General features: G+C 44.5%; 1 long non-coding RNA gene across 1 annotated transcript; it reads right to left on the bottom strand.

Annotated features, from left to right (window-relative positions):
• Nucleotides 1–70,452: 70,452 nt before the first annotated feature.
• On the bottom strand, nucleotides 70,453–124,381 carry LOC146344295 (uncharacterized). The gene is made up of 3 exons (XR_014792605.1): nucleotides 124,288–124,381; nucleotides 93,393–93,520; nucleotides 70,453–70,931 (listed from the first exon to the last, which is right to left on the bottom strand). It is a non-coding gene; the product is annotated as an uncharacterized LOC146344295 (long non-coding RNA).
• Nucleotides 124,382–144,179: the final 19,798 nt, after the last annotated feature.

Here is a 144,179-nt window from a genome sequence, read left to right as displayed (position 1 = left end):
TTTTCTGCTCCAGCAGCTCCCACTACCCAGGGAGGGCAAACCAAAGCATGGAAATTAACTTCAAGACCATGAGTTCAAAGTGGAGGTTTGCACTCATACACACACTTACAAAACAATTAAAAGTAAAAAAAAAAAAAAAAGCGATCTACCTGCCGGGTGCTTCTGTGTCTCTCAATTCATTTCATATTCACATAAAACAAGAGAATACACACAGCCCAAGAAGCATACTTTCTCATTCTGTCTTTTCTCTCTGTGTCTCATTCAGTCTCTCTCACTCACTCTCTCACTCTGCCCCAAAATGGAAGGATCCATAGGACTGCATTCTCAGGCTGAATCTAAAAGAAATAATTAATTAAGAACAGCTTTGGCCTGTTCCTGATTGGTTCTGGCTCAGCTTATTAAGTGGGATTGTAGCATACTCTTATTTGTGACTGAAGCTGGTATTTTATGGCAAAAAGTTTCACATTTTAAAATCTATAAAAAATTAAATGTATAACATTTTAAACGTTTAAATGTATAAATTTATAAACTGGATGCCCTGGTGGTGGTCATTTGTTCTGTTTTGGAGTGTTAATTAATTTCACTTTAAGACTGCTCAGTAACTGAAGTTCTCTGGGCAGTGTACAAGTAAATGAAATATATATATATATATATATATCATAATAAAACAACAACAGCAGGAGATAAAATAACACAAAGTAAAATCAGCAGCAGTGGGTAAAAACAGTTCAGCACATAATAGCCAAAGTTAAGACTATCTGTAAAATCTAAAACTGTGCTCTTCAAATGCCTGGGAGAAAAAAAGCCCCTCCAGAGGTTGTTGGACTGCAACTCCCATCATCCCTCACCACTGGCTACAGTGGCTAGGGCTGATGGGAGTAGTAGTCCAGCAATAACTGGACTTAAAGTTTCTGTGACTGTTGCCATCAACTGAGCAGAAAAGAAAAACAAGCAAAACAAACCCTAAAACTGATTTTTCATTCATCGTAACTCCCTAACCTCTGCAACTATCCTTCTGAAATATTACAGGGCTGGCCTCTATGATGTATGCATACAAAGTATGCAAAAAAAAAACTACAAATGGCAGAAACGAATTCCTTTTTAAGGCCTTTTTAATCCCCCCCCCCAATAAAATGTAAAGGCACCTAACACAAAATCACTGCCCCATCCTTCTGAAATTTTCCAGGTTTCTTCTCAGTGGGCACCCAGTGCAACCACACTTGGAATACTGTGTGCAGTTATGGTCACCACATATAAAAAGAGATATTGTAGAGCTGGAAAAAGGCCAACTAAAATGACCAAGGGCCTGGAGCATCTCCCCTGTGAGAAGGTTACAACAGCTGGGATTGTTTAGCATGGAAATGAGGGTAAGGGGAGACATGATAGAGGTCTACAAAATTATTCACAGTGTGGAGAATGTGGATAGGGAGACATTTTTCTCCCTCTCTCAAAATGCTAGAACCTGGGATCAACCCATGAAGCTGATTGGTGGAAGAGTCAGGACAGATAAAAGGAAGTACTTCTTCACACAGCGCATAGTTAAAACCATGGAATTCGCTACCACAGGATGTCATGATGGCCACCTTTAAATTTGGATGGCTTTAAAAGGGGGTTGGAAAATTCCTGGAGGAAAAGGCTATCAATGGCTACTAGTCTTGATGGCTATGTGCTACCTCCAGGACTAGAGGCAATGAGCCTCCGTACACCAGTTGCTTGGGAACACAGGTGGGAGGGTGCTGTTGTGTTCATGCCCTGCTTGTGGGTTCCTGGCCAACAAGTGGTAAGCCACTGTGTGAAAAAAAATGCTGGACTAGATGGACCCTTGGTCTGATTCAGCATGGCTCTTCTTATGTTCTACAATATATGTAATTTTTATACAATTTGTCCCCATTTTCAGACAATTTACAATTCAATGTTGGAGGTAATACCTCAAGATCAAGGCAAACTAATGGAATCAGAAACTAATCCAGTAGGGAAAGGTTTTAAATAATGATGCACACACATCTATACTTTTATTTTGCTCTCTCTTTCATTTCCCCATTTTTCCATTTACTAACGAGACACTGGCAAATGTTAATAAGATTTTTGTCATTACCATTAAAGGGTTAAATACTTCAAGAAAACATTGGTGTAGTATGCCTTTGGAGAAATGATAGAACTAACATTCATATGCTAAAAGAAACACATATTAAGAAGTCTGAGAAGAAACTCCAGGATAAGTTATTTAAATGAACTATATATGTGGCTTCAGCAAATTCAAAGTCAAAGGGGATTCTAATTGACATCAGAGAGAAAATTAGCTTCATCTATAAAGAAACAATCACAGATCGAGGTAGACATTTACATAAAGAATGGTGGAATTTGAGGTCTTTTCTTTTGAATGGGTTTGATCTAGATCTGGTGTGATCCAGACTAAAGACACAACCCTATCGGATTGCTGCCCAACAAACAGAAGCCTCCAAGCTCAGAGGCTTCCAAAAATCATATGACCTGCCTGTTGTCTGCAGGAAGAATAATGGAAGTAATTTCACCTTGCATACTTCCTCAGAAAACACGAAAGGCCAGCTAGATGGCCTCTGAGCCATCTAGCTCTCTTACCGGAAGTGGGCAAGGATGGGTGATAGACAGGCTAAAGGATCCTGCAGATCCCAACCTTTCCTCTCCCACTTTTCCCTGCTGACCAGAACCCCGCCCCCCTTTTGACCCCACGAGGTCATCTGAGGTTGATTTTGTGACCTCAGAAAACAGCCACCATGGTTCTGCTGCAAGGGGGCAGTGGGGGGATCTGATGTTGGATTCTCCCTCCCAAGGTTGTAGGAGTCTCCGAAATATCCTGTGGTCCCTAGGACACTCTGCCAGGGACCATTGGATTGCTCTGTTAATCATAGGAGTGCCCCTAAGTAACCATTTATTTCAGTGGATGTACTCTAAGTATGATGAAGTCTGAATCCAAATGTATGTATTTCTACACCTAATTATGCCTAAGAACAATTTTTGAAAAATTAATGAAGCTAATTAAAATGTAGAAGGAGATACATTCACAGGTGGTAATTTCAAAAGAGAAGTTAACCCAAAATTAGACAGACCTAAATCAACAGAATTATAACACTATCCCACAGGGGAGAATTAAATGGCTGATATCTAAAAATATACAGGATATATGGAGATCTTATCGAACCAATGAGACAGATTTCACACACTATTCACACATTCATAAGACAGTCTCACATACTCTATTTTGGTACACCTTTCTTCCTGAAATCGACTGAGAGAATACAAATAGATATCATTACTTAGGCAGGATGAATACCACTCTCCCTTGTCTGTGAAGATTAAGTTAAAACTAAAACACCAGGGGACAGATCATAGCTCACTGATAGAGCACATGCTTAGCATGCAGAAGGCCCAGGGTTCAGCATCCTTAGTTTAAAAAAATCAGGCAGCTGGTGATGTGAAAGACCTTTGTCTGAGATCTTTGAGGTGTGCTGCTGGTTAGACCTGGGCCAGAAGGACAAATAGGCAGACCTGATATATGATAGCTTCCTATGTTTTTATAATTTAATTGGCATATTGAAAACCTTTTACTGGGAATGGAGAATGTCTCTCAAAGGATTTCAGATTTGTTTTTTGTTTTTTTCTTTATGACTAATTTGACACTAAGAATAATCTCCTAATCACCTTGGGTGCTTTTAAAACTTACGACATTCTAACCAAACTTATTTTAAGCAGGGAAGCTACTAACAAATAAAGTATTAGAAGTTTAGATTTCCAGAACAGTTCCACCTAAAAGAGGAAGAGATGGTACCTATGATAAAATACCCTAGAAATACTAGATAGATCAAGTAATTCAGATCCTGATGATATTTACAGATTTCTGTCAACCTTAAATACCCCTTTTATCACAGATGTGGAAAAACAGATTTTAGAAAAGCCAGGAAAATTAAGATGTAATGCACTGAAACTAAATAAATGTCTTGGACCTAATGGGTTAATTTTGAAATTCCGTTGGTAAATTGCTCTGAAACTGGCACCAGATCTAGCTATAGCCCTCACAGATTGTATAAGACATGAAAAAAGTTATTTTTTTCTTTGAACCAAACAACAACAATTCCTGAACCCAATAAAAGCAAGTCAACTGTAGGATATTATCAACCATACCCACCACCTCACCTTGATTAGTCCTCAGAGGAGAGGAACTTGACTTACCTGAGCTCAAGAACTCTTCTTCCCCCAAGAAGGGGGTACTGCACTTGCAGCTGAAGGTTCTCCTCCTCTGCCTTCTCCTTCCCCAGACAGTTTGGATTCTGAGCCAGAAGTGGAGCATCCACCCAGCCCTTGCAAAATACAATGTATGAAATGCAGAGAGCAGGCCTATCCCCTTTGGAGAAGCATCAGACTGCAGACCAAGAATATGGCTCTTTGAAGGCCTTCCTTATATAGCTGGCTTCGCCCCTATATAAACTCCCTAATAAGTTGCAGCTGGGAGTTAGGTGGGTCTGGGCTACAGCTTGTATAAAAGGCAGCAAGGCCAGTCAAGCTGTCATTTGTAACACCCTTGTTATCTATTGTCAGTAACTGTGCCTGTTTCATGTATACTGAGCTCCGGACCTGAACTGGATTTCATGAATGACTTTGGACTGATTCTGACTATGCCTCTGAGTCTCCATTGCTTGGATTTCTTGAACTGCCTGATGAGCTGCTTCTCAGCTGTGCACCTTATTGCTGTTTGTTACTACCAGCAACCTTGAAACATCTCTGCTGAAAGTACTCCCAGTTAGAGGAAGCCATGTGTTTTGAAACCACATGCTGATAGAGGACTCTGTCTTTGAACTAGGACACTAAGTCATTTTGAGAATGTGAGAACTATCATTGTTATTCATCACTTATCAGTATCAAAAGGAAAAAGCAGCATTATTATTTATCAACAGAGAGAAGGCTTTTGACTGCCAAGAATGGAAAATTACAGTGCTTTTGTTGTTGTTGTACTAGAATATGTCTACTGTTGATTAAGTGATTAGAGTTAATTTATAATATTACTTATACTAGACTTTCAATAACTGGATATCTTTCAGTATCATTTAATTTTAAAAATGGTAAAAGACAAGATCTTTTTCTCTCCTCTTTTTCATTGAAACATCTCCTCTGGCTTCAGTATTGTATCAGCATCTTAGTAATAACATTGTTATAACATCTTAATAAGAATTAATAAGGAAAGAGATAGGTTTTACCTTTAGGAATAAGAATAAAAATGGTTTTTCCAGGTTGTGCATGTGTGTTATAAGACTAGGAAGTGATTTATTTCCATGAACTAATAGCTTCTGGAGAAAGGCCACATATTTTGCAAGATTTGCAAAGGGCACAGTCCTACTCATGTTTAGACAGCCATACTAGCTGGGGTATGCTGGGAGTTCTAGGACTTTTTTCTGTCTAAACATGCATAGGATTATGTCCTAATACAGTTTATAATAGATACATTTCTGTATAACAAGAACGAGATCAGAAACATAGCAATATAGAACATATTATAAAGGGATTTATTTTAATTCATTCATTCATTTCTATACTGCCCCATAGCCGAAGCTCTCTGGGCGGTTCACAAAAATTAAAACCAAACGGCACACAATAAAACAATTTAAAATATATAGAACAGTCAAGCCACAATATGACAATACAACCACAATAAAATCTAGCAGCAGTGCAGGAATTTAAAATACAGATTTAAAACAGCAAAGTTAAAAGTCTAGAAAGCTAAAATGCCTAGGAAAATAAAAAGGTCTTCAGGTGGTGCCGAAAGGAATACAATGTAGGTGCCAGGTGAACTTCACTAGGGAGCTCATTCCACAGCTGGGGCACCACAGCAGACAAAGCCCTCTTCCTAGTAGCCACCCACCTCACTTCCTTTGGCAGGGGCTCATGGAGAAGGGCCGCTGAGGCTGACCTTAAGGTCTAGGCAGGCACATATGGCAAGAGGCAATCCTTCAGATAACCTGGCCCCAAGCCATTAAGGGCTTTAAATGTTAATTTAAACATTAATTCAAACCAGTACTTTGAACTGGGCCCAGAAATGGACTGGCAGCCAGTGCAACTGAAAAAGTACTGGTGTAACGTGAGCTTGTTGGCCAGTCCCTGTTAACAATCTTGCTGCCCTATTTTGGACCAGCTGAAGTTTCTGGACCATTTTCAAAGGCAGCCCCACATTTAATGCGTTGCAATAATCCAGACGAGAAGTTATCAGAGCATGGATAACTGTAGGTAGGCTATCTCTGTCCAGAGAAGGGCGTAGTTGGTATACCAGCCTGGGCTGATAAAAAGCGCTCCGTCCCACTGAGTTCACCTGTGCCTCAAGTGACAGTTCTGGGTCCAAGAGCACCCCCAAACTACAAACATGATCCTTTAGGGGGAGTGCAGCCCCCTCCAGAACAGGTTGAATATCACCCAGCTGGGCAGACGAACCACCCACTAACAGTACCTCCGTCTTGTCTAGATTGAGTTTCAGTTTATTGGCCCTCATCCAGTCCATTACCGTGCCCAGGCACTGATTCAGAACAGCCGCTGCCTCAACTGGGTTTGATGAGAAAGAGAGGTAGAGCTGGGTGTCATCTGCATATTGATGGTACCTCAGCCCACACCTCCAGATAACCTCCCCCAGTGGTTTCATGTAGATGTTAAACAGCATGGGGGATAAAATAGAGCCCTGTAGAACCCCATGGCACAATTGCCATGCCACAGAGCAATAATCCCCCAGCACCACCTTCTGGAATCACCCATCCAAGTAGGAGCGGAACCACTACAGCGCAGTGCCTCCAACTCCCAACCCAGACAACCTATCCAGAAGGATACCATGGTCGATGGTATTGAAAGCCATTGAGAGGTCCAGGAGAATCAACAGGGTCGCACTCCCCCTGTCCCTCTCCCGGCAGAGGTCATCCCACAGGGTGACCAAGGCAGTTTCCGTTCCAAAACCAGGCCTGAAGCCCGACTGAAATGGATCTAGATAATCCGTTTCATTCAACAGTGCCTGGAGCTGTCCTGAAACCACCCACTCAAGCACCTTGCCCAGGAAGGGAATGTTGGCCACTGGCCTATAATTGTTAACATCCTCCGGGTCCAGTTTAGGCTTTTTCAAGAGTGGTCTGATTACCACCTCTTTTAAAGCAGCTGGCACCACTCCCTCTCTCAAGGAGGGATTTACAACCGCCTGAACCCAGATGGACTTCCCCACCTTGTTTGATTTAATAAGCCATGAAGGGCAAGGGTCAAGCACACAAGTGGTCGATCGGACTTGGCCAAGCACCTGGTCCGCACCCTCAGGCCTCAGTAACTGAAATTCATCCAATAAAACTGGACCAGACGGTGCTGTGAATGCCTCTACCAGTGGAACTGCATTAATTGTGGTGTCCAATTCATGACAAATCTGAGTGGCTTTATCTTCAAAGTGCCTTGCAAGTTCATCACAGCATGCCACCAAGAGTTCCACCGTCTCTCTCCCTGGCCCAGAATGTAACAGGCCGCGAATCACTCGGAAAATCTCCGCTGGATGACACTGAGAATATACAATGCTGGTGGAAAATAACTGTTTCTTTGCCACCCTCACCGCCACAGAGTAGGCTCGATAGTGAACTCTTACCTGTGTTTGGTCAGACTCAGCACGAGTTTTCTGCCACCTGCGTTCTAGCCGTCTCCCCTCTTGCTTCATTGCCCTCAGCTCAGGTGTATACCAAGGAGCTGGCCGGGCTCTGCTCAGAGGGAGAGGGCGCTTGGGCATAATTGTTTCAACTGCCCAAATCATCTCTGCATTCCACAGAGCGACCTGGACTTCAACAGGAGCACCAGCCATACCAGCAGGAAAATCCCCCAGAGCTCTCTGGAATCCATCGGAATCCATTAGCCACCGGGGGCAGACCATTTTAATAGGTCTCCCATCCTTGCAGAGGGGGAAAGGCTGCCAGGTGTCTAAACCTCAACAGGAAGTGATCTGACCATTTTTGTTGTTTATTCGTTCAGTCGCTTCCGACTCTTCGTGACTTCATGAACCAGCCCACGCCAGAGCTTCCTGTCGGCCGTTGCCACCCCCAGCTCCCCCAAGGTCAAGTCCGTCACCTCCAGAATATCATCCATCCATCTTGCCCTTGGTCAGCCCCTCTTCCTTTTGCCCTCCACTTTCCCTAGCATCAGCATCTTCTCCAGGGTATCCTGTCTTCTCATTATGTGGCCAAAGTACTTCAGTTTTGCCTTTAATATCATTCCCTCAAGTGAGCAGTCTGGCTTTATTTCCTGGAGTATGGACTGGTTTGATCTTCTTGCAGTCCAAGGCACTCTCAGAATTTTCCTCCAGCACCACAGTTCAAAAGCATCTATCTTCCTTCGCTCAGCCTTCCTTATGGTCTAGCTTTCGCAGCCATAGGTTACTACGGGGAATACCATTGCTTTAACTATGCGGACCTTTGTTGTCAGTGTGATGTCTCTGCTCTTAACTATTTTATCAAGATTTGTCATTGCTCTCCTCCCAAGAAGTAAACGTCTTCTGATTTCCTGGCTGCAGTCAGCATCTGCAGTAATCTTTGCTCCTAGAAAGACAAAGTCTTTTCAAAGTCTTTTTTTTTTTTTAAGTTTTTTTTTAGGTTTAACTGCAACCCAGCTTTTGCACTTTCTTCTTTCACCTTCGTCATGAGGTTCCTCAGCTCCTCCTCGCTTTCAGCCATCAAAGTGGTATCATCTGCATATCGGAGATGGTTAACGTTTCTTCCAGCGATTTTAACTCCAGCCTTGGCTTCATCAAGCCCAGCACGTTGCATGATGTGTTCTGCGTACAGGTTGAATAGGTAGGGTGAGAGTATACAACCCTGCCGTACTCCTTTCCCAATCTTAAACCAGTCCGTTGATCCGTGGTCTGTTCTTACCATTGCTACTTGGTCGTTATACAGATTCCTCAGGAGGCAGACAAGATGACTTGGTATCCCCATACCCCCAAGAACTTGCCACAATTTGTTACAGTCAAAGACTTTAGAATAGTCAATAAAACAGAAATAGATGTTTTTCTGAAACTCCCTGGCTTTCTCCATTATCCAGCGGATATTGGCAATTTGGTCTCTAGTTCCTCTGCCTTTTGTAAACCCAGCTTGTACTTCTGGCAATTCTCGTTCCGTGAATTGCTGGTGTCTACCTTGCAAGATCTTGAGCATTACCTTACTGGCATGTGAAATAAGTGCCACTGTTCGATAGTTTGAAGATTCTTTGGTGCTTCCCTTTTTTGGTATGGGCATATAAGTTGATCTTTTCCAATCTGTTGGCCATTCTTGTGTTTTCCAAATTTGCTGGCATATGGCATGCATCACCTTGACAGCATCATCTTGCAAGATTTTAAACAGTTCAGCTGGGATACCATCATCTCCTGCTGCCTTGTTATTAGCAATGCTTCTTAAGGCCCATTCAACCTCACTCTTCAGGACATCTGGCTCTAGCTCACAGACCACACCGTCAAATCTATCCCTGATATTATTATCCTTCCTATACAGATCTTCCGTATATTCTTGCTACCTTTTCTTGATCTCCTCTGCTTCTGTTAGGTCCTTGCCATCTTTGTTTTTGATCATACCCATTTTTGCCTGGAATTTACCTCCGATGTTTCTAATTTTCTGGAAGAGGTCTCTTGTCCTTCCTGTTCTATTATCTTCTTCTGCTTCCACGCATTGCTTGTTTAAAAATAATTCCTGATCTCTTCTGGCTTACCTCTGGAATTTTGCATTTAATTGGGCATATCCCCCCCTTTCACTGTTGCCTTTTGCTTTCCTTCTTCCTTGGGCTACTTCCAGCGTCTCAGCAGTCAGCCATCTTGCCTTCTTGGTTTTCTTTTTCTTTGGGATTTTTTTGTTGCCGCCTCCTGAACAATGTTGCGAACTTCTGTCCATAGTTCTTCCGGGACCCTGTCTACTAAATCTAGTCCCTTAAATCTATTCTTCATCTCCACTGCATATTCATTAGGAATGTTAGTGAGCTCATATCTAACTGATCTGTGGGTCTTCCCTATTCTCTTTAGTCTGATTCTAAATTGTGCAATAAGAAGTTTGTGATCTGAACTACAATCAGCTCCAGGTCTTGTTTTTACCAAGTGCATAGATGTCCGCCACCTTTGGCTACAAAGGATGTAGTCAATCTGATTTTGGTGTCGACCGTCTGGTGAATGGCAGAAAGGTCAGACTAAATACGATCCCTGGGGAAGGAAACGGCACACACCCCAGTATTCTTGCCATGAAAACTAAGTGGATCAGTACAACCAGAGATACGTTGGTATACCATCGGAAGATGGGACTCCCAGGTCGGAAGATGGCCAAAATGCTACTGGGGAGGAACAGAGGATAAGTTCAACTAGCCCCAGATGTGATGACGCAGCTAGCTCAAACCGAAAGGATGGCTAGCAACCAATGGTGCTGGTGGTGAACAATGAATCTGATGTTCTAAAGATCAACACACCATAGGAACCTGGAATGTAAGATCTATGAGCCAGGGCAAATTGGATGTGGTTATTGGGGAGATGTCAAGATTAAATATAGACAATTTGGGTGTCAGTGAACTGAAATGGACTGGAATGGGCCACTTCACATCAAATGACCACCAGATCTACTACTGTGGACAAGAGGACCACAGAAGAAATGGAGCAACCGTCATAATTAATAATAAAGTGGCTAAAGCAGTGCTTGGATACAACCCAAAAAATGACAGAATGATCTCAATTCAAATTCAGGGTACGCCATTTAACATCACAGTGATCCAAATATACGCCCCAACCACAGATGCTGAAAAAGCAGAAGTAGATCAGTTCTATGAGGATCTGCAGCACCTACTGGACAGTACGCCAAAAAAATATGTTATTTTTATTATAGGAGACTGGAATGCTAAGGTGGGTAGTCAAACGACACCTGGAATTACAGGCAAGCATGGTCTGGGAGAACAAAATGAAGCAGGACATAGGCTGACAGAATTTTGCCAGGACAACTCACTGTGCATAACAAACACTCTCTTCCAACAACCTAAGAGACGACTTTATACATGGATTTTACCAGACGGTCAACACCAAAATCAGATTGACTACATCCTTTGTAGCCAAAGGTGGCAGACATCTATGCATCTATGTTCTGTCCATACCAGTGCCCTTAGTGAAAAGGTAGGCAACCTAACGCACTCCAATGGCCACCTATGGGGATTATGGGAGCTGTAGTCCAAAACATCTGAAGGGCACCAGATTGCTGACCTCTTCAGTCTTTTTTAAGGGGTACATTATTGACATGGGTAGTGACTTATTGGGGAGATGAACTTGTCAAAGCTCAGCACATATTCACTTACCCTTTGCAGTGGGTGCTATTTTATTTTTCTTTAAACAATCTTTTAAGTTGCACTAAAACACTTTTCTGGCCGTTTTTAAAAATATTACAGTAATAGTGAAATACCATGTATGTATGTATGTATGTATTTATGTCCCCTTCAAGGATCACTGCCTTGTTGTGGCGAAGGGGCTTGCGTAACTCAGTGAAGCCATAAACTATGCTGTGCAGGGCCACCCAAGACGGACAGGTCATGGCGGAGAGTTCTGACAAAATGTGGAGAAGGAAATGGCAACCCACTCCAGTATTCTTGCCAAGAAAACCCTATGGAACGTATCACAAGGCTAAAAGATATGACGCCAGAAGATGAGCCCCAACAGGTCGGAAGGTGTCCAATATATTACTGGGGAAGAGCAGAGGGAATTTCCAAGTAGCGCCAGAAAGAGTGAAGCGGCTGGGCCAAAGCCAAAAAGAAACTCAGCTGTGGATTTATCTGGTGGTGAAAAAACAGTCCGATGCTGTAAAGAACAATATTGTTTAGGAACCTGGAATGTAAGATGAATGAATCAAGGTAAGCTGGAGGTGGTCAAACATGAGATGGCAAGATTGAACATCGACATCTTGGGAATCAGCGAACTAAAATGGACAAACATGGGCGAATTTAAATCAGGTGACCATTATATCTACTACTGTGGGCAAGAATCCCTTAGAAGAAATGGAGTAGCACTCATAGTCAACAAAAGGATGGGAAAAGCAGTACTAGGGTACAATCTCAAAAATGACAGAATGACCTCAGTACGAATCCAAGGCAAACCATTCAACATCACAGTAATTCAAGTCTATGCCCCAACCACTGAGGCCGAAGAAGCTGAGGTTGATCGGTTCTATGAAGACCTACAACACCTTCTAGAACTAACACTAACTAAAAAAAGATGTCCTTTTCATCATAGGGGATTGGAATGGTAATATAGGAAGTCAAGAAATCACCGGGATAACAGGCAAGCATGGCCCTGGTGTACAAAATGAAGCAGGACAAAGGCTAATAGAATTCTGTCAAGAGAACATGCTGATCATAGCAAACACTCTTTTCCAACAGCACAAGAGGCGACTCTACACATGGACATGACCAGATGGTCAATATTGAAATGAGATTGATTATGTACTTTGGAGCCAAAGATGGAGAAGCTCTGTAAAAACAAGACCTGGAGCTGACTGTGGCTCATATCATGAGCTTCGTATTGCAAAATTTCGGCTTAAATTGAAGAACGTCGGGAAAACCACTAAACCATTCAGGTATGACCTAAATCATATCCCTGATGAATATACAGTGGAGGTGAGGAATAGATTTCAGGGATTAGACCTGATAGACAGAGTGCCTGAGGAACTATGGACGGAGGTCCATAACATTGTTCAGGAGGCAGCAACTCAATCCATCCCAAGGAAAAAGAAATGCAAGAAAGCAAGTGGCTGTCTGATGAGGCTTTACAAGTAGCTGAGGAAAGAAAGAAAGCGAAAAGCAAGGGAGAAAGGGGAAGATATATCCAACTGAATGCAGAGTTCCAGAGAACAGCAAGGAGAGACAAGAAGGCCTTCTTAAATGAACAATGCCAAGAAATCGAGGAAAACAATAGAATGGGAAAGACTAGAGATCTTTTCAAGAAAATCAGAGATATCAAGGGAATGTTTTGTGCAAAGATGGGCATGATAAAGGACAAAGAAGGCAGGGACCTAACAGAAGCAGATGAGATAAAGAAGAGGTGGAAAGAATATACAGAAGAACTATACAGGAAAGATCTGAATGTCCCTGAGAGCCATGATAGTGCGGTCACTGAACTTGAGCCGGACATCCTCGAGAGTGAAGTCAAGTGGGTCTTAGGAAGCATTACTAACAACAAAGCTAGTAGAGATGACAGTATTCCAGCTGAGCTATTTAAAATCCTAAAAGATGATGCTGTTAAAGTGCTGCACTCAATATGCCAACAAATTTGGAACACTCAACAGTGGCCACAAGACTGGAAAAGGTCAGTTTACATCCCAATTCCAAAGAAGGGCAATGCCAAAGAGTGTTCAAACTACCGTACAATTGCACTCATTTCACATGCCAGCAAGGTGATGCTCAAAATCCTACAAGCTAGGCTTCTGCAGTATGTGAACCGAGAACTACCGGAAGTACAAGCTGGGTTCCGAAGAGGCAGAGGAACTAGAGATCAAATCGCCAACATTCGCTGGATCATGGAGAAAGCAAGAGAATTCCAGAAAAACGTCTATTTCTGCTTCATTGACTACGCTAAAGCCTTTGATTGTGTGGATCACAACAAACTCTGGTAAATTCTTAAAGTGATGGGAGTACCAGACCACCTTACCTGTCTCCTGAGAAACCCGTACGAGGGTCAAGAAGCAACAGTAAGAACCAGACATGGAACAACCGAGTGGTTCAAAATTGGGAAAGGAGTACGACAAGACTGCATATTGTCGCCCTGCTTATTTAACTTATACGCAGAGTACATCATGAGAAACGCTGGGTTGGATGAATCACAGCTCGGAATTAAGATTGCCAGGAGAATTATCAACAACCTCAGATTCGCAGACGATACCACCCTAATGGCAGAAAGCGAAGAGGATCTAAAGAGCCTCTTGTTGAGGGTGAAAGTGGAGAGTGCAAAAGCTGGTTTGAAACTCAACAGTAAAAAAACTAAGATACTGGCATCTGGCCCCATCACTTCCTGGCATATAGAAGGGGAAGAAATGGAAGCAGTGACAGATTTTATTTTCTTGGGCTCCAAGATCACCGCAGATGGTGACTGTAGCCATGAAATTAAAAGATGCTTGCTCCTTGGGAGGAAAGCTATGGCAAACCTAGACAGCATAGTAAGAAGCAGAGACATCACCTTGCCGACAAAGGTCCGTCTAATCAAAGCTATGGTTTTCCTAGTAGTAATGTATGGCTGTGAGAGCTGGACTATAAGGAAGGCTGAGCGCCGAAGAATTGATGCTTTCGAACTGTGGTGCTGGAGAAGACTCTTACGAGTCCCCTGGACTGCACGGAGGTCAAATCAGTCCATCCTAAAGGAAATCAACCTTGACTGCTCATTGGAAGGACAGATACTGAAGCTGAAGCTCAAATATTTTGGCCACCAAATGCGAAGAGAAAAGCCACTGGAAAAGTCACTGATGCTGGGAAAGATTGAAGGCAAAAGTAGAAGGGGATGGCAGAGGATGAGATGGCTAGATAGCATCAATGCAATGAATATGAACTTGAGCACACTCTGGGAGAGAGCGGAGGACAGGAAGGCCTGGCGTGCTATGGTCCATGGGGTCATGAAGAGCCGGACATGACTTAACGACTGAACAACAACAATGTATTTATGTATTTTAAACATATATAAAAGTTTTCTCCCCATTCTAAATGGTTGAAATGGCACTGATAAGGCTTACTTCCTGGCATTAAAAACCTTAAGCTAAAACATGCTGGGGGGGTTGGGTTGGTTTTTTGTGTGGCATTTAGGCCCCACCTCTTTTGCTTTTGACCATGCCCACTGCTGGAATGCAGCTCCCAAGCGCTTCTCCAAAATGGAACCTGAAAGAGACTCAGCACCTTTGGCCTTAACATTGGGTATGCTCACCTAGCATTATGAGACTGGGCGATTCTGAAGTAATACCCGAAATGATGGCCAGAGCATGTGGGGTGGAACATATGGAAGAAAGCTGTCCGCAAGACACCAGATCCCAAGCCATTCAGGTCTTTTAACCAGCACCTTGTATTGAGCCCGAAAACAAACTGGCAAGCAGTGCAACTCCTCTAAAATAGACGTAACACGGTCAAAATGCCTAGCTCCCACCAGCAACCTAGCTGCTGCATTTTGCACTAATTGCAGTTTCTAGATGTTTTCCAAGGGCAGCCCCACATAGAGCATGACAGAGTAGCATCGTCTGGAGGCAAGCAGAGCATGAATTATTGCAGTGAGGTCAGGAATGGTCAGAGATGGTAAGCCAGACAATTCTTTAAAAAGGCACTACTTGAAAATGATGCCATCTGCATATCTATTACATAAATGAAAGAGTGCTATACCGCTATAATGTCTGTCTATCCAGATGAAATCACTGCCATTTTGGCAAGCTGATTAATGGCAGTGACCAGAAAGGGATTTCTAACTGTTGCTTTTTTTTCCTTTTCTTTTTTAAAGGGCATTATAGGGGTATAGTGCTATTCCCCTATATAGTGTTATAGTACTATAACAGTATAACAGCCACCTTGATAAAATGGCGGTGAATGGAAAGTGGGGGTTTCTTTTTTACACACACACACACACACACGCGAAAATAGCAGTTTCTGGGGCCACTTCATAATAATTTATACTTCCAGTGATATAATGCTATAACACTTTCATTTAAGTGTTCTTTTGCTATTATTGAGCCTTGTGTGGCGCAGAGTGGTAGGCGGCAGTATTGCAACCGAAACTCTCCCCACGACCTGAGTTCGATCCCAGCGGAAGCCGGGTCTCGGGTAGCCGGCTCAGGTCGACTCAGCCTTCCATCCTTCCGAGGTTGGTAAAATGAGTACCCAGCTTGCTGGGGGAAAGGTAGTCACGACTGGGGAAGGCAATGGCAAACCACCCCGCTACAGTCTGCCATGAAAACGCCAGTGCAAGCGGCATCCCTCTAGGGGTCAGTAATGACCTGCTGCTTGCACAGGAGGAACCTTTCTTGCTTGCTTGCTATTATTATAATTTTTTTTAATTAAACGATATACAGGAAAGATTTTGGTGCTACTTAAAAGATTGCTTTTTTTAAAGAGTGCTAAAATGGGGCGCCCTGCAAAGGTTATATTGAATGTGTGACAGCCCACTTGAAGCATGGAGGAGGAGGGCAGGACCGGTGGCTGAACCAACGTTCAACCTGCGAGTCTCTCTGTCAGTCTTGCAAATTGCACGGTCAGGCTCACACTGCAGGTGAAGCCCCTGCAATGACATCTCTTTTAGAAACCAGCACTGTCTTCCCCATTGGAATCTCAGCATGGACCCTGTAGTGTACATCTCTACAAGAAAAGGCTCGAGACCCTTACATGCCTTCCAAACACCAACAGGGAGTAGAGTCTGTTTTTCAGTACAGGGAAGAAACTCAGTTGAAGGCCTTCCCGATGACTCAGAATGCTTGCAGCTCCTTGCCAAGCTGCCTGGTACACAGAACTATTGATTTCTTTCAAGGATACACTTCACCACAAGAATCACTACTGCACAATCATTCATCATTAATGAACTTATCCTCTCAACTCAACTCCCCTTCTGAAATATATTATTTTTATTATCCCCTGTTGCGGAGATAAAAAAAAAAACTGGGGTAAAGAGATACTGAGCACAGACATATTCTTTGGTTTTGGAATACTTGACAGCACAGGGCCATGCTACTGAAGGCCCTCGATGGTGGGCAAACTCCCTTTGGTTCTAATCTGAATCAGGGTGGTACTGCTGAGCTTTCCTGCAGTGTGTTCAGAAAGGTGCATTCATTTTCCAGGAGTCTCTCCCAGCTCCTAACGTTGGCTGGCACTGACTGTGTAGCTGCACACATGCTTGATGGCCCCTGATTTCCCCTGGCCACAATGGCTTCCCTGATTTCCCCTGTCCACATGCGTGATGGCCCCTGGTTTCCCCTGGCACTGACTGTGTTGCTGCACACATGCTTGATGGCCCCTGGTTTCCCCTGGCCACAATGGTTTCCCTGGTTTTCCCTGTACACATCCTTGATAGCCCCTGGTTTCCCCTGGTTTCCTCTGGCACTGACTGTGTTGCTGCAGACATGCTTGATGGCCCCTGGTTTCCACTGTCCACAACCCACCTCATAGCTTCTGTGTTGCTTGCTCTTGCTTACTTTTGAGTAAATATGCATTGGACCTGAGATGTAAATTAAGCAGAACATATACTACATTGGTAAAATAAAAAATGAAAATATATTCCGTAGGCTCTGTCTCCTTGGGCCCCATCTCCTTCGACCGCAGCCATGGCCCCTCTGCTTTCAGCCACGCCCATCTCTGAAATGTGGCTCCCTAGACCCTTCCAAGATTTGGATTTGGCCCTTAGGCCTAAAATGGTTCTGATCCCTGTCATAGTATCAGCCCCAGGTGGAGCATCAACTGGAAATGCCCCATCCCCAAATTTGGCCTCCCAGAAAAAGGAGCAAAAAACACACATTCAGGAGCAACATTTCTGCTCCTTAAATTCTATTTCTGCTTGTCATATCATCAACTTAGCTTTGATTTCCAAGTTCTGTTCCTTTTTTGTTCTCCTTAACTTAATAATCTTTTAATAATCTAAAAGATATGACATAATGTGTCCACACTGTTTAGGCATTAATAGTACAATCGTATGCATGTCTACACAGCTGTAAGTCATTGTGGGAGTATGGCTTAGGCAACTGAGAGTCAAACGAGATGTGACACAGGACATCAATGATTCATTAAGTGTGTGCATGCATTTAAAGTACTGGTACTTATTAGGCTGACCATACGTACCGTTTTAAACGGGACAGTACCGTTTTTTTTTCATATTTCCTGACCGTCCTGTCATTTTAATATAAATGTCAATTTTGTCCCGTTTTTAATTTTTTGTAAAACACTGAACACGTTTCTCATAAGGTTCTATGCTAATCAATGCGTGCAGTAAAACTACTAGTGTGACGAAAGAGGAAGGTCCATTTACTTTATCCAGTCAGGGCCACGCTCAGATGCCACCCCCTTGCTTGTCTGCAGTGGCAGGGAATTCAAGAGGCAGTCGCTAAGCCCCATTCAGTGTGTGGGAGCCAGGAGGGTGAGTCTTACTGTTATTTCTACCACCATTCCGCCCATAAAGATTCTTTCTGCCCTACATTCAGTTTGATTGGGACTTTTCAGACTCATATTTTGGTTCAACAGGCTGTTAGCTATTTTTTTATTACAGCGGAACTCTCCGGTGGGTCATTAGCATATACCGGCTTGTGATAGCAGTCGGGGTGTTCATTCCTTTTTTTTCTTCTTTTTGGTGTATGTTTATGATTTTTTGCAGTCTGGCCACTGCAGTCCTGCATTAGAGTGTTCAGTGTGGTATGCCATACAGATTTGTTTACTGCTCATGTGATATTTTATAAGTATTTTATATATGTATATTTATGAGTGGTTTTTTTGTGTATATGCAATAAATTAGTGTTATTCATTTGCGCCCCTTTCCATGTTCTTTTGCAGTGAGTTCAGGTTGTTTTTTAGGTCTCTTGTAGCCTGAGAGACCACAAAGGGAGCTGCAGTTGTTTTGTTATATTGTGGTTTTTCATTAATATGGAATATTATATAACCCCATCCCGTTTTTGTCATCCCAATATCCCGTTTTTGTCTCAAGGAAACATGGTCAGCCTAGTACTTATGCACATACAAATCTACCTTAAAATACATCTGAACATTTATCCATAGAGCCCAGTATTGTGTACTCTGACTGGCAGACCTATCCAGGGTCCCAATCCTTTGTACCACTTGCTAATTGATCCTTTTAACCAGAAATACCAGGGATTGAAGGTTGTTAAGGGCCAAACTAGACATGACGGGGGGAATCGATGAACAAGATCACCTGCATTTTTAAAAAAGCAGCTATGGAGGAGAAGTATTTCAAATCAGGACCATAGCAGGACCATAGCACTAAGGGAAGTGTTTTTAGGTAACCTTTCCCACTGTACTGTTTCCTCAATTTAAATCACACAGACGTTTGCCAGTACGATAACGGAAAAGTTCCTGTAAAAACGAATGATGATGTTTCTAAAAACACCAGAAAATGGCTGAAGCTTTCTGTATACTTTCTTTTGAAGCTCTGGGCTTTATTGTTGATGTTCTCCTTTTTATGTAAGAAGGAGTGAGTGTGCATAATTCTATACTCTCCTTAAAATAGCTTAAAAAAACCCTGTACTAGTTAGAATTTTGTCTGTTTTGATTTATGAATGTGATTCATTCTTTTTTTCTTGTTTAAAAATAAGGATTAGCTGGTTATTTCAGAGTACTAATGTGAAGTTTAATTGATTGAAATATAATTGATGGTGTTCATTTCATTTACATTATTTCATGCAAGTCATTTTAATTAGCTACATCATACATACATTGCACAGCAAAACTGAAACACTGCAATCATTGAAAACCATGGGAGTTTTTTGAAAGCAGGACAAATAATTGGGTGGGGGACAATATGCTTCTCTTTACTGCTCAGTAAATGTATTTAAACCCTTTTCTCTCTTTTCCTTTCCTTTCCCTTCTCCTCTCCCTCAGGTCAGAGAGCAACTTCTTTTTGAACAGTGGCTGGTGGAATCTGCTGGTAAGTGAGGGGTGTCTGTAGAGTTTTGCAGCCAACAAACTTGTTTTATGTTTGTCATTTGATAATGCAGGGCTATGGACTGTACCTTTCCTGAGGAGCCAATTAGCGGCTGTCTCAAAGTTTTTCAAGGATTGGTATTTTTGACAATACTGGCATTTTTACAAAAGAAAGAGACACAGGGAACCTAAATCACAGAAACACTAAAGGAAAACAAAATATTCAGTGACACTACAGATAGGGGTGTAAATAGGTATAAATAGGTGTAAGAGGTGTATAAATCCTTCAGGCCACAATCCTATGCATGTTTAGACAGAAAAAAGTCCTACAACTCCCAGCATGCCCCAGCCATAGAGTTGTAGGACTTTTTTTTTTTTTTTGTCTATGGGTGCAATCCTATGGGGATAGTCAGCCATCTCTGAACTCAAGAACTCCAAACTCCAAACAACTCCGAACTCGGAGGCGGCCAACTATCCAATGCAGGGTGAGCAGAGCACGGAGAGGATCTTCTCCGTCATGCTCCAGCCACCCTGCATTTGTGGCTAGACAGCCGACTTCGGCTATCTAGCTAAGGGATTCCCCTTTGTGCTGCCCACTCTAAGGGGGTGAGGCTTGGGGAAGGGGAGGGGAGGGACTCACAGAAGGAGTAACAGAGCATTAGCCACATCAGCTCCAAGATTTCCTCAATACCAGATTCCCAGTGGCTCCCATATATGGCATCCAAAGGTGGAATCCTCCGAAGCATATAATAATCTTATTAAACTCTGTAGGACAGGAACTTACTACTTGAATTGCTTTTATCCCCAGACTCTGATGGAAACTAACAACAGGCACATTCTTACCCAATCTCTGTGATTCTGAATGTTAGTGCGGTGTACATGGAACTGAGACTAGTTGGGTTTGAGACAATCAATTGGAGAAACAATGTGGAACTCATATCTTCCTGAGGGCCTGTGTACACGGTCTGCAGGTACCCTGGCCATCCGGGCCCTATTCGTCTTTCCAGTCCATTTGTAACCCATAGCAGCAGGGCCAGCCTTCCTACAAGGCAGGCTTTATCCCCTGCCTCAGATGGTTGTACTCCCTCCCTTCTGCCAGGAACCCCCCCTCCATCACCGCCTCACTCCAACGAGGCAAGCACTCCAGAGTGCCCCGCCAGCCTTGCTCTCCTGCTGTAGCAAAATGATTTAGAAGAACTCTCAGAACCGCTGTCTATTCTCTTTGAGAAATCATGGAGGACCGGGGAAGTGCCAGATGACTGGAGGAGGGCTAACGTTGTCCCTATCTTCAAAAAGGGTAAAAAGGAGGAACCTGGGAACTACAGACCAGTCAGTCTGACATCAATCCCTGGGAAAATTCTGGAGCAGATCATAAAGCAATCCATCTGGAAGCACCTTGACAACAATGCCGTGATTACTCGAAGCCAACATGGATTTGTCAAAAACAAGTCCTGCCAGACAAATCTGATTTCATTTTTTGATCAAGTCACCTCCCTTGTAGACCGTGGGAATGCTGTAGACATCATATACCTCGACTTCAGCAAAGCTTTCGACAAAGTGCCCCATGATATCCTGATGAGCAAACTAGCTCGAAGTGGGCTAGATGAAACAACGATCCGGTGGATCCACAGTTGGCTACAGAATCGGACTCAAAGAGTGCTTATCAATGGGACCTTCTCAAGCTGGGGAGAGGTAACGAGTGGGGTACCGCAGGGCTCAGTCCTGGGCCCAGTGCTCTTCAATATTTTTATTAATGACTTGGAGGAGGAGGTGCAGGGAATGCTGATCAAATTTGCAGATGACACAAAATTGGGAGGGATAGCTAATACGTTGGAAGACAGAAACAAAATTCAAAGTGATCTGGATAGACTGGAGTGCTGGGCAGAAAACAACAGAATGGCATTTAATAGGGACAAATGCCAAGTTCTGCACCTAGGAAAAAGAAACCAAATGCACAGTTACAAGATGGGGGATACGTGGCTCAACCACACTACGAGCGAGAAGGATCTTGGAATTGTCATCGATCACAAGCTGAATATGAGCCAACAATGTGATGTGGCTGCAAAAAAGGCAAATGCTATTTTGGGCTGCATTCATAGAAGCATCGCTTCCAAATCCCGGGAAGTACTAGTTCCCCTCTACTCAGCACTGGTTAGGCCTCATCTGGAGTACTGTGTCCAGTTCTGGGCACCACACTTTAAGAAGGATGCAGACAAGCTGGAGAGGGTTCAAAGGAGGGCAACAAAGATGATCAGGGGGCTGGAAACAAAGCCCTATGAAGAGAGACTGAAAGAACTGGGCATGTTTAGCCTTGAGAAGAGAAGACTGAGGGGAGATATGATAGCGCTCTTCAAGTACTTGAAAGGTTGTCACAGAGAAGAAGGCCAGGATCTCTTCTTGATCATCCCAGAGTGCAGGACACGGAATAATGGGCTCAAGTTACAGGAAGCCAGATTCCGACTGAACATCAGGAAAAACTTCCTGAGTGTCAGAGCAATACGGCAATGGAACCAATTACCTGGGGAGGTGGTGGGCTCTCCCACACTGGAGGCCTTCAAGACGACGCTGGACAGCCATTTGTCAGGGATGCTCTGACTTGGATTCCTGCATTGAGCAGGGGGTTGGACTCGATGGCCTTGTAGGCCCCTTCCAACCCTACTATTCTATGATTCTATGATTCTATGATTTTCCAAGCAGATGTGTCTGGGTGGGGGCACTACGTGTATTTCCTCCTGTGTTACAAATTGCTGGAGCATTTATTTGATTTGCATGCTTCTGACTTCAGTTACAAATAGGTCTCCCTTTTTTGTTCTTTGTCTGTGATAACTTTGCCACATAATAAACAGTTTTCTTTGAAATTGAACCATGGAACTTCTGAGGGAAGCACATGAGCATATGACACTATGTCCTTCTTCTCAAGTAGCTTTGTATGTAGTTTTTGTTGGTAGAGGTATACCTATACTTTCAGTCCACCCTGAGAAACTTCCACATGTTTCTCATGTGAATCATCATGTCTTTCCTTGCTCACTTCAATGATGCCTCATGCCTTTTTCCTGAAGAGCCCCACAACTTTCATCATCTCCAAGAACATTGTCAGAAGTAATACAGTGTTCAGCATCTTTTGTTGTGAAATGTATTGAAAATGTTAAAGCAGAAATGATAGCAGCATTAGTGAACATTGGTTCATTGTCAGCATTTTCTGTCTTAAGTTCCACCACATATGGAAATAACAGGTAGAATTGATACAAATAAATATGAAAAAACAGGTAGCCTGAGGAAAACAGCCCTTCCCCAGGAAGAAAGTTCTAGATTTTTATTTTTAGTCTTTGCACAGACAGACATTCTAAAAAAAAAAGGAGTTTTGGGTGGGATTAGTTTACAGTCAACTTCTACATCTACTGACCTATACAGCCAGGTGGGAAGACTAACAATCATTCAGCATTAGCACCGGTCATTATGAGACTTGGAAGAAGTGGGGACAGGGACTACATAAACTTCTTTCCCACTCTCATTCCAGGCACCTCTCCTCCTCACTGGTTCTATTCTGCAAGTTAAATAAGGTGTGGCCTGTTTTAATCCACATTATGGCATCTGCCTGTCTTGTTGTTGTTCAGTCGTTAAGTCGTGTCCGACTCTTTGTGACCCCATGGACCATAGCATGCCAGGCCTTCCTGTCCTCCGCTGTCTCCCGGAGTGTGCTCAAGTTCATATTCATTTTTAAAAACATGAGAGACTAGGTAATGAACCCATATGTTATATTTCCCTTGCCATGTTTTCTGTAATCATTAAAATTAACAGAGCAATCCTATGTCCCCTAGACAGCATCTTGGAGGACATAGGATTGTTTGGTTTCTGGGATCCAAGGTCGAAAACAGGGCTCCAGCCTTGGAGCCCAGAAACTGACCCCCCACCCTTGTAACCAGCACAGTTCTGGCTACATCCCCACACTTGGAAATGGAGCGCGGAGATGGGGGAAAGGGGGGGGGGTCCCAGGGGCAGGGAGGGGAGGAGACTGGGGAAGCTGTGTAATGCTCACCCCGGCCTCCTTCCCTCCCACTTGGAAGCACCATGGCTAGATGGGTGGAATCGCCTGTCTAGTGAAACTGCAGGCCGGCCAGAGCACAGAGGCCAGGATAGCCTCCATGTTCTGGCCACCTTGCATTGGATACGTGGCAGCCTCTGACTATCTCTATAGGATTGCACTCTAAAACATATTATAAGTGCTAGCTACAATAGGGTCATTGTTCCATCCACAACACTTACTAAGTGAGCTTGGAACATACTTTCTGTCTCAGCCTAATGTATGTCACAGGGCTGTTGGTAAGGATAAAAGGGAGAGAACAATGTATTCCACCACAAAACTTTTTGGAGGAAGGATAAGAACTTCATAAATAAATAAATACAATTATTATTCTTAATTCCTTTAATAGTGAAGTTGCATTTGATACTGTGATTCCAACCTCCCTCCCTCTCAAAGTTCTTGATAAGCTTCCGTCTTTTCAGAAACGTTATGGACAGCATACACAAGTGGGACACAGCCTGGTATGCTTTCAGAGAACCTCTTAATTTAAAATAATTTAAAGAAGTAAATGCTGCACATTGTTGATGAGGGAGGAGAGTGAATTTTGATGCAAAAGTTTCCAGGTCATGAATATCCTTGTCGGCTTTTCTGAACAGTCCCTCCCTCTGTGCTCCCTTCTGAGAAGGCCATTTGACTGCAAGAGAGACTGACCCACTGTTTAGATTTCAGTGTACAGATCACACACCAGATTAAGTTGCTGCTTCCAATTTATCATCATCATCATCATCTACTAGTCATGATGGCTATATATTACCTCCAGTATCAGAGGTAGTATGCCCCTGAATATCAGTTTCTGGGGAACACAACCAGTGCTATCGCACTCATGTTGTACTTGTTGGTTTCCCACAGGCAGCTGGTTGGCCACTGTGTGAACGGAATGCTGGAATAGCTGGACCTTTGGCCTGATCCAGCATGGCTCTTATATTAATATTTTTCCTGATAAGCTAGGGCACACAGTCCACTAGGATGCATTCTTGTATCCAGGACCCAGTGAAATGTGTGAGAACAGTCCAAAAGTCTAGTGTGTTGACTCTGCAGAGGAAAAGGGTCATCGCCTACTCAAATCAGAAAAGTAATTTACACATGCAGCAGATTGAGGTGTAAATTAGGTGGTAAGGTCCTGAAGTGGTAGCAGGGACTATACCACTTCAGAATTCAAGTGGGGAAGAATCATATTCTTGAATGTTCTCCTATGTTTTTTAAAAAACAACAGCCCTCCCTGCTGGAGCTGGCTAAATCTTTTCTTCTTGAGGTGTGCTCCTTCAATTTAAAGCAAGTGGGGTTTTTTTTGTTTTATGTGGGGGAACATCCCCCACCGGCAGTCCAGAGTCCATTCCACCTACCACCTTGGAGCTCCACCACTTCAGTCTGCTGTATGGATACATCTAGCCAGGGACCCTGGAAGTATTTTTAAAGTGGCAGGGAGTAGGGGCTCATGGTGGTCCAATATTAACTAAAAAATAAATTCAAAAGGGATCCTAACTGTACTGAAAATACACTGTGTTCATATGGTCCTAAAAGGGTTAAACACTTTTGCTAACAAAAGACTGAAGAAGCTACTTCAAACTGAAGATAGCTAATTTGATCTGGAATGGCTGAATGATCTGAATTAGGGTTTTAGGGAGACGTACGAGACCCCTTAAAAGACCCCAGACTCCTATTTAAGAAGACCCCATAGTTATATTCCAGACCCTTGACCCATGAGCAAGAAGACCCTGAAATCGTTATTCTATGCTAATTAATGTTATGGCATTATAATACCTCTAACTAAGACTTAAAAGGGCTGGCTTCGAAAGAAGAGAAAAAAATGTAGTTGTCTTTGCAAGTGGCTTTGTAGAGCAAGACCAAGGTCACAGTGAACTGTGCTGGCAGAGAAGTTGATATGAGCCAAAAAACAGAAGAACTGAGCATGCTCAGATGCCCACTAGGAGGACGAAAATCACTGTTAGACATCTGGGGCTTCTTCACAAGGAGCTTTTATCCTGCTATTGAGACTTGTTACTCACAGAAGTTTGCAGGTCCTTTAGATGATGTTGTCAACCTCCAGGGCGTATCCTGCACTAAATGACCTTTATTCCATTTTTAAAAGTTCGGTGATAATGAGCTATCAAATTATAGTGCTTGAGTTCTGCTTGAGTTCATAAAAAAAGGAAAACCTGAAATAAGAGGAGCTAGACCACAGCGCCATGTAGCAGCTGCATAATGAAACATATGAAAGATTCAGATAAGGGGGGAAAGGAGGGGGAAAGGTGAGGGGAAGGAAGCGCATGCAAAAGGAGTCTGTTGTGATTCTGAATTTAAAACGGAAGCAGAAAGCCCTATTTTAAATGCAGGATTTTAGGCTGGTGTAGAGATGCTTCTGGTATTGTACACCCGCAGATAAGAAAATGTCCTTACTCAGTGCTCTTTGGGAGGGGGAAGCCATAGCACTGGGCACATGCAATGATTACCAGGAGGTGTTGGGGTGGATATGACCAAATATGACCGTGAGTTCACACGTGGGCATAAAACATGAGATGGTTGAGGATAGACACCTCACTTCTTATTGGTGAATGAGTGGTCTAACCATTCATGCACCCCATTTTTTATTAGAAGACGGTTGTCTCATCACCCACTGGGGCTCCCATCTTTGGCCAGAACAAGTGTATAAACGCAGAGGTAGCAAGAGCTCTTTACTTCTTCTGCTTCACTTTGCTCTCTTTCTACCTCGCCTACAGTCAGGGCCAGAAATTCTGGAACAAGGATAACTGTTTTGGCGGTTGGCCTCTGCACACCACTACATCGAAGTTGAAAGGAAACACACCCAGATGGGAGCAAAGTCAGGACTTCCAGCTGTAATTCAAGGGTTGTGACAAAAGTGGGGCAGTAACCATTCAGGATCACAATGGAAAAATGCGCTTAATACTTGGTAGCCCAAACTTGTGATGATAGTAGGAAGCATTCCATGTGTGGGTTCATGAAGGGAAGCAGTTGCAGGGTGAGGGGGTGGGAACACAGGCAGAGAAGTGAAATCTAGGGCAGCAATCAGGTTGAGATCAATGATAGTGAGAGTTTCACAGTATTAAGTTCATTTCACATTTGTAGCCTCCCGTGGCATCATTTTATAAAGTTTGCAGCAGTGTGCATGTTTTAAAATTCACTTCTATGGTGTTCCCAGTGAGCTGCCATCCAGGTTACTGAGCGGTCTGCACCTGTTTAGCTTCAGCAACACTGCAGCACCTGCTCCCAGACCATTCTCCAGACCTACTAATGAAGTATGTTGAGATGTTGGGTTGGCTGGTGGTGAGGCTCACCCATCAATATTAAACGGGTTTTTTTTTCTTCCTGAGTGGAGAATTTCTTCCCCAGTGGACAGCAAAGCTTGGCAAGAAAAGTGTCTGGCTTCTATCCAAAGCAATAAAAAATGAGATAAGTGAAGCAAGGGGTGTTCGTGTCTTTTCTACATTTTCCCCCCAGAAAGAGAGTGAATGCAGGGAAGGGCTGCTGAGAGAAATCTAAGATATACATATGTGTGTGTAAGTGCGTAAAAGCTCAGAACCTGATTCTAAATTATAGGCACAAGGAAAGGAGTTAATTTCCTGCACCAGCTTCAGTACCGGTGCATAGTTTTCACAGCTCAGTTCAGTAGGGCTTTTGCAGGAGACCTTCCCGAAAGACTGTGCCCTGTGTCCTGCTCATCGAATGTTCTCCTCATTCCCCCCACTTCGACTTGACACCTTTTAAGTCAGACGTGTGGCTCTCCCTTGCTCCATTGGAGATAGTGTTCTCCTCCCTGCACCCTTTTCTTGCTGTCACATTCCTTTTGCCAGAAACATGAGGCTGTGACAGGGTTTGTGTGGGTGGGTGAGCCATGTGACATTAAGGCTGTGCAGGAACAAAGATTACTTGAGAGGTCTGCAGGAGATTCTGAGGCAGGGACACACACACAGACACGCACACACACACAATCCCCTGTAACCCATCGATTCAAAGGCACCAGTGTCCTTGTCCTGCTTGTTGCTGCCGCTCATAGAGAAACACAAGCTCATGGCAAAAGCAGCATTATCACTATCTTTTTCCAAGTACTGTGAATGTGCGATTACTAAGTTGGCAGTAGGCTGAGCTGCTGATTTTTAGTTCTATATTTAAAGGGGATGCTGAGACATATAATCATTACATTGTAACCAAGTAGATATGTATAGCACTGCCCTGTAAGGCTGCAAACCTCAGCACACATACTAGGGAGTGAACATAGTGGAGCCTGAGTAAATATGCACAGAATTGTACCGTGATAAGGGTTACCAGCCAAATACCAACCACTAATAAAATTAACTTAGTTCAGCTTCCTCTAACATCTAAATCAATTATAGTGGCTACCTTCATCAAAGGAGTCACGATTAATTAACCCAATTTCTGCTGTCTGTCAACTGTGCCTCTATTTCTGAGATGGACACATATCCAGTTAGCCTTAAAGAGAATAGTTGAGCCTAGAGGAGTCAACACTTTCGGAACCATATTCTTCCCTCCACCTCAGGTAGAAACTATGACCGGGCTTTGGACGATCAGAGGGGGACAGAAGACACCGTGGCTTCTTTTCCTTGCCCCCTATGTTCCGCTCACGTGACCACCATTTCCCTAATTACACACAACACAGTGTGGTTAGTGTGTCATCTGAACCCCTTGAGGTGTGCGGCAGGGGTGGCTTCTAAACCACCCTGCAACCCAAGGCTTGTTGTCCAAACCCAGTCACGGCGGGCCCCACAACGCACTAACCTGCACCGGGTTGCAGGTAATTAGGGAAATGGCAGTTGCACGGTAGGCACACATGGGGCTAGGGATGTACGAAAGGTACTTACCTTTTGGGGATTATGCTGATGGTGCGTGGGGAGGCGTTCCATCCCTCCCCCCGGAATCCTCACCGGGGGGGAGGCCGGAATCCTGGCCGGCTGGCCGGCTGTGCTCTGCAGCAATTCTGCGGAGCCGCCAGCTGGCTCCGCCAGCAACCGGACATCCGGCCGCTGGCTAGCAGGGATGCAAATGGCGGCGGCCATAGCCGCCGCTGTTTGCGTCCCTGCAATCAGCGGTGATAGGCTATGTAAATGTTTACATAGCCTATCACGGCTGATTAAAAAAACAAAAACGCGTGTACGGAGCTGCCGCCGCCAGGAAGATCCGCCCCAGGTAAGTCCCGTCCCGGCGGGGTGGCGGGGGGGGGGGTGGCGGGCCATTCGGCCACCGTTTTCGGGGGGCTGAATGCGCTGGCATTCGGCCTCCCCGAGATCCGTGGCGGAACTTTCATACATCCCTACATGGGGCTGGGAAAAGAAGCCACAGTGGCTTCTTCACCCCCTTTGATCATCTGAACACAGCCATGGATGCACGTTAAAAAGTCCTAACAGATTTGTCGGTGTTTATTTAATGAAAAGCAGCCTCAAGTGGTGCAAGCTCTAAGCAGAGCAGTGGTATGAATACATGTCTGGAACCTCACAGTGGAAAAAGCAGCTTGGGGGTGGAAAATCAGCCAGCAGGGAAAGGTTAGCCACTCCATGTACACCTGTTCCTCCTAAATTCCTCTGTGCAAAATGGCGCCCTCCCCCGCCCCACTGGTGTTCATTGCTAAAAAAAAAAAAAAAAAACACCTGTCAGGGCATTACTCACATTTGCATGTAACATCTAGTCTGCCCGTGAAGTGTCCATTTAGAGCCCTCCCTGCTCTTATACCTGAAGTTTCTGCCAGTTCCCCACACTCTGGATTCTGAAGGGGCAAAGGAGGAGACCTTCAATGGATCTTTTCTAGCGGGTGGTATTTCCACAGGCTACCAAATGGCAGCCTGCAAAGACTCCCTCCACAAGTCCGCAATGAATGCTGGGCATGCATAGCTCCACACTAGAAGTGCAGGACTCCAAGGGCAGCCTCATATTTATATTATTTATTTATGCCATTGTAATTAATCATTATGTAAGCAACAAATATTTTTACAACACAGAAGTGCTAGTGTATGTTTCCGGTAAGGAGATGGCATGTTATTGCATTATCTTTCCGTCCATTTTTAAAATAAATAGATGCAGTGAGGTAAAAGTCTCCCAACTGCTACTTCAAAGGCCCACTTTAAAAAGCTGCTGAGATGAAAATCTATTTCTGCTTCCAAGCACTGACAGACAAGGTCAGAAGCGTCAGGAGTCACTGCTGGGCTGATCCTCTAAGCAATGGGTTTCAAAACTCTTCTGATGCTTGCTTGGGGGGCGGGACGGCATACACATTCATGTGCGCACATCCCAGTGCTGCTAGCCACAGCGAGGAAAGAGCAATCTGCATGAGGATCTCTGGAAGAAGGACGTGGGAGTACACATGGTGGGAAAATCAGTGGGGAGGGCTGGCAGTGGTGGAGGGGTCAGGACACCCTTGGGGGGCTATAGTAATGGCTTTGGGGGTACATGCAGCCCCCAAAACACAGGTTGTGCACCTGTTCTACATATTGGGAAGTATCCAGTGTTGCCTGCACACCAGCAAGACCCACCACTAGCAAACCAGGAAGCTAGCATTTCCTAAAGCAACCGGAAACAAGCCAAAATGCAAATTTCTGGAACTTTACAGGTCAGCAGTGTTCTGAAGCTTGCGAACTATGAAGCTTGTGAAATGGGACCGAAGAACACAAAGGAATATTAGCTGCGGATCCTCCCCATGTGTAGTTCTGGGGAAGTGACCTTAGATAAACTGATTTTCAGGCTGCAGTGGGAGTACTTGCTTGCCCACAATAGCACGCTTATACGCACTAGTGATCTTGCACTTATTTTCAATGTGTGTTTTTTAAGTTGGTCCTTCGGCATCCTGCTCCAAAACGGCGTTGAATATTCCGGAAAACAAGGAGGGAAAGGGATGGGTCAGTGAGGTGACAAGGAGGTGAGCGACACACCCCCATGGGCAGGACTACAATACCGACGCAAGTGTGGGTGACGGAACACACCCCAACAGGACCGTAAGCGAGCCGAAGTAAAGAGGAAAAGTTGGACTATAACCAGTCTCAGAAGAACCAGTTTTTCCATGACAAACTCCGGGACACCTGCTGAATGGCCATGATGTCATGTAAACTGTGCAGTCTTCACACACAGCCAGGTTGGAGTAAATTGCTGGTGGAAACACACACCCTGCCTGTGCTTCGCCGATGTTTCTGCCATTTCAGGGCTGGCCGTCAGACTTCTAAGCCACCCCATGGCATTTACTTCACCTTGCCTACCACTAAACTCTGGTGGCCATCCCTGCAAATCATAGTTGTGCTCCGGGTAGCCTCTAACTTTTTAAAAAATGTAACGCATTAAAGCAAAATAGCACTTTTGTCCAGCAATATCTACACCCCCTATTTCACTGTCACACATTTGCCAGCAAGTCCTATAGCCCCTATCTCACTATCGCACAATTGTGCAATAGTGAGATAGGGGCTATAGGACTTGCTGGCAAATGCGAGATGGAGATGGGGGGAAGAAATAAAAACAAAATTGGTGGAATCAGGGATAGGATGGGGAAGCAGGTGTCTCCTCAAAAGTAACTCCTATTGTGGTCAATAAGGCTTGTTCCCTAAATACCGATGCTGCGTTTCTTTACTGTTTGCTTTGTTGTTGTAAGGAAGTAATTAAGGCGAAGATTTGAACCTTCACATTACGGGAGTTTCAAGGGAAGGAGACAAGGGTGTAGAACCTGAAGAGGGGGAGCCTCTCTTATTGGTTGAGCGGCCCCTGCCAGTGTGATGACGCTCACTCCCTCCCACCTGGAAATATGTTCCTGTGAAGTGACTTAGACTGGTGCGGTGCACTCATTCATGGAGCCCTGCATGGACCAAAGCCAGTTCCTTGAAAAATCTGGGTAAGTCACCATTCACTTATCATAGAATAGTAGGGTTGGAAGGGGCCTAGAAGATTGTCGAGTCCAACCCCCTGCTCAATGCAGGAATCCAAGTGAGAGCACCCCCAACAGATGGCTGTCCAGCCTCATCTTGAATGCCTCCAGTGTGGGAGAGCCCTAGGGAATTGGTTCCTCCCTAGGGAATTGGTTCCATTGTCATACTGTTCTAACAGTCAGGAAGCTTTTCCTGATGTTCAGCCGGAATCTGGCTTCCTGTAACTTGAGCCCATTATTCCGTGTCCTGCATTCTGGGATGATCGAGAAGAGATCCTGGCCTTCCTCTCTGTGACAACCTTTCAAGTACTTGAAGAATGCTATCCTCTCTCCCTCTCCCCAAGGCTAAACCTGCTCAGTTCTTTCAGTCTCTCTTCATAAGGCTTTGTTTCCAGTCCCCTGATCATCTTTGTTGCCCTCCTCTGAACCCTCTCCAGCTTGTCTGCATCCTTCTTAAAGTGTGGCGCCCAGAACTGGACACAGTACTCCAGATGAGACCTACCAGTGCTGAGTAGAGGGGAACTAATACTTCCTGGGATTTGGAAGCTATGCTTCTATTAATGCAGCCCAAAATAGCATTGGCCTTTTTTGCAGCCACATCACATTGTTGGCTCATATTCAGCCTGTGATCGACAACAATTCCAAGATCCTTCTCACTTGTAGTGTGGCTGAGCCACATATCCCCCATCTTGTAACTGTGCATTTGGTTTCTTTTTCCTAGGTGCAGAACTTGGCATTTATCGCTATTAAATGTCATTCTGTTGTTTTCTGCCCAGTGCTCCAGTCTATCAAGATCACTTTGAATTTTGTTTCTGTCTTCGTATTAGCTATCCCTCCCAATTTTGTGTCATCTGCAGATTTGATCAGCATTCCCTGCACCTCTTCTCCAAGTCATTAATACAAATGTTGAAGAGCACTGGGCCCAGGATTGAGCCCTTTGATACCCCACTCGTTACCTCTCCCCCGTTTGAGAAGATCCCATTGATCAGCACTCTTTGAGTCTGATTCTGTAGCCAACTGTGGAGCACCTGATCATTGTTTCATCTAGCCCACTTTGAGCTAGTTTGCTCATCAGGATATCATGGGGCACTTTGTCGAAAGCTTTGCTGAAGTCGAGGTATATTATGTCCACAGCATTCCCACAGTCCACAAGGGAGGTTACCTGATCCAAAAATGAGATCAGATTTGTCTGGCAGGATTTGTTCTTGACAAATCCATGTTGGCTTTGAGTAATCACTGCATTGTCTTCAAGGTGCTTAAAGATGGATTGCTTTATAATCTGCTCCAGAATTTTCCCAGGGATTGATGTCAGACTGACTGGTCTATAGTTCTCAGGTTCCTCCTTTTTACCCCTTGTGAAGATAGGAACAACATTAGCCCTCTTCCAGTCATCTGGCACTTCACCCATCCTCCATGATTGCTCAAAAATAATATTCAGTGGTTCTGAGAGTTCTTCTGCCAGTTCCTTTATTACTCTGGGGTGCAGAGTCTTCTCCTTGATTGGGTGGCCAGTAGTCGACTCTGACCACCATGTTCCTTTTATTCTTTGCTACATTTATTTTAACCCAGATGCCCTCGATGGGGCTACCAAGCTCATCCTCCTGTATTTCTGTGCAGAGATATGTATTTCTAATATATAGTGCAACCCCACCTCCCTTTCTGTTCCTCCTGTTCTTTTTGAACAAGTTATATCCCTCAATTGCTGTATTCCAGTCATGAGAGTCATCCCACCAAGTCTCAGTTATACCTATCAAGTCACAATTTCCCTCCTGTATTAAGAGTTCAAGTTAGTTCTGTTTGTTTCCCATACTCTGGGCATTAGTATAGCAACATTGAAGATGTTTCTATACTAATATACTTCTCCACTGTTGTTGTGGGGACACACACACGGTCTATCAGCAACCATCATAAAGTTTAGCACAGATGGCACTTGTCTTGTGGGTGTCCTACAGGCTGTGTCACCTGCAAAAGTACTATGAACACTGGAAGAAGCCAACATCTGGATGCATCCTTAATCACCATTGTCAAGTAATAGTGGCAAACTAAATGCTTTCAATTATGTAAACAGATGTCTGCAGGTATAGTCAATTATGCTACAAATTTAGGCTAATTTGAATATAAAAGTGAAAGTATATTTTATGTACTTTTGAAGCACATGTTTAAATGAAATGCAACATGTTTAACAGTTTTTCATTCAGTATTAAAGAGTTTTGAAATTAGTTTCTTCCAGTAATGCAGCAGTGGTCCTTCTTCCTATATCTTATTAGGAGGGTTAATAACCCATATTAGAAGGGTTGTCTCCAGACTAGGGATATACGAATCCCTTACCTGATTCTGGTCAGGGCATCCGCTGGGGGGGCGATCTGGTCCTCTCCCCAGAATCCTGCCTGGCCAGCTCTGCTCCATAGCCATGCTGTGGAGCTGCCGGCCGGGCCAATCCGCAGCAGGGCCTCCAGCCGCTGCCGGGCTGGTGCGGACAAAAATGGCGTCCTGCGTAGGGGACACCATTTGCGTCCCTATGGTAGCCCTTGATAGGCTACGTAAATATTTACGTAGCCTATCACGGCTAAAGCAGGGACGCAAATGGCCGCTATGCCATTTGCGCCCCTGCTCTTTGCCGTGATAGGCTACGTAAGCATTTACATAGCCTATCACGGTAAAGGCGGCCACGCAAATGGCAGCCGCTATGCCATTTGCGTGGCCGCCTTTACCATGATAGGCTACGTAAATACTTACGTAGCCTATCTCGGCAAAGAGCAGGGGTGCAAATGGCATAGTGGCCGCCATTTGTGTCCCTGCTTTAGCCGTGGTAGGCTACGTAAATACTTACGTAGCCTAAATTGGCTGCCTGCAAGCACGCAAATGGCAGCCGCTATGAGAGCCACCATTTGTGGCTGCAGCAGTCTGGCAGCGGCCGGCCAGGAGACCAGTAAGCTCCGTCCTGGGGGGATTCCACGGGGTGTTGGTGGGCAGGAGGCCGTTCCACCACGGATTCTTTAGAATCCAGCCTCACTGGAGTCCATGGCGGAATTCTCTGACATCCCTACTCCAGACATGGGTGAAACAACATGGTCTTTAAAGTCTGATACATCAGTGGGGCTCATATGAAGCAATGATGTCCAACCATCATTATGTCTAACTCATAGGAGGCCTTTTTGTATGGACGAGCATTCAGTCATGTCTGTCCTCAGCTGCAGTGACACAGCAGCTTAGACACAGGGTTATCACCTGAGAACTAGGCCTCATTCAAGTATTGCTACCCAAGACCCTATAACTGCAGCTACTAAGCGTTACACGTGGTGTTTGCTATTACTTACTTACTATTAATCAGGCAAGAGTTATAAAAAAACCGCAAAGTCCTTTATTTAAACAAGCCTACTTCCAATCCCTCATTTTCTATGTCGAAAGAACCTAAGAAGTGCCATGCTGGATCAGACCAAGGGTCCATCTAGTCCAGCATTCTGGTCACACAGTGGCCAACCAGCTGTCAACCAGGAACCCACAAGCAGGACACGAGTGCAACAGCACCCTCCCACCCATGTTCCCCAGCAACTGGTGTACAGAGGCTCACTGCTATGGTACTGGAGGTAGCACATAACCATTGACAGCCTTTTCCTCCAGGAATTTGTCTAACCCCCTTTTGAAGCCATCCAAAGTGGTGGCCGTCACTACTTCCTGTTGTAGCGAATTCCATAGTTTAACTATGCGCTATGTGAAGAAGTACTTCCTTTTATGTGTCCTGAATCTCCCACTTATGGGCTTCATAGGATGACCCCGGGTTCTAGTATTTTGAGAGGGGGAGAAAAATGTCTCCCTACCCAGGGCCTGCAGGAGAAGCCACCACCACCACCACTGGGGAAGAGGTGTGCTTGCTGCCGCTGGGCCTGCTGCTGCCACCGCTGCCACCACCACCAGGCCTTCCTTGTGGACTTCTGCCTGGCAGACCGCCAGTCCCTGCAGGACCAGGCCCCCAGGTACCGAGCCAGCTGTGCTGCTCCACCTGCCCCTCCCTGGAGGGGCTACATAAGCTGGCTGGCTGAGGTGGCCTGGGAGAGCCAGGGCCTGCAGGAGAAGCCACCACCACCACCACTGGGGAAGAGGCGTGCTTGCCGCCGCTGGGCCTGCTGCTGCCGCCGCTGGGCCTGCTGCTGCTGCCGCTGCCACCACCACCAGGCCTTCCTTGTGGACTTCTGCCTGGCAGACTGCCAGTCCCTGCAGGACCAGGCCCCCAGGTACCAAGCCAGCTGTGCTGCTCCACCTGCCCCTCCCTGGAGGGGCTACATAAGCTGGCTGGCTGAGGTGGCCTGGGAGAGCCAGGGCCTGCAGGAGAAGCCACCACTACCACCACCACCGGGGAAGAGGCGTGCTTGCCGCCGCTGGGCCTGCTGCCGCCGTCACCGCTACCACCGCCACCAGGCCTTCCCTGTGGACTCCTGCCTGGCATTTTTAAGGGGATTTTAATTGTTTTGTTTGTTTGTTTTATTTTGTTGGGGGGGATTTTGTTGTGTTTTTAGGGGTGGGTAGCCTGCCTGATAGGCGGGAGCGAGGGGGCATGTGTCCACCTGATGGAGGCAGTGGGGGGAGTGTTGGGGGCCAGAACATACCGAGGCTGGGCGGCAGGTGCTGGCGGAGCGCTAGGGGCAGGCCATGCCAGGTAAGGGGAACAAGGGAGAGATGTGTAGTATCTGTCCCCTGCTCCGGGCCTGTCCAGAGCCAAAGGATGGCTGGGGGAGGCGTGACTCCATCTTCTGGCCTTCGTTTGCTGCTCTGCAATGCCAGGTCTGTTACCCAGAAAACCTCCCTCATCCATGACATGATTCTGGATGAGGGTGCAGACCTGGCATGTATTACGGAGACCTGGCTGGCCGAGGCTGCTGCTCCAACCCTTGCAGCCATGTGTCCAGCTGGATTTTCGTATGCACAGCAGCCGAGGGCTGGGGATCGGGGAGGGGGAGTGGCTGTTATCTACCGAGAGTCCTTGGTCTTCACCAGACCCCCTCTCCGGGAGACCAAGGTTGTTGAGTGCATGTACTGGAGGTTGGGCCCGAAGGGCAGTCTGGGGATTCTGCTCGTGTACCGTCCACCCCGCTGCACGACTGACTCCCTGGCCGAGGTGCTTGAGGTGGTCTCTGATGTGCGTGTACAGTCCCCTAACTTACTGGTGTTGGGGGACTTCAACGTACATTCGGAGGCCATCCTCACAGGAGCACCTCGGGACTTCATGGAGACCATGGCCTCCTGGGAGCTGCACCATATTCTAACTGGGCCCACCCACGTAGCCGGTCATGCACTAGACCTTATGTTTGTTTCTGGAGAAGCGGGGAGTGATCTGAAAGTCGGGGGTATATCCACCACCCCCTTGTCATGGTCAGATCACTATCTGGTGATGTTGGACTTCTCGGTTCCACAACCCCTCCGCAGGGGTGGAGGACCCATTAAAATGGTCCGCCCCAGGCGTCTTATGGATCCAAATGGATTCCTGAACGCGCTTGGGGATTCTCTGGGGCATGCCAACGGCCACTCGGTCGAGACCCTGGTGGGTGGCTGGAATGCCGCAATTACTGGGGCATTAGATCGGGTGGCTCCGAAACGCCCTCTCCCCCTGAACAGGGCTCAGACTGCACCATGGTTCAATCCGCGGTTACGAGCTCTGAAACAGGAGGTGAGACGGCTAGAGCGCCGGTGGCGGAAGTCTCGCTCCAAAGACGATCAGACACGGGCTAGAGCTATATCTTCAGCCTATCACGTGGCGGTGAAGGCAGCAAAAAAGGAATATTATGCTGCCTCCATCGCGTCTGCAGAGTGCTGCCCCAGGAGGCTGTTCCAAGTGGTCCGGAGCCTGGTCGGTCCTGTGGCTCCGGAACCACTGGAGCATTCTAAGGCCTCCTGTGAGGCTTTGGCAAGGCACTTTGCAGATAAAATTGATCAGATTAGGTGTGTTACTCTGCACACTGTGGATACAGTTAGTGAGCAAGAGGCAGCCTGTGGCAAACCGGTTTTGTGGGATCGGTTCCAGCTTCTTCCTCCTGATGAAGTGGACAAGGTGCTTTCATCTGTAAGGCCGACCACCTGCTTACTTGATCCTTGCCCATCTTGGCTCATTATGAGCTGCAGAGAGAGACTGGGTGAGGGGATCAAGGCGGTGGTGAACGCCTCCCTTGAGGAGGGAGTGATGCCATCAGCCCTCAAGGGGCAGTGATAAGACCGCTCTTAAAGAAGCCCTCCTTGGATCCTCAAGTTCTGAACAACGTTCGCCCAGTCTCAAATCTGCCATTTTTGGGCAAGGTGATTGAGCGGGTGGTGGCGGTGCAGTTGAAGGCACACTTGGAAGAAACTGATTATCTAGACCCATTTCAGTCGGGCTTCAGGCCTGGGCATGGGACAGAAACGGCCTTGGTCGCCTTGGTGGATGATATGAGGAGGGCTCTGGATAGGGGTGAATGCTCCTTCCTTGTTCTCCTCGACCTCTCAGCGGCTTTTGATACCGTTGACCACGGTATCCTCCTGGACCGCCTGGAGGGGTTGGGCATTGGAGACACTGTATTGCGGTGGTTCCGGTCCTTCCTCTCCGGCAGGTACCAGAGGGTAGCACTGGGAGAGGAGGTTTCGGACCCGTGGCCACTTACTTGTGGGGTGCCACAGGGTTCCATCCTCTCCCCGATGCTATTTAACATTTATGTGAAGCTGCTGGGGGCTATCATCAGGAGGTTTGGGGTGCGGTGTCATCAATATGCGGATGACACGCAGCTCTACCTCTCATTCAAATCTTCACCAAGGTTGGCCGTAGAATCCCTGTCCAAATGTCTGGAGATGGTGAGTGGCTGGATGGGGAGGAATAAGCTGAAGCTCAACCCTGACAAGACCGAGGTACTTTTGGTGGGAGACAAGAGGAGGCTGGGGGATGTTGACCTGGTGTTGAATGGGGTACAGCTACCCTTGAAAGACCAGGTCCACAGCCTGGGGGTCATTTTGGACTCCCAGCTGTCCATGGAGGCTCAGGTGTCAGCTGTGAGCCGGACAGCGCTGTATCAACTCCATCTGATACGGCGGCTGCGCCCCTTCCTTCCCAACCATCTGCTCCCATCGGTAGTACATGCCCTGGTCTCCTCTCGTTTGGACTACTGTAATGCGCTCTGCGTGGGGTTACCCTTGAAGACGGTTCGGAAACTGCAGCTGGTACAGAACGGGGCGGCTCGCCTGATTAAAGGCAGCCGCCGGCGAGATCACATCACTCCAGTGCTGAAGGAGTTGCACTGGTTACCAGTTGTTTTCTGGGCCAAATTCAAGGTGTTGGTTTTGACCTTTAAAACCCTATATGGTTCCGGCCCAGCCTATCTTAAGGAGCGCCTCCAGCAACACCAGACAGGCCGCTTAACAAGATCAGCCTCGGATGGCCTTCTCTCTGTCCCATCAGCCAGGACAGCTAGACTGGTGGGGACGAGGGAGAGGGCCTTCTGTGTTGTGGCCCCCACTTTGTGGAACTCCCTCCCTAGGGAACTCCGTCATGCCCCCTCTTTAATGAGCTTCCGTCGTGCATTAAAAACGTGGTTGTTCAGGCAGGCATTTGGGGTGGGCTAGGGTATTTAAAAAAAAAAAATTATGGTAAAATTTTATTGTTTTAAATTGTTTTATGGTGGGTTGTACATCGCCCAGAGTGGCTGGGTGACCAGTCAGATGGGCGATTAATAAATTTAATAAATAAATAAATAAATACCCACATTCTCCACTCCATGCATTATTTTGTAGACCTCTATCATGTCTCCCCTTACCCTCCTTTTTTCCAAGCTAAACAATCCCAGCTGTTGTAATCTTCTCTCATAGGGGAGATGCGCCAGCCCCTTGATCATTTCAGTTGCCCTTTTCTGCACTTTTTCCAGCTCTACAATATCTTTTTATATGCGTGGTGACCAGAACTGTACACAGTATTCCAAGTGTGGTCGAACCATAGATTTGTATAGGGGCAGCATGATGTTGGCAGTTTTATTTTCAATCCCTTGTCTAATTATGCCTAATGTGGAGTTTGCCTTTTAACAGAGGCCAAACACTGGGTTGACATCTTCACTGAGCTGTCCACCACAGCCCCAAGATCTCTTTCTTGGTCAGTCACTGCTAGTTCAGATCCCACCAAGCTATACTGGAAGTTGAGATTTTTTGCCCCAAGATGCATCACTATGTGCATCACTATGTGCATGTCCCTCCTGTTTTTGACTCTGTGCTGTTCCCCTAGTTTGTCAACAAAACCCTAAGTGAAGGGAATGAATGTCATCAACTAAAAATTTTAATACTAAAATGTACAAATATTAAAAATCATGTAACAGACATATTACTCATACATGGCCTTGGAACTACTTTAGGATAACAGAGGAGAGAGATATGTTCTTACTTTCTATCACCACTGTTTAACTTTTGCTAACTTATTCTGATGGTCATATTATCAAGCAATTGTTTACTTATAATGAACATTTGTTCAAAATACATGGATGGATTCTTTCGGCTCTTGAATGAAAGATTTTCAATTAGAGTTTAGGCTAAAATATTTCTTGTGGGCCACCGACAACGACGGATGTTGATACGCATTTGGCATTTTAAGGTTTTATATACTCTGGTTTTAATTTTTATATATTGTGTCTTTTTTACATTGTTGCAAAATTCCAGCCTTTTAGCATTTAGGTTTTATGTACTCAGGTTTTAATTGTACGTTTTGGCATATACAGTCAGGGCCAGAAATATTGGAACAAGGATAACTGTTTTGGCAGTTGGCCTCTGTACACCACCACATTGAAGTTGAAAGGAAACACACCCAGATGGGAGCGAAGTCAGGTCTTTCAGCTGTAATTCAAGGGGTATGACAAAAGTGGGGCACTACTAGGAGTGCATGAAAGCCACTTACCTGGTCTCGCAGCTTGTTCGCGGTGGGGGGGAGGCGCTTTGCTGCTCTCCCCCCGAAGTTCAGGCCAGGGGGGGAGGCTTCCCGCCTCGCCCGGCCGAAATTCAGGCCGGGGGGGAGGCTTCCCGCCTCGCCCGGCCGAAATTCAGGCCGGGGAGGAGGCGCTCGCCTCGCCCGGCCGCGAAATAAAAAGTAAAAAAAAAAAAAAAACGCCCCCGTGATAGGCTACGTGACGATTAACGTAGCCTATCACAGCTAGATCTGCAAAGTCAGCCGTGATAGGCTACGTTAATCGTCACATAGCCTATCACGGGTGACTTAAAAAAAAAAGCGCGTACGCAAATGGCGGCCCCCATAGGGAGCCGCCATTCGCGTTCCTTATTTGGTCGCTGTAGTCTACGTAATCTTTACGTAGACTACAGCGACCAAATAAGGAACGTGAATGGCGGCTCCCTATGGGGGCCGCCATTAGCCGTACGCGCTTTTTTTTTTTAAGTCACCCGTGATATGATTTACGTAGCCTATCACGGCTGACTTTGCAGATCTAGCCGTGATAGGCTACGTTAATCGTCACGTAGCCTATCACGGGGGCGTTTTTTTTTAACTTTTATTGGAATGGCGGCGGCGGCAGCTGGTCGAAAGACCGGCTGCCGCCTCTGCGCCCTGTCGAAGACCTGCCGAACCGCCGCCGGGACCCGCCACCGGGAGGGACATTCGGGAAAGGTAAGTCCCGTCCCGGGGGGGTGCAGGGGGGTGCGGAGAATTTCTCCCCGAAACTTCGTCGGGGGGCCGAACACGTTGGCGCTCGGCCCCCCGAAGTTTCGGGGAGAAATTCTCCGCCATCCCTAGGCACTACCCATTCAGGAAGGACAGCCAGTGGCATGCACACACCCCCATCGTTGGTGGCTCATAAGTAAACTGAAGGCTCTTCTCTTGGTGGACTCTAGTCGGGCCATAGCTCCATGTGGAACCACCAGGGATGTGCCCTCTGATGACCTCAGTGACCAGGCAGGTTGGTCAGGGAGAAGGTGCTTTCTCAGGTATCCTGGTCTCAAGTTGTTTAGGGCTTTGTACACTAGTACCAAATCTTAAACCTGGCCGAAAAGGCAGCCAGGCAGTTCCCTCAGCAAAGGAGTTGCATGCTGAAAAGGGGCAGCTCCAGACAACAGCCAAGCTGCTATGTTCCGCACTAGCTCCAGCTTCCGGAGCAGCCCTAAAGTCAGTCCCACACAGAGTGCATAGCAGTCATCCTGTCTTGAGGTTACTAGTGCCTGTACCACTCTGGCCAAGCTATCCCTGTCCAGGAGAGGCCATAGTGATTCTATATGATAGGGTTTAATGCTACAGGGACCTTGGTTCTTGGCTTTCAATTTTACATATGTCTACACACATAAGCCCCCTGTGTAAGCAGAATATTGCCTGCATTCCATCGATATTTACTGCTATGCCTCCTGCAGAAGAACTGCAGGTTCAGGAGTGATTCAAGCGTGTGCTGCTAGCTAGCATCTAATCAGCTACCCAGTGCCACAGGCAATGCCAGTCAGGTTAGCTCAAGAGCAGCAACTTCTATTTCAGTAATCATCTTTAAAAGATATTGGTGCTGGAGGTAAAATGGGATGGAGCCTGTTTTGCTTCTTTACTGCTGTCTGCTAATTAGCTCGCCTCTTCATTTATTTGGAACTGTTTCCAAATAAATAGGTTTTTTTTAAAAAAAACCTGACCCATCCCTCAAGGCGTGAGTGTGGGTAGTAGACACACACACACACACACACACACACACAAATAATCAAGAGACAATAAAAAATACTGTTCCTTAAAAATTAGCTACTTAAAAGAGCTCCATCTCTTGCCACCAATGGCTTATTCAAACAACAAGAAGGTCTTGCATCTCATCTGAAAAAGACCCAGGGTTGGACATTGAGGTTCATCACATGGAGCTTTTATCCTGCTATTGAGATGGCTCTCTCTTGGAAGTTTGTGGGCTCTTTAGATGACGCCGTTACCTTCCATCTCCCGCAGTTTCCCCCAGCCTATCTCATGTTTTCCCCAAATGCAAAAAATGTGGTATTTTTTCCAGCCCACAGAGCAGGAGTGCTATGACCTCCCCATGAAATTCTCCAATAGAGGAAGAAACCGCTGTGTCTGCCTGCTGTGGGCGTTTGTTTTCAGTTGTTGGGGGCGGTCAGGATGAGATTTGACAGGAGTGAGGGCAAGAATCGCTTGCTGATTGCGACTCCTGCCTCCGCATTTCTCAGTGGGAGAGAGAAGAGGGTAAAATGCCTCCAGAACCGGGTAAGTCATCCGCTCACCCCTAGATGTGTCTCCCTTTGTTGCATGGAGGGGAAAATGCCTCCATGCAACAAAGGGAGACACAACTAGGGGTGAGCCGATCACTTACCCGGTTCCGGTCCGGGGCATCCGCTGCAGGGGGAGGCGATCTGCCCCCCCCCCCGGAATCCTCCCTGGCCGCAGCCGGACTTCTGGCTGCTGCCGCCGCGCTGCAGATGCAAATGGCAGCCACTACTCCGGCCGCCATTTGTGTCTGTGCCTTAGGCTGTGATAGACTACGTAAGTATTTACGTAGCCTATCACGGCAAAGAGCAGGGGCACAAATGGCACCCATTACACCATTTGTGCCCCTGCTCTTTGCCGTGATAGGCTATGTATTTATGCAGCCTATCACGGCCTAAGACACGGATGCAAATGGCGGCTGCTATGATGGCAGCGACCAGAAGTCGACCTGGAGCCGCCGCCGCATTCGCCGCCGCCAGATAGGTCCGTTCCGGGGGGGGATTTGGGGGGGGGGCGGCGGGGGGGTAGTCCGTTCCGCCATGGACTCCGGGGGGCTGGATTCTAAAGAATCCGGCCTCACTGGAGTCCGTGGCGGAATTCTCCAACATCCCTAGACACATCTGATCCCCCACGCAACCAAGCTCAGAAGCAACATCCTCTGTTGTTACAGAACACCCTATTAAGTTATGGGCACTGCTCAGCTTTAGACATCTGTTCATCTGGATGTCAGACAATGGGTGTTTCTACATTAAGCAAAACCCCCCTACTGGGGTTTACTCCCAAGTAATGGGGCTTACTCCCAAGTGAGTGTGCCAAAGGTTGCAGACTTACAGCACAATCTTACATTTTATGTCTGCTCAGAAGTAAGTCAGAGGTTTCCTGGGGGCTGCGAGAAAAGAGTAAAGCAGAAGTTAAGCTACGAGAACAAGAATCTTCCCCCCCCCCACCGCTCCTTTGCCCACATGCCAGGGAGGGAGGAAGGCACTCCCTCAGTTCAAACCATGTGACTGCCTTCCTATTCCTGCAAAGAAACCGAAAGCAGGAAGCTTTGGAAAGGATGTGGATTTTTGTGTGGGGGGGGGTTGCTTAATGTAGAAACACCCATTGTCTGACATCCAGATGAACAGATGTCTAAAGCTGAGGAGTGCCCATCAAGAAAGCCTCTCTACAGAAAAGGTGCAGAAAAGGCCAGCCAAAATGATCAAGGGGCTGGAACAACTCCCCTATGAGGAAATGTTACAATGTTTGGGACTCTTTAGCTCAAAAAAAGGGCAAGTAAGGGGTGGGGGACATGATAGAGGTGTATGAAATTATGCATAGCAGGGATAATCCATCCCACTGCGCCGCCACCCCCCCCCCAGTCCCACTCTTGAGGTTGATCAGTGGATTTATAGCCCCTCCTCTGTTTTTAATCTGCTGGATCAGAAGGGCAGCGACAGTGAGACCACTTGCCAAACAACACATCCACAGCTAGTTGGAGATGTGCACAGGGAAGTCTGCTTCTGCATGAATAGTAGTGCCCCTAGTTGGATTGGGACAACAATTTGTTTTAATCCTACAACATTACATGATAAGACTTTCCACTACAATACCCACAGTAAACACCCTGTGCTTTCAAATGCTGTTCAAATCCCACCAGTTTTTCACACTGAATCTAACTCTCCGTGTTTTCGTTCTTGCTTCCGGGGCATTCATATTTATTTAAGACATTTCTAGCCCACCTTCCAATTAAAAAAAAAATCCCAAGGGGGTTTTGGTGGTATTTTCCTTCACTTGAGTTTTTATCGTAGTAGGCTTAAATCCCTCAGACGTACGTGGATAGACACTGCTATCTGAATTCCTCTGAGGCATTTTCCACACAGTCTATTGACTGACACTATTCAGTTTTCGTATTATAAGCTTGTTAGAAAAATGGTACAAACAAGACACAAACCTACCTGTTTCTGCACATGGACAGCACTGCCTAGAGTTGGGCAATTATTTATACTGTGATGGGTTTGAGGTTAGTCTAAATGCCCTTTCTGGCTTCCTTTACAGCACAGTGGCTCTGAAGGTTAAAAGACTTCAGGATTGTACAGGAAGGGCTCTCCCTGTTCCCCAAGAGTTCTGTGGTTTGGCCAGATCTTGGCCAAATATGTCCTGAGTGTTGCCTCCATGGAAGATGACTCACCTTTTTGTCCTGCTAGGCGTAGGAGAGGGGGCTAGTCCATTCTGTCATTTTAAGCCATCTGTATTGGAACTGGGTTGATACTATGTGGAAAACTTGATGGGGAACAGGAATCTGTTGGGGTGTCAAATGCTGTGACACATCTTACCCTCAGCCTCTCTCTCTCTCTCTCTCTTTCCCCGTGTGTGTGTGTGTGTGTGTGTGTGTGTAAATAAACCTTATATCATAGAAACATTATAAGTCTCCAGTGACCTTCTTCTAAGGAAATCTCTCCCTAGATGAGAGCTGGAAACCCTGGAAATTCTCGCCATGCCAAAGTAGGGTGCACATGCAGAACAAGATGTTTGCTCCTGTATTCAGGGCCACTTCACATATTAGTCTTGGGCTTTCTTCACATAGAGCTTTATCCTGCGATTGAGATTGCTCCTTCACAGAAGTATGCGGGCTCTTTACATGACGCCGTAAACCTCCAGGGCATCTCCTGCGCTAAATGCCCTTTGTTCTGTTTTTAAATAGATTGCAGATAATGAGCTCTCAAATTACCCTGTTGTGTTCCGCTTCAGTTCCCTCTGTGAAAAGAGGAAAAGTGGCAAGAAGAGGAGTGAGATCAATGAAAGATAATGGAAGACTCAGATACGGGGAGAAGGAGGGGGAAAGGGGAGGAGGAAAAGGAAGTGGGTGAAAAAGGGAATCGTTGGGCATCTCTAGACCAGCCTAAAATCCTGCATTTAAAATGGGGCTTTCTGCTTTAAATGCAGGACCACAATGACTTCCTCCTCCTGCTTCTTTTCCCCCATCCCCTTTCCCCCTCCTTCTCCCCGTATCTGAGACTTCCATGATCTTTCATTGATCTCTTTAAAAAGCTTCCATTAGCATCACTAGAAGTTTCTTCAAAACCTAACTGCTGCATAGGCAGCAGGGACGCGATGCGCCAAAGGTGGAGGCCATGTGGGCTGCATCCAGCCCATGGGCCACTGGCCCCCCACTCATGCACTGAATGACTACCTTTCCCCATAGGAACCAGCTTGCACATCACGAACAACTACAGAAGCCTACATTGGTGGGAAAACGTGGCCCCTCCAAGAAATTCCTGACTTGTGTTGCTGATAACTTCCTCTACAGAAAGTAGAGGAAGGAACTAGAGGATCAGTTATCCTTGACTTGATCCTAACCAACAGAGATGACTTAGTTGATACAGTAGCAGTTACGGGAACTCTGGGGGAAAGCGACTATGTTATACTTGAGTTCTTGGTTCTAAAGGAAGCAAAAGCCGAGTGTAGCCAAATACGTACCCTGTAGGAAAGCCAATTTTAATAAACTCAGAACAATGATAAGTAAGGTCCCATGGCAAGCGACACTAACAGAAAAAGGAGTCCAAGATGGGTGGGAGTTTTAAAAAAAGGAAATTCTAAAGGCACAATTACAAACAATTCCAACAAGAAAAAAATGTTGAAGACACCAGAAGAATCCAGCGTGGCTTCAGAAAAAGCTTAGAGATGACCTGAAAACAAAAAAGGACACATAGGGTCAGAAATATTGGAACAAGGATAACTGTTTTGGCAGTTGGCCTCCGTACACCACCACATCGAAGTTGAAAGGAAACACACCCAGATGGGAGCGAAGTCAGGACTTTCAGCTGTAATTCAAGGGGTGTGACAAAAGTGGGGCACTAACCATTCAGGAAAGACAGCCAGTGGCATACACCCCCCCCATCGTTGGTGGCTCATAAGTAATGGAACGAATGGCTGACAGGCAGCTGCATGGCCAGGTGTGGCCTGTTTCCTGGGTATCCCATGACCAATCAAGCAGATAAAAGGCCTGGAGGTGGTTCTAAGTGTTACATTTGCATTTGGTAGCTGTTCGCTGGAACTCCCAACTTGAGGTCCAAAGAGGTGTCCATGCGAGTGAAGGAGGCCATCATTAGGCTGAGGAAACAAAATAAACCCATCAGAGAGATAGCAAAAACAGTGGGAGTGGCCAACACAACAGTCTGGAACATCCTGAAAAAGAAGGAATTAACTGGCAACCGCAGCAACAGCAGAAGGCCTGGAAGACCACGGAAGACAACTAAAGTGGATGACCACAGAATTCTGCTCATGGGGAAGAGGAACCCTTTCACAACATCTGGCCAGGTCAAGAATGCTCTTGAGGAGGTAGGCATGTCATTGTCAACATCTACAGTCAAGAGACAGCTTTATGAATGTAAATACAGAGGCTTCACAACAACGTGCAAACCACTGGTAACACTCAAGAACAGACAGGCCAGATTAGCCTTTGCCAGCAAACACCTAAAAAAGCCTGCCCAGTTCTGGAATAAGATTCTTTGGATTGATGGAACCAAGATTAACTTGTACCAGAGTGGTGGGAAGAGAAAAGTATGGAGAAGGAAAGGAACAGCTCAAGATCCAAAGCATACCATATCATCTGTCAAACATGGTGGAGGCAGTGTTATGGCATGGGCATGTATGGCTGCCAATGGAACTGGGTCACTGGTGTTTATTGATGACCTGACTGCCGATCAAAGCAGCAGGATGAATTCTGAAGTGTATAGGGCTATACTTTCTGCTCAGATTCGGCCGAATGCTGCCAAACTGATAGGACATTGCTTCATATTGCAGATGAATAATGACCGAAAACATACAGCAAAAGCTACCCAAGAGTTTCTCAAAGCAAAGAAGTGGGATGTTCTTCAATGGCCAAGTCAGTCACCTGATCTCAACCCAATAGAGCCTGCTTCTCACTTACTGAAGACAAGACTGAAGGCAGAAAGACCCACAAACAAGCAGCAGCTGAAGGCAGCTGCAGTAAAAGCCTGGCAAAGCATCTCGAGGGAGCAAACTCAGCACTGGGTCATGTCCATGGGTTCCAGACTTCAGGCAGTCATTGACTGCAAAGGATTTTCATCAGGTATTAAAGTTGATGCTTAAGTTTGAAATTATGTTGGTTTGTTCCATTTCTTATGAGCCACCAATGACGGGTGTGTGTGTATGCCACTGGCTGTCCTTCCTGAATGGTTAGTGCCCCACTTTTGTCAAACCCCTTGAATTACAGCTGAAAGTCCTGACTTCACCCCCATCTGGGTGTGTTTCCTTTCAACTTCAATGTGGTGGTGTACGGAGGTCAACTGCCAAAACAGTTATCCTTGTTCCAATATTTCTGGCCCTGACTGTATAGGAAGTGGAAGGAAGGCCAAGCTACAAAGGAAGAGTACAGGCAGGTAGCACAGAATTGCAGAGATGGCGTCAGGAAGGCTAAAGCTGAGAAGGAGCTGAGGTTAGCGAGGGATTCTAAAAGCACCAAAAAAAGGCTTTCTTCAGCTACATGCATAGTAAAAGACAGAGGAAAGAAAAGGTGGTTCAACTATTAAATAAGGATGGCAAAATAATAACAGAGGACAAAGAAAAGGCAGAAGTGCTCAATTCCTACTTTGGTGCAGTCTTCTCTCAAAAGAGGATCTATGACCCCCCTGGCAAAGGTGAAGTACAGGCTGAAGGGGCAGGATGGCAGCTTGATATCAAGAGGCATATGGTCAAGGAACACCTAATTACTTTGAACAAGTTCAAATCTCCAGGGCCAGATGAACTGCATCCTAGAGTCATAAAGGAACTGGCAGAAGAACTCTCAGAACCACTGTCTATTCTCTTTGAGCAATCATGGAGGACGGGTAAAGTGCCAGATGACTGGAGGAGGGCTAACGTTGTCCCTGTCTTCAAAAAGGGCAAAATAGAGGAACCTGGGAACTACAGACCAGTCAGACTGACATCAATCCCTCGGAAAATTCTAGAGCAGATTATAAAGCAAAAGTTTTGATATTACTATAATGTTTGGGGTTTGTTATGAACTGCACTGAACTTTCATAAGGGAAGGAAGGGTATACATTTTTAAATAAATAAATTAAAATATCAACTGCGACTGTGGCAAACATTTGTTTGCAAGGGAACCGAGACTGCCTGCACTTCTTCTATGCTGTGTGTACATGGTGGCAATCCAGGTTTTCTGCCATGAAATGTGTGAAATGGCCCTTAGATATTCCATCCCGTTAACGTTCATTAACGAATTTAAATGACAAGAATAAAGCATTTAAATAGGGAGACACTGAATAATTGCTCTGATCAATAAAAGAGGAAGTACTATTTTTCTATTAAGTACTATTAATGATCTCAGTACGAATCCAACGAATCCATTGCATTCAACATCACAGTAATTCAAGTCTATGCCCCAACCACTGCGGCCGAAGAAGCTGAGGTTGATCGGTTCTATGAAGACCTACAACACCTTCTAGAACTAACACCAAAAAAAGATGTCCTCTTCATCATAGGGGATTGGAATGCTAAAGTAGGAAGTCAAGAAATCACCGGGATAACAGGCAGGCATGGCCTTGGTGTACAGAATGAAGCAGGACAAAAGCTAATAGAATTCTGTCAAGAGAACATGCTGATCATAGCAAACACTCTTTTCCAACAGCACAAGAGGCGACTCTACACATGGACATGACCAGATGGTCAATATTGAAATGAGATTGATTATGTACTTTGGAGCCAAAGATGGAGAAGCTCCATACAGTCAGTAAAAACAAGACCTGGAGCTGATTGTGGCTCAGATCATGAGCTGCTTCTTGCAAAATTTCGGCTTAAATTGAAGAACGTCGGGAAAACCACTAAACCGTTCAGGTATGACCTAAATCATATCCCTGATGAATATACTGTGGAGGTGAGGAATAGATTTCAGGGATTAGACCTGATAGACAGAGTGCCTGAGGAACTATGGACGGAGGTCCGTAACATTGTTCAGGAGGCAGCAACGAAATCCATCCCAAAGAAAAAGAAATGCAAGAAAGCAAAGTGGCTGTCTGATGAGGCTTTACAAGTAGCTGACGAAAGAAGGGAAGCGAAAAGCAAGGGAGAAAGGGGAAGATATATCCAACTGAATGCAGAGTTCCAGAGAATAGCAAGGAGAGACAAGAAGGCCTTCTTAAATGAACAATGCAAAGAAATCGAGGAAAACAACAGAATGGGAAAGACTAGAGATCTCTTCAAGAAAATTGGAGATCTCAAGGGAACGTTTTGTGCAAAGACGGGCATGATAAAGGACAAAGAAGGCAGGGACCTAACAGAAGCAGATGAGATTAAGAAGAGGTGGCAAGAATACACAGAAGAACTATACAGGAAAGATCTGAATGTCCCTGATAGCCATGATAGTGCGGTCACTGAACTTCAGCCGGACATCCTCGAGAGTGAAGTCAAGTGGGCCTTAGGAAGCATTAGTAACAACAAAGCTAGCGGAGATGACAGTATTCCAGCTGAGCTATTTAAAATCCTAAAAGATGATGCTGTTAAAGTGCTGCATTCAATATGCCAACAAATCTGGAACACTCAACAGTGGCCACAAGACTGGAAAAGGTCAGTTTACATTCCAGTTCCAAAGAAGGGCAACGCCAAAGAGTGTTCAAACTACCGCACAATTGCTTTCATTTCACATGCCAGCAAGGTGATGCTCAAAATCCTACAAGCTAGGCTTCAGCAGTATGCGAACCGAGAACTACCGGAAGTACAAGCTGGGTTTCGAAGAGGCAGAGGAACTAGAGATCAAATCGCCAACATTCGCTAGATCATGGAGAAAGCAAGAGAATTCCAGAAAAATGTCTATTTCTGCTTCATGGACTACGCTAAAGCCTTTGATTGTGTGGATCACAACAAACTGTGGCAAATTCTGAAAGTGATGGGAGTACCAGACCACCTTACCTGTCTCCTGAGAAACCTGTACGAGGGTCAAGAAGCAACAGTAAGAACCAGACATGGAACAACCGAGTGTTTCAAAATTGGGAAAGGAGTACGACAAGGCTGCATATTGTCACCCTGCTTATTTAACTTATATGCAGAGTACATCATGAGAAATGCCGGGTTGGATGAATCAGAGGTCGGAATTAAGATTGCTGGGAGAATTATCAACAACCTCCGATATGCAGACTATACCACCCTAATGGCAGAAAGCGAAGAAGATCTAAAGAGCCTTTTGTTGAGGGTGAAAGAGGAGAGTGCAAAAGCTGGTTTGAAACTCAACATTAAAAAAACAGAGATCATGGCATCTGGCCCCATCACTTCCTGGCATATAGAAGGGGAAGAAATGGAAGCAGTGACAGATTTTACTTTCTTGGGCTCCAAGATCACCGCAGACGGTGACTGTAGCCATGAAATTAAAAGACGCTTGCTCCTTGGGAGGAAAGCTATGGCCAACCTAGACAGCATAGTAAGAAGCAGAGACATCACCTTGCCGACAAAGGTCCGTCTAATCAAAGCTATGGTTTTCCCAGTAGTAATGTATGGCTGTGAGAGCTGGACTATAAGGAAGGCTGAGCGCCGAAGAACTGACGCTTTCGAACTGTGGTGCTGGAGAAGACTCTTACGAGTCCCCTGGACTGCAAGGAGGTCAAATCAGTCCATCCTAAAGGAAATCAACTCTGAGTGCTCATTGGAAGGACAGATAATGAAGCTGAAGCTCCAATATTTTGGCCACCTAATGCGAAAACTCCCTGGAAAAGACCCTGATGCTGGGAAAGACTGAAGGCAAAAGGAGAAGGGGACGGCAGAGGATGAGATGGCTAGATAGCATCACGGATGCAATGAATATGAACTTGAGCACGCTCCGGGAGAGAGCGCAGGACAGGAAGGCCTGGCGTGCTATGGTCCATGGGGTCACGAAGAGTCGGACACGACTGAACGACTGAACAACAACAACAACTATTTTTCTCTGTCTTGCCCACTACTGTACAAGTTTTATTTTTAATTTAAACTGTTTGGGTGATATCTTGTTATCATCCAGTGGAAAAAATATATCATGGCAATGGTATTGCCATATTACTTGTTTACCATGTTTGACAAACTGTCCTTAAAAATACAAGATTCCCTTGTGGTTATAACAATTACCACAGGGAATCTTGTATTTTTAAGGACAGTTTTTAAGGAAAATAACATATCTTCTGGCTACACATTACTTGAACACATTCTGTGGCTGTTCTATGCTTCCCCAGAATCATATCAAAAACACAGCCCCAATAATTGCCTAATACTAAATAGCAGAGTGATCACGTTTACAACATTTTACCCATTTCTAAACGGCCAGATACTAATTTGCAGTGCAGTCGGAAAAAAACTTCCCATCATTGGCTACTGGACAGTATAGAAATGTAATGAATAAATAAAGGCGCAATCCTATGGCCGCTAATCTGCGGCTAGACTGCCATAGGATAGGTCAGTTCCTGGAGAACCAACCCCCACCCACTCCCACGCCACCTTGTAGGCAGTGTGGATCAGCCCCAGGTAAGAGCAGCGTGGAGAGGCGAAAACAGGGCAGTCCCAGGTGGGGAGGTCGGAAATGCCGCTACAACACATCCTATGTGTCATCCAGCTGCCACTTCCCGTGTTCTGAGGTCCTGCGGCTAGACAGCCAAAATCAGCTGTCAAGCTACGAAAGCAGGGTGGGGGGAGCGAGGAGGAGATCCGCTCCTCACCACTCCTCCTGCCCTGCACCGGATAGGCGGTTGCCCCCAGGGTTGGAGGCGACCGTTGATCCACATAGAATCACTCCCTAAATATCTGGTTTGATGACAATTGCCACATGGAATCTGGGAACATTTTAGAACTCCTTACTGCATCTGCCGTTGTGCTGCAGCCACTTCTGCCACTTCTGGCTATTTACGGAGCACTGTAACGATAGAGCTCATTTAAAGAAGCAAACGGTCTAGCAGTTCTCTTAAGCCTAATTCTCGGATGGTAAAGCCAGGTCTGGCTTGTACCATTTCCACTTCAGGCTGCTGGCGATGGAATGTTCCTGCAAAAAGAAGAAGGAAAAGAATATCCTTCCATATAGAAAACTAGATGTCAGAGATAAAGGTTCCAGCCTAGCCTTCTTTTGAAATGCTTGTTCTCTATGTGGAAAGAATCCACGATGGAGAAATCTGTCAGTTTTGCTTTCTCCACATTTAAATTTTTAAAATCTCAAGTTCTTTCCTCCTGAATATGAAGAATTTTGTGAATTTTGGTAAATTCTTATCAAAATAAACTAAAATGAAATTCTCACTCATCCCTGGAAGGAATGTGGACATTTATTTATTTTTGGTATGGAGAAAAATTCCAACATATAAGCTCCCACCTGCAGTCTGAACTGAAATGATATAGCCCAGGCTTAGGTTTACCACTGCAGTGAAAACAACACCTCAATCAAATGCAAATGTACTATTATTCACAGTGGCACCATTAGGGCCAGGCCAGCGGGCAGACGTCTCGTGCCACACAGCCCCTAGGGTGCCCAAATGCAGTCTCCCCACCCCAGCATTGGTGGGGGTGGGGTGGAGAAACAGCAGAAAGAAAAAGGGGACCAGGGTGGGAAGGAAAGACAGGGTGTGTGAAAGCGGGGATATGTGGGGGCCCCAAAGGGCAGCTTGCCCAAGGTCGCCTTAACCTTGGCAGTGCCACAGATTATTCATTAAACTGGTTAAAGCAATACTCAACATTATGCAAATAACGGCACAGTCCAGGCAGTGTTACTTTTTTGGGACCCATTGGTTTCAGTGAGAGAACAAACACAGGGTCGTGCTCCAGTCCTGACTGCTCCCTTCCCTCACTCTCGGGCACATGCTGTTTCACTCACAGCATTCTCCTAACACCAGTCTTCTCCTTTCCCCATGTTCAGAGAGCTGTGCTTGTCCTAAGGCTGCGCAGCGTGGATAATGCTCATTGTAGTTAGTTATTCCAATGGCACCATTGAAGGCAGTGGTAGGGAACCGGTGGCCCTCCAGATGTTGTTAAGACCAACTCCCAACAGCCCCAGCCAGTCATGGATTATGGGAGTTGGAGTCCAATAACATTTGGAGGGCCACAGGTTGGTTCCCCACCCCTGATCTAAGTAAAGCCATTTCACAGAGTAAGATACACACAATTAATCAGATTGAAAATTAATAGTCTAAAGAGGGGCCTGATAAAGCAGTTTTTTTTAAAAAAAGAAAGCCATTATATATTTAGTACAGATATACAAGCTGCAGATCGCAAACACCATCTTAAAAAAGACACCCCGCCCTCACTTTTCTCTCACAAAGAAGGGGACACCCCCAAAATGATGCCTCCTCAACACTTGCATGCATTATTGAAAAACAACAAATGCAGCTTGCTTCAAAAATATCAGTTTTGCACATATGCAAATTTAATTGATACATTAATCAGTCAACTAAAATTCATATGCATAACTGATGAAAATGTCATTAATTAGGTTGCAACTCTACCTTTTCCCCCTTAAAAGTGTACACGCCTTCTTACGCTCTACCTTCTCAATATCCCCCCCCCCCAATACATTGGGGTATTTATCAATGTCTCAGCTTTTCAGTAATACATCTAAGTCAAGCAACCAAACGATAGCACTAAAAACATTGATTGAACCGCCATGATTTATCTGGACTGTGGACTGAGCTTTTACAATGGAGAATTCTGTGGCTGATGCTATATCTGTAGTAGTTGCTTCCCACCTCCTTCTCTATGGTCCCTCTTCAGAATGTTTCCTTCATTGTCTAAACAATTCCACTCTCTCTGACATCCATGCCAGAATTTCATTATTTGTACGATCTGTCTACTCTTGATGAAGTAAAATACATTCCAAAAATTAAACTACTACAATCTCACCACCCTCCCTCCCGATTAATACCAAGGACTGCAATTCAAATGGTAGCCCACAGTAACAACATATGCTTACAATTAGAACTACCATCAGGGAATTCAACCTTATCAGGGATAGAAGGAGGCCTTAGCAGGGAAACTTCAACAACCTTCTTTCTTTTCTTTTCTCTATAAAAAGGAGGGAGGGGGTATTCGAGATGGATGAGAAAGCTGAAATGGGAAAACCATTCCTGGGTAATGGAAAAAACGTGGCTTTTTAAAAATATACCCTGGCACCAATCCAAGCTGCTGCACAAAACTGCAGTACTTTTGCTAAACAAAAATATGCCAAGAAACAAGTTCCGCCTTTATTTGCTAAGAACAATTATGTGCACTGCTTTTAATTTTAACATGCGTGCTTCACAGCCCAATTATAAGACCTGCTGCCTCAGCAAATTACATGGAAGGATTCTGACTACCCCATCAGCTTGACGTCCCAAACATCAGTTTTGTGCTGTTGGTAAGGAATATTCTAGCTGCCGCCCTTGTAGGCTAACATAAGAAGTGCAAATGATCAGGACTGGGGAGGAGTATATTTTCCAAGGAGGTCTGTGTGCTAATGCAGGGAGCCGACTTCACCCTTGCATGGTCTACCATTTTAAAAAAACTTGAATCATTCTGGTCAATACATTTTGAATTCATGAATCAAGCAGGCTTACTCAGGATAACTAATCTATGTGATGTGACCACAGGTACATTCTTGCTTAAGAATAAGGCCTTCCCAGATAAGACCAAGATCCACATTGTCCAGCATTCTTTGCAAGAATCCCAATGGGTTCTAGCTGTCCCAGCACTAAATTGGCTGGTGGAAAATTGGCAGGTGGTCCATCCATGTGCCACACTGTACCTTCTGCCCACCCCTGCTAATATTAAATATGAGCTGCTGCAACGAGGGTGGTGTCTCCACAAGTGATTTACTGTGAGTTTGCTGCATTTGGAGTTTGTTTGTGGTACATGATATCATGGCCATCTTGCAGCCATCCTGGAGTTTTGTGCCAAAAAAAAGTTTTTTCTGAGTCTACTTTTAGTCCAATTGTGTTCCTTAATTCAGCTTGTCTGTGCTTCTGTTGCCGTGTGCACCAACCCTCAGCATTTACTCTGGCATGATAGCCCTGCCCAGGGGGTGTGTCTTTCACCTGGCTGTGACCTCACTGACCCCGGTCAAGGGGTGTTTCCACCAATCACAGTGGGCCATCAGAGTTCTGAGCACTTTCCTTGTGTGTGCATTTTGTTGCTTAGCGTCACATTCCATGACATTTGGAAGCCTTCACAGAGTAGGAGAAGATCCCAGGAACTGAACAGTACTACACTAATGCAGAAGAGTGCTATGTTCAAGAAGCATCATGAATTCCAATAAAACTTTATTTGGCGTGAGATATTTTAAAAAACACATAGTAGCAAGAGGAAAGAAACCCAAATGCATGAATACAGTACAGCTGTTTTAAGATTATATCATGTATTTTATGGCATCACTGCCCTTATCATAACATTGTCATAACATTGACAACTTCGCAAGACTCATCTTAGAATGATTTCCTTCATCTTGGAAACACTGGTAAACTAGAGCAGTCTTCCCCAACCTGGTGCCTCCCAGATGTTTTGGACTGCAACCCCAGCATTCCAGACCATTGGCCATGCTAGCTGGGGCTGACTGGAGTTAAGTCCAAAACATCTGAAGGGCGCCAGGTTGGGGAAGGCAGCTCTAGAGGGTAGCAGTGGAGTCTATGGGGAGTCTTTAGCAGTGGAAGGAGAAATGAGTCAGCTTGATCAGGTCTGAGGGTTCGAGAGGAGCCTTTACTTTTACTTTACTTTTCACATTGTTATATCAGCCACTTTTTACATTAGCTAACAATACAACTTTTGCATGACTTGAGTTTTGAACTACAGCAAAGTTCTTTTGGAATTGCATATTTTTCCTTGGACTGTACATTTTGTGTATGGTTGCACATTTTTTAAAAGCCCTGATAGTGTCAGAGAACAGAGAATTTCTGATATATCTGGTGACTGACAGAGCAATGTAAGGCCTGGGCACCAGGTCTACCAAGATAGGTAGACTGAGGCTTCTGAGAAATCTGTATACCAAGACTACCCCTCTGTTTTTCTCATTGGGTAGAACTGGTGTCAAGACAATGACTTCCCATGCACAGCTGAAACCCTCAGCTCCTTCATGACTCCCCTCACCCCTGTAATGGCCCTTCTGCTCTACAGGCAATGCACAACAGATTCAGGTACCTTCACAAGAGGTTTATTTCTATAATACATGGGAAAACACTAACTTCTGTGGAGCTGCATAGTACAGAGCTGCGTAGCACAGTGTCTCAGCTCCAAGGCCAACACTAAGAGAGAGATGGGGAGAGATTCCACTCTGGCCTCCTGTGACAGCTAAAACTGGAACTGGAAAGCTTGCTCTCTCTCTCTCTCTCTCTCTCTCACACACACACACACACACACAACCCGTTCTAAACCTTAATGAATCGCACTGCTGCTACAATCAATTTCACAGCCCTATCTGCATTTCCCTAAAACACCAACTGTCCTGTCCTGAACCTTGGAAACTGAAAGTAGACACAAAAGGGGCAGGTGCAGCACAGCAGCCCTGTTGCTGCTCTCAGAATGACATCATGACTGGAATCGGGGGGGGGGGGCAGTTGGACTTGGGGAATTTACCAGAGCCAGGCTCTTATAAGCTGGCTAGCTAACTCAGGGTCTGCACAAGGCTTACCTGAGGGGTATCTCCACCAGCGATTTACTCCAAGCTGGCTGCGTGTTGAGGTTGCTAGGGAAAGATGACATCGTGGCCATCCAGCAGCCACTCCGGACCTTATCAGGGAAAAACCAGATTTCCTGAGACTGCTTAAAGTCCAATTATTTTCCTTAAGTAGGATTCTCCCCGGTATAGTTGTTGTATACCCCAAGGCCCACATTGACCTCAGGTATGCTAGCCCTGCCCAGGGGTGTGCCTTTCACCATGACCCTGGTCAAGGGGTGTTTCTTGTGTATTTCTTGTCCCTGCACAAACCCATTAGTGTCTCCGCAGAAGTAACTCCCCTTGTGTTCAATGAGGCTTGCCCTCTGAATCAGAACTGAATCAGAACCCTACATCAGAACTTACAGAGATCCCCCTCAATTGACATAGCACAGTTTAAAGCCCAATTCCCTAAGTGCGGTAAAGTGCAGTCTTGAGGCTCCGATTCTCCTCTGTTTAGTTTAATAGAGATCCTGCAGGTTCAAATGGGGGCTGGTTGCTGGCTTTGTGTTTACTGCTCTCTTTCCCACAACAAACCCATTAGTGTCTCCTCAGAAGTAGCTCCTCCCGTGGTCAATGAGGCTCGCCCTATGAATGCCCACATCAGAACTTACAGAGATCCCCTTCAATTGACATGGCACAGTTTAAAGCCCAATTCCCTAAGTGCGGTAAAGCGCGATCTCACGGCTCCAATTCCCCTTTGTTTGGTTTATTGCCTTAGGAGGTAACTCCTTTGACCCTTTGTTATAAAGATCCTGTGGGTTAAAATGGGGGCTAGTTTCCCATCTTTGTGTTCTCTCCCCCCACCCTCTTTCCCAGCACAAGCACAAGTGTGTCTACTCAGAAGTAACTCCCATTGTGCTCAATGAAGTTTGCTCCTGAAATGCAGGTGCAGCTGGACTTTCAGGAGAAAGGAGGGAAGGGGGGGGCGAAGCCTCTCTTATTGGTTGAGCAGCCCCTGCCAGTCAGATGACGTTCACTCCAACCCCTACCCCCACGTATGTTCTGTGAAGCAATTTTAACTGGTGTGGAGCACTCCCTCATGGAGCCCTGCATGGACCAAAGCGCAGCAAAGCTGATTTCTTTTTAAAAATCCGGTACTCCTCCATTCGCTTCTCCTTCCGTTGTTGTGGAAACATGGCCCTGGAGGCTCATAGAAAATGGTCACAAGAGCTGTTGAGAAAAACAGACCAAATATGAGAATGTAAAACCAAAACTTGTATGGATGTCCTTGGTTCAACCCTGACACAAGAGTCATATCATCTAAAAGCCAGGGGATGGTTCACTGGTAAGAAATGTAAGCTTCTTCTATTCTGGCATATCATGTATTGCAGGGACATCGTTAAAAGGGCCCACCTGGTCACGGGCCTTGGATCTTTTTTGAGCTGTGCCCTGGATCTTTTGAGCTGTCCTAATTGCCTTTTTAAAAACATTTTCCTATAGACTTGCATTGGAAAACAAAAATGCCCATAACATTTTTAGTCTGTATGATAACTACATGAAATTTGGAGGCTTGGTAGCCCCCATGGAGCTGATTGAAAATGCCAAATTTCAGGCAGTTAGGTCCAGTGGCTTTTGTGCTAGCCATGTGTAAATTTTCCTTTTCTCAAAGTCTAAAACAAAAAGTAAAAACTGCCAAGTCACCCAAGGGATTAGAGATCCTAATCAGAAGGTGTTTAAGGTGACCATTAGGTGGTCACTATCCCTAATCTGTGGAGTAGGGTTTCTTTGAGGTGCAAAAAACTCTCTCCCCTACTTTTCTTTTCTGCTCTTAAATGCCCACTGTTGGGAGCTTGCCTGCAATGAAATTTAGAAGAGGGAGAAGGAAGGGAAGAAAGAGCTCCATGTGAAATACAGGGAATCTGATTTTACTGCCCCAAACTGGAACCTTTGGCTTCTGCAGAAGTTTAGTAGCTTCAGTACAGCAAAGGATCCAATCAGCCTCCACACACTTCTTTCTCCCCCTCCACTTTAATTTCTCCTAAATAGCTATAGAACTCAAAATGATTCCAAAAGGAGGGTTAGGACTATGTGGCATCATGATCAAGGAACTGCTAAGGTTTTTAAACAGGTTCTGCAGTTTTAAGAAAGCTAGAAAAAGCCCTCCATCACCTCACCTCATAAAGTTAATTTCAATATGTGCAATCCCTGCAAACACTGCACAGCCTCCTAAATTCCTCTGAAGTACTACCTCTCTGAAAGGAGCCACTTGGCTTAGGGAATTCGCTCTACCCCCCCACCCCCGCGCACATTTCCAGTCACCATTCTTCTTCCCTCCCCTCCCCTCCCCTATCCTGTTCTTTCTTTCTCTTCTTTATTCCACCCAGAGCATATCTTGGGGAATTCTTAAAGAGAATTCTCTTTGGCAGGCAAGAGAAGTTCTTAACTGTATTTGACTTTATACAAACAGAAAAGAGGGTTGGTTTTTCTCCTTCTCCTCACTCAAGTCTTTGGGAAGAGTGGGTTCACATGGTCGCAGAGAAACAAATCTGGGGCTGTTTTGTTTGTCAGCTGCAGCTCAGTGGTAGAGCGCATGCTTGGCATGCAGAAGGTCCCAGGTTCAATTCCCAGGATCTCCAGGTAGGGCTAGGAAAGAATCCTGCCTGAAACCCTGGAGAGCTGCTGTGCCTGTCAGTGTCGACAATACTGGGCTAGATGGACCAAGGGTCTGACTAGGCAGCTTCCTGTGTTCCTATGAACAGAAATCTTTAATAAAAAATAAATATGAGTGTTTGGTTTGTTTTTTAAGTGGAGGGGAGATAAATATTACTAATTTATGCAATCCTATGTATGCCTACTGGGAAGTCCCATTATGTTTAATGAGGCTTACCCTCAGGAAAGTGTACACAGGATTCCAGCACAAGTTACTTTTGCAGGGTGGTTTGCACCTTGATGTTCTGCATGTTTACTCAGAAATAAGTCCTGAGTTGTGAGCATGGTACTGCAAGCTTAATGCAGTGCCTACCCAATTCTGTTTAATGAATTGACCACCCTTTCAGCTCAGTCCTTTGCATGTTTTGTCATTTGTGGGTTTGGGGGTTGTTTTTTTGCATGAACTCTAGCTTCAGTGGTGAGGGAAAGGTACTTAGTACATGTTCAGAGTTTCTCCATAACTTAGCCCTAGTTTGAAAACAGACTCACTGGTTGAATCCTGGTGAAGTCTTGGCACAAATGAAGTTATGGGGAGGAAGATACAATGTGCATAACAAGGAGGAGGTAGAGAGGAGTTGCACAAAACAAGACATCTGTTTTTATGAAGAGTTGGTGGAGGATAGTAGGATGAGGAGGGATGGTTGCATGGAGGGAAATAGAATTGATGGGGGAGAATGTAAGTGCTCTGTGGTGAAAGAAAAACATTCTGCACATGCTCAGAGGCACTCTATATTTAAGAACATAAGAAGAGCCGTGCTGCATCAGACCAAAGTCCATCTAGTCCACCATTCTGTTCACAAAGTGGCCAACCAGATGCCTATAGGAAACCCACAAGCAGGACATGCGTGCAATAGCACCTTCCCACCCCTGCTGCTAACATTGGTGAAATGTAAATAAATTCTAGTAATTCTAAATTTGAATGCATGTATATCCTTCAGAAACTTTGCAGGTTTCTTGCCTGGGGGACACCTCTAATTACCTGTGCATTTTCATACAAATTTACCCAAATACTATTGGGGAAGGGGTGAATGGAAGGGAAAGCAAATCACTCCCTCCCCCAAATTGGAGAACTCCCCTTCCACATGAACGGCTGCACCTCTCCTTGAAACTTTGCTGTTTTCTTACTTAGGGACAACTGAAGGCTGTCTGTAGTTTTCAGAAAAATGGTCCACATGAAACACAGGGAGATAAGTATGTCCTCTTTTGGAGACCTCAAAATGTCAAGGCCACCCTTGCACAAAAACCCTTGTGGCTATCATTCTGAAATTTGGCAGACATGATCTCCTCTGATGGGGCAATGAATCCTGAAATTTTTATCCAATTCTTCCAAGGAAATAAAATGTTATTGGCAGTTCCCTTTAAAAGAAAATAAAAATATAAACCCTGCACCTATTTTTCTGACATTGGGCAGGTGTAATCTCCTTCTAGGGGGCTACTATGCCTGGAATTATCATCCTGTTCTGACCAAGAGAAAAAAATTACAGGTTTGTTTTTTTAATTGCCCATGGTAGTCAACAGGAAGCATAAAGACTCGTTTTTCCAAACATTGACTCAGGTTTGGTGCTGAGCTGAAGTGGGGTGAGGGGTCAGTGCACACTTCTTATGTATCTATGTAATCTATACACACACTGCATGCACACACCACGCGCACACACACACACACACACACACACATATTAGATGTGCGCTTAGGCATACATACACATATATATATATATATATATATATACACCCACCCACACATACATATATATATATGGGCACAAATTTGTGTTATGGGCCTGTTCCCCGCATCTTTTAAGAACCTAGCAATGCCCCTGATGTACTGCTAAATGTTTTACATTATAGAAGCTTTGAACTACCAGCAGGATGCTGTAATGCTGAATTAGAATGCTAGGAGTTTGAATAATAACAAGTAACAATAATAAGTAACAATTAATAATAATGATAAGTCTGAAATAGGAGTGATTAAACAAGACTGTTAAATTCTATACCCCACAGCCAAAATTCGACAAAAATAAATGTTCCATCTGATTTTTTGCTTTTTAATTTTTAGAATCTTTGAAACTCAAGGCAGTGAGCGATCAAGGATGCTTATTCATTCTAAGACTATCGTTGTCCACCAAGGAGAACATTCATTCCCATTTGTGATTCTCAACTGGTCTACAGTGACCAGAGTTTTGACACTGAAGCAGGCAAGACCCATTTAAAAATATTGTTATGAAAATTACTATTATTTAAGTTATTATTTATGCAAGTGGAGCCATGAAATAAAATGTTATAGTGGGTTCCTAGTGTGCATGTGTTACCTGAGCCTGCAGCTGAGAGGGCTGAAAAAAAAAGTCAGTGTGAAAGGCAGGAGTACCTGCTCTAACCTGGGTTTTATTTCTTGTGCAAAAACTTTATTTGTTCATGTGTTTAGTTTTTGAACATTTAGAAGTGCAACCAGTGAGCATGAGGCTTTAGAACAGCGGTCCCCAACCTTTTTGGGTCCAGGGACTGGTCTCGTGGAAAACAATTTTTGATTTTTGATAAAACAATTGTTTTAAATGCCCACTGTTGGGAGCTTGCCTGCAATGAAATTTAGCGTATGGACTATATTACAGGGCTGCTGTAAGATACTCTTTTTTAGCAGAGCTCTGTAATCTGCACTGCAACCCATTTCTCAGTGAAGGGATGAAAGCAACAGATAACACTCCTATAGGTTGTTGTACTCTTCCACCTTCAGCCCAACCCACAACCTGCAATAAAAGGCTAATACTGCTGAACAATACTGCAGGGTTGTTGTAGATCTCTCAGAGCTTGACCGGCAGCAGTATGAACTATACTACAGGGCTGTCATAAGTCACTCCCTCCCAGCCACAGCCCTTTCTAACCTGCAGTATGGAGAACGAACTGCATTTGTTTCAGAATTTGCACCAGAAGTGCTTCTAAAAAAAGTTTCACACTAAATAAGAATCAAGTTAGAAAAATAAGAACCAAGTTAGAAAGAGCAGGAACTTGTTTCTTTGCTGCTACCATTTTGGGAGTGGGTGGACAAACCAGCACCGAAACCCAGCTACATAAAAATCTTGGATTTCCACTTTGATTTCTATGAGCAGCTCTCACTTCCACCCCTGGGAACATTTTAAAATAGCTATTTTTAGCATTTATCTTCCACTACTACCAACCGTTACCAGTAAATCACTTTCTCCTTTATAAGTAGGTGGGTTAGACTTTAGGCATGTGATAGACCTGGAGATTTAAAGTTGATCCAAATGTTTATTTGCATGTATTTACAACACACGATGAATTATTACTTAGGTTGGGTATTAAAAATAAGTTTTGTTCAGTGTTTACATAATTGTTACTATACTCTTAAGATGTTACCATAAGGCTAAGAAATTATCTATCACCTTGAGCTAGTTTACTTCCCTAATCAACACTATTAGACAATTCGCCATATTTATTTATTTATTTATTGCATTTATATCCTACCTTTTTTCCTCTTGCAAGGAACCCAAGGCAGCTTACATTATCCTCCTCCTCTCCATTTTATCCTCACAACAACAACCTTGTGAGGTAGGTTGGACTGAGAGTCTGTGACTGGCCCAAAGTCACCCAGTGAGGTCACACTGGTGAAGACACAGCAGAGAAGAGGTTTATCAGTCAGAGCTCCCCAAGGACACCACAGCTTCTTGAAGTCAACTGCTTCCAGCTGACAGACGTGGCCTTCACTCTCTTAAAGGACTTCTTCAGAAGTGCTCCTCTCCCTTGCAGCTCACTGCACACAGCTTCTGTCGTCATGAATTCAACTTTCTGTTGTTCTCTATCTGCCTTCTTACCTTCATCTGAACAGTCTCTGCTCTGCTTTGCCCTCTGACCTCTCAGTGTTTTTCGACTTCTTCTTCTTCTTCTTCTCTGGGTCTCTTCTAGGCTTTCAACTGCCTTACTCTTCTCCTCCTTCTTCACTGACTTCCTCACATGTGGCCCCAACTCAGCTTTGACAGGAATATGCCTAGCTTTTTATTCCTTCAAGACACAACCCTTCTTCCAATCAAACGTTTCATCCTGGTTAACTGATATAATTAATGACTAATGAGTAGAGATAGAATGATAACTCCTGAACATATTAGTGTCTGACCTTTGGTTTCCATTTTGATGCTACTGCTCTGTATAAAATCAGAGGACTGCTAGACACTAGACATAACTGTAACCCTATCAGATGATAGCTACTTCCTTCTCCATCGCAACAATAAGGATCACAGCTCTTCTATTTCTTGGCATGTTGCCAGTTGTAGGCCACACATACATTGTATCTCTTACTCTCAGCTAAAGGCAAATTACCAACATTTTTATCACAACACTTTAACAATATGTGGTATTTTAAAACTTTTAAAAGTTTTATATTGTGTCCTGTAATGTTGTATTTTATGGTTTTAACTGTGAACTGTCCAAAGAACCTCAGCTATTGGCAGTATAAAAATGTAAAAAAATAATAATAATACATGTACCAAAGCAGCTTATCTTACGGAACACACTCTTATTTACACATTCACATTACATTCTGTAAAACATTTCTCTTACGATTTACTAATTCTATACACAGGAATGCATAACTAGAGTGGTCAAGTTGCATTCACCAGGTTTTGGGCAGATATACAATCCTCCCTCCAGGGCTGAATTTAGGAGAAACTGATTTGGCTTTTTCCAACAGGTCAGTTGTGCATAGAATTGACTGGCTGACACTTGTAATATCACAAAGCCAACTCCTCTATCGTCTCATAAACATAAATGTATTTTATTTAATATATTTAGGAATCACAACCTCCATTTAACAGGTGCCTGGGGTGATAAGCAATAAAAATACCATTAAAATGTTTAGAAATAGAAGTACCAATCAATAATGTCCTCTTTTTGGAAAAAAAATGAGAACGCTTAGCCATGTAGTCATTCAACCCAGAACAGTGGAAAAGCAAAGGGTGCTGATTTCATATAAAGTTAATAGATTTCAAGATCATACAAAGGTAGAAGATGAGATGAACAGATTCTTGTTGAGATGTGAATTTACACTCAAAATATGTTTTGCTCACACCTTGCCACTGTGACTGTATATTTGCTATGTCCATTTCTGCAGGCTAAATGACGAAGAGGAGCACAACACCAGAAATCCTGTGGTGAGGCACTTACATGCCTCCTCCTCATTCAGGCTACTAAAGACAACCAACATAGCAAGAATGCCTAGCACATGAATTGTTGAAGTTACCGAGGATGTGTGGTAAATGATTCAGACTTGATGGGATTCAGAGAGAGAAGGGCAGGAAATGGTGACAACAGTAGAAAGAAGGCTTTCCTTAGGAACTGGCGCTAAGTGGGTTGGGTAAGATGAGTGAAAGAGATCAAGAGCTGGATGGAACCTGCTGAGGGGCCAGATGTGGGCTATGGGCTGACAGCTGGCCATCACTATTATAACTCAAAAGAAAATGCAATACACCACTGATACACAATAAGCAAGCAAATGTTAAGGCAGAATCTTCACATGCATTGAAGACAAATACATTTTTCTGAAGACTCAAGTCTTCACTCAGTTTGAAAGTCACTCTGCATATAGAATTAATGGCATATAGGCATTTCATCAGACATATAGGCATCCCTGAGGAATAATCACATGAGGTTTGAAACATGGGGGTGGGAATCATCTCCCCTGCCCTCCCTCAATAGCACCCATTGGGAAGAGGCATGCCCATTTCAGTACAAAATAAAGAAACTGAAGCCTACCCTGATGCTGAATATCTGTCCCCATCCCCAAATTCTGACCCCTTTTAACTGAATTTATTCAGTAACTAGCTACTGCTCTTGACCTCATCACAGCTTTCCTACTCAGGAGGCTTTTGGGGTTTCAGAGATGGATCCAATTACAGTAATGCCCCCCCTTCTATAAATTCCAACAGACTTTTAAATGCTCTGCTGTTCTCAGTTTACCTTCTGTTTACTCACCATGGAAATAGACAACTCACTGCAGGAATTAATACCATCAAATAGCGAGTTTCCCAGCTCCTGCTGACAAATAGGACACAGGCCATGGTTGGAAAACCTTGCTGCCCCTCATGCAACTGGGCATTCACTCAGCAGCTAAGCTGTGAGCATATAGCTCTGTGTCATAAGTTGCAAACACACCAATCAGCTATCAGGGAGGGGAAAGGGGAACTAATTCCACCTCGGTGCTCTCTCCCCTGAACAGCTGATTGGCACAACTGCAGCTAGTAATTTGATAGGGCTATACATGCGCAGCCCTGGCTGCTGGACCCATGTGAGCACATGATGCTCATCTATCATCATCATCATTATTATTATTATTATTATTATTATTATTATTATTATTATATTTATATTTATATCCCGCCTTTTTCCCAGTACTGGGACTCAAGGCAGCCTTACAACGTTAAAACTGCTACAATTAAAACCTATAAATAGAAATATAAATACAACTGTATAAAAGTTAAAAATATAATTAAATCATCAATATTAAAATTGTAAAGATATTAAAACATTAAAAGACAACCAGAACAACAAAAATGGTATCCATACGTCGCATTTTCCCAGGTCCAGACTAGTTATCCCCAAAGGCCTGCTGGAACAAAAAAGTTTTTGCATGTCTGCGAAAACATATCAAGGAGGGTGCCACTCTCGCTTCCCTGGGAAGGGAGTTCCAGAGCCTTGGGGCAGCCACCGAGAAGGCCCTCTCCCACGTTCCCACCAGGCATGCCTGTGATGATGGCGGGATGGTGAGAAGGGCTTCCCCTGAAGATCTCAGGGCACAAGTAGGTTCATAGGGGAGAATACGGTCTTTCAGATAACCTGGACCCGAGCTGTATAGGGCTTTATAGGACATAACCAGCACTTTGAATTGTGCCCGGAAACAGACTGGGAGCTAGTGAAGCTGTTTTAACAGGGGAGTTGTATGCTCCCTGTAACCAGCTCCAGTCAGCAGTCTGGCCGCAGTTCTTTGAACCGGCTGAAGTTTCCGAACACTCTTCTGAGGCAGCCCCACGTAGAGCGTGTTACAGTAATCCAAACAGGATGTAACTAAGGCATGTGTCACTGTGGCCAAGTCAGACATCTCAAGGAACGGCCACAGCTGGCGCACTAGCTTTAACTGTGCAAATGCCCTCCTGGCCACCGCTGAGACCTGAGCATCCAGGCTCAGGACTGAATCCAGAAGCACACCCAAGCTGCGAACCTGTGTCTTCAGGGGGAGTGTAACCCCATCCAGCACAAGCTGTATCCCTATTCCCTGATCTACCTTTCGACTGACCAGGAGCACCTCTGTCTTGTCTGGATTAAGCTTAAATTTGTTTGCCCTCATCCAGTCCATTACTGCCGACAGACACCGGTTCAGCACCCCAACAGCTTCCTTGGAATTAGATGGAAAGGAAAAGTAGAGTTGGGTGTCATCAGCGTACTGGTGACACCGAACCCCAAAACTCTGGACAACCTCCCCCAGTGGTTTCATGTATATGTTAAATAGCATGGGGGACAAAACAGAACCCTGAGGGACCCCACAAGCCAATGGCCAGGGAGTCGAACAGGAGTCCCCCAGCACCACCTTCTGGGTCCGCCCCTCCAAGAAGGAATGGAGCCACTGTAAAACAGTGCCTCCAAGTCCCATCCCAGCGAGGCCGCCCAGAAGGATACCATGGTCGATGGTATCGAAAGCCGCTGAGAGGTCCAGCAGAACCAACAGGGACACACTCCCCCTGTCTAGTTCCCGGCGTAGGTCATCCACCAAGGCGACCAAAGCTGTTTCTGTCCCATAACCGGGTCTGAAGCCAGATTGAAATGGATCTAGATAATCTGTCTCATTCAGGAATCTCCGGAGTTGGGAGGCCACCACGCGCTCCAATATCTTGCCCAGAAATGGAATATTAGAGACTGGCTGATAATTATCCAATATAGTGGGGTTCAGGGAGGGCTTTTTTAACAAAGGTCTCATCACCGCCTCCTTAGGCTGGAATTCTGCCTTGCCTAAGGGAGGCATTAACCACTCCCCTTACCCACTCAGCCAGTCCACCTCTGGCTGCTTTTATGAGCCAGGAAGGGCAAGGATCTAGAACACACGTGGTGGCTCTCACCTCTCCAAGGATCTTGTCCACATCCTCAGGCTGTACAAATTGAAAAGTATCCAACAACACTGGACAAGCAGGGGCCAAAGTTACATCCTCTGGGTCTGTAGCAACTATAGCGTCCAAGTCAGAGCGGATCCGAGCGATTTTGTCTGCAAAGTGCTGAGCAAATTGTTCACAGTGGGCTGTCGAGGGGTTTAAATTATCCTCTTACGGGCTAGCGTATAAAAGACCCCTAACCACTCGAAACAGCTCCACTGGATGGCTCTTTGCAGACACAATAGTGGCAGAAAAAAATATTTTCTTTGCTGCCCGTATTGCCACAGAGTAGGCCTTCAAATAGGCTCTAGCCTGTGTTCGATCGGATTCACTCCGAGTTTTCTGCCAATGTCACTCCAGTCGTCTTCTCACTCGTTTCATCACTGCCAGCTCCCTAGAAAACCCGGGTGCTGGTGCAGCTCCACTTCGTGAGAGAGGACGCTCAGGAGCGATTGTGTCCACGGCCCTGGTCATTTCTCCATTCCAGAGATCGGCCAGGGCTTCGACAGAATCACCTGCCGAAGCAACAGGAAAATCCCCAAGAGCTGTCAGGAAACCATTCGGATCCATCAGCCTCCTGGAGCGGACCATCTTAATCGGCCCTCCAGCCCTGCAGAGGTTCCGCGTGCCAGCAAGTCTAAACCCCACCAGGTAGTGATCTGTCCATGACAACGGAACTATAGAGAGTTCCTCCACTCTCAGATCTAGTTAGGGACACATATCCCTATCATAGACCCTAACAGGATCAAAATTACACTCTGAGCTTTACTAAATACTACAAATGGGGAGGGAAACTCACCACAACAGTACTGATTTCCATGGCAACTTATAGGCCAGCTGTTAGGCTTCCTTCTGTATCCTCCTTCTGTTTAGGCTTGATGGCTGCTAACCCTCAGCCCCGGCAGTGATCACTTTACCTATGTGCTTCCATGTTTAAAATTTGCTAATCACATCACATCCAGAGGGGTGGTGTCTCCACGAGTGATTTACTGCGCGTTTGCTGCGTTTGGAGGTCGTTCGGGGCACATGACATCATGGTTTTGTGCTGAAAAACCAGTTTTTCTGAAACTACTTTTAGTCTGATTGTTTACCTTAATTCATAGTGCCTCGTGTGGCACAGAGTGGTAAGCGGCAGTATTGCAACCAAAACTCTCCCCACGACCTGAGTTCGATCCCAGCGGAAGCTGGGTCTCGGGTAGCCGGCTCAGGTCGACTCAGCCCTCCATCCTTCCGAGGTCGGTAAAATGAGTACCCAGCTTGCTGGGGGAAAGGTAGTCACGACTGGGGAAGGCAATGGCAAACCACCCCGCTATAGTCTGCCATGAAAATGCCAGCAAAAGCGGCGTCCCTCCAGGGGTCAGTAATGACCTGGTGCTTGCACAGGAGGAACCTTTCCTTCCTTTCCTTACCTTAATTCAGTTTGTCTGTGCTTCTGTTGTGGTGTGCACCAACCCTCTGCATTTACTCCGACATGATAGCCCTGTCCAGGGGTATGTCTTTCACCTAGCCATGACCTCACTGACCCCAGTCAAGGGATGTTTCCTCAATGTTTTCTCCACCTGTGTTTCTGTGATGTTTCTGCCATTTTGTGCATTGAATGGAAGTAGCTATACCTCTATAGCACTACAGCACTATTGCAAAATAGTGCATTTGAACGGGAAGTGCTATACCCCCTATAGCACTATCGCAGAATACCACATTTGAATGGGAGTAGCTATTCCTCCTATAGCATTACAGCACTATCGCGAAATAGCACATTTTAACAGGCGTAGCTATACCCCCATAGCACTATCACGAAATAGCGCATTTGAGTAGGAGTAGCTATACCTGCTATTGCACTACTGTGGTTTTAGAGGGGAAGTAATAAAAAAATGGGGGGGGAATCAGGCATAGGTTGTGGAGGCAGGCACTAACACACACTGGCCTGAGAAAGCATAACAGGCAGAACGAGGCGAGAGTGAGAGGGAGGGAAGGAACAGGCTCTCTAGGTGATGACATGGATGAGACTCTACCCAGTAGCCACCCAAATAATTTGCGGTAAACTGCCATGTGACCTGTCAATAGCCCCAGGCTAGCTTTGGGATAATCTAGGCTTTCAAGCCCCATGTGTCCCCAGACAGAGCAGATTCGACACCAGTAAAAACCACAGCAAAGTGGAGAGTGAATTAAACCTGTCACCGTGGAGATCCCCTTCAGGTAAGCACTTTCATCGATTTCTGCTTTTGTGCAAACGTCTAAGCTTATTAACGTTTTCTGCTAAGACTAAAAAATAAAACCTTGATAAACCTTGAACAATATTTTGTGTATTTGAGATTGCTTATCCTGTTCTGGATTTACTGAGCTATTTTAAAATTGGAGAAGTGACTGGATTGAATCCCTACCAAAACAAAATTGAAGAAATATTTCGAAGTTATTGTCTGATCAAGTTATCAAAAACTGTATTGCCAAATTTTACTGATCATAGCCAAAACAAAATATTTAGATCTATAAAGCCCCTACATTTTTGCATTATTTAAATTTAAATGTATATAAGATTTTGACAATTTAAACATTAACAGCAATATTTGTAAACCACGGTGTAGGTTTTTGATGGCTTCAACTTTATAGAAATACGTTACGTATTCTTATTGTCTTATGAGTTCCGTGAAGAATCATCTTCATAAATTATTTGGTGAAATATTTTAAGGATTTGGAAGAGAATCTCCATAGAACATCTAGAAGCAGTATGGTGGGATGTGAAAGGCAACAGTCCTGGAAACAGTCTGCACAGGGGAGAAAAAACAGGTCTCAATAGGTCAGCAGTACATTCACAGTTACTTCAGGCACATTAAAAAATGTAATATTTAAGTACAGAATAATTAGGCATGTCTCAAAGTGGCAATGAAAAGCCAAATATCAGCTTGCTATAGAATGAATGTTTGCTGGAAGGCAATGAGGCTGCTTTATCCCAGGTTGGACTGCTTGTCCATCTAGCTGAGTATTGCCCACTCTTAATTACCGGCAGCTCTCCAGAATCTCGGGCAGAGGATCTTCCATCGAGTGCTACCTGATCCTTCTAACTGGAAATGCCAGGGATTGAACCTGGGACATTCTGTATGCAGAGTAGGTGCTCTACCACTGAGCAGTAGCCCCTGAGTTCTCACTCAGTTCAAGAGCGCCCACACCAGAGTCAGCACACATAGGACTGCTGCCTAAATGAGTAGTACAGTTGCAGCTTCTCATTGGCCCTTTGCCTGCAGCCGAACACAGTCAGGCATGTTCCATCGCTGAATACTGATAGAGGAGGAGGAGAGTAGCCTGGTGACTAAGTGGACAGCAGTAACTAGCTAGCTAGTATAGCACCTTTAGATCAGGAGGAGTCCGTTTATTTGGATTTCTTTTATTTCAGCAATGTCACATTGGGATTTCAGTAGCAATATCTATCCCAGACATGATGCCAGCTGATCAGTTTCCCCTGAAATTAGTCTCAAGCCCTCGCCAGATGTGTTAGTGAAACAAAGAGTCAATGGGATTCCACCTCTGACTCTGCTGGCTCTGAACTCTGAATAACCTATTTGCTTGGTAAAGACTGACCTCATTGGGAGCATGAAAGAGCAAAACCAAAGGAGACAGCTGCTCAGACATCTTTACATATTTTGAGGAGAACAAATGAATCATGTACTACTGAACTTGGAGTAAGTTACTCAGTACACTTTCTACTTTCTGTGCTAAGAATTCTGCCTTTACTGCTACCTGCAAATCTCTCATTTCCTCTGGAGAATGTAACTGCCAACCTTAACCCTTTTTCCCTTGCTGAATTATCTCACTTTTTCAGGTTCAAGGGCTCTTTGTTTACAATTGTTGTCACACCATAGATTTCCATTCCAAAGGGATTTTTTTCTCCATAGAAAATCATAAAAAGAGGGTCCTTCACATTCAACTAACAAACAAGTGATTCAACAAACAAGCAGAACAATACAGATAACATTCAAAGTCAGAAGGTGCAAGTAAAAACAAAAGCTCAACCATGAAAGCAAGAAGGGAAAAAAAATCAACATTATATGTAGTCATGACATACAGCCCTGATCCAATGAACAGTAACTCAGAAGTAAGGGCTTTAGAATAAAAGTAGAATAAAAAGTATTAGAAAAGAAGAAGTAAGGGCTTTTCTACATGAAGCTTTGAACCCGCATCTTTACCACAGTTGCTTCCAGATTCTTTACAGGATTAAGATCGGCTCCTTTACGTGTTTTTTCCCCAGGGGCAGGGTGTCTTTCTCTGCCTTTCTGTATCCATTATACAACCACCAGGTGGTGCTGTGATATAGTGGAATTGCACAATTACATGACATTTCTATGACATTATAGAGGCCATTCAAGAAAAAATATCACACTCTCCTCTTTAGGAAAAAACCCGCCATAATGGTCACCAAGCATGGGAGAGGCCCTGGAGGATGACAATGTCTTGTAAAGGACCCACAAACTGCTGTGAGTGAGCATCACAAGCACACAATAAAAGCCTCACGTATGTCCCAATGAGTTCAGTAAGACTTACTCCCAGGTAAGTATACAGAGGATTGCAGCCTTCGTGGTTAGGCCTCCTGGGTTTTACTCACTCGTTTCAGGGGGGGGAAAGGGAAGACACCAAATTTTTAAATTATGCCTCCATAGTTGTACAACAACAATGTCCCCATAAATCAGAGTATGGCCAGAACCCATTTGACCAGCAAATTGGCTCAAATACTCCTTTTCAGCCAACACAGCATTTTTCACCATCTGCTTTTGGAAAAACATTTCCTCCTATCCTAGTTCACACACCTTTTCTGCTCTAAAAGTTTGGCTTCTGATGCAGATTTCTGTTCCAGTTTCTGTCACAAAATGTTCAATGTTCATTTGCGTCTAAACTTCACCATGTGGTTTGTGTTAGTGAAAATGGGATTTCCACGTTTTTACCTAGCCAACAGAACAGCCCACATTCTTGGTAGGGTTGGAGCCATCGAGTCTACAGTAATTTCAGACACATAAGGGGGATGCCTTTCACTGATATACACCACACCAGTTATTTACTCATTGTATTGCTCAACAGTCTTCTGAGTGTTATTTTTAAAAGTTACCTTTTTCTCGAAAATATATTGGGCACAATCTAGATTAATCTTAATTCTGATATATAGACAATTATTGGGAATGGTCTATAAAAATGGAAAATGGTGACATTGCCAAGGAATAACTTGCAGGCATCTCTAAGTATGTGTCTGTGACCTGGTTTGCATGATCAAACAACCCATATTTAACAAACCATAGTTTGTTTGTGAGTGTGTGGGAAGGAGTGAGCATCTTGCCAGCTCTCCGACTTCTGGAGGCCCGTTCCTGGGTTGTTGTCGTGATGTGTGAACCTGGCACTCTGGATTGCTTAGAGTTTAAAAAAGCAGAGTCTTAACTCAAGTCTTGTTGTTGGGTTATAAATCTATGTTATAAAACCACATAGGGTACCATGTTTGCACGTCATGAGAACAACCCAGGAACAGAAGCAACGAGTGTGCAGGAGGCAATGTGCTTACTTGCTCCAGTGTGGCTACGACTAACTATGAGTTATTTAACTCATAGTTAGCCATTATGTATGTTAAGGAAATATCCAAGGCAGGTTAGGTTGAACAATCAGAAATTTATTAAAGCACATCACAGCCATGGGAGAGACAGACAAAATTGTGTCTCTCCAAAAAAAAGAAAGAAAACAGGATGCATTTATACAGACTGAAAGTTGGAGAAGAAAATAAACTACGCATGCTCAGAAACCAAATAGTACTCAGTAACAGTCTTATTGGCACAGCGGCCTTTGTATCTTTGTTGTTGTTGTTCAGTCGTTCAGTCGTGTCCGACTCTTCGTGACCCCATGGACCATAGCACGCCAGGCCTTCCTGTCCTGCGCTCTCTCCCGGAGCGTGCTCAAGTTCATATTCATTGCATCCGTGATGCTATCTAGCCATCTCATCCTCTGCCATCCCCTTCTCCTTTTGCCTTCAGTCTTTCCCAGCATCAGGGTCTTTTCCAGGGAGTTTTCTCTTCGCATTAGGTGGCCAAAATATTGGAGCTTCACCTTCATTATCTGTCCTTCCAATGAGCACTCAGGGTTGATTTCCTTTAGGATGGACTGATTTGACCTCCTTGCAGTCCAGGGGACTCGTAGGAGTCTTCTCCAGCACCACAGTTCGAAAGCATCAATTCTTCGGCGCTCAGCCTTCCTTATAGTCCAGCTCTCACATCCATACATTACTACTGGGAAAACCATCTTTAGGGATGAGTTACTTTGGTGGATAGGAATTTCCTGCTTATGAGCAACTTACAATTACCTTCAACCTCCAGTGAATAGAGGACAAAGCACAGGCTATTCCAGTACAATCAGAAAGCTAGAAACATAAATGGAATAGAGATTATGGAAGCCAAAGACTCTCCAGTGGTGGTGACCTGCAAGGTGTGTGCAATGTTTGTTTTCTTGCCTGAGAACAACATGGCCTACACCTGCAACAAGTGCAAGTTGATTATGCTGCTGGAAGAGAAAGTAAGAGGAGTGGAGCAGCGAGTGTCCACCCTCCAGGGAATACAACACGAAGAGTTCTTGGACAGAATGGTGGAACTACAGTGGCAAAGTAAAGATCAGAAGCTAGAAGAGCAACAGCAAGCTGAGCCAGAAGAGGAAAATGCTGAGGTGAGGAAAAATGCAGTAGAGGATACTCCTTGGAAAAGGGTGACAGGAGCAGAAGAACTAGAAGCCACTCTGCACCAGTGGAAGCAGTGGAGCTATGGAACCATTTCCAGGTACTTGAGGATGAGACTGGAGGACAGCCTGCAGAGGAAGAATTACAGGGGAACCTGCATGAGAGCGAGCAAGAGGGTTAAGGTCAGTCAAGCAGAGGCGATGAAACCAAGGCCTACAAGAAGAGTAGTAGTAGTGGGAGACTCCTTGCTGCATGGGATCGAAACCCAAGTATGTTGAAGACCCGTGGACTCGCCAGGTATGTGGCTCCCGAGAGGATGGATTAGAGATGTGACAGAAGGGTTGCCTACACTCCTAAAGCCCACTGATTAGGGATGTCAGAGAATTCTGCCACGGACTCCAGTGAGACCGGATGCTTTAGAATCCAGCTCCCCGGAATCCGTGGCGGAACAGCCTCCCCCCTCGCCACCCCACGGAATCCCCCTGGGACGGAGCGTACCTGGCGGCGGATGCGGTGGCTACAGCAGCTCTGGCAGCAGATATGGCGGTGGCAGCTCCTCCGGCTGGTCTCCCGGCCACTGCCGGGCTGCTGCGGCCACAGATGGCAGCTGTCATAGCAGGCGCCATTTGCGTGGCTGCCTTAGTGTGATAGGCTACGTAAATACTTACGTAGCCTATCACGGCAAAGAGCAGGGGTGCAAATGGCGGTCACTATGCCATTGGCGCCCCTGCTGTTCGCCGTGATAGGCTACGTAAATACTTACGTAGCCTATCATGAAAAAGGCAGCCACGCAAATGGCGTAGCAGCCGCCATTTGCGTGGCTGCCTTTTTCATGATAGGCCACGTAATTACTTACGTAGCCTATCACGGCTGGCAGCCACGCAAATGGCAGCCGACGTAGCGGCTGCCATTTGCAGCCGCAGCAGCCCGGCAGCAGCTGGAAGTCCGGCTGCGGCCGGCAGCTCTGTGGAGTCACTGTGGAGTAGAGCCAGCCGGGGAGGATTCCGGGGGGGGGAGCGCCTCCCCCCCCCACCGCAGATGTCCCCAGCGGAACCAGGTAAGTGTTTCGTACACCCCTACCACTGATAGGTATCCCTTTCTTCTCATCCATGTGGGAACAAATGATACCGCCAAGCGGAGCTAAGAAGAAAGACTTTGAAGCTTTGGGAAGGAAGCTCAAGAACTTTGGGGCCCAGATAGTTTTCTCATCCATTCTTCCAGTAGTTAGAAGAGGGATAGAAAGGGAAAGAAAAATACTACAGGTGGATGACTGGCTACAAAGGTGGTGCCAAGACGAGAGATTTGGATTCTGGGACTAAGGGCTAGACTTCCTGGAAGATGGACTGTTGGCAAGGGACAGGTTGCACCTTACAAAGGCTGGGAAGAATGTGTTTGTCCACAGCCTAAAGTACTTCATCAGGAAGGCTTTAAACTGAATCTTACAGGAGAGGGGGACGTAAAGTTGGGGATAAGAATGGACGAAGGCTCATGCACCACAATGGAGAGAACAGTTCTAATAGTGCCCAATAATAGTCTTTGGAAACATGTAGGAAGAAAGCCAGACTATAAAGCACATGGTCTTTGATGTCTATATACTAATGCCCAGAGTATGGGAAACAAATGGAATGAACTTGAACTCTTAATACAGGAGGGAAATTATGACTTGATAGGTGAAACTGATCCCATGACTGGAATACAGCAATTGAAGGCTATACTTGTTCAAATAGAATAGGAGGAACAGAAAGGGAGCTGGGGTTGCACTATATGTTAAAAATACGTATCTCTGCACAGAAATACAGGAGGATGAGCTTGGTAGCCCCATTGAGAGCATCTGGGTTAAAATAAATGTAGCAAAGAATAAAAGGAACCTGGTGGTCAGAGTCTACTACCAGCCACCCAATCAAGGAGAAGACGAGGAAGAAACTTTTGAAAAGCAAATTGCCGATGTTTCAAGGAAGCATGATGTAGTAGTAATGGGGGACTTCAATTTCCCCGATATTTGTTGGGAGACAAATTCTGCAAAACATGGCCCCTCCAAGAAATTCCTGACATGTTGCTGATCACTTCCTCCTACAGAAAGTAGAGGAAGAAATTAGAGGATCGGGTATCCTTGACTTGATCCTAACCAACAGAGATGACTTAGTGGGTAAAATAGTAGTTACAGGAACTCTGGGGTAAAGTGACCAAGTTATACTTGAGTTCTTGGTTCTAAAGGAAGCAAAAGCCAAGTGTAGCCAAACGCACACCCTAGATTTTAGGAAAGCCAATTTTAATAAACTCATAACAATGATAAGTAAGGTCCCATGGCAAGTGACTCTAATGAGAAAAGGAGTCCAAGATGGATGGCAGTTTTTAAAAAAGGAAATTCTAAAGGCACAATTACAAACAATTCCAACAAGAAAAAAATGTTGAAGACAACGGAAGAAGCCAATGTGGCTTCACAAAAAACTTAGAGATTATCTGAAAACAAAAAAGGACACATATAGGAAGTGGAACGAAAGCCAAGCTACAAAGGAAGAGTACAGGCAGGTAGCACAGAATTGCAGAGATGGCGTCAGGAAGGCTAAAGCTGAGAACAACCTGAAATTAGCAAGGGATGCTAAAAACAACAAAAAGGCTTTCTTCAGACACATGCATAGTAAAAGACAGAGGAAAGAAAAGGTGGTTCAACTATTAAACAAGGATGGCAAAATGATAACAGAGGACAAAGAAAAGGCAGAAGTGCTCAATTCCTACTTTGGCTCAGTCTTCTCTCAAAAGAGGGTCTATGACCACCCTGGCAAAGGCAAAGTACAGGCTGAAGGGGCAGGATGGCAGCTTGAGATCGATAGGCATATGGTCAAGGAACACCTAATTACTTGGAATGAGTTCAAATCTCCAGGGCCAGATGAACTGCATCCTAGAGTCATAAAGGAACTGGCAGAAGAACTCTCAGAACCACTGTCTATTCTCTTTGAGCAATCATGGAGGACGGGTGAAATGCCAGATGACTGGAGAAGGGCTAAGGTTGTCCCTATCTTCAAAAAGGGCAAAACAGAGGAACCTGGGAACTACAGACCAGTCAGTCTGACATCAATCCCTGGGAAAATTCTGGAGGAGATGATAAAGCAATCCATCTGGAAGCACCTTGAAAACAATGCAGTGATTACTCAAAGCCAACATGGATTTGTCAAGAACAAATCCTGCCAGACTAATCTGATTTCATTTCTGGATCAGGTAACCTCCCTTGTGGACTGTGGGAATGCTGTGGACATAATATACCTTGACTTCAGCAAAGCTTTCGACAAAGTGCCCCATGATATCCTGATGAGCAAACTAGCTCAAAGTGGGCTAGATGAAACAACCATCCAGTGGATCCACAGTTTGCTACAGAATCGGTGCTTACAAAGAGTGCTTATCAATGCGATCTACTCCAACTGGAGAGAGGTAACGTGCGGGGTACCACAGGGCTCAATCCTGGGCCCAGTGCTCTTCAACATTTGTATTAATGACTTGGAGGAGGAGGTGCAGGGAATGCTGATCAAATTTGCAGATGACACAAAATTGGACAGGAAAGCTAATACCCTGGAAGACAGAAACAAAATTCAAAGTGATTGTGATAGGCTGTGGCCCTGTTCAGAAAACAACAGAATGACATTTAATAGCGATAAATGCCAAGTTCTGCACCTAAGAAAAAGAAACCAAATGCACCATTACAAGAGGGGGGATACTTGGCTCAACAATACTACAAGTGAGGAAGATCTTGGAATTGTTGTTGATCACAAGCTGAATATGAGCCAACAATGTGATTAGGCTGCAAAAAAGGCAGATGCTATTTTGGGCTGCATTAATAGAAGCATAGCTTCCAAATCCCGGGAAGTACTAGTTCCCCTCTACTCAGCATTGGTTAGGTCACATCTGGAGTACTGTGTCCAGTTCTGGGCACCACACTTTAAGAAGGATGCAGACAAACGAGAGGATTCAGAGGGCAACAAAGATGATCAGGGGACTGGAAACAAAGCCCTATGAAGAGAGACTGAAAGAACTGGGCATGTTTAGCTTTGAGAAGAGAAGACTGAAGGGAAATATGATAGTGCTCTTCAAGTACTTGAAAGGTTGTCACAGAGAGGAAGGCCAGGATCTCTTCTCGATCATCCCAGATTGCAGGACACGGAATAACGGGCTCAAGTTACAGGAAGTCAGATTCCGGCTGAACATCAGGGAAAGCTTCCTGACTGTTAGAGCAATACGACAATGGAACCAATTCCCTAGGGAGGTGGTGGCTCTCCCACACTGGAGGCCTTCAAGATGAGGCTGGACAGCCATCTGTCAGGGATGCTCTGACTTGGATTCCTGCATTGAGCAGGGGGTTGGACTTAGTGGTCTTGTAGGCCCCTTCCAACCCTACTATTCTATGATTCTATGACCTTCTCATGGTTAGACACATACACACTCTCTCTCAATCGCATCAGGCATCTCTCCTGAACCAAACTACTTACAGGGCCTAGTCAGGCCTACCTTCACAATCCCCCCTTTGAGCCTATCAGGCTCACTATCTATACTTGTATTTTTATCAGTTGTTCAATCTCTTTATTTCTCTCTTTCTGTTTTTTTTTTACATTTCCTTTTGCATTCTCTTGACCATCTGGTACAGTTCAGCTTCATGTATATTTTTTAGTAAGGAATTTGATATAACATTTAATCAAAGCAATGATCACATGGAACAAAACAATACAAACAACCATTACGCTTATTACATTGCATATCTTGCTAGGTGGTTGTTTCTGGTGGATCTAAGTAATAGGGTTTAATCATTTTAGTCTGATTTAGTGGGATTTGGATCACTGGTGTGCCTCTATGGGCATGGACTGGCATATGGCTGCAGATCTAGCAGTTCGATATATTCAAGTCTACGTTCACTACTTTCAGGAAAGTGTTCTTTGCTTTCATGCAACTGAAGATGTCAAGCAGCAGCAGGATGTAGGTGGACCACATCATGAGAATGTGCCTTTGGTGGAGGCCAAGACAATTCTTTCTTCACTAACAGGAGCTAGGCTCACTACTAGGCTTATGTCACCTCACCAGCAAGTGCTTGGCTCTCTACTGGTCCTTTAGAGGGGGCTATTTTGTCATCCAGAGGAGGCCAAAGTGCCAAAAGTCTAAGAAGATCTCACATGATAGCAGGAAAAGGGGCAACAAGCCAGTAAGTACCGTGATGGCAACCAGAGATGTTCTTCTCTTTCTGGGTCCAAAATGACTCAAAGGGCTGATGAACTCTGTGTTAGGCACATCCAGCGTTGTCTGGTTCTGGGGTACATTGTCTCCAGAGGGCAACACTTTCTTGCAGTGGGATGCAGGGATCCAGGTAGGCTGTCTTTGCAGCTTCATGAAGGTGTGGGTGGTCTACAGCACTTGATGGGGTCTTTTCCAGTGAGGCTCATGGGAAGGTTTCTTCTAATGGACTTCGATGTAGACTCAGTCTAAAGGCTACAGGTTGTGACACTGTATCGTGGGAACGTCTAGAAGCACTTTTTAACCTGTGGATGGAAAGCCTTCACATGCTTAATTAATGCTTGGCAATAGTTCAACACAGTCTCATCACTTAAATGCAAGTTAGTAAGATGTTGTTTAATAGGTGCTGAAGATGGGAGTCTCATGGGTCTTCTTATAAGGATCTCACGGGGACTGAGTCCAGTCTGTCAGTGCAAAGTGACACACGTGCTCAGCAGGGCCAAAGTTAGAGCATCATGCCATTTAAGTCCAGTTTCAGCACAAATTTTGTTTTTCTAAGACACTCTTCTTTTTTTCTCTCATTCTTTTTCTCTACCAGCCCTGCTGGCTGGGGATGGTAGGGGCACTGAAAGTGCTGTTGAATTTGCAGAGCTTTGTACACACAACTACTAATACAAATTTAAAAGAACAACATGTCTTCATTTGAATGAAATCCATTTGTATGCTAAAAGAAAGCTTATGTATCCCTTAACTCTCCGTTCAGTCACTCTGGTCTCCAGGGAAGTGACGGGGCGCTGCATGTCGGGGCTGGTTATCGGAGCAGGTGGCACACCTTTTCCCTCTCTCAGATGAGAACAGGTAGTAGGCCAGTTCACTCAGGATTTTATAGGGCAAGTCTCTCTCACTACATTAGAAAACCGTCAGAAAGTACACACACTGCTGGTCCCCCTTCCTCTTTTGGCAGCAAAATAAGTTTTCTCACAGTCCAGAAAGAAACATTCCTCATCAATTAAAAGGTATACAGTGTGAAAAGCGATTATGGTGCATTGTTTTAGCTTTTGTTAGTAGCAAAAAGCATGGCTTTCACTGTATGTGAATACAACTATGAGAACGAACTCTAACATCATGAAAATTGCCAACTTTTTAGCAAATCAGCGTATTTGTGCTATTGATTACTGCATTATTACAGCATATGATTCTGGGCAAATTTACACCTGATTGCTTGCCAGTCTTCTGAAACCAAATCTGATACACTTCTCCCTTGAATTCTCAGAGTCTATATGCAGTTTTTTTTAATTAAACAATTAAAACAAATCATATATCATTAAGCTTGCTAGGCTATTACAAAGCAAAAAGACAAAGCAAGAAAATAACAGTAACTAACACAACAATGGGACAATGTACAACACATGGGATTTCAAATCCACTGTTACTTCAGTGTACAAATATATCTCACCAGTGACTTTCAATAAAAGTCTGTACTTGCTTAGACCACTTTAAAATTTCATTCTCATCTCAATAGCATCGTTCTAGCACATGCAGCATCCCTCAACAAACATTCAGTTTAGCTTGCATTTTCTTCTTTGTGAAGTAACACACACAAGGTTGAGCTTGAGCTACAATACATGTTCAGACATATTGGTTAATACATGACCATAAAGGCAGTCCTCAGCCAACACTCACTCTCTATTGCCAATCACACACAGTCATTGCATCTTGATTTTTACACAGCAGAAGCTGCTGTTGTAGCTTTCTGGTGGCATTTAGGACAATCTGTCCAGCAGACCCAAACAACAGGCATATGATGACTAAGAGGAGTAACAAGCTCACACTCCCGCATGGCAGGAACAACAGGCACAAATACAGATAAAAAGACATTTTCTCTAAAAGCAAAAATGAAGTTACTGAGAGTACATTAAACACATTATTCTCATTTATGCAACTTGTTTGATCTAAATCATTGTGGCACCTCCACCTACCTCTTAGGGGAATAACTCAATCAGTTCTACCCTTCTTATCTGCTACTACAAGGTGGGAAAGAAGGATCATGGGCGCTACCAGGTGGCCATCCAGGGAGCGCCACAAATGGTCAGTGTACTGAGAACAACCAGTCAGTCTCCACCTCCCCCCCCCCCAACATTTGGGCCTGATTTTGGAGTTTATTTATTTATTATTATTTATTTATTGCATTTATATCCCACCTTTTTTCCTCTTGCAAGGAACCCAAGGCGGCTTACATTCTCCTCCTCCTCTCCATTTTATCCTCACAACAACAACCCTGTAAGGTAGGTTGGGCTGACAGTGTGTGACTGGCCCAAAGTCACCCAGTGAGCTTCCATGGCCAAGTGGGGAGTGGAATCTGGATCTCCCAGCTCCCAGTCCAACATTCTTGCCACTACACCACACTGGCTCTCCACACTTTGAAGAGTTGTGCAACATCTTCAAAAGTTACCATGGGAAACTGGTTTATGGCTGAAAGGAATAAGGCAGTAGCCTTAATGAGGGCAAAAAGTTCTGCTACTTGAGCTGAAGACTCATCTATAAAACATACACAATCTATATTAGTCATTTGACAAGTCTGGACGTGGCTTTGCTAGGAGCTCAGCCACTTCTAAACGATCATAAGGGATACTTTTAGAAGGATCAGGCAGCAAAGAAGCAGGATTTAGAGTGGAACAATGTTGCACTGTAATATGACTGCTAGAGAGAAGCACAATTTCATACGTGAAGAGGCATGATTTAGATGCTGAGTCTTTGCTCTAAATAGAAAAGCTGCTACTGAGTGAGGTACACAAAGAGTTAAAGGAGAACATAATATTTTCAGAGGCTTGAACAAGGAGGGCAGTGGCTGCAGAATCAAGGAAAGTACTGTAATATGTTACTAGTCAGTTCTTATTTCTATGCTTTTCGGTAAACACACTAAGAGCACAACAATTTTTTAATAACAAAGAGAGTGAACTGAATAATTAGGAAGCCCAAGTTGTTTTAGAACAGTGCTTGTTTTGGAACAGTGGAAGCAGGTTCAGAAGACCAGTGAAGTGGCTTAGGAATATCTAAATATACTCTGTCAGGGAACAAAGATAGTGCAACCAAGTGTACACAAAAGGTCTCTGGTCAATAGAAAGAAAAGTTACAAACCTCTCAGCTGTCTTAGAAATTTTGAGAAGGAGGGGGAGGAGGGGGATGTGTGAAGTGTTTCCATCGGCAGGGCGGGCCAGTGGGGACACTTATTTTTCTTATGCTCAACTTTGGCTACAAAGCAATGCTAAAATGTTTTTTTCAAAAACGTCTTTAGACAGTCCATGTAGTCTGCTGTAGTGTTGTTTTGCTTACAGTTGATGATTTTTAGCCTAATCAGTTTTTTGCAGACAAATTTCAGGGATTATTCCTAGGTGTCTGGTGCATGCTTGGTCTAAAGTATTAAGATCAGCTGGTTCTTGATTTGGCCAATTTGTTTGTTCTTTTAATCTAGTGCGCACTTCTTGGGGCAAAATAACTTGCATGAGTTGGTTCATGCTAGCCCAATTAGGATTTTAACAAGTGATCACTGTTTGCATTTCTTCTCTAAATTTCTATGGCTTTTCTCCGATGTTTCAAAATTTGACCTGGTCTTTCATTTTTTCTTGGGAGTCCTTATGACTCCACTCCCCAGGACTTAGGTGGCCTTTCTGATGTCTCAACATACCAATGAAAGAATGCATTCCCATTGGCCCTGTGCCACCCTGGAGCCCCTAGACTCCAAGGCTCCCTTTAAATGCACAATTCTGTTCAAATCAAAGGTCCCAACCAAGGGAAATTGTTTGGATGGGTCAAGTTCTATTTGTCCCAAACTTGCAAGTCTAAGGAATTACTCCGTAATTCCTCTACATGTACATGGAAGGCGTCCCTTTTGGGGCTGTGGCATTTCTTTGGAAGAATCTGACCCCTTCCTCAATTCACACAGGAGCACACAGGAAAACAATTAGGAGGTCTCCACAGGTTGTGAGAAACAAAGGGCGCTGCCAAATTCCGAGGTACAGTCAGAGACTGACTCTCACTGAACTGGAGGCACGATCAGTAACTCGCGGTCTAGGGAGCTCATACCATGGCATGGAGTGAAGGAAAGGTCAGGTTACTTGCTGCCATCTTCATTCATTCAGGAATGATTTATTCAGGAGGTCCATGCCTTGCTGGCCGGCTCATACCATGGAGGGAAGGAGGAAAACTCAATCACACAAGGTTCCAGCGACTATAATTTGCCCTGGTCCTTTTTACCTCAATTCATACTAGGCAACTCTCGTTCAGTTATTTTCCCCAATTCACACAAGGCAACTCTCATTCACCTGACTCCATATCCCACAGACCTCTATAACCCCAAAACAAAAACAAACAAAACAAAACAAAACTTACCAAGTGCTTAAACTACTGGCTCTCTCTTTAAAGGCGGTATCCTGTCAGCCAAGGCAGAATCGTCCCATGGGCAGCCTCACAATGAGTCCCAGACTTAGAGATTTCAAACGGTCTCTTACCTTGGTGCGCGCTTCTGCAATGTTCACTGAATGGCAATCCAAATTGGATCAATTCTCCACAGCATTTGGGATCCGAGTCATGGCATCAAATTGTTAAGGAACTATCCATGGCAGGTTATGTTGAACAGTCAGAAATTTATTAAAGCACATCATGGCTGTGGGAGAGACAGACGAAACTGTGTCTCTCCAAAAAAAGAAAGAAAGTAGAAAACAGGATGCATTTATACAGACTGAAAGCTAGAGGGCAAAGAAAATACACTACGCGTGCTCAGAAACCAATTAGTACTCAGTAACAGTCTTATCAGCACAGTGGCCTTCGCATCTTTAGGGATGAGTTACTTTGGTGGATAGGAATTTCCTGCTTATGAGCAACTTATAATTTACCTTCTCATGGTTAGACACATACACACACTCTCTCAATCCCATCAGGCACCTCGCCTGAACCAAACTACTTACAGGGTCTAGTCAGGTCTACCTTCACATGTGTGAACCAGATCTGTGTGTGTGCACGCACACGCATGCACACACACACATGCATGTAACACGCACATGAAGATAAGTTAAAGTACATGCTCTGTGTCAGGGTGGACACTGAGCCCATAGAACCTCAGAGCAGTTCTGATTCTGAGGAGGAACAGCCGTCCGTGGGAGAGGAGCGCGCTCACCCCTCCCAGGTCCAGCAGCTGGCAGAGATTCCTCCTGCCGGCATTCCAGAGATAGATAGCGGTCCTGGGAGTGAAAGAGCGCGGGAGGAGGGCTTGCTGGATGCTTGACGCAGATGCAAAGAGCAACGAGCTATGGAGGGCGCGGAAAGGAGGCGTAGCACCCGTTTGGCGCGCAAGAAACAGTCGCGTCCAGAGGACCCAAGGGAAAGGGGGAGGGACTCTCCCTAGCCCATAAGTTCAGGGTCTGCAAGTGATTCTCGTTCAAACGGGGACCAAATGTTTCCAACCCGGGGCATAGGTTACTCTGCTGTTCATAGCTTAGTCACTGGTGATAGAGTTATTAAGTTGTAAAAGGAATAAAGCCTTGAAAAGAATCCTTTGTCTGTGTCTAGAGTTGGCTACTGGAGTAGACTGAAAGAGGCAGGCTAGGGCCCCCTGACACTCTGCAACCTTGGAAAAAGTAAGACCCAGTTCCATCGTGGTGTACATCTGATTACATGGGATACATCAGCCATTTTGATAGTTTCTTTGCAAATGTGTAATTATTGTTTAGTGCCCTGGACTGCAAGGAGGTCAAATCAGTCCATCCTAAAGGAAATCAACCCTGAGTGCTCATTGGAAGGACAGATAATGAAGCTGAAGCTCCAATATTTTGGCCACCTAATGCGAAGAGGAAACTCCCTGGAAAAGACCCTGATGCTGGGAAAGACTGAAGGCAAAAGGAGAAGGGGACGGCAGAGGATGAGATGGCTAGATAGCATCACGGATGCAATGAATATGAACTTGAGCACGCTCCGGGAGAGAGCGCAGGACAGGAAGGCCTGGCGTGCTATGGTCCATGGGGTCACGAAGAGTCGGACACGACTGAACGACTGAACAACAACAACAACAATTATTGTTTAACAACACAGTACATGTCTGCTCAGAAATAGGTCCCATTGAGTTCAGTGGTACTTACTCCCAGGTAAGTATATGTACGTATGTATAGGATTGCAGCCCAAAAGACAATTCAGATATATTTGATATAGCTGATATTTCATCCTACACAACAGGGGTGGGCAAACAATCTGGACGAACTAAGGATTCCAACAATTATCACTTCCACTTTGGTGAACATTTTCATTAAAGTAGAACTACCAGATCTGGGGAAGAATCTGTTAGAGGAGGGCTCCATAACAGCCCCTACTTACGATATAAATTTATACAGGGAAAAATTGAATTTTAATTCTTTTCATTATCTTTGGAGCCCATGCATGAATAAGAAAATGTGTGTTGCACTCAAGCTATTTCATATTAGTATATTATTTAAATATGGAAAAGATTCAGAAATCCCTATAGGTTTCTTTAGTCCAGGTTAACCGGCAATGGATGTGGTTTACAAAAAAAAACCCTCAAGCCAGTCAACCCAAATTTAAATCCTATTCTAAGCAAGTCAGCTTGCTTTATAAGATCAATTTGGTTGGTCATAGAGTGGGCTTTTTTTTCTGGCTCCCAATATTTGCGCAAATTGGATTTTGTGGGGGGCAGGAACTTTTAAAGTTGTGAAAATTGGGCCATAATTGTTTTTAAATATATATTTTTATTAGCGATCTGTGCAAGTGCACACCATCACAAGTCCACCTGTCTGCTGTGTAGCCCCGCAAAGGCATATTCCCTCTTGTAAATATCGTTGTCAGTTTCATCCTCTCCACACAATATTCAAAGGTGGCAATGAGCCTGCCACCCAGTCCCTACAGCTGTTTGAGCAGTCTCTAGGCGGGGCCCTGGACAAGCTGTGAGCACAATCCCGCTATTCCTGTGTAGAAGGCCGAGATCCTCGTTTATGCATTCACTAGAATTAAGTGCCAAGTCTCTGGGAAGGAATAACTCTAGGACACAGGTGGAGAATTACCCATTTGAATGCTCCGCTACTAGAGGTGTGCAGTCATTGCATAACAAATTAAAAATTGAACCATATGAGGCCAATTTGGTTCAATTTTCATTCATTACAAAACAAATATTAAAAGTAATGAATTGGTATCCATGGGATTAATTTTTATTACCCATACATACCCATTTGTCACTCATTCAGGGAGTGCAAGTTTGCCTTCTCCAGTGGGTGTGGATCTCTTCTCAGTGACCCGGTTCACATGTAACGGCAGCAAACCAGGGGTTAATTAATTACCGTTAGTTGTTAGGTTAAATTTGGGTTGTTTCACTCATGAATAACCCATAGTGTCTGGGTTCACAGAGCACCCTACGATTGGGACAATCACAGGTTGCATATTGAAAACAGCAATAGCCCTGTGCACAGCATGCAACGTGGCAAATCGTGGCTTAATTAACCCATGATTTGCCACCATTACATGCAAAGGGCCCAGTGGCTATCTCCCAGCAGCCAACATTTTATTTCCCCAGAATGCCTTGGATTTAGAATCCCCCAGCATAAGGCATCATAAGTAATGAACTGAGTGTGACTATAACCAATGCATAGAAAAATGAATGTGAATTTAACAAAACAAATAACTGATGTCTTATTTTATTAGTTTTCAATGTCGTTAGCTGCCTTGAACAATTCATGGAATAGTGAAATGGATAGGAAGGAAAGTATGAAATATCTTTCTCCTTTTCCCTCCCCACCCGTCAGTCATCCCTTCAGGAGTCCAGCCTCATGAAGTTGGTTTTCCTTTCAAAAAAGTTAGGGAAAGGAATCATGCAAGTGCGTGTTTAATGTCATTTGGCCCTGCGAGTACCTATCATACAGAAACGTATTTTTATGTTTGCATGAGAAAGGATTATATTGTTTAAAGCAGAATTGGGCATCATTTGCCAGAGCTAAGATTAGAATACTATTTGTATATAAATTTTTCATTAGAAATGACAGTAAAGATCTATTAACTGCAGTAATATACATTTACACTGTAAATCAATATGTTGGCCATATGGATGTCAGGAAGAAAAGTACATATATTATCTCCATTGACAAGAACTGCATCAAATGTGAACTAAGAATGAAAATATTCAAATCATCTTCTTTGTGGGTAGTTCAGAAATAATCTAGTAATATGTAATCTGCTTGACATAACCCTACCCAGCACTCTTTTTTTGAGTCTTGAAGTGATTTTCCAAATTTGTTTTCATCACTCTGTTCTGCATGCTACAAACAGATAAAATCATTCCCACCACCCCTGATACCAACTTGTACAAATGTAATTGCACATCTTCTTCCCTTTGACACACATTAATAATAAGCAAAGATGAAAGTCAACTTGCCATGTTAGTATACACAGAGGGAAACATCTAGTAGGCCATACTGACTTAAAAAAACATTCTAGTTTAATTCTGAGTGAAATTTGAGTGTGCAAAACATGGATTTGGTACTGCACATGGACCTATGCCTCCTTTACAGATTTGTAATGCCACCTTTAAGCATTTCAAAAGACAATATTGATGTACTGAGTCTGTTTACCACTAATTCAAAATCCTCAACCTTTAAATGATCAACCTTGCCTTATATGATAGCATGACAGTTTATAATTCTGAACATTAGAGAGAGAGAGAGAGAGAGAGAGAGAGAGAACAAAACAAAACACCCCCTACTAGAATCTAGTTTATCTAAATGGCAAAATGGACCTTGTCACCCTACTAAATTGCTAGCTATGGGGAAAGGTCTCTCTAACGTAGCTACTCGGGAGACATGCCATAGCATCAGCAAGCCCTTGGAGCATCTTTCCACAGGGTTATGGAATGGGGTATCAGCTTCAGTAAGGGATGGGGGAGAGAGTTTGAGTGGGGGAAATTCACAGCAAGATCCAAAGTCTTCTGACAAATGTAACATTAAATTGGAAAGATAGCAGTGTATTTTAAGAGTATTTGTTCTGGTTGCTTTTTTCTCCTGTACGGAGGGTATAGCACTTTCAAGTGTTCAAAGCGCATCACATAGATCTAGCTGTAATCCTTACAACATACCTGTAAGGTAAGTCAGTATGATCAGATCCCATTGCTACTGAGGCTCAAAGGGAGTGGCTTGCCTAAAGCCACCTAGTAGTGAGTCCATGGCAGAGGCAAAATTTGAACTGGGCACTTCCTGATTCATAGCTCAGTCTTTCACACACCACGTTGCACAGTTCTCCTGAATAATAAACCACATTTGGTCAGGAACCATGGAGAGGGGGCAGCCTTGCCTGACTGGAAACTGTGGAGCAGGAAGAGCTGACTTCAGTCAGGGAAAGGTATAATGAATCTGCATTCAGTGATCCTGAGCATGCACTTTGGCTTAGGAACATAAGACAGGCCGTGCAGGACGAGATGGAAGTCCACCTAGTCCAGCATTCTCTGCAAGAGTTCCAGCAACCAGTGGCCCTTCAGTGGACGGCAGTCTCCTTTTGGCCCAGTCCTGCTGTGGAAGGCTATACAGCCCCCATAGACCTTGGAAAAGGTTAAGCAGGAAAGCCTAGAGCCTGACACACAGCCAAGTCTGAGCTACGTGTTACAGCTCCAAATGCTGTAAGAGATGTGTCACACTGAGCTGCATTCTTACTAGAAGCCATATTTCTATAGGCTTGCAAGGTTTTTTTTACAGCAGTAATGTCTGATACATAATGCAGCACCCATTACGAGGGAATCCATTGAGAATGGCTACCACTTCACAACTGTAACATAATAAAAATGGTTAGGAAAATGTGGGCGTTAGAAAAACAACAACACATTCTTACACCCAAGTGCATTTAAATTCTACCCAGGAGCGCAGGTGACCTTCACCTACAAACCTTCAGTGATTTGTCTTGCATTCTGAAAACATGTTAAAGAATGCAGCATATGCCTATTTGTTTGTTTTTTAAAGCAGAACAGGGAGGTGTTTCAGTAATGTATTCTGGCCTGGCTTTATTAACATTATTTCAAACCCATTCTTTATTTCTACAACAATATCTATCCCACCTTTCTGGGACAGATGAACACAAGGCAACTAACAAAGCTAAAACAATAAACTCAAAATTAAACAGCCAGTCAGACAATGCTGAACATATAGCAGCAGATTAAAACAGTCAAAAAAGGAGGTTGAAGCTAGTTAAAAGGAGGGTGGAAAAGACCCTCCCTTCACTGCCTAATGAAAAGCAGACAATGAGTAGGCCAAGCATGCCTCCCTAGGGAGACAGCGTCAGAACTGGGAAGGCCTCCCTCCTACCTAGCCCAGACAGCAAGGGAACATGAGGACAACCTCCATAGTGGCACAGATATCACAGGCAGGTTCACATGGGAAGAGGCAATTGTGAAGATCCCTTGGCCCCAGGATGTTTGGGGCTTTGGGCTTATCTAAACCAGGCCTTCATCCTGCGATCGAGATTGGTTACTCAAGGATGTCTGCGGGACCTTTACATGACATCGTCAACCTCCAGGGCCTCTCCTGTGCTTTGTGACCATTTCTAAGAGGAAAATACACCATTTTAAAATGGAGGTTTGAATCACTCTGTGTAATTAGAGTTGTGCTATAACCGCAGCTATACCACAGCACCATCTAGTGGCTGCATAATGAAACATATAGAACTTGCAGAGAAAGGAAATCCCCAGAAAAAAAGGGGGAAGCATGTGTAAAGGGCTGAGCTTAATCCTGCAAAGAATTGGGAAGCAGAAGCCCTGGTAAAGTTGTGGGATAAAAAGCCTGGTGTAGAGAATGTTTTATCAGGTGTAACAGTGATATCTGAAGGCCTTTGGATTGTGCTCTGGATTGCACATTACTAGGGATGGCGGAGAATTTCTCCCCGAAACTTCGGGGGGCCAAGCGCCAACGTGTTCGGCCCCCCGAACAAGTTTCGGGGAGAAATCCTCCGCACCCCCCCGCACCACCCCCCGGGACGGGACTTACCTTCGCCGAATGTCCCTCCCGGCGGCGGGTCCGGCCGGCGGTTCGGCGGTTGTTCGTGCGGGGCGGGAGCGGCAGCTGGTCTTTCGACCGGCTGCCGCCGCCGCCATTGCAATAAAAGAAAAAAAAAAATGGCTACGTGACGATTAACGTAGCCTATCCCAGCTAGATTTGCAAAGTCAGCCGTGATAGGCTACGTAAATCGTCACGTAGCCTATCACGGGTGACTTAAAAAAAAAAAAAAAAAAAGCGCGTACGGATAATGGCGGCCCCCATAGGGAGCCGCCATTCCCGTTCCTTATTTGGTCGCTGTAGTCTATGTAAAGATTTACGTAGACTACAGCGACCAAATAAGGAACGCGAATGGCTGCTCCCTATGGGGGCCGCCATTAGCATACGTGTTTTTTTTTTAAGTCACCCGTGATAGGCTACGTGACGATTAACGTAGCCTATCACAGCTGACTTTGCAGATCTAGCCGTGATAGGCTACGTTAATCGTCACGTAGCCTATCACGGGGGCGTTTTTTTTTTTTTAAACTTTCGAGTTCGCGGCCGGGCGAGGCGGGAAGCCTCCTCCCTGGCCTGAATTTCGGCCAGGGCGAGGCGGGAAGCCTCCCCCCCGGCCTGAATTTCGGCCAGGGCGAGGCAGGAAGCCTCCCCCCCCGGCCTGAACTTCGCGGGGGGAGCAGCGAAGCGCCTCCCCCCCACCACGAACAAGCTTCAACGAAAGGTAAGTGACTTTCGTCCACCCCTACACATTACCAAAGAGTGGCCTTTGCACAAAGTAGGGTTCTTTTCTATTCTATTCCTTCTATATTTAAGGAAGTGGTTGATAATTGCATTTCACAGCATCTCCAAACTTCCTTCAAGGGGAGAAGAGAATCTTTAAATAATTTAGACATCCAACCACCTGAATGGGATTCAAGGTCTTCAGTGTGGTTATTCTGCTGCTTTTCCAAGCAGGATTAAACTTACCTTGCTTAAAATGGGGGAGAGGAACCCTCTTATTCTGCATGCTCTATATGAAAATTAGGTTAAATTGTTTTTTAAGAAATAGGAAAAATCTGTATTTGTTTTAAAGAAGAAAGCTTTCTATTAACACAGGAAATGTTAACTTTTTAGCTATGTACATATCAAAGGTCATAGCTTCAGCCTACCACATTCCCTTACTCCATTGTCTTTGATACCATTACAACTATAACCTCACTACAACTTCAAATATCGACCATACTTGGCTGTTATGTCTAAAACGTGTATGGTTCTTTTGCTTTCTGTTTTGCTATGTGCTTCTTCAGGGTATGTTCACATATCCTCAAATCTCCTCCGTGAGACTCAAAATAGAAGCTGCTGTTGCTGCTGAGATGTGATAAAATGTGATAATGATGGTATGTAATAAAAGTAAAAATGAGACAAGATGGTACTGGGCTAATGGGATGGAAGCGGCCCAAGACAATTTGGTGCTTGAGGCAAAAAATGTTACTGATGCCCCTACCCCATCCATAGTAGTATAAGTATAATATGAACTAAGGTCATGATCCTTCTCTGCATGGGCCCAACTCTACATCTGGGAAGGTATGGGCATGGGTCTCAACAGAGGCCTCTTCCATACTTCCTCCCCCCTACGGGCCCCCAGTATGTGTGCATGTACTCCAGACAGGGAAAACTTGGTGACCCATGGCTCTGGGGAGGGCGTAGTGGTACATAAGCCCCCTGTACTGACTGTTATATTGCAGAGTGTATGCACCCATCCACATATATCTAGGGCTGGTGAGAACTGAAAGAACAGAAAATGCTACACTGAGAATATGCCATACCTGGCACAGGCGTGACTGTGTGGTGGAGGAATGACCCTAAATAAGAGCACAATCCTACCAGAGTGCTGCTCGATAAGAGGAGGGCTCCAATCTCAGAGCCATCTGTCCTGTGCAGGACAGGATGAGCAACAGGAGCAATGGAGGCTTTCCTTCCATTTCTGCCAGACTGGGCCTCAGAGGCCAAGAGGCTTGTGGATCCATGTCCTCTCTCCTACCTGCCCACTGTCCTGCCCCCAAACATCCATTTCCTCCCCTCTCATGACACTGACCTCGGGAGAGTGAGCCACTGTGGAGTGGGCATTTCTTTTCCCAAGGTGGTACCCACAATATCTACCACCTTACCCTAACTAATGGTAGGGCTGGCCCTACTAAAAGAAAGCGTTAAAGAGAACACTGCTAAGCAGCAGACTATTAAACACCTAGTCATAAAAAAACTAGCCAGATTGTAAATAAAGCATTTTTAGATTTAAAAAATATGTCTATATGAGGAAATACCTGTTACTAAAAGGACTGGGACCAGGAGCAGACTTCAGGTGAGATCTTGCCTAGTCAACAGATGGATATGACTCGGGATCAGTTGGGTTTGTTCAAACAGGCATGCTCATCACATGGGTGACCACAAACTAGAATATAAAATAGATTGAAGAAACATATTTTTCAGTGATTTCTCTTTGCTGGCCAATCTGAAGACTGCATCTTGGTATGGAATAATTAAGTTCCATTGTGGCTATGAAAGCTATTTGTCAAACTTGAGTAAGTTTCAGTTAGGAAATGCTCTCACTTCTCTTCAGTTCCAACAGATGTCATCACACTACAACCAATCAGATTTGGCTATGTGCTGATGTCACTGAGGGCAAACAAAGCTGATTTAAAGTTAGGGCTTTGCTTCCTGTACTGGGGGGGGGGGGGGTTCCACCAGCGATTTACTCTTAGCTGGCTGTGTGTTGAGGTTGTTAGGGATACATGACGTCATGGTCATCCAGCAGCCACCTCAGAGCTTATCGTGGACAAAACAGATTTCCTGAGACTGCTTAAGGTCTGATTATTTTCCTTAAGTCGTGTTCTCCCCGGTATAGTTGTTGTATGCTCCAACCCCTGCATTTAGCTCGGGTATGCTAGCCCCGCCCAGGGATGTGCCTTTTACCTTGACCCCAGTCAAGTGGTGTTTCCTCCCAATGTGCTGAATGAAGCTTGCCCTCTGAATGACCACAGAAATTACAGAGATCCCCCTCAATTGACATGGCACATTTCAAAGCCCAATTCCTTAAGTTTGATTAAGCGTGCTCTCAAGACTCTGATTCATTGCTTTAGGAAGTAACTACTCCACAGCTTCCTTATAGAGTTAAAATGGGGGCTGGTTTCCATTTCTTTCCCACAACAAACCCATTAGTGTCTCCTCAGAAGTAACTCCTATGGTGGTCAATGAGGTACTGCGGGTTAAAATGGGGGCTGGTTTCTATCTTTGTGTTCTCCTCCTGCCCTTTCCCAGCACAAGCATATGTGTGTGTACTTGAAAGTAACTCCTATTGTGCTCAAGGAGGCTTGCTCCTGAAATGCAGGTGCATCTGGACCTTCAGGGGAAAGGGGGGGGGAGAGGGAGAGCCTCTCTTATTGGTTGAGCAGCCCCTGCCAGTCAGATGACATTCACTCTAACCCCTAACCCCACCAGGAAGTCTGTTCTGTGAAGCAATTTTTACTGGTCTGTAGAATCTGCTCATGGAACCCTGCTCACAGCAGAGCTGATTCCTTTTAAAAATTCAGTACTCCTCCATTAGCTACTCCTTCCATTGTTGTGGAAACATGGCCATAGTGTCATCATTGAGGGCAAACGAAGTCTGTAGTTCTAAGTAAGTGAAGACTTTCATCCCCTTTCACTGCATTCCCCCCAAAATTACTTAGAGTGCATTTTGATAATGAAAAAATACTTTAAAGGATACCTCAGTTTCAGCTCAGCCTTTCTTTTTTCACTGATCGGGCTCCTATTCAGAGCTTGTTTGGCATAAACTGAATGAAACCCAAAGTACCAATACTTGAGGTCATTGATTACCAAGAAGACTAAGAACAAGGCAAACAACAACGAAATGCCTTCCCAACATTTCACTTGGCACTAGGCCCCTCAATTTTAATACAACTTATTATGAGATGTTGTAACCTGGGTCCAGAACACGAAAACAACCCTTGGTGAGTTATTTTGTTCCTGGGTCTCTTGTAGTCTTAATTTTAAGTTTCAACCATATTTGTATTGTACGTTGCCCTAGACCCCTGGTTAGGTGGAATGTGCGATTTACTAATTTAATAAATAAAATAAATAACAAAATAAGTATCAACTCAATTCATTTGATTGGGCTCCGGCTGACCACGGTAATTTCTGATTCAGCAGTGGGCAACATGCTTGGGATAGTCAAGAAAAATATATATGTGAAGTTAGAACTTGTGATCATTTGCAGTGAGCAGAGATGGTAAACAAGAAGCAGTAGATTCTTCGTTACTTTATTTATTTATTGCATTTCTATACTGCCCCATAGCCGAAGATCTCTGGGCGGTTTACAAAAGTTAAAACATTAGCTCTAATATAATGTTTTATTATTTTTGTTTCTGTTTCTCCCCTCCTCTCAGTCATGCCTCCATTTGATTTAAAAAACCTTTGCTTAAAACAAAAGGTAACCCCGGAAATCTGCTATTCCCTTATGACCATAGGATTTATTTACTTTTTCTAGATAATCTTCAGCAAAGGAGATCGTTACCTTGTCGTGGTGCTGGAGCTTGAGCACCTCAATGAAGTCATGAGCTAAACCATGAAGGGACACCCAAGACGGGAAGGTCATGGCAGAGAGGTCAGACTAAATACGATCCCTGGGGAAGGAAACGGCAACCCACCCCAGTATTCTTCCCATGAAAACTAAATGGATCAGTACAACCACAGATATGTCGGTATACCATCGGAAGATGGGACTCCCAGGTCAGAAGATGGTCAAAATGCTACTGGGGAGGAACAGAGTATAAGTACAACTAGCCCCAGATGTGATGACGCAGCTAGCTCAAAGCCGAAATGATGGCTAGTAGCCGATGGTGCTGGTGGTGAACGATGAATCTGATGTTCTAAAGATCAACACACCATAGGAACCTGGAATGTAAGATCTATGAGCCAGGGCAAATTGGATGTGGTTATTGGAGAGATGTCAAGATTAAATATAGACATTTTGGGTGTCAGTGAACTGAAATGGACTGGAATGGGCCACTTCACATCAAATGACCACCAGATCTACTACTGTGGACAAGAGGACCACAGAAGAAATGCAGTAGCCTTCATAATTAATAATAAAGTGGCTAAAGCAGTGCTTGGATACAATCCAAAAAATGACAGAATGATCTCAATTCGAATTCAGGGTAAGCCATTTAACATCACAGTGATCCAAATATACGCCCCAACCACAGATGCTGAAGAAGCAGAAGTAGATTTTGTAATTAAGTAGTCTGGGTGGGGTTAGGGTAAAGATTGGGCTCCAATGGAGACAGCTAAACTCTTTGACCTGCCACTATTGTATCTTTTTCTCTGCCTGCCCTATTTGGTAATCATAATTTAGGGTTAACGGGAAATAATACACATGGCATAAATTGGAGACAAGAATCATCATTGCACAGTGCTATGAAAACCACTAACAATTCTTTCTTCCCTGTTTGTATGGATCTACTCAGAGCACCCCACGACTGTGTCTCATTTTGCTTGCTTTAAAATGTTTATATGTTGCCAGTGGGACAGAGAACAGATGTGATGGATTAACTGGCAATAAATCAGATGGTAGAGTACATTCATGGCTCTCCCTCTGCCCTCAGTATTTCGCTATAGGCAGTGAAGTTTGGATTTTAAGCGGTGTTCATTTTGCCTTTGTCTCTATGCTTCCAACCAAAAATAATATGTATAGCCCAATCCATAAACATATTAAGCATGAATACATTAATGTATTCCTGGAAAGCCTCCTCCACAAGTGCTGTTATTAATGGGAGTATTCAACTATTAATGGGGGTACGCAAGAGCATTATTGTCCTCAATGGGGCTTGTGCAGGACACCTTCCAAGTGGATAGTGCCTAAATGTTTTTAGTTCTACTTTAGTCAGCAGGGCTAATCAAACCTAATCCAAGATTGCTGCACAGAGAGCAATTTGGGTTCTATTTACTCTGTTCCTGATAAGTTTTCTAAAATTATTCTCCAGCTTTCTTCATGTAAAGACTACCATGGTTTTCTTTACCCGTGAGCTCAGATTACAGCCAGAGATAGTCTGCTAATAGCTGACTGTTGTGTTTCCTAGAGGAGATTCTCCATTGTCCTTGTTTACTGGGGCTGTGTGTGTGGGACATGTATGGAGAGACTGGCAGATATAGACTCACTCTCTTGTTCCCATGTAGCTCCCTGTGGCCTCAGATGTAGGGAAAAGTGTTGGCAAGTACCCTTTGCCTTTGTTGTCACACCTCCCCCCCCCGCCCAGTCTCTCCTTCCCTCCACTCCAGGGCAGAGCTCCAGCAGATGTCTACCTTCCTCTGTCTTCCATCGGGGGATTCCAAGCAATGCCTACTTCCTGGTTCCCATGCCTTACTATAGAGGTGTACACTGACTACAAGATTTGACTCAGAGACCCCAATTCAGTGCTTTCTAAAGCAGCTCAGTTCTGCTCGGACCAATTCGGATGCCATCTGCTTTGACTCGGGTACTGAACCTGAGTCAAAATGTCGAAATCCACGGCTTTGTGCTTCCCATTGACTATCATGGGAATTGTCATAAAGTTTTTTTCAGTGTGTCAGCTGTGGATGAAATGTGCAAGCATAGTAGCCCCTTAGGAGAGATTTGTGCCTGCCAAATTTCAGAAGCATTAGATGCAGTGCTACATACCTTTATATTTTGATTTTTTTTTTAAGAGAACTGTCAATAAGTTTTTTTTTAATTTTCTTGGCAGAAATGGATGAAATTTGCAGGGATAGTTGCACCTTCTGAGGAGACTGAGCCTGCCAAGTTTCAGATCAATTGGTGCAGGGCGTTTTGTGCAAGAGCAGCATTTATATTTTGAGGGTATCCAAAAAAGGACACTTATTCCCCTATGTTCCTTGTAGACCATTCTTTGGGAAATGATGGCCATCACAGAGGTAGCCCTAAGTAATAAAACTGCAAAATTTCATAAGGATAAATGTGGCGGTTTATGTGGAAAGGAGGTTATCAAATGGGGGGGGGAGTGGTTTGCTTTGCCTTCTGCCCCCCATGGTTTTTTGGAGCATTTCTATGAAAATGGTAAGCATAATACAAGGGTCTCCAGGCAAGACACCTGCAACATTTCAGAAGGAAAGGTGAAGGAGCTAGGGAGTGATGACGAATGAAAAACAGTTTAAAGCTTTTTTCATAGTGAAGCCTGGTTTTATTAGAAAAATGTCCATCTCACAGTCCCTTTGCCCTCCCCCAAAGCACAGCGATTGGAGAGCCCCTGGTAAAATGTGCCCTATGAATAGAAGGTGTCAGTCACTCAACCCCTCTCCCTCTTCCCCCTCTTCAGCATTTAGGGAAAGAAAGCAAGATACCCTATTTCTCTCTGCTTCCGAAGGCAAATTAAAAATGAAGCTATGGCAAGCAGAGTCCAGTTTTGCTTCTGGTCACTTCTGAGAGAAACCCACATCATCTCAAGAAGCACCAGAAGCAATCCGAAGGGGCCTAATTCAGCTTGGACTTCAAGGCTTCAGCTGAATCTAGTGCACAACCCTACCTCATTCCAAGTATGGTCACACCATACATTTGTATAAAGGCATTACAATATCGGCAGTTTTATTTTCAGCCCTATTCCTAACATCCCTGAGCACAGAATTTGACTTATAGAATAGTAGAATCATAGAATAGTAGGGTTGGAAGGGGCCTACAAGGCCATCGAGTCCAACCCCCTGCTCAATGCAGGAATCCAAGTCAGAGCATCCCTGACAAATGGCTGTCCAGCCTCGTCTTGAAGGCCTCCAGTGTGGGAGAGCCCACCACCTCCCCAGGTAATTGGTTCCATTGCCGTATTGCTCTGACACTCAGGAAGTTTTTCCTGATGTTCAGTCGGAATCTGGCTTCCTGTAACTTGAGCCCATTATTCCGTGTCCTGCACTCTGGGATGATCAAGAAGAGATCCTGGCCTTCTTCTCTGTGACAACCTTTCAAGTACTTGAAGAGCGCTATCATATCTCCCCTCAGTCTTCTCTTCTCAAGGCTAAACATGCCCAGTTCTTTCAGTCTCTCTTCATAGGGCTTTGTTTCCAGTCCCCTGATCATCTTTGTTGCCCTCCTTTGAACCCTCTCCAGCTTGTCTGCATCCTTCTTAAAGTGTGGTGCCCAGAACTGGACACAGTACTCCAGATGAGGCCTAACCAGTGCTGAGTAGAGGGGAACTAGTACTTCCCGGGATTTGGAAGCGATGCTTCTATGAATGCAGCCCAAAATAGCATTTGCCTTTTTTGCAGCCACATCACATTGTTGGCTCATATTCAGCTTGTGATCGACGACAATTCCAAGATCCTTCTCGCTCGTAGTGTGGTTGAGCCACGTATCCCCCATCTTGTAACTGTGCATTTGGTTTCTTTTTCCTAGGTGCAGAACTTGGCATTTGTCCCTATTAAATGCCATTCTGTTGTTTTCTGCCCAGCACTCCAGTCTATCCAGATCACTTTGAATTTTGTTTCTGTCTTCCAAAGTATTAGCTATCCCTCCCAATTTTGTGTCATCTGCAAATTTGATCAGCATTCCCTGCACCTCCTCCTCCAAGTCATTAATAAAAATATTGAAGAGCACTGGGCCCAGGACTGAGCCCTGCGGTACCCCACTCGTTACCTCTCCCCAGCTTGAGAAGGTCCCATTGATAAGCACTCTTTGAGTCCGATTCTGTAGCCAACTGTGGATCCACTGGATCGTTGTTTCATCTAGCCCACTTCGAGCTAGTTTGCTCATCAGGATATCATGGGGCACTTTGTCGAAAGCTTTGCTGAAGTCGAGGTATATGATGTCTACAGCATTCCCACGGTCTACAAGGGAGGTGACTTGATCAAAAAATGAGATCAGATTTGTCTGGCAGGACTTGTTTTTGACAAATCCATGTTGGCTTCGAGTAATCACTGCATTGTTGTCAAGGTGCTTCCAGATGGATTGCTTTATGATCTGCTCCAGAATTTTCCCAGGGATTGATGTCAGACTGACTGGTCTGTAGTTCCCAGGTTCCTCCTTTTTACCCTTTTTGAAGATAGGGACAACGTTAGCCCTCCTCCAGTCATCTGGCACTTCCCCGGTCCTCCATGATTTCTCAAAGAGAATAGACAGCGGTTCTGAGAGCTCTTCTGCCAGTTCCTTTATGACTCTAGGATGCAGTTCATCTGGCCCTGGAGATTTGAACTCATTCAAAGTAATGAGGTGTTCCTTGACCATATGCCTGTCGATCTCAAGCTGCAATCCTGCCCCTTCAGCCTGTACTTCGCCTTTGCCAGGGGGGTCATAGACCCTCTTTTGGGAGAAGACTGAGCCAAAGTAGGAATTGAGCACCTCTGCCTTTTCTTTGTCCTCTGTTATCATTTTGCCATCCTTATTTAATAGCTGAACAACCATTTCTTTCCTCTGCCTTTTACTATGCACGTAGCTGAAGAAAGCCTTTTTGTTGTTTTTAGCATCCCTCGCTAACCTCACCTCGTTCTCCGCTTTAGCCTTCCTGACGCCATCCCTGCAATTCTGTGCTACCTGCCTGTACTCTTCCTTTGTTACTTGGCCTTCTTTCCACTTCCTATATGTGTCCTTTTTTGTTTTCAGGTCATCCCTAAGCTTTTTGTGAAGCCACATTGGCTTCTTCTGTTGTCTTCCACCTTTTCTTCTTGTTGGAATTGTTTGTGATTGTGCCTTGAGAATTTCCTTTTTTAAAAGTTCCCACCCATCTTGGACTCCTTTTCTCGCTAGCATTGCTTGCCATGGGACCTTACTGATCATTGTTCTGAGTTTATTAAAATCAGCTTTCCTAAAATCCAGGGTACGCGTTTGAGTACACTCGGCTTTTGCTTCCCTTAGAACCAAGAACTCAAGTACAACATGGTCGCTTTCCCCCAGAGTTCCTGTAACTGCTACTTTATCCACTAAGTCATCTCTGTTGGTTAGGATCAAGTCAAGGATAGCCGATCCTCTAGTTCCTTCCTCTACTTTCTGTAGGAGGAAGTTATCCGCCACACAAGTCAGGAATTTCCTGGAGGGGCCATGTTTTGCAGAATTTGTCTCCCAACAAATATCGGGGAAATTGAAGTCCCCCATTACTACTACATCATGCTTCCTTAAAACATTGGCTATTTGCTTTTCAAAAGTTTCATCCTTGGCTTCTCCTTGATTGGGTGGCCGGTAGTAGACTCCGACCACCAGGTTCCTTTTATTCTTTGCTCCATTTATTTCAACCCAGATGCTCTCGATGGGGCTACCAAGCTCCTCCTCCTGTATTTCTGTGCAGAGATATGTATTTTTCACATACAGTGCAACCCCGCCTCCCTTTCTGTTCCTCCTGTTCTTTTTGAACAAGTTATATCCTTCAACTGCTGTATTCCAGTCATGAGAGTCATCCCACCAAGTCTCAGTTATACCTATCAAGTCATAATTTCCCTCCTGTATTAAGAGTTCAAGTTCGTTCTGTTTGTTTCCCATACTCTGGGCATTAGTATATAGACATCGAAGACTATGTGCTTCATAGTCTGGCTTTCTTCCTACATGTGTCTGAAGACTATTATTGGGCGCTATCAGCGCTGTTCTCTCCATTGCAGTGCATGCGCCTACGTCCATTGTTACCCCCAACATTACATCTCCCTTCCCCGTAGGATTCAGTTTAAAGCCCTCCTGATGAAGTTCTTCATGCTGTGGCCAAACACGTTCTTCCCAGCCTTTGTGAGGTGCAACCCATCCCTAGCCAACAGCCCATCTTCCAGGAAGTATAGCCCGTGGTCCCAGAATCCAAATCTCTCTTGTCGGCACCACCTTCGTAGCCAGTCATTCACCCGGAGTATTTTTCGTTCCCTTTCTATCCCTCTTCTAACTACTGGAAGGATGGATGAGAAAACTATCTGGGCCCCAAAGTTCTTGAGTTTCCTTCCCAAAGCTTCAAAGTCTGACGTGATCTCTTCGTAGCTCCGCTTGGCGGTATCATTTGTTCCCACATGGATGAGAAGAAAGGGATACCTGTCAGTGGGCTTTATGAGTGCAGGCAACCTTTCAGTCACGTCTCTAATCTGTCCTCCCGGGAGACAACATACCTGGCGAGTCCATGGGTCTTCGCGACATACTTGGGTCTCGATCCCACGCAGCAAGGAGTCTCCCACTACTACCACTCTTCTCTTCTTCTTCTTGTAGGCCTGGGTTTCATCGCCTCTGTTTGACTGACCTTTAGCCTCTTGCTCACTCTCATGCAGGTTCCCCTGTGATTCTTCCTCTGCAGGCTGTCCTCCAGTCTCATCTGCAAGTACCTGGAATCGGTTCCACAGCTCCACCGCTTCCACTGGTGCAGAGTGGCGTCTAGTTCTTCTTCTCCTAACTGTCACCGTTTTCCAAGGAGTATCCTCTACTCCATTTTTCTTCACCTCAGCATTTCCCACTGCCTCATCTTGCTGTTGCTCTTCAAGCTTCTGGTCTGCCCTTTGCTGCTGTAGTTCCCCCATTCTGTTCAAGAACTCTTCGTGTTCTCTTATTCCCCGGAGGGTTGACAGTCGCCGCTCCAGTCCACTTACTTTTTCCTCCAGCAGCGTGATCAACTTGCACTTGTTGCAGGTGTAGGCCATGTTGTTCTCAGGCAAGAAAACAAACATTGCACACACCTTGCAGGTCACCACCACTGGAGAGTCTTGTCCTTCCATTGCCTCTTTTCCCTTTTTGTGTCTAGCTTTGTGATTGTTCTAGACTAGCCTGTGCCTGCTCCTCTACTCAGTAGAGGTTAAAAGCAGAGTCCCACTGGTGTGGAAGTGTGTGTTACAAGACAAATAAATGGAAAAAAGTTAGTAAAGAAAAATAAAAAAAAAATGTTAGGGGCCTCCCCCTTGACCTCCCCTGCCGAACTCCCCTGGCCAACTCCTGTTTGCTCCCCCTGACCGCTCGCTCTGTTCGCTCGCTCTCTGGGAGCTTGCCTGCTTCTGTAGTCCCTGGACCAGCTGGAGCAGCTTGCTCTGCTCTGCTCTGCTCAGCTGGGAGGCGGGAAACAGACTGAAGCTTCCCGCCCAGTCAGCTGCTGGGAGTACTCAGGCCACACCCCTCCAATTCAGTTGGAGCTCTCAGAAGCTCCTGGTGAGCTCACAGCCAGTCAGAAGGATAAAGGGCAGCGCCCTGGGCTTCCTGCAACCCACTTACCTCTTAGCCTCTGTCTCCTTTGTCTCCTTTGTCTCTTCAACCACTGCAACTCCCCTGGCCAACTCCTGTTTGCTCCCCCTGTTCGCTCGCTCTGTTCGCTCGCTCTCTGGGAGCTTGCCTGCTTCTGTAGTCCCTGGACCAGCTGGAGCAGCTTGCTCTGCTCTGCTCTGCTCTGCTCAGCTGGGAGGCGGGAAACAGACTGAAGCTTCCCGCCCAGTCAGCTGCTGGGAGTACTCAGGCCACACCCCTCCAATTCAGTTGGAGCTCTCAGAAGCTCCTGGTGAGCTCACAGCCAGTCAGAAGGATAAAGGGCAGCGCCCTGGGCTTCCTGCAACCCACTTACCTCTTAGCCTCTGTCTCCTTTGTCTCCTTTGTCTCTTCAACCACTGCAACTCCCCTGGCCAACTCCTGTTTGCTCCCCCTGTTCGCTCGCTCTGTTCGCTCGCTCTCTGGGAGCTTGCCTGCTTCTGTAGTCCCTGGACCAGCTGGAGCAGCTTGCTCTGCTCTGCTCTGCTCTGCTCAGCTGGGAGGCGGGAAACAGACTGAAGCTTCCCGCCCAGTCAGCTGCTGGGAGTACTCAGGCCACACCCCTCCAATTCAGTTGGAGCTCTCAGAAGCTCCTGGTGAGCTCACAGCCAGTCAGAAGGATAAAGGGCAGCGCCCTGGGCTTCCTGCAACCCACTTACCTCTTAGCCTCTGTCTCCTTTGTCTCCTTTGTCTCTTCAACCACTGCAACTCCCCTGGCCAACTCCTGTTTGCTCCCCCTGTTCGCTCGCTCTGTTCGCTCGCTCTCTGGGAGCTTGCCTGCTTCTGTAGTCCCTGGACCAGCTGGAGCAGCTTGCTCTGCTCTGCTCTGCTCTGCTCAGCTGGGAGGCGGGAAACAGACTCAATTGGCAGTTGCAGTTTGTAAATAGGGGAGCTTCCAGACAAAGGACTCCTAGTGCTACCTATCAAAAGGCATTATGCAGCTATTCTGCCAATTATCTCTTCTTAACCATTTTTTTCTGGCAATAAAAAATGACAGAAGTGGTGGGAAAGCAGGGGAGGGTTACATAGAAAATAAAACTTTTTCATAGTTGTCACATACTGGTTCAACATTTTCATTGAGCTATCCACAACAACTTCCAAAATCTCCTTCCTGGTCAATCACTGCCAGCCCAGACCCCATCAGTCTATATGTGGTTAGGATTGTTTGCCTCAATGTGCCTTCCTTCACACTTAGGGTGCTTCCAGATGAGGCCTTTATCGTGTAAGCATCCTGCCTTAATCATGGAATTCTACAGGGGGTCCAAACAATGCCATTTTCTGTTTGTAACCCTCCCCTGCTTTCCCACCACTTCTGTCATTTTTTATTGCCAGAAAAAAATGGTTAAGAAGAGATAATTGGCAGAATAGCTGCATAATGCCTTTTGATAGGTAGCACTAGGAGTCCTTTGTCTGGAAGCTCCCCTATTTACAAACTGCAACTGCCAATTCATTGCCCATTTTGGAGAGATCCTTTTGGAGCTCTTTGGAATCCGTTGTCAATAGTATCACCCTGAACAGAGGAAGCATGCCTCTGAATTCCAGTAGCTGGGCAGGGGGCTGCTGCCCTCCTGTCCTAGGCTTCCCAAAGGCATCTGGTTGGCCACTATGGAAAACAGGATGCTGGACTAGATAGGTCTTGGTCTGATCCAGCAGGGCTGTTATGTTCTTGCACACAACTAACCATAGCATCTAGGTTCCCCCATTGCCACTGCAACAAGGCCATCTGTCACTGTCCCCTTTGAGTCTCTTGCAAACCCGGCAACACTCACCTCTCTCTTAACTACCCCATTGGGGCAGGGATTGCTCCCACATACATGCCATCTATTGTGTTTGATAACAAGGCAGGGTACTAAACTCCCGAGTTGGCAATACATCCTCCAGTACTATCTTAAGTCTGAAAGAAATTGCAGGCCGGGCTTAACAGCATCCCCTTACTACAAACATTATTTTTCTCCTATGATTATCTGAACCAATTTCGATCTGGTTTCTGACACGCATTTGGGATCAAAATTGCTTTGGTCACCCTCTCTTGGGATGGAGATCAGGAAGTGTGACCCTGTTAGTTGTCCTGAATTTGTTAGCTGCTTTTTGATACCATCAGTGATTGTATCATTCTGGATCATCTGTCGAGATTGAGAATTGGGGGCTCCATTTCTACTTGGCTAATCAGTACCATAAAGTGATGCTGGGGAACTGCTGCTCTGCCCATGGCACTTGTGAGGTCATCTGGAGATATGGAGTGAAGTGCTATCAGTATGCTGATGACACACATATCTATTTCTCCTATCTACCTGCTCCAGGTAAGGCTTTAGATATTCTGAACAGATGCCAGAAACTGATAATGGATGGGTGAAGGCCAATAAACTGAAGCTTAAATCAAAATAAGACAGAACTGCTATTGGATGGCACGGTTGATGACTAAGAAGGGATTTGGCTTGTTCTGGATAGCGTTGCACTCCTGCTAAAGGATCAGTTGCACAGCTTACGGGTGCTGTTAGGCCTAGCACTAGATAGTTGCTCAGGTATCCTCTGTGTCTCATGGACCTTTACCTCAACTTTTCCCAGTACACCAGTTACTGCTTTTCTTGGAAAAGGGGTCTAGTCACAGTTATGCACGCTCTGATAATACCCAGAATCAATTATTGCAATGTGCTTTTGCTGGGATTGGTCTTGAAGACTGTTCAGAAACTGAAATTGGTTCAGAACACAGCAGCAAGATTTCCGACTGGTAGCAACAGGGAACACATCTTGCCAGTTCCAATTCACTTCCAGGCACAATTCAAGGTGCTGGCATTGACTTATAAAAAGCTTAAACAGCTTGGGTTGATGGTAAAGTGCATGCAATAGGACTGTGGTGAATGAAGAATTAACATTGTAGGAAGGGCCAGCTGCCTCCAAGAGGCAGCCTGGAAGAAGAACCCCTTGTTACCATGGATGGTTGTAATTCGAAGCTCTGTCCCTCAATTGTGTTTTATACTAAAATAAACAGTTTGAGGCAATTCCTAAGAAGCAGTGTCATTCTTAGCAGAAGCCAGAGACAGCATGGAATCTCTGTTGAGATAGGAACTTGGGTACCTGAAGGATCACCAACTTCGGTACAGATTTGCCCAACTATTAAGTCTTCATTGGTGGCTGTTCAGAGTGCCTCCACCTTGGTATGGATACTCTGGAGTGGTGTAGATACTCTGAGCAAGGATCTTATAGCGATGAAGTCCTACAGTAAAGAAACTGGTGGTAACAAAAGACCATCACTATGGACCTCCCTCCCCCTGCCCATTCGCTCAGCACCTTTCTTGATGGACTTTAGACACACGTAAGAAAGCTGCTTATTTATTCACGCTTTTAATATAGTCTAGAATCTTTTAAATATTTGGCTACAACACATTTTAAACTTTTATGCTGCTGCTGTTCCATTTTTATTGTTTTTATGGGATTGGGGAAAGTTGCTACCACTGCTTTTGCCTTTTTTAATTGCTTTTACAGCCATTATGGTTTTACTGCTGTCTTAGTTTTATTGCTTTTATTTCTTGTGTTGATTTTTTTAAAAAAATTGTAAGCTGCCTCAGGAATGAAGGTTGAGAGGCTGGATATAAATAAAGCTGAGGTAAAAGTACTTGGACATATGTGTGTGGGGTGGGGACAGGAAATTCAGGAATGGAAACTGGGGCCAAAATTATTTGCAAGTTTTGGAGAGTTACTGTGTTGTGGAGGCAGCAATTCTTTCTTTAACTTTTGGTGCCACTAGAAGTAGCAGAACTCCTTTCAGTAGCCACCTGTCAGTGGCCACCATTTTCCTGTCACAGTGCCCCATTGGAATAATATTACATCATTACATCATGACATTAAGCCGGGATCGATTCAGTCAGGGTTCAGGCCTGGTTTTGGCATGGAAACAGCCTTGGTTGCTCTGTATGATGACCTACAGTCAGGGCCAGAAATAGTGGAACAAGGATAACTGTTTTGGCAGTTGGCTTCTGTACACCACCACATTGAAGTTGAAAGGAAACACACCCAGATGGGAGTGAAGTCAGGACTTCCAGCTGTAATTCAAGGGGTGTGACAAAAGTGGGGCACTAACCATTCAAGAAGGACAGCCAGTGGCATGCACACACACCCATTGTTGGTGGCTCTTAAGTAATGGAACAAACCAACATCATTTCAAACTTAAGGATCGCCTTTAATATCTGGCTGAAAATCCTTTGCAGTCAATGACTGCCTGAAGTCTGGAACCCATGGACATGACCCAATGCTGAGTTTGCTCCCTCAAAATGCTTTGCCAGGCCTTTACTGCAGCTTCCTTCAGCTGCTGCTTGTTTGCGTGTCTTTCTGCTTTCAGTCTTGTCTTCAGTAAGTGAAAAGCATGCTCTATTGGGTTGAGATCAGGTGACTGACTTGGCCATGGAAGAACATCCCACTTCTTTGCCTTGAGAAACTCTTGGGTAGCTTTTGCTGTATGTTTTGGCACATTAGCCATCTGCAATATGAAGCGGCGTCCTATCAGTTTGGCAGCATTCGGCCGAATCTGAGCAGAAAGTATAGCCTTATACACTTCAGAATTCATCCTGCTGCTTTGATCAGCAGTCAGGTCATCAGTAAACACCAGTGACCCAGTTCCATTGGCAGCCATACATGCCCATGCCATAACACCGCCTCCACCATGTTTGACAGAAGATGTGGTATGCTTTGGATCATGAGCTGTTCCTTTCCTTCTCCATACTTTTCTCTTCCCATCATTCTGGTACAAGTTAATCTGGTTTCATTAGTCTAAAGAATCTTATTCCAGAACTGGGCAGGCTTTTTTAGGTGCTTGCTGGCAAAGGCTAATCTGGCCTGTCTGTTCTTGAGCGTTACCAGTGGTTTGCACCTTGTTGTGAAGCCTCTGTATTTACATTTATAAAGCCATCTCTTACTGTAGATGTTGACAATGACATGCCTACCTCAAGAGCGTTCTTGACCTGGCTAGATGTTGTGAAAGGGTTCCTCTTCCCCATGAGCAGAATTCTGCGGTCATCCACTGTAGTTGTCTTCCGTGGTCTTCAAGGCCTTTTGCTGTTGCTGAGCTTGCCAGTTAAGTACTTCTTTTTCAGGATGTTCCAAACTGTTGTGCTGGCCACTCCTACTGTTTTTGCTATCTCTCTGATGGGCTTATTTTGTTTCCTCAGCCTAATGATGGCCTCCTTCACTTGCATGGACACCTCTTTGGACCTCATGTTGGGAGTTCCAGCTACCAAATGTAAATGTAACACTCAGAACCACCTCCAGGCCTTTTATCTGCTTGATTGATCATGGGGTACCCAGGAAACAGGCCACACCTGGCCATGCAGCTGCTTGTCAGCCATTCGTTCCATTACTTATGAGCCACCAACGATGGGGGTGTGTACATGCCGCTGGCTGTCCTTCCTGAATGGTTAGTACCCCACTTTTGTCACACCCCTTGAATTACAGCTGGAAGTCCTGACTTCGCTCCCATCTGGGGGTGTTTCCTTTCAACTTCAATGTGGTGGTGTACAGAGGCTAACTGCCAAAACAGTTATCCTTGTTCCAATACTTCTGGCCCTAACTGTATGTTGGGGCAAGGGGGTTGTGAGCTTGTTGACTCTCCTGGATCTCTCTCAGGCTTTCAATACCATCGACCAGGGTATCCTTCTGGGGCAGCTGTCTGAGCTGGGAGTGGGGGTACTGCATTGCAGTGGTTCCGCCCCTACTTGGATGGCCAGCTCCAGAAGGTGGTGCTTGGGGAATTTTGCTGGATTCCATGGAGTCTCCAGCATAGGGTTTCTCAGGGGTCGGTTTTGTCCTCCATGCTATTTAATATCTACATGAAACCACTGAGGGGGTCATCTGGAGTTTTGGAGTGCAGTGCCATCAGTACGGTGATGACACATACGTCTATTTCTCCTTTTAATCTTCATCAGATGAGGCTGTGGATGTGCTAAATTAGTGCCTAGCTGCAATGATGGACTAGATGAGGGTCAATCCAGACAAGATTGAGATGCTGCTAGTAGGTGGTTCTTCTGCCTGGATGGAGGGTGATCTACCTGTTCTGGATGGGTTGTACTCCCTTGTAGGGTTTGTAGACTGGCAGTTGACCTGGAGCTATCTCTGTCACTTGAGGCTCAGGTGGCCTTAGTGGCATGGAGTACCTTCTACCAGCTTTGGCTGGTGGCCCAGCTATGCCCCTATCTGGACAGGGATAACCTGGCTTCAGTAATCTATGCTTTGGTAACCTCCAAGTTAGATTTCTGCAATGCACACTATGTGGTACTGTCCTTGAAGACTGTAAATTAGGGGTGGACGAAAGTCACTTACCTGTCGTTGAAGGCTGTTCGCGGTGGGGGGGAGCGCTTCGCTGCTCCCCCCGCAAAGTTCAGGCCAGGGGGGGAGGCTTCCCGCCTCGCCTGGCCGAAATTCAGGCCGGGGGGGAGGCTTCCCGCCTCGCCCGGCTGAAATTCAGGCCGGGGAGGAGGCGCCTCGCCTCACCCGGCCGCGAACGCGAAAGTAAAAAAAAAAAAACTTCCCCTGATAGGCTACGTGACGATTCACATAGCCTATCCCGGCTAGATCTGCAAAGTCAGCCGTGATAGGCTACGTGAATCGTCACGTAGCCTATCACGGGTGACTTTAAAAAAAAAAAAAGCGCGTACGCGAATGGCGGCCCCCATAGGGAGTCGCCATTCCCGTTCCTTATTTGGTGGCTGTAGTCTACGTAAATGTTTACGTAGACTACGGCGAAAATAAGGGCAACGCAAATAGCGTTGCCCTTATTTTCGCCGTAGTCTATGTAAACATTTACGTAGACTACAGCCACCAAATAAGGAACGGGAATGGCGGCTCCCTATGGGGGCCGCCATTCGCGTACGCGCTTTTTTTTTTTTATGGCTGACTTTGCAGATCTAGCCGTGATAGGCTACGTGAATCGTCACGTAGCCTATCAGGGGAAGTTTTTTTTTTTCTTTCATTACAATGGCGGCGGCGGCAGCCAGTCGAAAGACCAGCTGCCGCTCCCGCCTCGCTCGAAAACCCGCCGGACCGCCGGCCGGACCAGCCACTGGGAGGGACATTCGCAAAAGGTAAGTCCCATCCCGGGGGGGGGCGGGGGGGCGGAGGATTTCTCCCCGAAACTTGTTTGGTGGGCCGAACACGTTGGTGCTCGGCCCCCCGAAGTTTCGGGGAGAAATTCTCCGCCATCCCACTGTTTAGAAGCTGCAGCTTGGGCAAAATGCGGCAGCCAGATTAATAACTGGGACCAGAAAGTCTGCGCATATAACATCAATTCTGGCCCACTTGCATTGGCTGCCTGTATGTTTCCGAGAGTGATTTAAGGTGCTGGTCTTAACCTATAAAGTCTAACCTGGCTCAAGACTGCAATACCTGATGAAGTGCCTCTCCCAATATGAAACTATCCAGACACTATGATCAACATCAGAGGCGTTCCTCCAAGTGCCTCCTCCAAGGGAGGCTTGGAAGGTGGCAACAAAGGAGAGGGCCTTCTCAGTGGTGGCCCCCTGATTATGGAATGATCTCCTTGCCACCAACACTGGCACTATCCTCTACTCCCAAGCTTTTAATGGCATATGATAGACCACTTATATCAGCTGCCTTTGTCAGGTCTACTATTTTGTTGAAATCGTTTAATATTTTTGTGCCATGTTCCTCTCATCCAGTTGTGAGTTTGGGGTTTAGAACTGTGTTTTGTTTAAATTTTGCTAGTCTCATTTCATTGTTATATGTTCCTGAGGTCTCCAAGAGGAGGAGAGAACACTACAGGGTTTAGTTTCCTCTGGATGGGACAGAACTGGAGATTTATGGTATATTTTTAAGAGTTGCTTTATTTACAAATATCAAGCACAGCATATTGAAAATGAACAGTAGACAGGACAATTGCTAATCCTGCATCCAGTCCTCAAAGAGAGCCAATAGACCCCAAGAACTCTTCAGCTCCAGCTAAGTCACAGTTCACTCTGCCTCTCTTTCTTTCTAAAATTCAAATTGTTTCTGTGCCCCCTCCCACTCGTGCACCAAACTCTCATGGGTAATGCATTCCAAAGCTGGAGAAAGATTTCCAGCTATCAGAAGAATGTCTCCTGTCATTAACTTTCAATGATGAAATACTGACAGATCATTGTTGAAGATAAGCAAGCTATCAGCCTAACCAAGGATAGTCTCCCAGCTTCTGTAACAATACTTTATTAATTTATTGCATTTATATCCCGCCTTTTTTCCTCTTGCAAGGAACCCAAGGCAGCTTACATTATCCTCCTTCTCCTTTCCATTTTATCTTCACAACAAGAACCCTGTGAGGTAGGTTGGGCTGAGAGTCTGTGACTGGCCCAAAGTCACCCAGTGAGCTTCCATGGCCAAGTGGGAACTAGAACCCGGATCTCCTGGCTCCCAGTCCAACACTCATTACTACACCACGCTGACTCTCTATACATCTAAAATACTCCTGGATCTGTCCTTCAAGGTTTTCTTGAGTTTCAGGTACATGTTGCCGTAAAGTGAGAGGTGAGGAGCTTTACATTATGGATTCTGAATGTCACTCTCAAGATGCAATTTCTCCTCAGACACAAATTTTACAAATTTACTGCAGAAATGGGGGGGAAAGGACTTTCAGTGGCTGTGTTAATTTCAAGATATGATTGTACAGAAATCATAAATGGGAAATAGTTGCTAGCTTGGCTTCCTTGTAGTGCAAGATTGATTCCCATATTATAGCCCGGTAATGCAAGGAACATTCCAGCAGCTGAGGCTGAACTGAATCTTGCAGATAACAGCAGGGAATCAAACTATTTGTTTCATGGAAAAATCTATGTTGTCCCTGAGATTACTCATTTCCTCTCTAACTCTGGACAGAATGATAATGTAATCTGTTCAGAATCAGCACACATATGAGTTCTGATCATTAGAAATCATCAAATCTAGCAGGCAATTTAAATACAGCAATATACGGTGCAATCTTATGCTCAAAGTATGATGGCTGGATCACTTTATGATTGTTCGCATTCCCCCTTCATGAGCATATCTGGGAGATAACACCACCACCAGGAAACCTATGTTAGCGTATCTCCAAAGTTACACTGGCATAACGTTACACCTTCGTAGCACTGCTGTTGGCACCTTGGCCACCAAGGGACTGAAAATGGGCACCATCTCTCCCCATCCCTGAATACTGTCCGCTATTTATGGGCTAAACCAGCCCACACCTGGTGCCTTCCAGACATTTTGAACTACAACTCCCAGCATTACTGATGATTGGTCATGCTGGCTATGGCTGATGGAAACTGAAGTCTAAAACATCTGGAGAGCACCAGGTTGGGGAAGGCTGGGCTAAACTATATTGGCTTACCAATTCTTTCTCCCTCAACAGTCAGTGGCGCTTTTTCCTATAATGGAAAGTATGTACTGTGTAGACATGGGGTGCGCAATTGGTGGCCCTTCAAGTGTTGTCGGACTGCAACTATCATCATCTGTTTCCATTTGATGTGATGACTAGGGGCTTCTCCACACGACCAGTTTATCTCACCACTGTACGTACTGCTGTTTCTAATTCCTGTTCAAGCACAGGCTCTATGCGCTGGTTGTTTTTATCTCGCTACATTCCACTTACTATCTTTTTGGGGTGGGGGGAGCCTCTCATAAACATAGCTACTCTTGCGCGACAAACCCTTATACGTGGTGGGAGCATCGCACAATTTTCTCTGTGGTACCTGCCCCTTTCCCTCCTCTCACAGATTACTGGCAGGTGGGTTGTGATCGACACAGCCACACAATACAGATGGATGGCAACCCCACTGAACCACCCCCTCCCCGAGACATGGCTTTCAGTAGCCTGGCAGACTGTTGAAATGCTGCCATGCTGGCCATTCTGTGTTGCACTGAGCTTCGCTGTTTCGTGATCATAGCATGGCGGCATGCCGCTCTTATGGACTTCCACTGCATTGTGCTGTGACAGCAAACAATACCGAATGACAAGGAGGCGCAGGCATGGCAGGGTGACACTCCCACCGCATTGTCATCGCTGCTGTCATCTTCATAACTATACCCTCCGCAACCGCCCACACACAGAGGCTCATTTCACCTTGGTACAAGTACATGGGCTGGTGCTGGCACTTTCATGGCACAACCAGAGAAAATACTGCATTTTCCCTGTTCTGAAATAGCACAGGATAAGCAGGGGGAAAGTGCGGGAAAACCACTGAAAGACAATGATGCCATGTAAAGTACCCAGAAAATCCTGTGCTTGAGGAATGATGCACAACAAAACCCACGTGTAGGGACACCCTAGGACTGATGGCAGTTGCAGTCCAACAACATCTGGAGAGCCACGAGTTGCTCACCCCTGGTGTAAACCCAGGAGGTCCTCACGGCCCTGAATTTCCAAATGCAGGTAATCTCCCTGTATGCGAATGTCAGGAACTTCCCTCCAACCACTGTTACTGCAGGCTAAACACCCACAAGCCCTTTTGCCATGCAGGAACAGAGCCTGAACACACTGAGCTACCCTATCACTTCACAGAGAGTTTTACTGCAACTCTCTACAGGAGAGGAGTAGGTATTGGCCTGGTTCAGATGTAACACCAAAGTTTTACATCGTGTAACATACCTTAGTGTTACACGAATGAGCCTGCTTCTCTCTCCCCTTTCCTCCTCCAGCACAGCCATAAGGAGAAGGCTAGAAGCACCTCAGAAGATGGGGGAGCGTACAAGGCCTAGTCTCATTCATGTAGCACTGAATCACAGTTTAGCATTACAACTGAACTCAACCATTGTCTCAGACGTTACAAGAGGGGGGAGGTAGGCTGAGATAAGTGCAGTGGAAAAGCATCTAGTGGTAGCATTCTCTCTCTCTCTCGGTCACTTGGTCACAAACACCTACTAACTAAACATCTAAGTCCAAAGACTGTATCACTTTCCACATGTCCATCTGAACATGACAGAGAAGGGAACAAGATTGTTCCCGCTTGACAACTTCCTCTAAACACAGGTGAAAAAGCCTGCGTACATAGAAACTATATGCCTGTAGGCTCAGTCTGTCTGATCAAGAAACTTATCAATGAGATGGTTGCCAATCACACATGGGCTCTTCCACACCTTCTATTGGACATATGTATGGAGTTAGGCTGGGGGCAGGGCCAACATGCACAAAGAGGTATGATCCTGTTTGCTCATGTATGCGTGTTCAGATGAATATACGAAAGGCTTATGTGTTGCAACTGCAGTACATTACTCATTACTGTCCACGCGTATCTCTTGGTTATTGAGACAGGCAGGCCTCCAACAGCTGAAGAATCAAGAATATTCCCACTTCCTGTGCAATGCAGACAAGCAAGGCCTACAGCAAGACCAGCAGCAGTGAGCAATGGGATTCCAGCTATTTCTCTGTGCGGCTGTCAATCCTGCACAAACAGCAATATGACAGAGGTCCGAATCAATGTTGCTCATCTTACTGTGTGTCTAGTACTATCTGCAATAGGCTTAATTGTGCATCATGTTTTCCATTCAAAAGGTAAAAGCAATGGCTCAGGGAGCAAAACTTGTCCTCAGCTCCTAAAGAGTTCCTAGTGTGAGTCCTCCTGAAGCCAGCAATCCTGAAATCCAAGGGGAAAGTGGTAGCTGAGGGAACAAGACACCCGCACAATCCTCATTCAAAAGCAATTAAACTGCTGTCGCTTGTTTTTTTTGTAAGGCTGAGGGAAAATACCTCCCCTTTCAAGGCCCCATACGGCTGCTGTGAAAGAGTGTTTGTGTGATATTTTGGCTATTGTCAGAGGGTGGGGTGAGTTTTGAGGGCATTGGTGCCTTCCCAGCATCTCAGCCTCGCAGCTACCATTTTTCTTTTCCTATACTGCCCATTTAAGCATTTCATGATTTAGGCTTTCTTCACACAGAGCTTTTATCCTGCGATTTAGATTGTTCCTTTATGGAAGTTTGCAGGCTCTTTACATGATGCCATAAACCTCAAGGGCGTCTCCTGCACTGAATGCCCTTTGTTCCATTTTTAAATGGATGGCAGATAATGAGCTATCAAATTACCCCATTGTGTTCCACTTCAGTTTCCTAAGTTAAAAGAGTAAAAGCGGCAAGAAGAGGAGCGAGATCAATGAAAGATCATGGAAGACTCAGATATGGGGAGAAGGAGAGGAGAAAGGAAGAGCATGTAAAGGGAGTCGTTGCAATCCTGCATTTAAAACAGAAGCAGAAAGGCCCGTTTTAAATGCAGGATTTTAGGCTGGTGTAGAGCTGCCCTTCCCCTTAATGGATCGCTGCCTTGTTGTGGCGAAGGGGCTTGCGTAACTCAGTGAAGCCATAAGCTATGCCGTGCAGGGCCACCCAAGACGGACAGGTCATGGCAGAGAGTTCTGACAAAATGTGGTCCACTGGAGAAGGAAATGGCAACCCACTCCAGTATTCTTGCCAAGAAAACCCCATGGAACGTATCACAAGGCTAAAAGATATGACGCCGGAAGATGAGCCCCTCAGGTCGGAAGGTGTCCAATATACTACTGGGGAAGAGCAGAGGGAATTTCCAAGTAGCGCCAGAAAGAGTGAAGCGGCTGGGCCAAAGCCGAAAGGACACTCAGCTGTGGATGTGTCTGGTGGTGAAAAGAAAATCCGATGCTGTAAAGAACAATATTGTTTAGGAACCTGGAATGTCAGATCAATGAATCAAGGTAAGCTAGAGGTGGTCAAACATGAGATGGCAAGATTGAACATTGACATCTTGGGAATCAGCGAACTAAAATGGACAGGCATGGGCGAATTTAATTCAGGTGACCATCATATCTACTACTGTGGGCAAGAATCCCTTAGAAGAAATGGAGTAGCACTCATAGTCAACAAAAGGGTGGGAAAAGCAGTACTGGGGTACAATCTTAAAAACGATAGAATGATCTCAGTACGAATCCAAGGCAAACCATTCAACATCACAGTAATTCAAGTCCATGCCCCAACCACTGATGCCGAAGAAGCTGAGGTTGATCGTTCTATGAAGACCTACAACACCTTCTAGAACTAACACCAAAAAAAGATGTCCTCTTCATCATAAGGGATTGGAATGCTAAAGTAGGAAGTCAAGAAATCACCGGGATAACAGGCAGGCATGGCCTTGGTGTACAAAATGAAGCAGGACAAAAGCTAATAGAGTTTTGCCAAGAGAACACGCTGATCATAGCAAACACTCATTTCCAACAGCACAAGAGGCGACTCTACACATGGACATCACCAGATGGTCAATATCGAAATCAGATTGATTATGTCCTTTGCAGCCAAAGATGGAGAAGCTCTATACAGTCAGTAAAAACAAGACCTGGAGCTGACTGTGGCTCAGATCATGAGCTTCTTGTTGCAAAATTTCAGCTTAAATTGAAGAACGTAGGGAAAACCACTAAACCATTCTGGTATGACCTCAATCATATCCCTGATGAATATACAGTGGAGGTGAGGAATAGATTTCAGGGATTAGACCTGATAGACAGAGTGCCTGAGGAACTATGGGCGGAGGTCCATAACATTGTTCAGGAGGCAGCAGCGAAATCCATCCCAAAGAAAAAGAAATGCAAGAAAGCCAAGTGGCTGTCTGATGAGGCTTTACAAGTAGCTCACGAAAGAAGGGAAGTGAAAAGCAAGGGAGAAAGGGGAAGATATGTCCAACTGAATGCAGAGTTCCAGAGAATAGCAAGGAGAGACAAGAAGGCCTTCTTAAATTAACAATGCAAAGAAATCGAGGAAAACAACAGAATGGGAAAGACTAGAGATCTCTTCAAGAAAATTGGAGATCTCAAGGGAACGTTTTGTGCAAAGACGGGCATGATAAAGGACAAAGAAGGCAGGGACCTAACAGAAGCAGATGAGATAAAGAAGAGGTGGCAAGAATACACAGAAGAACTATACAGAAAAGATCTTAATGTCCCTGATAGCCATGATGGTGCGGTCACTGAACTTGAGCCGGACATCCTAGAGAGTGAAGTCAAGTGGGCCTTAAGAAGCATTAGTAACAACAAAGCTAGCGGAGATGACAGTATTCCAGCTGAGCTATTTAAAATCCTAAAAGATGATGCTGTTAAAGTGCTGCATTCAATATGCCAACAAATTTGGAACACTCAACAATGGCCGCAAGACTGGAAAAGGTCAGTTCACATTCCATTTCCAAAGAAGGGCAACGCCAAAGAGTGTTCAAACTACCGCACAATTGCGCTCATTTCACATGCCAGCAAGGTTATGCTCAAAATCCTACAAGCTAGGCTTCAGCAGTATGCGAATCGAGAACTACCGGAAGTACAAGCTGGGTTTCGAAGAGGCCGAGGAACTAGAGATCAAATCGCCAACATTCGCTGGAACATGGAGAAAGCAAGAGAATTCCAGAAAAACGTCTATTTCTGCTTCATTGACTACGCTAAAGCCTTTGATTGTGTGGATCACAACAAAATGTGGCAAATTCTTAAAGTGATGGGAGTACCAGACCACCTTACCTGTCTCCTGAGAAACCTGTACGAGGGTCAAGAAGCAACAGTAAGAACCAGACATGGAACAACCGAGTGGTTCAAAATTGGGAAAGGAGTACGACAAGGCTGCATATTGTCACCCTGCTTATTTAACTTATATGCAGAGTACATCATGGGAAACGCTGGGTTGGATGAATCACAGGTCAGAATTAAGATTGCTGGGAGAATTATCAACAACCTCCGATATGCAGACGATACCACCCTAATGGCAGAAAGCGAAGAGGATCTAAAGAGCCTCTTGTTGAGGGTGAAAGAGGAGAGTGCAAAAGCTGGTTTGAAACTCAACATTAAAAAAACTAAGATCATGGCATCTGGCCCCATCACTTCCTGGCATATAGAAGGGGAAGAAATGGAAGCAGTGACAGATTTTACTTTCTTGGGCTCCAAGATCACCACAGACGGTGACTGTAGCCATGAAATTAAAAGACGCTTGCTCCTTGGGAGGAAAGCTATGGCAAACCTAGACGGCATAGTAAGAAGTAGAGACATCACCTTGCCGACAAAGGTCCGTCTAATCAAAGCTATGGTTTTCCCAGTAGTAATGTATGGCTGTGAGAGCTGGACTATAAGGAAGGCTGTGCGCCGAAGAATTGATGCTTTCGAACTGTGGTGCTGGAGAAGACTCTTACGAGTTCCCTGGACTGCAAGGAGGTCAAATCAGTCAATCCTAGAGGAAATAAACCCTGAGTGCTCATTGGAAGCACAGATACTGAAGCTGAAGCTCCAATATTTTGGCCACCTAATGCGAAGAGAAAACTCTCTGGAAAAGACCCTGATGCTGGGAAAGACTGAAGGCAAAAGGAGATGGGGACGACAGAGGATGAGATAGCTAGATAGCATCACCGATCCAATGAATATGAACTTGAGCACACTCCGGGAGAGAGCACAGGACAGGAAGGCCTGGAGTGCTATGGTCCATGGGGTCACGAAGAGTCGGACGCGACTGAACGACTGAACAACAACAAAAGAGCTGCCCTTAGTGTTATTCTTAACAATATTTTGGGAGGAAATGGCAGCCTCATTGGCGGCTAGCATCCCCTCCCCCCAATGCCACTCAGAATGATATTTCAGAAAACAGTGGCCACCACCCAAATTTATTTATTTATTTATTAAATTTATTAATCGCCCATCTGACTGGTCACCCAGCAAAGGCAGCATATTCCTCCACAAACTGAAAGATGGAAGATAGTTTGCCTCCTCCTTTGCCATCAAATGCCATCCTCCAATTTGGGCCAAAATGTTTCTTTTAAGAATGTTCAGCCCAGAATTATTTTTTTTATTTTTTTTGCTGATTGAATACGCTTGCAGACCTATTGGCTGTTTCGGGACACTTACCTGGAGCAACAGCTAAAACTGAGTTTTCACTTCTGAGTGCAGAAAACCAGAAATATTCATGGCACCCTTCTCACCATAACCACCAGCACTGCCCAAGGTGGTGTACATTCAAACCCAAGAGTGCCCGATGAAGATCATTTTTAAACAAAAATGTAAAATGAAACAAAGACTTGGCATCCCACCTACCCGAGTCCAGACCTAGATTCGGGTGGTCAAACAAAACAAATCCAATAAACATTTTAGCATATGTGGTAACTTCCTGGAATAATAAGACTCAAATCCTTTCCTCTACTGTTTCCTGAATTTGGGCCTCTCAGGAAAAAAAAAAAGATAGAGCTCAATATTATTACGGTTTAAATGCAAATGTCTGCACTTGGAATCGTCACTATAAATTTATAGCATTCCTTAGGGCATTATAGTTCCATAAAAATAAAAAATTAGCAGCTTGGCATCAATATCATCCTTTTTCAGCTTGTTAATAGTCTGAAGACTTCTTAAAAGGAAATGGTGCTCTTTCTCATCAGCCTACCCTTCAGTGCACAAATTCAAATATCTATTGAAGTAGCCAGGGTAATTTTTAATATGTCAGACAGAACGTATTAACAAGAAGGTAAAGTTACCTTTTATCATAGGTAGAGCTGGATTGATACAGCAAAGGAATCCGAAGATCTCTTTCAATAATTTGTTTTGAAAAACTCTCACTGATATTCATATTACTGAAGGAGGTTTTAATTTGAAAAAAAATACACCACCCATTTGCTGGAAAATCCAAGTGCTGTGATTTAAATAAACAGATGGCCTTGTAGGCCCCTTCCAACCCTACTATTCTGTACTATTCTATTCTATGAGTGATCTAAACAGACAGGGGAATTTGTTAACAGAAAAACAAATGCTGGCTGGAGGATGCTGGGAGTTGTAGGACTTTTTTCTGTCTAAACATGCATAGGATTGCACCCTTAAGGATCCATGTGGAATAATAGGACATTCATCCTTATTGCTTTTCTATTAGAGAGAGCTTTTTGGTAAAACTACCTCCTCCCCCCCTCCCCCATATTATAGGGCTGTCATTAAGATAAATTAAACAAGTATTATATTCCTTCACAGCATTACCTCCAATGATTAAAGCCAATGCAGTACAGCTCCTTCCTGTATCATTTGGGTAATGATAGAAGTCCCAGGCTTTGTGGGAAGTGTTATATTTTGTGCTGATCAGGGTAAAGAAGACACACACACCAGCTTGCAGGGTGCGCTAACAATGAATTGTACTCCTTCTAGTAGGCAAATATATATATACAGGCGCTATCACTGCCATCTGATGGAAGTAAATAAACTGCGCTACTTTTACATACACTACATTCCCTCCCCTCTTAAACTTAGTTGGCTATGTAATCCTCCCAGATTTTTGGTTTCCGTTTCCTGCCATATCTGGAATAACTTGCTTGGTGTTCTGCTTTTACTGTGTTAGTGTCCTCTTTGCTTTTGTTGTCATCTCTTGGGTTCAGTTCCAATTCCTCTGTCTTCTCTTGTGAATTTGACTTCTGATCTGTTTCTGTTTTTGACAACTGCTCTGTAGCTTCCTGGTTGCTTTGATCTGCTGTATCTTCATCGTGTGTGCTCTTTTTTGTCCAGCATAGATTATTTCTGTTTTGTCTATATCCTTTTCCATTCTCCATCCTTACTATACACGATCTAGGTGTTTCTACTTTGCCTGTTACTGTTATAGGTATCCAGTGTCCTTCACTTTGTTGCATCCTTACACGTTGTCCCTTTTGTAATGGTTTAAGGTGTCTCTTATTTCTATCATAGTATGCCTTTTGTTTGATTTTCTCTTGGTTTGCTTTGTTTCTGATATACTCAGTTCTTTGTGTTCTGGCATTTAGTTGACTGAGTCTTGTAGGTAGTTGTGATCTGAGTCTTCTACTCATCAGTAGTTGTGCTGGTGATGTTTCTCCTACAATAGGAGTATTCCTGTAGTTTAGCAAGCTCAGATATATGTCTTTGTTGTTCTGTTGTGTCTTTTTAAGCATATTTTTCATGACTTGCACATATTTTTCAGCTAGTCCATTTGCTTGTGGAAAATACGGGCTGGTTCATGTATGTTTGAATCCTCATTCTTTAGCAAATGTTGCAAATTCAGCTGAGCTGTATTGAGGACCATTATCTGAAACGATTTCCTCACATATGCCATGCTGTGCCATTATGGCCTTCATGTGGTTTATGACTGTGGCTGCTGTTGTGTCTTTTAACTGTACAATTTCTGGATATCTGCTATAATAGTCAACCACAATTAGATAGTTTTTCTGTTCAAATGTGATCAAATTGGTTACTAATTTTTGCCATGGTCTTTCCGGAAGCTCATTGGTTATCACTAGTTCACCTGTGTTGGATCTCTGATATTCCAGACAGGTTGAGCACTTTGCAATCATGCCCTCTATTTGTGAACACATCTCAGACCAATATAGTACATTTCTGGCTCTTTTCTTACATAGCACAGTGCCAAACAGTACTTACATAGTAGGTGATACTTCTGCTAGTCTTGGTGAGAACTTGGCCAAGTAGTTAAACATGCCCAAGTAGTTAAACATGCCCATCACTGTTTCCAGTTCAGCTTTATTGTGAGGGCTTTTCAGTTGCTGCACTGCTGCAACCTTCTCAGGGTCTGGTTTCAAACCATCTTTGGTCAGAATATGTCCATAATATGCCACACTATCCACTCCAATTTGCATCTTATGTGGATTCAGTTTTAGGTTCCTCTCTCTGCATCTTTCTAGCAGCGCTATGAGGTTTGCGCATGTGTGGCTCCATGGATCAGGATGTCATCTGTGATGACCTCGCATCCTTGTAGTCCTTCCAAGACTTCATGGGCTTTTCTCATGAAGATTTCTTGAGCAGAAGAGATACCAAATGGTACCCTTTTGAATCTACATCTTCCAAACGGTGAATTGAAAGTAGTCAGGTACCTGCTTTCTTCATCCAATGTTAGCTGCCAATATCCTGACTGCACATCTAGCACACTGAAGAGCTTTGCCTTAGAGAGCTTGTATATGTGGAAAGAATCCTTTAACTCACCCCTAATATGTTGTGTGTACCCCAGAATAGCAACACAGTTATAAGAGTTATGTTGACATCTGCATAAGATGTTCAACAGATGCTTGTGCTTGAGTTTAGTGTGAACCAGAGTTCCTCCATGTTTGTATGCTAGCCCACCCTTGTCGTTGGCACCACAGTCTCTGAGAAGCAGATTACAGCCTGTCAGCAGTTTCCCTGGGAATTGTAAAGGAGGATAAGTTCCTCCCCAGGCCATGAGCTGATAACATTGTACTTCGTGCATTAACTGAGTGTCAGTAGCTGGCAAGCGTCCATCCTGTCCAGGGAAGGAACATTCAGCCCCTTTTCCAGATAACAGACTGTGTGAATGCCTCCAATTAATGCGGCTACTAGAGCATGGTTAGAGTTCTTCCCTATATGTGACGTATTTCTCTGTATAAAACTTTACCCCACTGAATAGTTGGGGCTCTCTGCCCCTTTGCTGACACAGTGCCTTGCTGGCCATACAATAAAGCACTTTTGATCCAGAAGTCTTACCTGTGTCTAGTGTGATCCATTGTCCGGCTAGACAACGAACGTAGGAGTGTGTTCCGCTCATACAACATATGTGATGTCATCCAATGTAGGAAGCTGATAATGTTCCCTCATGATCACTTGGTTGAGATCTCTAGGATGCAAGCATATTCTAGGTTGTTCTGTGTTTTTCTTTTCTGTTGCTACCATTGCGCTTACCCATGGCGTAGGAACTTCCACTTTCCTGATCACTCCTATTTGTTCCATGCACTTCAGTTCTCTTTCTATTCTGCTCCTAAGTGCTATTGGTACTTTCCTGGGAACATGAATGACTGGATGGAGTCAGGCTTTATCTTTATCTGGCATGTTCCTGTAAGCATCCTAGTCCTGTAAATACATCTCCAAAGAAGTCCATTATTTTTTGCTTGTTTAAATGTTCCTGTTCTAGTGTGATCAGCTTCATTATTTTGATTACTGCCAATTCTTGGCAAGCTGAAAATCCTAATACTGGTTGTGCAGGAGTGTCAATTATGTAGAAATCAAGCTTGTGCACATTGCCTTGGTGTTCACATTGTAGGGGATGTCCCCCATATCCAGTCAGTGCAGGAAAGGGGAATCCCTTTTGTTTCCAGCTTTCCCTCTTTTGCATACATTTTCAAAAATGGTGTGATGGTGTGCAATTTACTTGTGCCCCAGTGTCCATTTTGAACAACAATTTTTTTCTCAAGCTGCCCACGTTTATATTTATATAAGCTTAATCTGCTTCTTTATCTTTGTCAGAAATTGTTGCTAGGGAAAGCTGCTCTTTGCAATTTGGTGTCATTGCATTGTCCTCACTTTCTTCTATCAGATTTACCTTCCTTTGTTTTGGGTCTTTTGCTTTAAGCTTTTGCAAAATGATTTTTCTTTTTGCAATAATTGCATGTTTTGCCCTGTGCAGGACATGCTGTTGCACCAAGGTGGCTTTCCCCACACCTTTGACATATTCCTATCTTGCTTTTTTGTGCACTGTCTCTATACAGGGTTTTTGCATTTTGCAATGTTGCTGAATGCACCCTTTTTGCAAACTGCGTGTACTTCCCCTGGTTTGTTTTGCAAGATTTGCATCTGTGCTCTTGCCATTTCATGAACTCTTGCAGTTTTTACTGCAATTGCTAAAGTTAAGTTGTCTTCCTGTAATAACTTCTCCTGTATTTCTTTGGAGTTTGATCCCATCAGGATTCTGCCTGTAATCATATCATCTGCATCATGAAATGCAGTCTCTTGCAATTAGGCATAGCTGTCTTACCCACCTGTCCTTGATGCCTTTCATAGAAGAGTTTTCTCTGCACAGACACATTTTTGCGTGGAGTATAATATGCCTCAAACTTTGCAAATAATACTTCCAGCTTTTTCCTATCCTCAGGGGATAACTGGCCACTTGCAGTCCATGATCTACAAATGTCCCTTCCTTTCTGGCCTATGGATATCAGGAACTGTGCAACCTCTTGCTCTTTAGACCATTTGTCTGCTTCAGGGCCTGCAAACACTAGCTCCATAATTTCCCTCCATTGTGACCAATTTTCTGCAACATTTCCAGAATCAAAATTCAGGGGTTGTACTTGCCTTGGACTTGAAGCCATTATTTCTATTGCTTGGTGAGTCTGGATCCCTCTGCTAACACTATTGCTGATCAGGATAAAGAAGGCACACACACACCAGCTTGCAGGGTGAGCTAACAAAGAACTTACTCCCAGTAGGCAAATGCACTACCACTGCCATCTGGTGGCAGTGAATGAACTACACTACTTTTACATACATTACAGGAAGAGCCAACACACTATGCCCTGCTCTAGCTGGGTCAGACTCCATGGTAGACAAGTGCAGGGATAAATCCAATAGGCACATCAATTCAGCAGGCAAATAGACAAGCTCAAAGGTTTCAGTTCAGTATGGAATCAGGCTAAGGCAGGACTCATCAAGATTCAGGCAATGGTCAAAGCACAGCATTGCCAGGCAAGTATATGGTTTCCAGAAGAAAGGTCTGAGGCACAGCCAAGGTCCAAACACAGCAGAGTAGTCAAGCAGAAGTGCAGTCCAAAAAGCAGTCAGGCAGGAGCCCAGAGGTCAGTAGCACTGAGGATCAAGGACACTGGAGCTGAAGATAAGACATTGTTCTAGCAGTGGCTAGAATGAAACTGAAGGCTTCTATAGCCAGAGCTTTGTGAGCCCCACCCAGGGCTCAGCTGCAATTTGTTACAGGCCCTCGGGCAACAGTCCTACTCAGGAGGAGGGCCATGTTCCCAAAGAGTCTTCCTCTTGAAGAGGCCTCCTTTGTTAAATGAGCACTTCTTCTCAAAGGATCCCTACTGCCCTGCCTCTTAAGGTAATTACACTCTTTGGGGCTACATGGTCACCCAGCCTCCATCTCAGAAGCAGAACTCCCCTCCTCCTGTGGGCACAAACTACTGAGGGCCCAGGCTCCCTCAGGTCTCCTGACATGGGTGGTTCCTTGGTGTCCTCCATCTCTGGGAGCTTAGCTTCTTGGAGGAGGATTCGTGCAGTGGGGGCATGACACACTAGCTCCTTCCCATATTGGTATTGTGTGAGAAAGAGGCATGCCATAAACTCTTACAGTGTGACTTAAAGCTCCTAACATTAACTTCATGCTGTAAGAAATAGCCATACATCTACTCTCACTCTGTGAGACTAACCCAAAGTTGGGAGGGGGCTGGCTGGTGTGTATGGCTGGTGTGGCGCCCAGGAGTGCTGTACTGGAATTCCAAGTCTGAGGTGCTACACCTCTGTTATAGTATATAATACTGTATACTATTATGTCAATCAGTTGCCAGACTTTTTGCGTAGCTTTAGACTGTAGAGTGCAGTGACCTGGGCTAATAAAGAAAAGTATTATCTGAAGCCAATAGGACAGGAGTGAAGAAACATGGGATGGAGGGCAAAATCTCAATGTCTTGGGGGGAAGATCTACCCTCCGAAGTTCCCCAGATGGCTGTGCCCCCTTCCCCTTGTCCTATCCCCTTTCCTGCAACCATTTGGTGGTTCCCAGCTTTTGTGCAGGCCCACCCCCTCTATTCTAAAAGGTTGAAAGGCCTCTCCGAAAGCACAGTTACTGGTAGTAAGAGTTTTAAGCTAAAATATGCTGGTATTTGGGTAGTCTGGCATGCGCCTTTTGCTTCTGGCATCCCCCCCCCTTTACCTTTGGCCCCACCTACCACTGGAACGGAGCTCCCAGGAGGTTCTCTGAAATGGAATTCAGCCCTTGAGCTGAAAGAGGTTCTGCACCCCTGCAACAGGGCATCAGATCTGGTCCTAGGTGAGCCTCCCTGCGGAGGGTATTCCATATACAGAGTGCCACAGCTGGGAAGGCTGTGTCTGCCTAATTTCAGCATTCAAAAGGACTCTGAGGAGGAGCTCTGAGAATTATCTTAAAGTTCGGGCAGGCTTATATGAGAGAAGATCGGTCAGGCTTAGTTGTTGGTTTGAGCAATTAGGAAACTATGCTTGCGGGAACAATATTGTTTAGGAACCTGGAATGTCAGATCAATGAACCAAGGTAAGCTGGAGGTGGTCAAACATGAGATGGCAAGATTGAACGTCGACATCTTGGGAATCAGCGAACTAAAATGGACAAGCATGGGCGAATTTAATTCAGGTGACCATCATATCTACTACTGTGGGCAAGAATCCCTTAGAAGAAATGGAGTAGCACTCATAGGCAACAAAAGGGTGGGAAAAGCAGTCCTGGGGTACAATCTCAAAAACGATAGAATGATCTCAGTACGAATCCAAGGCAAACCATTCAACATCACAGTAATTCAAGTCTATGCCCCAACCACTGAGGCCGAAGAAGCTGAGGTTGATCGGTTCTATGAAGACCTACAACACCTTCTAGAACTAACACCAAAAAAAGATGTCCTCTTCATCATCCAACAGCACAAGAGGCGACTCTACACATGGATATCACCAGATGGTCAATATCGAAATCAGATTGATTATGTCCTTTGCAGCCAAAGATGGAGAAGCTCTATACAGTCAGTAAAAACAAGACCTGGAGCAGACTGTGGCTCAGATCATGAGCTTCTTATTGCAAAATTTCGGCTTAAATTGAAGAACGTAGTGGAAAACCACTAAACCATTCAGGTATGACCTAAGTCATATCCCTTATGAATATACAGTGGAGGTGAGGAATAGATTTAAGGAATTAGACCTGATAGACAGAGCGCCTGAGGAACTATGGACAGAGGTCCGTAACATTGTTCAGGAGGCAGCAACTCAATCCATCCCAAAGAAAAAGAAATGCAAGAAAGCAAAGTGGCTGTCTGATGAGGCTTTACAGTAGCTGAGGAAAGAAGGGAAGCAAAAACCAAGGGAGAAAGGGGAAGATATATCTTTTATATCTTTTTATAAAAGATAAAGATATAAGATAGATCTCTTTTTATAAGATAGATCTCTTCAAGAAAATTGGAGATCTCAAGGGAACGTTTTGTGCAAAGATGGGCATGATAAAGGACAAAGAAGGCAGGGACCTAACAGAAGCAGATGAGATTAAGAAGAGGTGGCAAGAATACACAGAAGAACTATACAGGAAAGATCTGAATGTCCCTGATAGCCATGATAGTGTGATCACTGAACTTGAGCTGGACATCCTAGAGAGTGAAGTCAAGTGGGCCTTAGGAAGCATTACTAACAACAAAGCTAGTGGGGATGACAGTATTCCAGCTGAGCTATTTAAAATCCTAAAAGATGATGCTGTTAAAGTGCTGCACTCAATATGCCAACAAATTTGGAACACTCAACAGTGGCCACAAGACTGGAAAAGGTCAGTTTACATTCCAGTTCCAAAGAAGGGCAATGCCAAAGAGTGTTCAAACTACCGCACAATTGTGCTCATTTCACATGCCAGCAAGGTAATGCTCAAAATCCTACAAGCTAGGCTTCAGCAGCATGTGAAGCGAGAACTACTGGAAGTACAAGAGGGGTTTCAAAGAGGCAGAGGAACTAGAGATCAAATCGCCAACATTCGCTGGATCATGGAGTAAGCAAGAGAATTCCAGAAAAACGTCTATTTCTTCTTCATTGACTACGCTAAAGCCTTCGATTGTGTGAATCACAACAAACTGTGGCAAATTCTTAAAGAGATGGGAGTACCAGATCACCTTATCTGTCTCCTGAGAAACCTGTATGAGGGTCAAGAAGCAACAGTAAGATCCGGACATGGAACAACTGATTGGTTCAAAATTGGGAAAGGAGTACGACAAGGCTGTATATTGTCGCCCTGCTTATTTAATTTATATGCAGAGTACATCATGAGAAACGCCAGGTTGGGTGAATCACAGGTCGGAATTAAGATTGCCAGGAGAATTATCAACAACCTCAGACATGCAGACGATACCACCCTAATGGCAGAAAGCGAAGAGGATCTAAAGAGCCTCTTGTTGAAGGTGAAAGTGGAGAGTGCAAAAGCTGAGTTGAAACTCAACATTAAAAAAACGAAGATCATGGCATCTGGTCCCATCACTTCCTGATGTATAGAAGGGGAAGAAATGGAAGCAGTGACAGATTTTACTTTCTTGGACTCCAAGATCACCGCAGATGGTGACTGTAGCCATGAATTTAAAAGACGCTTGCTCCTTGGGAGGAAACCTATGGCACACCTAGACAGCATAGTAAGAAGCAGAGACATCACCTTGCCGACAAAGGTCCGTCTAATCAAAGCTATGGTTTTCCCAGTAGTAACGTATGGCTGTGAGAGCTGGACTATAAGGAAGGCTGAGCGCCGAAGAATTGATGCTTTCGAACTGTGGTGCTGGAGAAGACTCTTACGAGTCCCCTGGACTGCAAGGAGGTCAAATCAGTCAATCCTAAAGGAAATCAACCCTGAGTGCTCATTGGAAGGACAGATACTGAAGCTGAAGCTCCAATATTTTGGCCACCTAATGCGAAGAGAAAAGTCCCTGGAAAAGACCCTGATGCTGGGAAAGATTGAAGGCAAAAGGAGAAGGGGACGGCAGAGGATGAGATGGCTAGATAGCATCACCGATGCAATGAATATGAACTTGAACACACTCCAGGAGGGAGTGAAGGACAGGAAGGCCTGGCGTGCTCTGGTCCATGGGGTCACGAAGAGTCGGACACGACTTAACGACTGAACAACCACAACCACAACTGGGTCTGCCACCTGACTCAGGTGCAAACCTAGGCTCACAAGTATTACCATAGGATTTAGGGCTGGAAAGCATTTTAGGAGATGTTAGCACTGAGGAACAGAAGAATGCAAGCCTGGTGTAATTCTTCACTGAGCTGGAAAGAACGCAAGTGGAATTCACTTGTTGGAATGCTCTTCCATGCAAAAACATTAACTGCACATAGAAAACTAACATATCAGGGATGAGGCTGGCTAGGCTGAAATATTCCTCCTTGATATTTTTCTATATGCACAGAAGGCTGGGGGAGTACCATTCGATCATGTAAGCCCCATCTGCAATCTGAAGTGATAATGCCCAGAAGTTTACCATTAGAACAAAAGCTAGGCCACAGACAGAGGCTGCAATCCTGCTCATTGTTAGGTTGCTCAAATCTCATTAGAGGCACTGAGATTTAATCAGCCTAAGACTGCACTGGGGCAAAACCACCATTAAACAAAGCAAAATGAAATATCTCAACTGCTGTGTGGCTGTGGGGTGGGGGCTGTTGTGAGGATCAAAGAGAGAACAGTATTACAGGTCTTGAGCCACAGGGACGGGGTGAGCTGCTGTACACCTAAATAAATACATAAATAACAATACATTTATTCTCAGCTTGTGGGGCTATTTATTCCCCTTGTTGTTCTCTTCCAGCTTTTGGCACTTAGAAAATTAGGAGTGCCTCAATAAACAACAAGGATTTATTCTGAGTTGACATACCAGTCTTGTAAGGTAGATCTACCATACTATGCAGCATAATGCAGCAGACAAAACAATTAGAAATACAACTCCAGATACCATTTGCATTTATGTCCTTAATCATTCAAATAAGTTGCTGGTGGGGAGGGGCAAACAAGGTTCTGTTTTTATCTTTTCAACGCACTACGAATATACACAGGAGGTAGAATCATGCCCTGGCAATTTTTATGTGGAATATTCATTTTACTTGGGTTGCAAGCAAACCTGCTATAGTTTCATTAATGAAAACCTCTAAAAAAATAATTTCCATTTGTATGCAAGCAACATCATCTGGTTTAGCATACACATGCAGTCACACATACTTATAACCCATATCTGCACAGGAAGAAAGAGCAGAATATTGATTTATTACACACAAAGTGAATGGATAAGATAGCATTTTATGAGTTAGATACGATTATAAAAATGACCGTAAAAGGATACAGTACAAGTGGTATATGGCTTTATCGGCAAAAATCCACTGTATGTTAGGAGCCAGTATATGTTGTAATAAAAAGGTAATTAAAAGTATTGAATCACAGAGCTGTACCAAGAAAGCTTTCTAACAATAAGCTCTTTTAATATGACTGGTTATATTGCCACTCTGATTCGAAAAGCAATCAGAAATAAGCCAATTTTCAAGGACTAGTAAAACACACGCACACTCCTAAGGTTCAGTGGTTTACATAGGAAGCCAAGTTATCAAGACATTTTATGGGAAATCATCATTTGACATTTTCTTAGAAAATGGAGCTTGCCAAAATAAATTAATTACCAATGTAATCAGCGCTGTAGTGGTAAATTTTGAAGGGCAGGAGGTCATAATGACAGTGTGTAGCCACACCCACACCAAAAAGCAGCAATATGTAGCATAATTCCTAATTTACTGGAATAAGCAGCATGAATGCAATCCTATGTATAGTTACCTGGGAGTTAGCTCCATTGAACTCAGTGGTGCTTACTTCTGATGGCGTAAGTTCAACTAGTAAAACACATTGCGTTTTAACAAAAACATCTTCAACCTGCTGAAATGGAAAATTCAAATTTTTAATTAGAAATTCAAATAATTTTACGAAGAAGTGTTACCATTTAAACTGCTAGAGTGAGGTAGGAATGCTACCAAAGAACAGGAAAAATGTATCTACCCTCTGCTTAATAATTTTTCTAATTCTTTGACTCTGTATATGCTCATCTGTCACAAACAATTGTAAAACTTGAATGCCTCATTATCACCTCATTCACATCCCAGACCAAGTCACCCTGGCTCTCCAGCAAGTGACACCGCTCCTTCTCTGAAGAAAGTCTAGGAGTTACGCTTCCCCATATTCTCCCTGCACTACACCACTGAATGGTGTAGTGCCAAAAGAAGATATACCTGACTTATACTATTTTAATTTTAATATATATATTTATCCCATTTTTTGATACCAGAGGACCCCCCAAAGCAATTAGACTCCGTTCCTCTGCATAACTTCAGATGCAAATATTATAGGAGTACTGAGGGGGAAATTACTTGCTGCAAAATGATTTCCCAAGAAGAGTATTTCCTTGATAACAAAACAAGCATGTATATAAGTACAGTGATATTTTAGAAGCTTTAAATATTAAAATATTGCTCTATATGAAGGTTTTAAAAATATGTTTAATGGCAGCAGTTAGCGATTCCCAGTGCCTCAATATCACCCCCCTCCCCATAAATTAACTGATCTTCAGATCACCTTAATATATGAAGATGAAAATGCTGCTTAAATGTTGTTGTAGGGAAGAACATTTTTCCCTGGGAGTTAGTTCATGCAAAACACTGCCCCGCTGAGTAGAAATTTACCCAAGACATTCTGCTAGCAGCAAGGCACCAGCGAAAACCTGATCAGAATACATTCAGACATTTCTTGATTTTTTCCATCATTATTTTTTCTAATGTTTAGCAGGGGCGGAGGAAATGAGCCACACAGGAGAGTAGAAAGCTTATATTATATTTAAATATGTGAGGGGAAAAATATGATCTAATATTGGAATTTTAAAAAACTGAAAAAGCTATTGTAACATCAAGTCAGCATATGTTGCATGTATCTTTAAGGGCAGCCCCTAGTGGGAGAGCTCTCTGAGTGGGAGAGCTCTTTGCAAGGAAGAAAGTGTATGTGTCTGTAGTTTCAAGACCAGAGGCCTAGTTCTGTGTACCAGAAGAAGAACAAATAAAGCATCTGTTGTGTGCCTAAACTGGATCACTGTCTTCTCTGAAAAATAACCTACCCAGCTGAGTTGCTGGAGTAGGCCCAAACGCTACTTAACACTGGTGGCAGAGTGTGGGATCAGTGCTTAGGAGGCAGTGGAGAAAATGGCCGATGCGAGCGGCAATGAAGCAAGTGACACACAGCAAGTAACCTCAGGAACAAAAGGAGGTAGGACAAGCCATTGTGATTTCATGCCTGAACCATTCTCGGGGGTTGAGGAGCTCCTGGACTGGGCATTTTGAATGTGCTGCCAAAGTTAATAGGTGGTCCGAGGAGGGAATGGATTTCCTGGTGTTTCTCCTAAAAGAAAGCGCACCGCAAGTGTTTACTAGCCTGGCTCACCAAATACCCCGGGGGTTATAAATCTTTGAAAGGTGCCTTAGAATACCAGTTAGAATACCTGGGCCAGGGCAGCATTTGCAGACAGAAACTGGCAACTAGGAGAGACCCTCAGAGACTATGGAAACCAACTCAGGAAATTGGTGGCAAAGGCATACCCCAGTTGGGATGTTGAAGTACAAGACGGTTTAGCATAGAATCACGCTATAGGTTTGTATAAGAAGCAAAAAAGCCCTCTGATGAAAATTGGGTGGGTGGGGCAAAGCTCACCCCCTTCCTGGGAGGGGGGAGTGCAGTTTGCCCCCCCAGCTGTTTTTCAGCGGGGGGGGGCTTTTTCACTTCCTATACAAGCCTATCAGAAATTGCTCTATAGGCTTATGTAGTGAGCAAAAATGGCTTGGCAAGTGCCTCAGCCTGGCCGTCCAGGCGCTGCATTGGAGACCAGAGGGATATTTCCTAAAGCTTTAGTAACAGTGCCACCCTTTACATATCTATACAGCTGAAGGCAGAATTTCAAAGGGGTTTTTGACAAAGTCTTCGCACAAACTTGGCAGTCATGGGATAAGAAAGAGGCTTCTTATGGATCAGTAAGTGGTTATAGGCACAGTCCTATGGGGAGAGTTGGCGGCCTCCGAACTTGTGTCAGAAGGGGGGGGCGGATGGAGCATAGGAAGCATCATAATGACGTTTCTGCAGTCTCCCTCCCCCAGAAATGGCCCCTTTTCGCCCCCTCCGCAGAGTTCTTATGGGCGCGGAGACAGGGACAAACTTCACTGCCTACAAGTCGGCAGGGGTGAGGTTTCTGGGAACTCAGAAACCGAGCTCAGAGCGCTGGCTCCGTTTCCAGAAACCAAAAAATCTTATGGCTGTCTAGATACTGTCTAGTGGCCACAGGATTGTGCCTTAAAGAACAGAAAGTAGAGAGAAAGAATAAATGGTCAGTTCCCACAATGGAGAGATGGTATAAACAGTGGCGTCTCTCAAGGATTTGTACCGGGATCAGTGCTTTTTAACTTGTTCTTAATTGATCTGGAGTCAGGGCTCAACAGTGAGGTAGCCAAATTTGCTAACAACACCAAATTATTTAGGGTGGTTAACCCAAAAGGGATAGCGAAGAGCTGCAAAAAGTTCCCCAAATTGGGGGAATGGGTATCAAAATAGCAAATGCACTTCAATGTAAGTAAGTGTAAATTGATGCAAAAAATTGATTGGGCAAAAATAAATCACTTATAAGCTGATGGGGTCAGAGCTGCAGTAACTCACCAGGAATGGGATCTTAGTGTTGTGGTGGATAGCTCAATGAAAATGTCAATGCAACACAAATTTCATGTTGGGGATCATTAAGAAAGGCATAGAAAATTGCCAGTATAATAATGTCTTTATACAAATCTATAGTCTGACCGCACTTAGAATACTGTGTACAGTTCTGGTCACCACACCTCAAAAAGGATATTATAAAACTGGAAAAGGGCAATCCAGAAAATCAAGGGGCTGGAGCAACTCCCCTTTGAAGAAAGGTTACAGCATTTGGGGCTCTTTCAGTTAGAAAAAAAGGCAACTAGCAGGAGACATTACAGAGGTGTATAGAATTATGCATAGTGTGGAGGAAGTTCATAGGGAGAGGTTTTTTTCCCCTCTCTCATAATACTAGAACCTGGTGTCATCTAATGAATGTGAATGGCAGGAGATTCAGGAGAGATAAAAGGAAGTACTTCTTCACACAGAAGAAGGGAATTCGCTACCACAAGATGTAGCGATGGCCACTGACTTGGACAGCTTGAAAGGGGGATTGGTCAAATTCATGGCTATCAGTGGCTGCTAGTGCTACTCATTATGGCTGTATATTACTTCCAGTATCAAGAGACACTATGCCCTTGAATATTAGGTACATGGAATACGAGTGGAAGGTTGCTATTGCAATCATGTCCTGCTGATGGGCTTTCCAGCACAGCTGTTCTTATGTTCTTACTGGTTATAATTCTGGCCACTACACTTGCTGAAATTTCCAAGTCGCCTTCAAGGACAACCCCACATAAAACACAAGAAGTAATCCAATTCGGAAGTTAACAGAGCATGGACCATTGTAGTCTCCCTATACAGAAATGGGCCTAGCAAACCAGGTGAAAGGTACTCCTAGTCACCAAGGCCATCTGAGCTTTGTGACCATGCTGGATCAAGGAGTACCGCCATGTTATGCACCTGCTCTTTCAGTATAAGAACATAAGACGAGCCATGCTGGATCAGACCAAGGGTCCATCTAGTCCAGCATTCTGATCACACAGTGGCCAACCAGCTGTTGATGGGAAATCCACAAGCAGAACATGAGTGCAACAGCACGCTCCTGGCTATGTTCCCCAGCAACTGGTGTACATAGGCATACTGCCTCTGGTACTGGAGGTAGCATATAGCTAACAGGACTAGTAGCCACTGATAGCCTTTTCCTCCAGGAATTTGTCTAACACCCTTTTAAAGCCATCAAAATTGGTGGCCATCACTACATCTTGTGATAGCGAATTCCATAGTTTAACTATGTACTCTGTGAAGAAGTACTTCCTTTTTATCTGTCCTGAATCTCCCACGAATCAAGCTTCATGGGATGACACGGGTTCTAGTATTTTGAGAGAGGGAGAAAAATGGCTCCCTACCCACATTCTCCACTCCATGCATAATTTTGTACACCGCTATCATGTCTCCCCTTACTCTCTTTTTTCCAAGCTAAACAATCCCAGCTGTTGTAACCTTCTCTCATAGGGGAGATGCTCCAGCCCCTTGATCATTTTAGTTGCCCTTTTCTGCACCTTTTCCAGCACTACAATATCGTTTTTTTAGGTGTGGTGACCAGAACTGTACACAGTATTCCAAGTGTGGTCACACCATAGATTTGTATAGGGGGAGTATAATATCGGCAGTTTTATTCTCAGTCCCTTTTCTAATAATGCTTAACATGGTGTTTGCCTTTTTTACAGCAGCTGCACACTGGGTTGACATTTTCACTGAGCTGTCCACCACAACATCAAGATCTCTTTCTTGGTCAGTCAACACTAGCTCAGATCCCATCAGGTTATACTTGAAGTTGGGGGGTTTTCCTCAACGTGCATCACTTTACAGTTGCTTACATTGAACTTCAGTGTAAGCAAGTACAACCCCATGAAGAATAAGCTCAACACCCAATCCCTGGACATGAGAACCACCTACCCACAGGGGCTCTGTCTTGTCAGCCCATTACCGATTCCAAGTTCAGCACCTACACAGCCTCAACTGACTTGGGTAACAAGGAGAAATAGAGCTGATGGTCATCAGCATACTGATGGTGCCTCACTCCAAATCCTCTCATGATCCCACCCAGCAGCTTCATATTGATGTTAAACAGCATCAGGGAGAAGACAGAACCGGGGGACCTAATTGGACAAGACTTCATCTGACATTTTTCCTACATTTATGGAGTGAGAGCATGCCTTATCTGGTCCAAAGTACTACATGCCTTTCTTCACATGGAGCTTTTATCCTGCGATTGAGATTGCTCCGTCATGGAAGTTTACAGTCTCTTTACATGACACCGTGAACCTCCAGGGCGGCTCCTGCACTAAATGCCCTTTGTTCCATTTTTAAATAGATCACAGATAATGAGCTATCAAATTACCCCGTTGCGTTCCGCTTGAGTTCCCTCGGTGAAAAGAGGAAAAGCAGCAAGAACAGGAGCGAGATCAATGAAAGATAATGGAAGACTCAGATACGGGGAGAAGGAGGGGGAAAGGGGAGAGGGAAAAGGAAGCGGGTGAAAAAGGGAGTTGTTGTGATCCTGCATTTAAACCAGAAGCAGAGAGCCCCATTTTAAATGCAGGATTTTAGGCTGATGTAGAGATGCCCCATGTGTAAAGACGTTTAGCCAAATGGGAGAGGAATAAGTAGTCAGTAACCTTTATATATTAAGGAATGAGACTCTCTCATTATGCCAGAACATTTTCAGAGCAGGCAGCAATACTTTGCCAGGGGCGGAGGGGGAGGGGGGACATTGTGGATTCCTTCCATTAAAAACACATAGTTGGAGTTCTCTTAGCAATTCAAGCAATCTTTAAAAGTACACACATTAGAATGCAAAAGCTTTTCTTACACCTATTCCATATGCCATTTTGCTCATAAATGGCTCCAGCATATTGCAGATGAAGCTGATTCTTTTAATGAAAAAATAACAGTGAACATTTTAGGAACGCCGGTAGATTTATGTTTTAAATCAGCTCTTAAAAAGAAAGAAAGATAAGAACATGGCTTATATTCTGTAAAGACCCTCTGTTATAGTAGGAGAGTCTCTAGAGCAAACCAGGTACCCTTCCAATGTATTGGGCTACAGATTCCAACATCCCCAGCCAGCATGGCTATTGTGGTTGTAGCCCAACACATCTGGAGGACACCAAGTTGGGTAAACCTTTAAAGTGATGTGTAGTTAGATTCTTAACTAATTCAAGCCACAAGGGCTGTGGCTTTGGCTGTAAAGTCCCACTGTGACATAAGATCATCCAGTGGTTTATGAGAGGCAAAGGATGCAAAAAGGAAGAAGATTGCAGAGATCAAGGAAGATTGTTTTTATTTTTATCAAAGAATATACTAACGCGTCATTTGCTAATATTAATTGTATGAATCCAAAAGGCTACTTTAGACATGTTCAAGATTTGTATAATGTGTACACAAATGTGCAATACAAGAATTTGGAGCCATCCAATAAAGTTGGTTATCCAGAACAGACAAAAGATGGTATTTCACACAATGGAGTATATCAGTCTAACTTAAGTTTGAATAATTTCAATGGGTTTACTCTAAGTAAGACTAACATAGGGTACAACTCAATGTATAATTAACTTGCTTGGGTGGCTTTAAAAGAGAAAGAGGCAGATTCATTGAAGGTAGATCAACAGGGTTTTTCCGTAATACCTAAGTAATTAATTTGCTGTGGCAGTAGCAGCAAAAATAAGTGGTTTTGTAGGGAAACAAGGCATGCAGGGAGCAAACGAGGTGCATGCTTTCTTGCAAAGTCACATCAATTTTTGCTGCCACAGCACAATCACTGGCAGCAGGAACATAGCAGATGCGGCAAAAACGGCCACTGGGGGCCAGGGATTGCCCACCCATCAAACAGAGTCTCCAGGTTCAGAGGCAGTATGCTTCTGAATGCTGATTGCAGGGAAAGGCAAACATTGGGGGAGGCCTGTCTCCTTGATGCCTTGTTTGTGGGTTTCTTCAAAGGGATTTGGGATGGCTACTACTGGAAAAGGATGCTGGACTAGATGGAGCTTTGTTTTGCTCTAACAGGGCTGCTCTTATCCTTCCTTCTAATATCAAACTTGGTCCTATGCTTATCAACTGGGCAGAGAAACAGGCCACCTACAGAGAAGGTGATGGTTTCTTTATACTTGGAGCACTCTCCAGGTTTGCAGAAAAATATTAATCCATACATTAAAAAGAAAGAAAAAACAACAACCTCCCTCCAGAACAACAGAACACCAGCCTGATGAAGAGTGACCATGTTCATTGCCCTTCAGGAGGCATGGAATGTTGAGGATGTCACTGGAGGGGGGGGGACAAAGGGGGGGGGATTGTCCTTATCAAACCCAAGAGAGAAATCCATGGGTGGGGGAGGAAGCAAGATGTATACCATGAGGTGCACTTCCCTCCAGCCAGACAGGCTTGCCGGTGCCCAGGTGAAGACCTTTTTATTTTCCCAGGCTTTTTAGTTCCTCAGTTAGTTTTTAAATGTGTGTTCTTGTGTTTTTAGATCTCTCCCCTGCTGCTGGTTTTTACTCTGTTTTAAGCTTTAAAACGTTTTATATTGTGTTTTATCATGTTGCATTTTAGGGTTTTAATTTTTGTGACGCACCCAGAGAGCTTTGTGTATATTGGGCAGTAGAGAAACGTAATACATCATCATCATCTTGCTGCCCAAGTCCATGATGCTATAAGCTTAAGAACTCTGACAGCTTTGAGAAGGAATAATTAGTGATGGAAGAAAAGCACTTCCTCTGATCCTAATCCCCTTCCAAGGATTTTTTAAACTACGAAGCCTCTTCAACAATACTGAAAGGAGGTGTGAAATCAGGGTCTGGAATTCTGTGCCTGGAAGTGTTCATCCCTGACTCTTGTCCCCGCCCAACCCCCAAATGCAGTCATGAACTGTGAGAAGTAAATATACTACCAACCCTGCACTGTTATCAGTAAGATTTGTAATTAGACAAGCAACTTCCTGCACATCTACCTCTAAACCTCCACAATTAGCACCATAGGACAACTGTATTATAGAGCAAGATACAATGCAAGGAACAGGAAATTTATCATTTTTAGCAGAGCTCACCAATCTTGTGTTATTGTGCTCTGTGAGAGCAATATCTGGCTAGGATGCCTTGTGCCCGTCCCCCCATGTTATTATATTTTCATGTTTATAGGTTTGTATCCAGTGCAGTCCGCCCACCCACAGAACAGCATCCATGAGCAGAATGGATTCCCCCTCCCATTGCAGTCCCTACACCCCCTGAAAATCTGTTCCAGAAGTTTGGGCGATCCTCTGGTGTATATCTGAAGCAAGCACATAGGGCTGCAGGGGGAAGAGGGAAAGGGAAAGTTCCATTGCACAAGGGGAAGTCTGCTCACAACATTGGAATTAACCTTTAGTGCTTACTCTCAAAAGGTTATGGAACAAGGGAACTGAAAAAGAAGGGAATGAATGAAGAGAAGAAAGCAGGGTCATGGAATCATGAAGAAGAAGAGGAGGAGGAGGAGGAGGAGGGAAATGGAACTAATAGTAGGAACTAAAACTGATTTTTAACAGATTGATAGTTAATTTCAGCTATCAAAGGACATTTGACATGATTAAGTAATCAAAACATTGGATACATTTGGATTGTTTATTGTTATCAGCAGGCATCTCCTCATATCTATAATTGAGAGAGTGTACACTTTACTACTGATAATCTCAGCTTGGTATCAGTTGTTTGAAAAGCAAATACATAATCACAAAAGCATGTATTTGTTTGCTGCTGTTCCAAAGGTCAATTACACCTGCACCTATGAATTTGTCCATTTATCTGGATTAAAAAGTATTCATAAGCAGGATATACATAACCAAGATTTTGATAAGGTACCTAAAAGTAACAGGACAGCGGTGGGGAATACTATGTTTTGCAGAGCAAATAATAAATCACTTGTTTTATTCATTGCTTTGGAGCAAACTAATGAGCCGTTTTGGGGGCTTCAGATTTCAGAACATTTAGAATCAGAAAAATATACTAAATAGCCATAAAAAGGGGAGGGGATGCAAGCTCACCTCTGAAATACCTTTCTAAAGCTAGGCAAGGGTAATAGCACTTAAGAACATAAGAACAGGCTTGCTGGATCAGGCCAAAGGTCCGTCCAGTCCAGCATCCTGTTGGCTAACAGCAGTGGCTAACCAGATGCTTCCAAGAAATCTACAAGCAGAGCATTAAGGCAACAGGCCGCCACCACCCCATTTGCCTGCCCTTCCCCATTGTCCAGCAGCTGGTATTCAAAGGTTTGCTACCTCTGAAGTTGAAGGTAGCGTTTAGGGTTCATGCTAATTGATGGAGTTCTCCTTCATGAATTTGCCTGAGCTTCTTTTAAAGCCATCTAAGCCAATAACCTCTATCATATCTTGTGACAGCATAAGAATATAAAAGCTACTGAATCTAACTCCTGCCCGTGTTTCCATGCAGTCAGACATTCTCGATAGTTGCAGAGCTCACAATGAAGGAAGGATGCTACCAAGAATCATAGATACTCACTTACTACAAATGACTGTTATTATGTTTTATTTCTTTATTTCCATTCCAGGTAGCTCATAAAAAGCTGTTAACTATAGGCATATCAGCTCATGGTACAGAATGTTTGTTTAATTATTTTGCAAGCTCCCTCTCTCTCTCCTCTTCCCTGCTCCTTTAACAGTCTGCAAAATGTTCACCCCTCTGTACGGTATTGAAAGATATTACGTAAATGAGCCCGTTATTCAAAATGAGAACCTTCTTCCCTAACAGCTTCACTGTTTGTTAGAGCATGAAACAAAACAAATGACTCCCAAGTGTGACTAAATGCAAAAATAAAAAGTAACCACTCAACTTTAATAGTTTTTAAAAAATGCTATTAAACATAATGGCTCTTTGAAATTCAAACAGCACTACGTTTTAAGTGATCTTCATTTTTAGAGGAGTATTTTATTTACATTTTAAATATTGATGTTGCGTAACGTTGCACTCACATAGCAAAATGATAGCCAGAAGTATTTAATATAATTGCCACAAATTCAAGTCAGAAGTTTGTTCTGCTCCTGGGCCAGGAGAGGCTGCCACAGGATAAATGCAGGAAGTTTTCCTGCAGATTAGGCAGAAATGCCCCAAGATTATGATATTGGGGGGCAGGGGGATTTTAGGTGCCATTACCCCGATAATGAATTAAAACATTTTATCTAATCCAATTAATATTATTTGAGGGTTTGGGGATAAAGCGGTAAAGAAGGAGGGCTGAGCTGAAAGCTGGTTTGAGGAAACATTTTCCACAGTGTCAAAAATGTCTTGTGATGTTGTTTCAGCAATGCCTGTGAAAATGTTTGCCTATTCATTTAACTGCTCTTTTTCGCAGTAACTTTATTGCATAGCTATGGGTTACAGTGATGAAATCATCATTTAGTACATACCGTAATGTTGTCATCCAGTTACATCTGTGACTGGCTGGGATCACCCATATAACTAATCCAGGAAACATCTCCCTCACTTTCAGTTGTTTGTTTGCCCCCACTAATGTCATCACAGAGTCAAATCTGATTGGCTATGTGGAGCAACATGATATCCTTCCATTCAGTACATGATATCAGATTAGTTGGGGGTCACCCACATGCTTTAATCCAAGAAAGAAACAGGAGCAGTAACCAGGAAGGGGGCAGGGGGAAGGATTTCAAAGCAACAGGAGCAGTAACCAGGACCGGGGCAGGGGGAAGGATTTCAAAGCAACAGGAGCTAGAGGAATAATAGTGTTGGGCAGAATTGAAAAACAGGTAAATGTTGTCTTCATGAGGCAAGGTTTCTACCCCCACCCTCACCCCAATTGCTTTTCGCTTGAAATATATAGCACAAGACTGTTTGGTGCAGCCCTTTAAAAAAGGGGACCTAATTTGATATGAAACCTATTAGCAGCAAATGTTCTAATTGCCTCCATAGTATAAATCTGTAACTCGTATCAAAAAACGGTTATGCAAAATCTGGAAACTGTACCACGTGCAAGAGCAGGCAAAAATCAGACCCAATATTTTGGAGAACACTGGACTTTTTTTATCAAATGTTTGTATAGACAGTACAATGGCCATGCTTGCTGGGAATGACATGTGTTGAAGTCCAACTCATCTAGATGGTACCAGGTTGGGGAAGGCGGGTACAAACCAAATGAATATTTTCCCATCATGTAATAATTATATTTTATTTGTGCAGTCTAAACATTTGGATTTGTTCTTTTTGTAAACTCCATTTTCCACTGGTTTTTATATACAAATGAAAAGACATGTAAGTCTTAAAAAAAAAAAAAAAAAAGCAAATGGTATCTGTCAACAACAGGCAAATGGCATCCATTTTATTATATTTCCTGGGAAATATATATCACCCTTTCACAATCAGCTAAAGAAGAGGAAGAAAAGTAGTGGATAATTAGGCAATTAGACTGCCGCTTGCTCCACTGGACTTTTCATAATGGTCAGAGAGACACTGAACCCAAATGCACTTAGAAGATAGCCCTTTAGGAGGAACCTCTGGGATCAAGATGCACTAAAGTGAGGAAGCTCCTTCTGTAAAACATGAAATATGCTGTTGTATACACAAAAAATGAAGGTTTGAATTACTAATCCAAAACCCCTTCAGGAGCATAATGCTTTTTAGTCAAATTGTCCATTAACAGTCGATACACTGGTTGAACATCACTTTTGGGACTCCACACACTGTTCTCACTCTCTGTATACAAACTCAATGACCCTAGGCAAGTCCAAATTCCTTGAGTGTCCTATGCTGGGAAAGCATAGGACGACAAAGGAATTTGCCTTATACTTTGGGCCATCTAGTCCACTATGATCTATCGTGCAGCTGTTTTCCAAAGTCTCAGGCAAGAGTCTTTTCCAACCTCTCCTCGTGAGATCCTTTTAATTGAAGATGGGGATTAAACACATGACCATTCTGCTTCTAAAGCATGTGCATTGAATTGAAGTGTCTTAAGATCAGTTCTCACATGTATGTTCATCACTTGATTGCCTTCCAGCGTGGGTGACCAAACCATCACAGATCAAACACCACAGATTAAACTTCCATAATCTTTCTTAGGACTTCAAGCCAGTCCATGCATTCAGCAGTCAGTCAGCAAGTGCTGTGTAATCAAGTGATATACATTTATGTGCGTACCCAACTAATCAAGTAATATATCTACAACCCAACACTCCCATTCCTTAGTTCTTCTATTGGAAGAAGTTATGTACTTAGTACTTGGGTATGATTATGAGCAACATCTAGGCAATGTGATTCACCTTTAAGACCTGTTGATTTTAATGGAAGAGATCTAAGCATGTGTTTAATTCTCCCATAAAAATATAACTTATCTTAAGCTGCCATACCCCCTAAATCAGCCTTCCCCAACCTGGTGCCCTCCAGATGCGCTCAACATAGGCTGCTTCCTATGTTCCTAAATTGGGGAGAGCTACAGCTAGTCAGAAGAAACAGTGCTTCATTGGGTGGACCAATGGTCTGAGCCCGTGTAACAGAATATCATATATGTTCACATGGTTTCCAAGCACAGGACATCCCTCGTACTTCCAGCAAATACCCCAGTCATCATAATTGACATTACAGAGGCTCCCATGAAGCCAGGTCAGGACTTGGCCAAGTTTCAGTTTGTATGCATCTAATTGTGCCTGACTAGTGCCAATAGATTCTACAGGAGCTAAATACATTTTTAATTTTGTTTTTAACAAGAGCTGAGTGAGAAAAATAATCACAGGATAACTTACAATACATAGAAACAAGGAAATAAGTCCAGGGACTAGATGACATTGCCAGTCCAGCAGATCTATCACTGAAAATCAATATTTAATATAATTTATATAATATATTAATATATTTGTTAATATATTTGTTTCCAAAATTAATTTTGGGCTGCAGTCTTTTTTATCCACTTATCTGTGGATAAACCCCATTGAACTCAGTGGGCTGTATTTTGGGTAGATATGAGTATGATTGCACTGTTACATTTGTGGATGTTTCAGTGCATGCTTTCTAAAGCGCATCTTTCTTCCACAGAAGTGCAGTGAAAAGGCCTTTTCTAATAACCCTGTTTATTTATACATTGGCAATGTGGGCTTTGTTCATAAGTGCCTGATAAGAAGACTCCCAAGGTATGGTTTTTACATATGATAATGTACTGTAGAAACAAAAAAATGTGAAAATTCAGTGAGTCCTAGCTCCAGCATTTGATCTTTGAGATATCAAAATGTCAAGTTGAGAACTGACAGGAAATCTCTCTAGAAAAAAGCGCACAGCTGAAGCCCCTGGGGCTTTGCGCTCTTCAGGGATGTTCCCAGGCACCTAATTTTCAGCATTCATATTTTTTTTAAAGTAAGTCTCTAGTAAGTTCTGTGAACAAGCCAAATAAGGAACTGCCTGTATGTCACCATTCTCCAGACAGGCCAGCCAACAGTTTAAGAACTTGTGGTTAAACCAGCCTTCCTTTTCAGTCAATAAGCATTCTGCGCATGATCAGGTGGCTGTGTAATCAATCTCCTAATAAAAAGCTAGTGGTGTCTAGCATGCGGGGGGGGGGGTATTTCACTGTGCAGAAAGTGAACTGCTCCTGCTGCAGCATTGTTTTCTCTCTATCAAATAAAGGTGTGTTGTTACCTGAAAGTGTCTTCCGTTGTTGGGCCAGGACAGTTCTACTTTTAGATATATAAAGAAAAAATGTGCTGGCACTATTTTGATCAATTTTT

This window comes from Heloderma suspectum, chromosome 5 (assembly GCF_057233095.1).
Source record: "Heloderma suspectum isolate Gila_16-S chromosome 5, 16-S_ref, whole genome shotgun sequence".
Lineage (NCBI taxonomy): Eukaryota > Metazoa > Chordata > Lepidosauria > Squamata > Helodermatidae > Heloderma > Heloderma suspectum.
Note: the sequence above shows the minus strand (reverse complement) of the source record. Positions and strands in the feature narration are given on the sequence as shown.